This window comes from Cetorhinus maximus, chromosome 9, assembly GCF_964194155.1.
Source record: "Cetorhinus maximus chromosome 9, sCetMax3.hap1.1, whole genome shotgun sequence".
NCBI lineage: Eukaryota > Metazoa > Chordata > Chondrichthyes > Lamniformes > Cetorhinidae > Cetorhinus > Cetorhinus maximus.
Genome location: NC_135887.1, coordinates 20,104,743 through 20,248,921, shown reverse-complemented (window position 1 = coordinate 20,248,921; position 144,179 = coordinate 20,104,743). Strand labels below are relative to the sequence as shown.

At 41.8% G+C, this 144,179-nt stretch overlaps 3 protein-coding genes across 7 annotated transcripts in view; 1 reads left to right on the top strand and 2 right to left on the bottom strand.

Moving 5' to 3' along the window:
• The window catches only part of vmp1 (vacuole membrane protein 1), a 191,284-nt gene extending 179,495 nt beyond the window's left edge, over nucleotides 1-11,789 (bottom strand). The window contains exon 1 of one of the 3 annotated variants that reach the window (XM_078548215.1): nucleotides 11,713-11,789. The gene's annotated coding sequence lies outside the window, so the exon portion shown is untranslated. The other 2 variants (XM_078548217.1, XM_078548216.1) reach the window with 2 other exon arrangements.
• A 42-nt stretch (nucleotides 11,790-11,831) lies between these two features.
• On the top strand, nucleotides 11,832-14,906 carry ptrh2 (peptidyl-tRNA hydrolase 2). Of its 2 annotated transcripts, XM_078548220.1 has the most exons (3): nucleotides 11,914-12,045; nucleotides 13,093-13,287; nucleotides 13,438-14,906. In XM_078548220.1, the coding sequence occupies exon 3, from the start codon at nucleotides 13,459-13,461 to the stop codon at nucleotides 13,969-13,971; it is 513 nt and encodes a 170-aa protein (XP_078404346.1). In that variant the 5' UTR covers nucleotides 11,914-12,045; nucleotides 13,093-13,287; nucleotides 13,438-13,458; the 3' UTR covers nucleotides 13,972-14,906. The 2 variants fall into 2 exon arrangements, with proteins under 2 accessions (XP_078404345.1, XP_078404346.1); XM_078548219.1 differs by lacking the exon at nucleotides 13,093-13,287 and having other exon boundaries at nucleotides 11,832-12,045.
• A 25,849-nt stretch (nucleotides 14,907-40,755) lies between these two features.
• Nucleotides 40,756-123,066, bottom strand: cltcb (clathrin, heavy chain b (Hc)). 2 transcript variants are annotated; one of them, XM_078548212.1, is made up of 34 exons: nucleotides 122,933-123,066; nucleotides 122,627-122,821; nucleotides 91,733-91,940; nucleotides 87,395-87,663; nucleotides 86,697-86,858; nucleotides 85,588-85,701; nucleotides 83,337-83,510; nucleotides 78,010-78,207; nucleotides 77,282-77,482; nucleotides 75,244-75,396; nucleotides 70,737-70,859; nucleotides 69,865-70,002; nucleotides 68,637-68,801; nucleotides 68,259-68,439; nucleotides 66,764-66,927; nucleotides 63,243-63,368; nucleotides 62,683-62,825; nucleotides 61,619-61,853; nucleotides 60,904-61,026; nucleotides 59,668-59,813; nucleotides 57,919-58,102; nucleotides 57,635-57,827; nucleotides 57,304-57,461; nucleotides 56,615-56,779; nucleotides 55,981-56,088; nucleotides 55,483-55,650; nucleotides 55,253-55,402; nucleotides 54,478-54,609; nucleotides 52,260-52,370; nucleotides 51,786-51,956; nucleotides 50,697-50,918; nucleotides 48,146-48,166; nucleotides 42,720-42,795; nucleotides 40,756-41,745 (listed from the first exon to the last, which is right to left on the bottom strand). In XM_078548212.1, the coding sequence occupies exons 2-34, from the start codon at nucleotides 122,666-122,668 to the stop codon at nucleotides 41,624-41,626; spliced, it is 5,046 nt and encodes a 1,681-aa protein (XP_078404338.1). In that variant the 5' UTR covers nucleotides 122,669-122,821; nucleotides 122,933-123,066; the 3' UTR covers nucleotides 40,756-41,623. The 2 variants fall into 2 exon arrangements, with proteins under 2 accessions (XP_078404338.1, XP_078404339.1); XM_078548213.1 differs by lacking the exon at nucleotides 48,146-48,166.
• Between the last annotated feature and the right edge of the window lie 21,113 nt (nucleotides 123,067-144,179).

Genomic DNA, 144,179 nt, shown 5'->3' with positions numbered 1-144,179 from the left:
GAGTCTGGTAACATATACAAGTGTTAATAATCATCTTCTATTAAAAACTATACTAACAGCTCCCTCATTAGCTGACAGAGTAAGCTCATTGCCCAGTGTTAGGGCTCAGAACCTTTTCAGCCATTCTTCATCAAAAAAAAGACATGGACACAAGTGATTTTAGGACGTGTCTAAAAGTAACATTGTGTCCATTACTGTGTACAGACAATGCAGGGAGGTGGAAAGAGTAATTGGGCAACTCTCAAGGTACACGCCAAGAAAAGTCCCCACTATTTCCAGCAAGAGTTTTTGTGCAAACTTAATTTGCCCACTATAAATAGTGGTCAGAGTAGCATTAAAGAATTTAAATAGCTGCAATAAAAATTGCCACACAGTAGAATGGCAACGCTGGAAGGAACAATTGAGTCCAATAATCACTTAAGTATTGCTGAAAAAACTGACATGTCTAAGCTTTTCATCTTGTGCTCATCGGGACACTCGCAAGAATACCAATATAAAAAAGGGAAAAACAACAATTTATACTGTATGCTGATTGGTTGGCAAGTGGCATTGACATGGAGAATGCATCACTGATGGTGACTGACAGTTAACTGCCAAGCATTGTTTGAAACTTAAAACAGTCAGCTTGACCTTGATTGGTCAAGGCATTGCCCCGAGGAATGAGTCAGCAAATGGCTGTCACTCATTTTGTTTAGCTGAAACAGGCAATGTATGTACATGTTCTGTCTGCAAAGAACAGGACCCTGTGTATTAATATATGTAGCTTCCAGTACACACAAATGCACCACACTGCGAGCCCAGCTGACAATCTTAAATTGGTTGTCAGCGTAATTCTTGGCATATTGAGGATTATTTAGCAAATGTTGCCGGTACAGACCATACCCAACAAACCCTGGTTGCAAAACTCAAAACAGTGTCCAACATTAGATGCGATTCCACCATTGGATAACATTCGCTAAATAATCCTCAATGTGCCTTTCGCTGACTCATTCTTCAGGGCAATGCCTTGGCCAATCATGGTCAAGCTGCCTGGTTTAGATTTCAAACAATGCTTGGTAGTTAACTGTCAGTCACCATCAGTGGTGCATCCTCCATGGCAACGCCACTTGCCAACCAATTAGCAGCCTCTTCACATACAGTATAAATTGTTGCTTTTCCCCCTTATTTTGGTATTCTTGCAAGTGTCCTGATGAGTGCAAGATGAAAAGGTTAGACATGTCTCTTTTTCAACAATACTCAAGTTCTGTTCTACCAAACAAAAAATCACTTACTAAGAAGTGGAAAAAATTACAGACAGATACAGGACTGGTGAAGGAACCCAGCAGTTAATACCAACAAGGCTTCAAATTCATTGAAATACAATAATATGTAAAACATATTGCTACTTAAAAAAAAAATTATTCACGGGGTAATGGATATGTTCTAACTCCTCAGAGGGGACAGATAAGGTTTACATTGTAATATATATAGCAGATTTGCTGGTACCCGGACAAGAGCAGATGGGCTAATGTTTTGAATGGCTATGATTCTGGACATTACTAACTTTATTACAAACAACAATGATTCAACAAACGATCTCATAGAATCAGAGAATGATGCAGCACATATAAGGGCTGTTCAGCCCACAGTGCCTGTGGCAGCTCTTTGTTGGAGCTATTCAATTAACCCCACTCCCCCGCTCTTTCCCAAACCCTGTAAGTTTTTAATCTTCGAGGAGTTACCTGTTCGTTTTGATTGCTAATATTGAATCTGCTCCCACCACCCTTCAGGCAGCACATTCCAGATCAACATAACTTGTTGTGAGAAAACCTTTCCTCACATCGCCTCTGGTCTTTTTACCTTAAATCTGTATTACTGACCCTTCTGCCACTGGAAACACTCTTTCCTTATTTACTCTACCAAAACCCTTAATTATTTCAAACACCTCTATCAAAGTTGCCTTTAACCTTCTCAGCCATATAGAGAACAACGCCAGCTCCTACAGTCTCCACATAACTGAGCCACGAGTTACAGCACAAAACGTGGCCATTTGGCCCATTATGTCTGCGCCAGCTCCCCGAATAAGCAACTCGCCTAGTTCCATTCTCCCACCTTCTCCCCGTAACCCTGCACATTCTCTCTTTTCAAATAAGAGTCTAATTCCCTTTTGAATATTTCAATTGAACCTGTCTCCACCACACTCTCAGGCGACACATTCCAGTCCCGAACCACTCGCTGAGTGAAAGCGTTTTTCCTCCTTTCACTATTACTTCTTTTACTAATTACTTTAAATCTCGTTCTCGATCCTTATACAAGTGGGAACTGTTTCTCCCTAACTACTCTATCCAGACCCCTCATATTTGAATACCTCTATTAAATCTATCAGCCTTCCTTTCTCTAAGGAAAACAGTTCTAACTTCTCTAATTGATCTTCATACTCAAAATTCCTCATCCCAGGAACCATTCTCATGAATATTTTCTGCACTCTCTCCAATGCTTTCACATCCTTCCTAAAGCGTGACACCCCAGAACTGGGCGCAATACTCCATCTGAGGCCAAACTAATGACTTATACAAGTTCAATACAACCTCCTTGCTCTTGTACGCTATGCCCCTATTAACAGAGCCTAGGGTACTATATGCTTTATTAGCCACTCTCTCAGCCTGTCCTGCCACCTTCGATGACTTAAGCACATATACACCCAGGTCCCTCTGCTCCTGCACCCCATAAGAGTTGTACCCTCTATTTTATACTGTCACTCCATGTTCTTTCTATTAAAATTAATCACTTAACATTTCTCTACATTGAACTTCATCTGCCTCCTGTCCGCCCATTCCACCAACTTGCCTATGCCCTCCACCAACATGTCTTTGTCCTGGAAGTTCTACATTATCCACCTCACAGTTCAAAATGCTCCAAGTTTTGTACCATCTGCTGAAGGCCCTCATCCTTGGCACCATTTTAATGTCGTTCTTTTGCACCCCTTCCAAGTCTGTTCAACACAACTAAGAAAGCAGGAAAGTGAGCCAGGGCAATTTGCAATAGCATCTCTCTCTCTGCAGTTTACTTTCAGAAGATTTAATAAATACTCTGTATTTACCCAATTATGTTTATCTTATGCTTCATGTTATTAGCATATACTGATGATTGCAAAAAAAGGGAACAGCCTCACTTGAAGTCAACATGCAAAAGAAACAATTTATCGCACCATCTGCCTGTAATACACTTGTAAATATCAGTTTATACAACTCAAAATGCTCTCTTCAGATATAGTAAAGATTCAAAAGTTAAAATCTAGAATTGTGTTACTAGGTACTTCTCACAGACTATGGCACTTTACTGAAATCCTAGTGACGCTAAGTATACTTCCACTGGTGCATCACTGTGATCAACAAGACATGGCAAAGCAGCTTCAACTGTTCTTTGGCGACAAACACTCACACATACACAAAACATACAAACTACGAAGGTCCTAAATTTTTCCTTTCACATTAGTCAAGGACAGGTCCGCTCAATCCCACTTCACTTACCATGTAACTAAATGTAAAAATCATGTTATTACAAGCAGAAGGGTCAACAGATTCACTTAGATGAATGCCTTCAGTTAAAGATACTTGCACAGACACTAAAAAAATGAAACAAAGTTCAGTTCAACTTCAAAAAAAGCTGAGAATTAAATTATTCTTAAAATCTATCTTTCATTCCCTCCAAATATACAGCATTTCAAGCTCTTTGAGCATTCCAATCTATGTAACTATTTACTGGGGCATAACAAAACAGTGCAGGCTGATCTTAATACCCCATTTATGCTACAGCACTACAATACAAATAAGATTGCCCCAGAAGCATGACCACCCCACAGGAGGTGATTTCACTTGCTGCCTCCAGAGGTGAAGCACCAGCAATGCTCTTGCCGGCAAGACTATTATTTTATTCTGGCACTAAGTGAGCTGCAGGACCATCCCATGACATTTTCAATAAAAATGGAATGTCAAGAGAAAGCTTCCCTCCCATAGGAAGCAGCCGGTTTAAAGTCTGCACCTCCTCCCAACACCTCTGAAGGTCAGGAATCTGAGTGTGAACTGTAACCACACTATTCCACTGCACTGCATGTTAATTAAATAACATGCTGAATTATAAAAACTTACCTCAGGAATACAGCAAGTTCCTTGAACTAGGGTCTTTGAATCAATACCAAGAATGCAGCAATTCCAAGCTGAATCATTTACTGCACCAGAACTTGGAATAACAACTTTGTAGTATGTATGAAAGTCAGTGGCACGTCGAGAAAACAGATTTTACAGTTTCAGCATATAAATTAGTGATTACCTATGCCTTGATGGCTGTAGATAGACAGCAACTAGTCTGGTACCAATTCACACAAAGATCGCAGATTTCAATTCCTAATCTGAATGAATCATCTCAACCAGAGCAGCAACGATGTTTCAACTGGACTCAGCAGCTCAAAGTGTGAAGACTGGTGGGATGGAGGGGGGGCTGGAGGAGGAGCAAAATAAGTCAGCTCGTGTTTGATTGGTGCTTAGGTGTGCATATTTGAATTCTGGATTCAAAAGGGGCAGACATGAAAGAGGAAGAGAATATTAGAATGATTGCAGGAGGAGAGAAGAGAAAAGGGGTCTGCCAGTTACACAGTGAGGGGGAGGAGAATACTAGCATGAATTGAGGACAGTGGTAAAGGTCTTAACTAATTTCCCAGATTTAGCAACAGAAAATATCACATTAGCCTAGATATTCTCCAAAGAAGCGAGGGAAATCACCACAATTACTGCTACAGTTTTTTGTAATTCTCCAGTAGCGCTATTCAATCCACGAATACCTTCAGTAGGAACTTCTTTCTACGGTTGCCTGAATGTGGAAAATTTGCAGGAAAACAAGTTACAGCCTATTTACTCAATTATGATCATTATTACCAGTAACAATTATGCAACTAATTGGGATAATGTAATCATGAGTTTTAGAAATTTGAAAGCATGACTATATCAATACACCTCAATAACTCTTGCATGGTCTTCGTATAGTTTTATCACATTAACTTGCAATACCAGAGTTTGGGGAACTTCATCTTCTGCCTACAGCCTGTAATTGAAGCAGTAATACAGACCCATGAAAATTTGTCAGGTATGATGCTGTGTACATTAAGGTTAGCGGGGGGCTAGTTAGCTAGCACATAGTTCAGGACAGCCAACACCGCGGGTTAGTTTCCCATTCTGGTTGAGGTAGACTTGGGACCTGCCTCCTCACCCTGTCACAGAGTGGAAGGCAATGACAAACCGCCACTGACAAAACTGCCAAGAAAACATGGGTCCGGATGAAGCATCAGCAGCCAGTGAGTCAAGGACCTGCAGTATAGCTGCTGCAGAATGCAACACACAGCTTAATATACATTGTGTACAAAAAAGTCTGAGGCAGCAATTTCAGATTGAGAATCAGGATACAAACTATACTGAAACAAGACAGAAACTACGGCTAGCTTCCTTTGCTCAGATTTTTCCAGTCACTAGAACATTCTAGGCTGAGTATAACTCAGAGCACAGCTGGATCTCACAGACCAGTACAGACAGAGTGTCTATCCAAATCTCTGAGAATCCTATAATTTTCATAAACCAGCCAACACCCATTGATCCCCACCATATTCTCAGAAAGTGACAACTCTTGCATACTGGGGCACAATTACACTACAGCTCTCCCTCCAGTACCCAATACAAGGCCAAGAGGCAAACACGCCCCAAAAGAACATAAGAATTAGGAACAGGAGTAGACCATTTGGCCCCTCGAGCCTGCTCCGCCATTCAATAAGATCATGGCTGATCTTCTTGTGTTTCAATTTCCACATTCTCATCTAACCCCGATAACCTTTGATTCCCTTGCCTAACAAGAATCTTTCTACCTTTGCCTTAAAAATATTCAATGACCCCCATCTCCATCACCTTCTGAGGCAGAGAATTCCAAAGTCGCACAACCCTCAGAAAAATTTCTCCTCATCTCTGTCCTAAAAGGGTGACCCCTAATTTTAAAACAGTGCCCCCTAGTTCAGACTCACCCACAAGAGGAAACATCCTTTCAATGTCCACCTTGTCAAGGTCGTTCAGGATCTCGTACACTTCAATCAAATCACCCCTCACTCTTCTAAACTCCAGTGGAAACAAGCCCAGTCTGTCCAACCTTTCCTGAAGACAACCCGCTCATTCCAGGTATCAATCTAGTAAACCTCCTTTGAACAGCCTACAATGCATTTACATCCTTCCTTAAATAAGGAGACCAAAACTGTACACAGTATTCGAGGAGAGATCTCACCAATGCCCTCTATAACTGAAGCCTAACGTTCTTGCTTTTATGTTCAATCCCTCTCGTGATAAAGAATAGCATTGCATTAGCCTTCTCAATTACTTGCTGTACCTGCATACTAACTTTTTGTGACTCATGCACTAGAACACCTAGATCCCTCTGCACCTCAGAATTATGCAGCCATTCTCCATTTAAGTAATACTCTGCTTTTTTGTTCTTCTGCCAAAGTGAACTTCACATTTTCCCACATTATACTCCATTTCCCAGATCTTTGCCCACTCACTCAACCTATCTATATCCATCTGTAACCTCCTCATGTCCTCTCACAACATACTTTCCTACCTATCTTTGTGTCATCTGCAAATTTAGCTACCAAGTCTTCACTCCCCTCTTCTAAGTCATTGATGTAAATCATAAAAAGTTGAGGCCCCAGTACAGGCTCCTGTGAGACTCCACTCGTAACATCCTGCCAATCAGAAAAAGACCCATTTATGCATACATACTCTCTGCTTTCTGCTAGCCAGGCAATCTTCTATCCATGCTAATATGTTACCCACTACACCATATACTTTTATTTTCCATAATAATCTTTGATGTGGCACCTTATCAAATGCCTTCTGGAAATCCAAGTACGGTATTTCTACAGGCTCCCCTTTATTCACTGCACGTCACTCCTTCAAAAAACTCCAACAAAATTGGTTAAACATAACTTTCCTTTCACAAAACCATGCTGACTCTTCCTTATTGCTTTGAGCTCTTCTAAGTGCCCAGCTATAACCTCCTTAATGGTCGATTCTAATGCCTTCCCCACAACAGAGCTAACTGGCCTACAGTTTCCTGCCTCCCTCCCTTCTTGAATAGAGAGGTCACATTTTCTACTTTCCAATCTGATGGAACCTTACCAGAATCTAGAAAATTTTGGAAAATTAACACCAGCGCATCAACTACCTCATTAGCCGCCTCTTTTAAGACCCGAGGATGTAGTCCATCCGGACCCGGAGACTTGCCAGCCTGCAGCTCCATCAATTTGCTCAGTGCCATTTCCCTAGTGATTTCAATTTCACCAAAGTTCCTTTCTCCCGTTCACCTCTTGATTTGCAGCTATTACTGTAATTTTTTTTTGTATCCTCTATAGTGAAAACAGAGCAAAGTATTTGTTCATTTCTTCCACCATTTCCTTATTTACTATTAACTCCCCACTGTCACTCTGTAGAGGATCAACACTCACTTTACTTATTCTTTTACTTGTTAAATACCTGTAGAAACTCTTGCTATCTGTTTTTACGTTTCTAGCTAGCTTCCTCTCATACTCTAATTTATTTCTCCTGATTAACCTTTTAGTCATTCTCTGCCATTCTTTATATTCTGTCCAGTCACCTGTCCTGCCACTCATCTTTGCAGTTATATGCTTTTTCCTTAAGTTTGATGCTTTCCTTAATATCTTTAGTTAATCATGGATGGTGGTTAGAATTTTTCTTTATACTAGGAATGTACTTATTCTGAATACTCTGAAATAGCCCCTTAAATGGCTGCCACTGCTTCTCTAATGATCTATCCTCTAGCCTAGTTTCCCAGTTCATTTCAGCTAGCTCAGCTTTTATCCACACATAGTTGCCCTTTTTAAGTTTAAGATGCTAGTCTTAGACAATAATCATGATTAAATCGAAGCCCTGCCCTGCTCAAAGTCTAAATGTGCACTTTCCAACTGGGGTCAGTAGGTAGCAAACTGAAGCAGGAATCGTTACTTATTTTCATTTTCCATTTCCTACCATGGAAACCAATGCTGCACTTCACTTCTTCAACCCAGAAGGATTAAACCTGTGACCTTGCCTGGTCCCCAGTTCAATTCTGGAATGATGGTCTATATTTGTAGATTCAACCAAGGGAAAAAAAGCAGATCTCAAGGTCATACAGCATACCTTCCACAATCAAACAGTCAATGGATTCACTCTCTATTTTTATTTCAGTTTATGGACACCTATATAGTTTAACCAATAGTTAATACCTTCAGGTGAGGGAAAGATTTAAAAGGGGAAAACTCAATAAATCCCCAATTTTAAATCCACCATTTTTCTCTTCAATCTCCCTCTCCCCACCACCAATTTTATTGCTTTCTCTCCCTTCTTGAATTTCTCAGTCATACATATACCTCACCCTGACTACAACAGGCCACTTTTACACACCTCAAGTTGATCACAGTGTAAACAGTGACTCAGTGAGTAGCACTCTCGTCAGTCAGAAGGTTATGGGTACAAGCTCTGCTCCAGATCCTTGAGCACAAAAATCTTGTCTGACATTCCAGTTAGCACTGACAGTGTGGCTACGCCGTCAGAGATATCATCTTTCAGATGAAATGTTGAACCCAACCCACATCTACCCTCTCAGGTGGATGTAAAAGATCCCATGGCACTGATTTGAAGAAGAGCAGGTGAGATACTCCCATTATCCTGACCAATATTTATCCCTCATTCAAACGATCTCTCAAACATTACATGGCTGTTTGTGGGAGCTTGCTGTGAGCAGACTAGCTGCTGCATTTCCTACATTTTAACAGTGAGCACACTTCAAAAGTACTTTATGGCCGTAAAGCACTTTGTGAATGCCCCAAGGTTATAAAAGGCCCTATATAAATGCAAATCTTTCTTAAGAAATTGTTGCTGAAACTACCTCAAATGATCTACCTCAAAATAAATATTTGTCACGAGGAATTTTAAACAGACAATGTTTGAAACCATTTCACCCAACAGAGAAGGCACTTCTTATTCACAACTGTACAAGATACAAGAAAAAGCTTGCCAACGAACAGACATTACTACCTTCATTTCTGCCTCTAGCTTCTCTGTCCCTTTTTCATAACCTATAACCATAACTATTTTAAAATCAATACTGTCAAAATTATTACTCTGCTTAACTTTGGTCCAATTTCTGCTGAGTCTCAAATATGAATAAAACAAAGAACTTGCATTTATGCAGTGTCTTTCACAACCTCAAATGTCTGGTAGCACTTTACGGGCAACAAAATACTGTTAAAGAGTAGCTGCTGTTTTAATGTAGGCAACCCGGCACCAATTTGCACACAGCAAGCTCCCAAGTACAACATTCCTTGGTAGGCATTCTAAGATCTAACAAGTGCGAAAAGCCTTCAGCATCTACACCTCAAGCTGCTGTCTACAAAGAACTGAAGTTAAGAAAACCCACTTTGAGTTGGATTGTTCAGGGTATCATGTTTCTTTGCCTGGGTCTTTTAAAATCTATATGTCTTGCCGTTGCCTTAACAAAAGTGTAACTGGGAGTTAGATTAACTAGAGATTTAGAAGTTATCATAGTAGTAATTTGCAGATCTATGTGTGTTTTTAAAATCATTTCTTCTATTAAAGGTTTAATTTAGTTTTGTAAGAAACCTGTAAAACTCGAAGGTCTTATTACTGCTAAATTCAGGGCACGCATCTCGAAATTTGTACAAATTGCAAAACATTTGTGGCCGCTGTTTCAAGTTTCCCTTTGGAATTTGAGCAGCTCAGCATTTACCATCGGCTGTGCCATAACAAAAGCAACATTATAGTGATTACACAAGAGCACCACCATACCAATTCCTGCTTTCAAATACATAAGTAAGATGCTCAAAGAAAGAGTGGCCTTTTACAAGGCAAAATGTATTACTAGTTAGTGGTGTGTGTTCGCAAGAGCAGAACTATTTATCTAGAGAAAGGATAACTAGATTATAATGTAGAAAAAAAAATTAGGATGTAACACTCAGAAATCAACCACAACTACATATAGTCCTTGGGGTCCCAGCAATTAATGTAAGATTCTCTGTTAAATTAATCTCAAGCTCCTACCTATCCTGACACATTTCCATCATAACAATTAACCCAGTTATGCACATTTTTTCAATATGACTAATTTACAAATAAAGAGCTGAAGTCTGAAGGAAACAATACTCCGGGGCCCTGCTCATCAACCCTCCGCTCTCCAGGGCACCCACCCTCCTCCTGCTCCTCAGAGTCCTGCACCCCCCCACCCCCCGCCACCACAGCCCGGCCCCCCTACAATCCCCTCACCACCAGCCCAAGCCTCCTGCCGCTCCTCACCCCCCTAGCCCCTCCTCCCGGCCCCTCACCACCACTCCCGGCCCCTCATCCCGCTCTCCTCACCCACCCCCCCGCAAAACCCCGGGCTCCTCACCCACTCCGGGTCCCCGGGCTCCTCACCCACCCCCCCGCAAAACCCCGGGCTCCTCACCCACTCCGGGTCCCCGGGCTCCTCACCCACTCCGGGTCCCCGGGCTCCTCACCCACTCCGGGTCCCCGGGCTCCTCACCCACTCCGGGTCCCCGGGCTCCTCACCCACTCCGGGTCCCCGGGCTCCTCACCCACTCCGGGTCCCCGGGCTCCTCACCCACTCCGGGTCCCCGGGCTCCTCACCCACTCCGGGTCCCCGGGCTCCTCACCCACTCCGGGTCCCCGGGCTCCTCACCCACTCCGGGTCCCCGGGCTCCTCACCCACTCCGGGTCCCCGGGCTCCTCACCCACTCCGGGTCCCCGGGCTCCTCACCCACTCCGGGTCCCCGGGCTCCTCACCCACTCCGGGTCCCCGGGCTCCTCACCCACTCCGGGTCCCCGGGCTCCTCACCCACTCCGGGTCCCCGGGCTCCTCACCCACTCCGGGTCCCCGGGCTCCTCACCCACTCCGGGTCCCCGGGCTCCTCACCCACTCCGGGTCCCCGGGCTCCTCACCCACTCCGGGTCCCCGGGCTCCTCACCCACTCCGGGTCCCCGGGCTCCTCACACCGCTCCTCACCCACTCCGGGTCCCCGAGCTCCTCACACCGCTCCTCACCCACTCCGGGTCCCCGGGCTCCTCACACCGCTCCTCACCCACTCCGAGTCCCCAGCTCCTCACACCGCTCCTCACCCACTCCGGGTCCCCGGGCTCCTCACCCACTCCGAGTCCCCAGCTCCTCATACCGCTCCCCCCACTCCGGGTTCCCGGGCTCCTCATACCGCTCCCCCCACTCCGGGTCCCCGGGCTCCTCATACCGCTCCCCCCACTCCGAGTCCCCGGCTCCTCATACCGCTCCTCACCCACTCCGGGTCCCCGGGCTCCTCATACCGCTCCTCACCCACTCCGGGTCCCCGGGCTCCTCATACCGCTCCTCACCCACTCCGAGTCCCCGGCTCCTCATACCGCTCCCCCCACTCCGAGTCCCCGGGCTCCTCATACCGCTCCTCACCCACTCCGGGTCCCCCGGCTCCCGCTGCTCACCCCCGGTTACCTCAGGCACCGATCGATGCCCGCGCCGCAGGTTACCGCGTGCCGATTTTCCTCAGACCCTGACTCCTGCCCTCGCTCCGGTTACCCCAGGTTACCACCACCACCCCGAGTTACCCCCCAACCCGTTGCCCCGGTTACCACGGGTGCCGGATACCTCAGTGTCTCGCGCTGTTTCCGTTGCTCTGGAACCGCACCGGAAGTAGACGTGTTTCTATCCACGACCACCGGAAGTCGTTATCGTCGATAAGCTGCACCCCCCTCCGCGCGCTTCTTTCCCTTTAAACTCTCGGTTCTCGGCAGCGCTTTGTGGCGTGCTTGTTGTTTTTAATTTTTTATTTTTGTGCTTAAACTGCATTTTTTAATATCTTACACGTGTTAGAACGTGTTGGATGACGTCATTGTAATGCGCCGTTGGGGCCTGGGTTTGGGGCCTCAGGAATCTCTCGCTCTGCAGCTGAACCTGGAAACACGTGAGCGACAACAGAAGGTAGAGAAGGGATGGGGGAATCGGTATTTGCTCTTCAGAGACTCCATGCAGTCATACAAAAAGTTTAGCCTCAGCTCAGATCTGGTTATAATCACGGGCTAGCTCCTGGCTCATTCTGACTAAACCTCTGGGTTGCCAACCCTCCTGGATTGATCTGGAGATCGCCAGGCATTAAAATTCCAGGACACCTCTGCGAGCAAACAGGGAGAATAATCATAGGGGCTTTTTTTAAAAAAAAAGCTGCATGCTTTCATTTTCTTTTAGCATTTTCACTTGTTACTTGTAAAAGATATTGGAGTTGAAAAATTGCTCTTGTTGGACCAAAAGTAATTCAGTTGTGTAAGATTTCACTTTACACTTGATACTGGAAGGCATCGACATGAAAGGATGTTGGGTTACCTCCAGTGATGGAGGCCAAGGATCTTGTAATGAAACCTTAGGGCTTCATACATGTGGTCATTGGGACTCTACACAGTGAGTGTTGGCAGGATGGCTGATGACAAGGCGTTAGCAGCTCCCCCATCTGTGCTCAGGTGCACTTTCCAAGAGGGTTACTAGATAGCCATCAATAGTGGTAACCCTGGCTGATTCCCTGCCCTCCCCCCGCCTTCCTCAGCCAGGGGTACTGAGGAGACAATACTTCTATCCCTCTGCCCCAAATGCAATTGCAAAGACAAAAACATACAACTGTTCCAGGTCTGCATGGTATAATACTGTGTCAGAGAATGCCATTTAACCACTGAACCATTTTCCTTTGCTACAGGGAGGGGTGTTTTCAGGCTTGAGAGGCAGTGGCAGGGTATCAGAGAATGTAAGGAAAACTGGGAATGGGCAATAAATACTGGCCCAGCCAGCGAAGCCCACATCCTTGAATGAATAAAAAAAAGGGTGTGGTTTTGCACTGTTACTCTAGACATAAGTGTTCTGACCTCTTATTTGTGTTAATGGGGGGTGGTGGGGAAGGGAGGGAGAACCAGAATGCAGGAAGGATAAGTGGATTGTGTTACTTTGCAATAGTAATTGTCAGATGGTTTGTTTCATGCCAAGTTATGCAGATAAATCTAGAAAGAACAACAATATGGATCCAGTTGGCTGCTGAAAATTGTTTCATTATCAAACTGATGCACTCTCATACGTGAGATAGGTTTTGTGCTGCTGGAGATATCAGGATGGCCAGATATCTTGGTTTGACCAGGACAGTCATTCCTTTCAGAGGGAAGGAGATTTTGTTGCATAATTAAGGTGCCACATGAAATGTTTAGGGTATTCACTGCATAAAAGCTCAGTTTCTTGTATATTTATTAGCTAAAATGCTGCAGGAAATTCATATCAGGAGTCATGGATACAGTAAAGGCTGGACAGGATAATCTTTCTTTGTTTTCACTCTCATAGGTGTTTGCAGAGAGGTGCAGGATGGAGTCTCTGACCACTTCATTGGCTTTAGGGATTTTGACCGGAGTTGGATGTGGGTTGTGCCTGGGTTGGATGGTACGAGGACGATTTGTTGGATCCTTAAAAATCCTGCCCTCTGTGCGAAACGCAGGGATGGAGACGAGCACCATGGGGGAAGGTGGGGAGTACAAGATGGTTTTGGTAGTCCGTAATGACCTGAAGATGGGGAAGGGTAAAGTGGCGGCTCAGTGCTCGCACGCTGCCGTCTCTGCCTACAGGCAAGTCCAGAAACGGAATCCAGATCTGCTCAGGCAGTGGGAGTACTGCGGGCAGCCCAAAGTGGTCGTCAAGGCGCCAGATGAGGACTGCATCGTCGACCTGCTGATGCACGCCAAGGAGCTGGGGCTGACTGTGAGTTTGATCCAGGATGCTGGTCGCACTCAGATAGCACCTGGGTCACGTACTGTCCTGGGTATTGGACCAGGCTTAGCAAAATTAGTGGACAAAGTTACAGGGCACCTGAAACTTTATTGAAATGTATCTGTGCTGCAACTGAATGGGTGGTTATAGGGACTCATGGGTCTCAAACCTACAGCTGAAGTGTTATCGACAATCAATACGTCCCTGCTGATGGGCTCCAGGATCTTGTTTTTTGAGTCAATCCAAATTGATAGGGTATAGTGTGGTGCTCGTTATTCATTCTTTTTATGCTGACAAGTGAATGGATGTGGCTGGTACCCACTGCATTGTTCTATGTTGGCGAAAATGTAACATGTGCAGAGTGCTGGCGATCTGCCAGCTCTGCTCACTCTGTCATCAGATGGCAGTGGCCCAGCTGATACTATTGTGTCTTGGGATGTTACATTGTGCAGAGGTGCTGTGTTGGCTCTGGTTAAAAACCTCACCTAATGAGGGCAACTCAATGTCAGCTGAGGTGCAGAGGAAATGGAGGCACTCCTGTCAACAGAGCTTCTGAGTTCCAGGCAACTTGCTAAAGAATGTTAGCAACACACCGACACCAATAAAACTCACAACATCCGACATGGAGGGCTCTTTCTAGCACACCCATCTTGCTCCACTCCTGTCTGTTTACCATGTGGAAAAAACAATGTTGCACATAATATCCCTAGAAATATGAAAATTCCAAAACACAGATTAACCAGCCTTGTGAGGTGATTTATGGGATGTACTGAATATCAATGACTTTCTGTAGCGGTTACTAACCCTTTCAATTAAAGAAAAATCTGCACAGCCTTCCTAATCAGAACCGGTCTTGACCAAGCAACATGGAACCTGAGACAGAACAGCATCATGTGCACAAGAGACCAGTACACTTAATTAATGCAAATTGTAGAAATTGTTACCTGATGACTCTGAGAAACCAAAAGTTATTTCACCTTTTTTTTTCGAAAAATATCTGCTCCCAATGACTGTCTTCATTGTTCCACATTAAAGAATCACAAACCTGATGAATGACTTTATTAATGTGTTGGTATGATATTTCTAATGAATTTGTGCTTAAACATAATGGTTGACTTCCAGAGTAATTTTCTTCCTTTTAACCTTATGTTTAAGTGATAGAGCATTTTTGTATCAACACTTGCTGCAGCAGCTAGGTTAGCCCTCATGGCCTCCATTGTTAAGCATCAGTGCCACTTTGTGTTTGGGTGGTACAATTTTTGTGTAGTGATTTAGTGGTGGAGTGGCAAAATGTTGCTGTTATGTGGTGTTATCATGTATGCAGTGATTTCAGAAATTATCCACTTAAATGAACTTTGATGTCCTACTGCCTGACTTTATACTTCTTCCTCCACATAAACTCTCCTAGCCTTATTCATGGCCATCTTGCATCACAATGGAAGGTCACCAACCTGAAAGGTTGACTGTGTGTCTCCACAGATGCTACCAGACCTGTTGAGTATTTCCAGCATTATCAGTTTTTATTTTAGATTTCCAGGATCTGCCGTATTTTGATTTTGAATCTCATTTGACTTCCCTACTCTCATTGTCTTGATCACAGTCTTCTTGTATCGCTTGCTACCCATATTCTGCCCCTCCCCACTCTGCCTTCCAACATCTGCATCCACCCCTAAAAAAACACTCCAAGTCACTGAAAGTTGCACTTTCAAACTTCCAACTGCCGAGCCTTTGGCCTCCCAATCGCCACAGCAACTCTGCAGCTCTTGATCTGTTCACTCCTATCCTGACCATTCCCCTAGTATAGTCACCATCCTCGCTCACTCAGGTCCAAAGGGACACAAACCTAAAGTTAACTGGTATACAACCAGTTTAACCGTCCATCAGATCTGGCTGGACCACATCAGGTAGAACAAGGCCCATTGATCCACCAAACAATACGACAAATATTGTTCGAACAACACTGGAAAAAATAATCCTTGGTTCCTCCTCTACCAACCAATTCCTTAACACCTTATCCTTCTCTTCAACTTCCCACAAGAACGAGGCAATCATGGATGTTCGTGTCCCTGAAATTTAGACCATTCATTCAGCTGTCACTGCTGTCTCCCTTTGTCTGTGAAGCCAAAGCATTCCCAAGGGTTCTCCTCAACCACTCCCCACCCCCAGCCAACCTGACCTGAACTTGCATCCTTCTCTAGTTTCTCTCTCAATCCCCTCATTACTGACCACCCAACTTCCCTTTCTGGCTCTAGTCAACACTCTAAAACATCCCCTCACCTCAAATACCATCTTCCCTTTCAAAACTGCTGTCATCACTCCCTCCTCAAATAGCCACCCCTGATCCCTTAGTCCATGAAAACTACTGTCCCATCTCCAACCTCCCCGAAATTCCTGCCTGTCTTTCCTGCAACTCTCTCTCAATTTCTGTAGTCGGGTTTTCGCTCCTGCCAACAGCTCTGAAATGACCCTAAATCACAGTCACAAGTATCCTCTGCAACTACAATCTTCTGTTGTTCACCATCCTGCTTATTCACCAGAATTTTCAAGGGACGCCACTTTGCATAACTTGTTTAGTTTGTTCCCTGGATATGGCCATTGTTGACGGGACAGCAGCTGTCACTGATTGCGAGTGGCAAGGTGATGTTGGTGGGCCCCCTCCCTGGACTGTTGAAGTCCATGTGCTGATGGTGCTCCAGCAATGTTGTCACAGCCCCCACCACTTTAAATATCCATTTTTAAAATGGTCAGTCATTTATATTGGCCAAAAAGCAAAAACCATCATCCATTTGTATTAATGTCTTTGTATTATAGTATCTCAAGTGAACTGTTTTATCTCGGGCAGAAATAGCTATATCTACTTACAGTCATTGAATGTACCTTAATAAAAGAGCCTTATTGAGGCAGGTGTTAATGTACAGCTCTATCATTTGGCTACATGATTACTTTTTATTCCCTGAAGCAACGAATGTGCTACATTGGGTTAGATGTTACAGTTCCTCTGCATGAAATGATTTGACTTGCCTTTGCTGTTGATAACGTCAGTTTCCAGACTTTTCACTATTTCCTAATTTGTGGCTTGATTTTCAGTTTCTTCTGAAAGGAGATTAATTCATTTCACTCATAAATCACATATGGGGAGATGGTGGCGTAATGGTAATGTTACTGGACTGGTAATCCAGAGGCCCAGCCTAACGCTCTGGGGTTGTGGGTTCAAATCCAACCATGCCAGCTAGTGGAATTATAAAGCTAGTGTCAGTAATGATAACCAGACAACTATCTTTGATTGTTGTAAAAACCTATTTGGTTCATTAATATCCTTTAGGGAAGGAAACCTGCAGGCCTTACCTGATCTGACCTACATGTGACCCCAGACCCAAAGCAATGTGGTTGACTCGTAACTGAAATGGTCGAGCAAGCCACTCAGTTCAAATGCTGGCCTTGCTGCCTATGTCTATGTGAGAAAATTATTTCTAATATCCGTAGGGGACAACTCGCATTCAAAAGAATACCCCTGCTATAAGCAGCAGGGACTGTAGGTGATGAATTCCAAAATATTGACCCAACAATTAATATAGGTCAACGTGAGGATGCTACATGACTTGGAGGAGAATTTGAAAAAACACGATTGCTGCTTTTGTCCTCAGTGTTCGAGAGGTTGCAGGGGAGATGCTGTGGTGCATCCTGTACATGGTCCAGCAATGTGGACCTCCAGTGATGGAGGGAAAGAACATGGCATCCAGGGGTACGGACATTCGTCAAACTGCCATGTCCTGGCTGATGTTGAATAATCGGCATTTAGGTTTATACTTTATGTACAATTTTTAAATCTACATAACAATTGTGAAATAAATGTAATACGGTTTTAAAAGTTTACAAATACACCACTAGTACGTTACTGAGTGGATGCTGCACTGTCAGAGGTTCTACCTAAGGCCCTCTCAGGTGGACCTAAAAGATCCCGTAGCAATATTTTGAAATTCTCCAGGCCAATGCTTATCTGTCAAACATCACCACTAAAAACAGATTACCTGATCTTTATCTCAATGTGGAAGTTTGCTGTACGTAAATCGCATTACAACAGTAACTTCACTTTGGCAATTTTTTAAAAAGGCTCTTGAGGTTAAAAAAAAGGTTGCTGACTCCTGTAGGTAATCAAGCAAGATGCCAGAACATGGCTGAAAGCATTAATCGTCATAATCTCAATTGAAGAGCTACTTACCTCTGTAACTGAACTGCTGGCTTCACTCAGCAATTTGTCAAATGACTGTGGTCACTCTGACTCAGCTGTTTGTTCCTAAGGGTGGTGATTCATTGTAGAAAAAAATATATCCTGGTACCAAACCAAACTCTGTAAATGTAATTTATATGCCTCCCAGATTAAGCATTCCCCATTCATCTCAAGTAACGTAGATAATTACACTGAATCCAATCCCCCTCCCTCATCATTTGGAAAACTTCAATCATATTCCCTCTGAGCCTGTCTTGACTCCAAAGTAAATAATTCGAAACTTGTAGAGTTTATGGTCATTGGCATCATCCTGCTCACTCTCCTTGGGATGTCAGCTATGGCTCAATTGGTAGTACTTTCAAAGTCACAAGGTTGTGGGCTCAAGTCCCACTCTAGAGACTTGAGAACAAAAATCTAGATTGACACTCCAGTGCTTTGTACTGAGGAAATGTTGTCATGTCAGAGCTGCTATCTTTCAGATGAGATGTTAAGCCAAGACCTTGTCTTCTCAGTTGGACATGAAAGATTCCGTGGCACTATTTTGAAGGGCAGAGGGGTTCTCCCCAGACTCTTGGTCAATATTTATTCCTTAATCAACATTACAAAAGCAGCTTATTTGGTTGTTATCACAGTGCTGCTTGTGGGGGCCCACTATACATAAATTTGCTTGTGACTACACTTCAAAAGTGCTTTAATGGTTGTAAAGCATTTGGGATGTCCTTTGGCCATGAATGGCACTATATAAATTCAAGTCTTTTTTCTTTTGAAACTGGAGACAATTCTCCCAAGCACAGATGTACCAGAGCCTTATTTAGCCCAAGCATTTTGTACTCTGTGATTTTATCCAATACAACCTAAAACTTTATTCACTTTCCCTGTAGCCACCTCACACTGTTTATGCACCTTCAATGGAAGATTCACCAATTATCGCCAGGACTCTTTTGTGCTTTCCTTTAATAGGTATAAATATTCCTGGAAATGTGTAATCTGAAGCCCATCTATTCACAGTAACAGCATCTGTCATGAAGGAGCTTTTGTCTAATTTAAATCTGCTACAATCTATTAATTTCATCTGAAAAATGGTAAGCCTGAGAGCAATATGACACTATCCATCACTGCCACTAGTGATAGGATAGGATATTTTGCTTAGAATTGCCAAATAGTAAGTTACCAATCCTTTTCGTATTTCCAGATGTAGTGGCAATTTTTTTTTCCCTTTACTTCCTGAGCTGTTGAGTCCTTGCTGGATAGAATGATGTGGGGACATGGGTTCAAATTCCCACCATGAGCAGCTGGTGGGGTTTAAATTCAGTTAATAATCTGGAATTGAAAAGCTGGTCTCAGTAATGTGGACCATGAAATCATTGTTGATTGTCATTAAAAACCGCCTGGTTCACTAATGCCTATTAGGGAATAAAATCTGCTGTCCTTAACTAGTCTGGTCTACATGTGATTGCAGACACACAGCAATGTGGTTGTCTCTTAACTGCCCTCTGAAAGCCAATCCATAATAAGACCATAAGAAATAGGAGCAGAAATTAGGCCATTCGGCCCATCGAGTCTGCTCCGCCATTCAGTCATGGCTGATAAGTTTCTCAACCCCATTCTCCCGCCTTCTCCCCGTAACCTTTGATCCCCTTACCAATCAAGAACCTATCTATCTCGGTCTTAAATACACTCAATGACCTGGCCTCCACAGCCTTCTGTGGCAATGAATTCCATAGATTCACCACTCTCTGGCTAAAGAAGTTTCTCCTCATCTCTGTTCTAAAAGGTCTTCCCTTTACTCTGAGGCTGTGCCCTCGAGTCCTAGTCTCTCCTACTAATGGAAACATCTTCCCCACGTCCACTCTATCCAGGCCTTGCAGTATTCTGTAAGTTTCAATCAGATCCCCCCTTGTCCTTCTAAACTCCATCGAGTATAGACCCAGAGTCCTCAAACATTCCTCATATGTTAAGCCTTCCATTCCTGGGATCATTCTCGTGAACCTCCTCTGGACCCTCTCCAGGGCCAGAACATCCTTCCTGAGATACGGGGCCCAAAATTGCTCACAATATTCTAAATGTGGTCTGACCAGAGCCTTATAAAGCCTCAGCAGCACATCCCTGCTTTTATATTCTAGTCCTCTCGAAATAAATGCTAACATTGCATTTGCCTTCCTAACTACCGACTCAACCTGCAAGTTAACCTTAAGAGAATCCTGGACTAGGACTCCCAAGTCCCTTTGCACTCCAGACTTCTGAATCCTCTCCCCATTTAGAAAATAGTCTATGCCTCTATTCTTCCCACCAAAGTGCATGATCTCACACTTCCCCACATTGTATTCCATCTGCCACTTCTTTGCCCATTCTCCCAACCTGTCCAAATCCTTTTGCAGCCTCCCCGCCTCCTCAATACTACCTGTCCCTCCACCTATCTTTGTATCATCTGCAAACTTAGCCATGATGCCCTCAGTTCCTTCATCTAGATCATTAATGTATAAAGTGAAAAGTTGTGGTCCCAACACTGACCCCTGCGGAACTCCACTAGTCACCGGCCACCATCCTGAGAAGGATTAGAGATGGGCAGTAAATGCTGGCCTTGCCAGCAATGCCCACAAAAATAAAATTCTCATGTGTTAGCTGTTGCAGGCTAATTCAACCATTTTTAAAAATTCAATTCAGGCATTGCTGGCTCAGCCAGCATTTATTGCCCCTTGTTCGGGGGGCACTTAAGAGTCAACCACATTGTGGAGTCTGGAGTGGGATTTGAACCCCAGTCCCCAGAGCATTACCCCTAGGTTTCCAGAATACCAGTCCAGTGACAATATTACTACACCACCACCTCTCCTACCACTTTTTGACACAGCCAGTTAAGAATCTGGAATGAACTTCCTTAAAAAGGGTGCTGGAAGCAGATTCAATGGTAACTTTCAAAAGGGAATTGGATATTCAATTTAATGGAAAAGACAACATTTGTAGGGCTGGGGGGAAAAGCAGGTGAGCAAAATTAATTGGATAGCTCATTCAAAGAGCTGGCACAGGCAAGATGGGACAAATGATTTCCTTCCATGCTTTCTGAGTCTAGGAATACTGTGTCCATGAATCCAGGCTCCCAACAAGTCTGGATAGCGTTCAGGAGCCAGAACTATTGCTGATTTAGTAAAATCGTGTACATTTGTGCAGTGATGCTGCTGCTGGATTAGCTAACCAGAGATTGGGAGTTCTGAATCCCAACTCATGCAATCTCCTAATTGCTAGTTTGACACCAGGAAAAGTGACCATGAAACTTAAGATTTATTGCAAAAACTCACAAATGTCTATCAGAGAAGGGAGCCTGCCATCCCAACCAAGCCTCTCCTACACATGCCGCCAATCCCATGTTAACTGGTTGCTTTGATGCTCTCTGAAGTGGACTAGCAAGCCACACTATTGTAAGAACAATAGGAAATAAACACTGCCATTCCCACATCCCACCTCCCTTGGGGAGGTGGTGGCATAGTCACTGGACTGGTATTCCAGAGACCCAGGATAATGCTCTGGGGACCTTTGAAATCCCACCATGACAGAGGGTGAGATTTAAATGGAATTAAAAGACTAATGATGACCGTGAAACCATTGTCAATTGTCATAAAAACCCTTGCCTGATCTGGCCTACATATGACTCCAGATCCACAGCAATGTGGTTGACTCTTAAAATGCCCTCTGAACAAGGGTAATTAGAGATAGGTAATAAATGCTGGCCTAGCCAGTGACGCCCACATCCTATGAATGAATAAAAAACAAACGTGAAAATTATACACTCCCCAAATGCTGGCATGCCGAGACTAGTTTTAGCATCTCTCCTGCACAAAGAACTCAGACCTAGGAATGAGGCACTTTCTCCTTTCAAGAATCCAGTGTTGGCAACAAGCACTTCCAGATCTGCTGTGACAGAGATATTTGCAGGTTAAAGCTCCCTCTACTATGCCTGATAACATGTCCCAACACCAACCTCAGAGAAGCACTCACTTTTGCACCAGTGTGACATTTTTCCATTTCTCAATACCAACTATTGTGTTGCCTCAGGTCAAGGATTTTGTTAAAGTGTGCCTCAATCAAAACAAAGCAAGGATTTATTTTCTAAATGGTGTCAGCACTGTCTGAAGGGCTGTGCTTAAATGGTCAGTAGAGAAAGCCAGAATGATGGGCAAACTGGGTTCAGTTGTAGTAAAGCAGTATTTCCATACAGGGCTTTTGCTCCATAACCTAATTATATATATAAATAATTTAAGTAAATTAAGACTCAATCAGTCACTGCAAAAATAGATCTTACTATTACGGGAAAAAGATTAAATGATTTCTAAAATTACAGCTAATTACTTTGTTCCTAATTATTTCCTGACACTGCTCCATCATGTAATTATTGACCGAGAACCAGAGTATTGAGCTCATGAAGGTCACTTTCTGCCCAACGGTTTCTCCCAGCACAAGTAACTCCATTAATGAATATCTGACATATAGTACAGTATGGGACAAGTCAGGAAGAGAAAGGTGCTTTGGAATGTAACCATGACTGAAGGCAATCTCAACTCAACTTCATTTTAATTCAGTGCAGGGAATACAAACATTTTAAGGAGAGTTAAAAGAAGAAATCAAAGTTTTTGATCAAAACTTTTATTTTACTGCCCTCTAAGAAACAGTCCCACTGATGCCTGTAATTGTGAACCTGAGTCACTTGTCACATTAGAGTTGAATCCTGATGTCTCAACCTCATTCCAGCTTTTTCCACAGTGCTGCTAAGGGGAGATTATGTGAAACCGCACCTTGCTTGGTGCTGAGCCACACAAAGCATAGACAGCCATGGTTTCTTCCAAGTTAGCTGATTGTAGCCTGGATGCTAATTGGTAACATTAAGAGTAAGATTACTTACATTTATATAGCACCTTTCATGATCCCAGGACACTTCAAAACATCTTACAGCCAGCAATGAAGTACTTTTGAAGTGTTAAACATAAGAAGCATTAACTTCAGCATCCCAGGGCTAGAGAGGGGGAAAAGACTGGCAGTTTCATACCCATGATTCTTATCCAGCCCCTTATCCCACTTTCACTCAAAAATGTAGATCCAGAGAGGGCGACCTGGTTTGGCTGTGATCCCATCCATAACCTGAAAATTGGAGCTGGGCTATTGAGCAGAATTAGAAAGCACTTCTTCGCACAAAAGGTAGTGGAAATCTGAAACACTTTTTCCCAAAAAGCTGTAGATACTGATGGTCAAGTGAAAAGTTCAAGACTGAGATCAGTAGATTTTTGTTAGGTAAGTGTTCACAAGGGATATAAAGCAAAGGTGGGTACATGGGAGTTGAGCAGCAGATCAATCATGAATTAGTTAAATAACTCAAGGGAATGAAGGGGTGACTCCTGTTCCTAATATTGTTATTTGGCTGAACAGTTTCTAACACTCGTATTCCAGCGGATTAAAGAATGCGTCGTTTGGCTGAGGCACCTGGGTGATGCTGTCAGCACCCTGTGAACCCAAACCTAGCATAAGTCACTGTCTTCAAAATAAGGATGAGTAAAGAGATTGTTCTGAAGTGTTCGTTGTATCCCAATCTCCATTGCTGGAAAAGGTATAGAGACACGGAGGGAGGTAAGGTGTGAAAAATGTTCACAAGAATGATACCAGAGCTCAGAGTTTATAACTATCAGGAAAGATTGGACAGGTGGGGTTGGGGGCAGGGGGAGTGGGGGCGGGGCGGGGTGGTGGTGGTTAGTACTGTACTCCAACCAAAATGAAGGATAGCCAAGCCACTGCTGTAGGGCCCCCTCACACTTGCTTTATTTTTATGAGCTATTTCTTCCGTAATTCTTCCACAACACCACTGCCCGAAGCTTGTTCCCTAGTTACCAATGCTCATAATCTCCAATTTTTCCCACCTTAGGTGCCATCTGCAGCTCAGTGGGTAGCACTCTCTCCTCTGGGTCAGAAGGTTGTCCCACTCCAGAGACTGGAGCACAAAAATCTAGGCTGATGGTCCAGCGCAGAACTGAGGGAGTGCTGGACTGACAGAGATGCCATTTGCCTTCGCAGCTGTACAAATTTCCCATGCACAATCGTGAAGTACGAGGGAATTCTCCCCAGGGTCCTGGCCAATATTTATCCCTCAAAACAGCAGTAAAACAGATGACCTGGTCATTATCTCAGTCATGGGACCTTGCAGTGCACGAATTGGTTGCTGTATTTCCTATATTACAGTGACTACAAGTCAAATTACTTCATCGGCTGTATAGTGCCTCAGGATGCCCAAAACACTTTGGAAATTTTAATTAGTCTTCAAATGACTTTCTAAACTGCAGCAAACTAAAAGTGGAACTGGATCTGTGCAAATCCCAGAGCTCTTAATTATCTGAGGTCAGGGAACAAAAATGTATCTCACTCAGGATCTGTCCATTCCCATTCATCACTTCAACACAATGCTGCCACCTCACCCAAGACACCAAACTATTAAGCAGAACAGAAATTAATACCAATACCTGCAATTTATATAATCACCTTATCATATCTCAATGCACTAGCAATGAGATACTTCGCAGTGACTGTTATATAGTGAAACTTAGCTACTAATCTGTACCAATAATGTCCAATAAATGAGATGAATGTTGTTGATTCTTCCTCTAAAACATTACTCTGCAACGCGTCACTATTTGAACAAGGGATTTCAAGAGGAATGGCCTATGCATGTATCTAGGCTGTGAGCATGGAATATAAGACTGAATGCACGGCTGGAGCGACAGTGTAGGAAGGAGGGATTTAGATTCCTGAGGCATTGGGTCCGATTCTGGGGAAGATGGGGCCTTTACAGATGTAATAATCTGAGATGTAATATACCTTTAAGACAAGTATTGTAATGTAAGGTCACATAATCTTATTGTCCAATAGCAGAGTAGCGCAGGCTACCTCTATGTGGGAGAGTCTTGAATTAGTCACTGATGAATGAAGACAGTTTTATGTTGTGAGCACACAAGTACAATTGTAGAGTTAATTTGTAAATAAACAGCATGTGTTTATTCTAACAACCCCCTGATGTTCTCTGCCTCTGTGCCAACTCGGTCACCCTGAACAAAGCGTGCAACCCAAATCTTTTAGCCCCAGCAAACCAAGGGCATTGGATCCAACTAACTGGCGATGAGAGTAAAAGCATGAAAAAATCATGGAAAAAACGAGCAAAAGGCGAGAGAGGAAAACAAAGGAAATCAGAACAACTGAAATCAGGCCATACCTCGCAGGGTAGTAGTAAGTTAAAGAAAATTTATTTCTGATCGTCGAATTAATCCCTTAAGAGATGTCACAATTTGGCAGAGTAGAGCCATTCGATCCAACCTCGGGCGACTGGTCTCACTATGTTGAACACCTCGCATTCTTCTTCCTGGCGAATGACATTGTGGGGGGAGATCCGTCTGTCCACGTGTGGGAGTAAGACATACGGATTCATTCAAAATCTGTTGGCACCCAGTGCCCCAGACTCCAAAAGTTTTTATGATTTAGTGAACCTCATAAGAAATCATTACCAGCCCAAGCTGTCAGTGACCATACAAAGGTTTAAATTCAACTCAAGAATCAGAGCTGCAGGGGACACAGTTGCTTCTTATGTAGCATGTCTGAAGCAATTAACTGAATACTGCGAGTTCAGTACTTCAATCAATGATATGCTTAGAGATCGGTTGGTGTGCACTATAAACGAAAATGCTATCCAGAGGAGATCGTTGGCTAAAACAATTCTAGATTTTCCGAAGGTGTTGGAAATCACTCTTGCAATGGAAGGTGCAATGCGAAACTTAGAAGCCATTCAAGGAGCACAAAATGGTGCCATTCTCCATATTGGGCAGGGAGCTTCAATCAAAAAGAGCGCAAAAGTGCAGAGCTTTGTTCCGAAGCGGGAAGCAGCCACCGCTAGTAGACAAATTAAAAAGGAGATCTCAGCAGCAAAAGTATGGCATTGTACTAACAGAGATGGAAGTAGACAGCCCTGTAATGAAATACAATTTTAAAAGATTCAATATCTCTTCTGCCATCGATATAGACGCCTCATGAGAAATTGTAAAGATAGAATCAGACAGACTGTCAAAGGAAAAAAAATCCAATGAGATAAACAGCATTGAAAAGCCTGAAGTAATAGATGCTGATATCTATTTGTTATATAATTTAAAGGTAGGAAGAACGGAGTCTATCTATGTAGCCATGAGAGTGAATGAAAAACCTAACAGAATGGAGGTGGTGCAGCCACTACGGTGATCAGTGAGCATACTTTTCAATACTTGAATCAGGGAGAACATAAGCTGAATTTAGAAGAAACTGTTGAAAAATTAAAGACTTATACAGGAGAAAGCATAGAAGACACGGACTTATGTAAAGTCTCAGTAAACTATTAAGGTCAAACAGTGAGATTACCCTTGATGGTAGTAGCAGGCGAGGGACCTAGTCTCCTCGAATGAAACTGGCTGAGGGAAATCAACCTTGATTTATCACAGAGACGCCATAAGAAAGTGAAAATCTGCCGAAAGACCTTCACACACTACCAGTTTCCCTCTTGTCTAAGTATGTACCTCTGGAAAAGCATGAAGAGAAACAGAAAGAGCTCTGCACTTCTCTAAGTAAAATGAAGGATGAGTTGGCAGAGAAGACAATGTTTAATTTTCCAGGAGGCAGTACACCAAAGCAAAAAAAGAGATGTAAGAGCTGAAAAATCAGCAATGTGAAACAAAAAGAGGATTTGGAGGCAAAAGTCACTGGATTTTCTAAGAAGCAGACAGATGATGAAATTCTGGAAAACTCAGCCACTAAGTTCACTCAAGTCGAGCTTAAATTGGAGATTAGTCTGGCCAATATGAAGTCGAAAAGAAGGCCAAAAATAAAATTAGTGTCAGAAAAAAGAATGCCCATCGAAAGATAGCACAGAAACACTGTTGATCTTGGCAGCGTATGAGTGAACTTTTATTCATAGACCTGGAAGTCAAATAGCAAATGCAGATATACTCAGTTGTTTACCCTTGCAGGTAAAAGATGAGGTTGTTCCAATTCCTCAGGAATACGTCTTGGTTTAAATTTCCTGGACTCATCACCGATATGTGCCAAACAAATTAAAGACTGGATGAACCGAGACCCAGTCTTATCCAAAGTGGGAAATCAAGTTCTTTCTTGCTGGTCAAAAACACAAGAATCCGATGAAATGAAACCATGTTTCCAGAGAAGATATGAGATAACCAGCCAAGAAGGCATATTATTGTGGGGAACTTGTGTAATTGTTCCTCTGAAAGGACGAAAACCATTGTTATTTGAACTTCACAGTTCACATCCCAGAATTTCTAAGATGAAGGCAATAGCACGTAACTATATGTGGTGGCTGGGAATGGATGGAGAGATAGAAAATATAGTAAAAAGTTGAAACAAAAACGAAAATTGCTGGATAAACTCAGCAGGTCTGACAGCATCTGTGGACAGAAAGAGAGAGAGATTGTATGCAGTGTAAACAAGTACAAAAATGACCTGCAACAGCCCCATTACACCTCTGGGAATGACCAGAAAGACCATGGGTATGTGTACACATTGATTATGTGGGACCTTTGATGGGAACAATGTTTCTCCTTATAATAGACATGCATTTGAAATGGATGGATATAAACGAAGTAAGGTCACCCACATCTTCAGCGACAATAGACAAGCTATGACAAAGCTTCACTATAAATGGATTACCTGAAGTGCTAGCATCAGATAATGGAACAATATTCTTAAGTGCCGAATTTGACTGATTTACAAGCCTCAATGGTATTGTTCATGTGAAAACATCTCCATATTATCCTTCTTTCAATGGACTTGCCGAGAGAACAGTTCAGACGTTCAAATCTGGTATGAAGAAATTGGAGATTCGATAGTGACTAAATTAGCACAATTTCTCTTCCATTATCAAACCACCCCTCAGTCGACAACAGGTGTCACACCTGTTGAACTGTTAATGAAACGCTGTCTCCGATCGAAACTGAGCCTAATTATGCCAAACTTGGTGGGGGGGGGGGGTAAGGCAGAAAGAAAGCAGGAAAATCAGAAAATGGGACATGATTGTCACAGTTGGATCAGAACATTTAGTGTAGGAGAGAAGGTATTTGTGAAAAATTTTAGAGAAGGACCAGCATGGTTATTCAGTAAAATAAGTGCTGTAATGGGACCCCTTTCCTACCATGTGAAAGTTGAAGATCAAATAATAAGACATGTGGATCACATATGGAGTGGAGAAACCAAATATCCAGAAGTGATTTCTCCAGTGCTCGAGACTGAATCAACCTTTCCTGTTGAAAGAACTCAGCCAAGTACAAATGTATTTGAAGGGCCGACTGTACCTGAAAGAGTTGAAGAAACAAATTCATAGGTACCTGCTGTGAAACGTGAAGCTCAGATGACTTAAGTAAGGGAGACTCCAAGGCAAACTTCAGAAGCTATAGAGTTGAGACGTTCTACACGCATAAGGAAGCCCCCAAGAGAGACTGACTTCGTAAATAATTGAACTGTGTAAATAACCTGATGTATTGAAAAATTGTAAAATGTATTTTTCAGTATAGGAGGAGGAATGTAGTAACCTGAGATGTAATATACCTTTAAGACAAGTATTGTAATGTAAGGTCCCATGATCTTATTGTCCAATAGCAGAGTAGCGCCGGCTACCTGTATGTGGGGGAGTCTTGAGTTAGTCACTGATGAGTGAGGACAGAGTTTTATGTTGTGAGCACACAAATATAGTTGTAGAGTTAGTTTGTAAATAAACAGTATGTGTTTATTCTAACAATGATCTCCCGATGTTCTCTGCCTCTGTGCCGATTCGGTCACCCCGAACAAAGCGTGCAACCTGTATCCTTTAGCCCCAAGAAACCAAGGGCATTGGACCCAACAACAAGCTGGACTGGTTGCACCCCAGCCGGACCGGGACCAATATCCTCGAAGGGGTATTCACTAGTACTGTGGGGGAGGGTTTAAACTAGAGTGGTGGGGGATGGGAACCTGAGCAGGGAGACACAGGAGAGGGAAACAAAGATAGGAACGAAAGACAGAAATGTAGAAAGCAAAAGTGGAAGCAGAGGAAACTAGGGCTAGCAGCAAATAGGGTTATAGTACAAAAAGAAATGTGTAAAAATGTTAAAAAGAACAAGTCTAAAGGCACTGCATTTGAATGCATGGAGCATTCGCTATAAGGTAGATGAATTAATGGTACAATAGATGTAAATAGGTATGATATGATTGCGATTATGGAGACATGGCTGCAGGGTGACCAAGGCTGTGAACTGAATATCCAAGGGTACTTGATATTTAGGAAGGACAGGCAAAAAGGAAAAGGAGTTGGGGTGGCATTGTTAGTTAAGGATGAAATCAGTGCAATAGTGAGAGAGGATATTGGCTTAGAAAATCTAGATGTAGAATCAGTCTGGGTGGAGTTAAGAAGCAACAAGGGATGGACAACATTAGCGGGAATTGTCTATAGGCCCCCATCAGTAGTGGTGAGATAGGGTATGGCATTAAACAGGAAATTAGAGATGCATATAACAAGGGTGCTACAGTAAACATGGGTGTCTTTAATCTACATTTAGACTGGGAAAACCAAATTATCAATAATACTGTGGCATTGAATTCCTGGAGTGTGTATGAGGTGGTTTTTTAGACCGGTACATTGAAGAACCAACTAGGGAACAGGATATCCTAGATTTGGTGTTGTAATATGAGAAAGGGTTAATTAATAATCTTTATAATAGAGATAAAAACAAAAAACTGCGGATGCTGGAAACCCAAAACAAAAACAGAATTACCTGGATAAACTCAGGAGGTCTGGCAGCATCGGCGGAGAAGAAAAGAGTTGACATTTCGAGTCCTCATGACCCTTCAACAGAACTGAGTAATATTAGGAGAGGGGTGAAATATAAGCTGGTTTAAGGTGGGGGGGTGGGGGGTGGGGGAGAGAAGTTGTGGGGGGCGGTGTGGTTGTAGGGACAAGCAAGCAATGATAGGAGCAGATAATCAAAAGGTGTCACAGACAAAGGAACAAAGAGGTGTTGAAGGTGGTGATATTATCTAAACGAATGTGCTAATTAAGAATGGATGGCAGGACACACAAGGTACAGCTCTAGTGGGGGTGGGGTGGAAAGACTAATAGGGCATAAAAGGTATAGATTTAAAAATAATGGAAATAGGTGGGAAAAGAAAAATCTATATAAATTATTGGAAAAAACAAAAGGATGGGGGAAGAAACGGAAAGGGGTTGGGGATGGAGGAGGGAGTTCAAGATCTAAAGTTGTTGAATTCAATATTCAGTCCGGAAGGCTGTAAAGTGCCTAGTCGGAAGATGAGGTACTGCTCCTCCAGTTTGCGTTGGGCTTCACTGGAACAATGCAGCAAGCCAAGGACAGACATGTGGGCAAGAGAGCAGGGTGGAGTGTTAAAATGGCAAGCGACAGGGAGGTTTGGGTCTTTCTTGCAGACAGACCGCAGGTGTTCTGCAAAGCGGTCGCCCAGTTTGCGTTTGGTCTCTCCAATGTAGAGGAGACCGCATTGGGAGCAATGAATGCAGTAGACTAAGTTGGGGGAAATGCAAGTGAAAGGCTGCTTCACTTGAAAGGAGTGTTTGCGCCCTTGGACGGTGAGGAGAGAGGAAGTGAAGGGGGAGGTATTGCACCTTTTTCGTTTGCATGGGGAGGTGCCGTAGGTGGGGGTTGAGGAGTAGGGGGTGATGGAGGAGTGGACCAGGGTGTCTTGGAGGGAACGATCCCTACGGAATGCTGCCAGGGGAGGTGAAGGGAAGATGTGTTTGGTGGTGGCATCATGCTGGAGTTGGCGGAAATGGCGGAGGATGATCCTTTGAATGCGGAGGCTGGTGGGGTGGTAAGTGAGGACAAGGGGATCCCTATCATGTTTCTGGGAGGGAGGAGAAGGCGTGAGGGCGGATACGCGGGAGATGGGCCGGACACGGTTGAGGGCCATGTCAACGACCGTGGGTGGAAAACCTCGGTTAAGGAAGAAGGAGGACATGTCAGAAGAACTGTTTTTGAAGGTAGCATCATCAGAACAGATGCAACAGAGGTGAAGGAACTGAGAGAATGGGATGGAGTCCTTACAGGAAGCGGGGTGTGAGGAGCTGTAGTCGAGGTAGCTGTGGAGGTCGGTAGGCTTGTAATGGATATTGGTGGACAGTCTATCACCAGAAATTGAGACAGAGAGGTCAAGGAAGGGAAGGGAAGTGTCAGAGATGGACCATGTGAAAATGACGGAGGGGTGGAGATTGGAAGCAAAATTAATAAATTTTTCCAGGTCCCGACGAGAGCACGAAGCAGCACCGAAGTAATCATCGATGTACCGGAGAAAGAGTTGTGGGAGGGGGCCGGAGTAGAACTGGAACAAGGAATGTTCCACATACCCCATAAAGAGACAGGCATAGCTGGGGCCCATGTGGGTACCCATAGCCACGCCTTTTATTTGGAGGAAGTGAGAGGAATTAAAGGAGAAATTGTTCAGTGTGAGAACAAGTTCAGCCAGACGGAGGAGAGTAGTGGTGGATGGGGATTGTTCGGGCCTCTGTTCGAGGAAGAAGCTAAGAGCCCTCAGACCATCCTGGTGGGGGATGGAGGTGTAGAGGGATTGGACGTCCATGGTGAAGGGGAGGCGGTTGCGGCCAGGGAACTGGAAATTGTTGATGTGACGTAAGGTGTCAGAGGAATCATGGATGTAGGTGGGAAGGGACTGGACAAGGGGAGAGAGAAGGGAGTCAAGATAACTCCCTTCTGACTCCCTTCTCTCTCCCCTTGTCCAGTCCCTTCCCACTTACATCCGTGATTCCTCTGACACCTTACGTCACATCAACAATTTCCAGTTCCCTGGCCCCAACCGCCTCCCCTTCACCATGAACGTCCAATCCCTCTACACTTCCATCCCCCACCAGGATGGTCTGAGGGCCCTTAGCTTCTTCCTCGAACAGAGGCCCGAACAAACCCAATCCACCACTACTCTCCTCCGTCTGGCTGAACTTGTTCTCACACTGAACAATTTCTCCTTTAACTCCTCTCACTTCCTCCAAATAAAAGGTGTGGCTATGGGTACCTGCATGGGCCCCAGCTACGCCTGTCTCTTTATGGGGTATGTGGAACATTCCTTGTTCCAGTCCTACTCCGGCCCCCACCCACAACTCTTTCTCCGGTACATCGATGATTACTTCGGTGCTGCTTCGTGCTCTTGTCGGGACCTGGAAAAATTTATTAATTTTGCTTCCAATCTCCACCCCTCCGTCATTTTCACATGGTCCATCTCTGACACTTCCCTTCCCTTCCTTGACCTCTCTGTCTCAATTTCTGCTGATAGACTGTCCACCAATATCCATTACAAGCCTACCGACCTCCACAGCTACCTCGACTACAGCTCCTCACACCCCGCTTCCTGTAAGGACTCCATCCCATTCTCTCAGTTCCTTCGCCTCCGTCGTATCTGTTCTGATGATGCTACCTTTAAAAACAGTTCCTCTGACATGTCCTCCTTCTTCCTTAACCGAGGTTTTCCACCCATGGCCGTTGACATGGCCCTCAACCGTGTCCGGCCCATCTCCCGCGCATCCGCCCTCACGCCTTCTCCTCCCTCCCAGAAACATGATAGGGATCCCCTTGTCCTCACATATCACCCCACCAGCCTCCGCATTCAAAGGATCATCCTCCGCCATTTCCGCCAACTCCAGCATGATGCCACCACCAAACACATCTTCCCTTCACCTCCCCTGGCGGCATTCCGTAGGGATCGTTCCCTCCAAGACACCCTGGTCCACTCCTCCATCACCCCCTACTCCTCAACCCCCACCTACGGCACCTCCCCATGCAAACGCAAAAGATGCAACACCTCCCCCTTCACTTCCTCTCTCCTCACCGTCCAAGGGCCCAAACACTCCTTTCAAGTGAAGCAGCCTTTCACTTGCATTTCCCCCAACTTAGTCTACTGCATTCGTTGCTCCCAATGTGGTCTCCTCTACATTGGAGAAACCAAACGCAAACTGGGCGACCGCTTTGCAGAACACCTGCGGTCTGTCTGCAAGAAAGACCCAAACCTCCCTGTCGCTTGCCATTTTAACACTCCACCCTGCTCTCTTGCCCACATGTCTGTCCTTGGCTTGCTGCATTGTTCTAGTGAAGCCCAACGCAAACTGGAGGAACAGCACCTCATCTTCCGACTAGGCACTTTACAGCCTTCCGGGCTGAATATTGAATTCAACAACTTTAGATCTTGAACTCCCTCCTCCATCCCCACCCCTTTTCCGTTTCTTCCCCCTTCCTTTTGTTTTTTCCAATAATTTATATAGATTTTTCTTTTCCCACCTATTTCCATTATTTTTAAATCTATACCTTTTATGCCCTATTAGTCTTTCCACCCCACCCCCACTAGAGCTGTACCTTGTGTGTCCTGCCATCCATTCTTAATTAGCACATTCGTTTAGATAATATCACCACCTTCAACACCTCTTTGTTCCTTTGTCTGTGACACCTTTTGATTATCTGCTCCTATCACTGCTTGCTTGTCCCTACAACCACACCACCCCACCCCCAACTTCTCTCCCCCCACCACCCCTCCACCTTAAACCAGCTTATATTTCACCCCTCTCCTAATATTACTCAGTTCTGTTGAAGGGTCATGAGGACTCGAAATGTCAACTTTTTTCTTCTCAGCCGATGCTGCCAGACCTGCTGAGTTTTTCCAGGTAGTTCTATTTTTATTTTTAATTAATAATCTTGTTGTGTGGGGTCCTTTAGGGAACAGCAACCATAACATGACAGAATTCTTCATTAGGATGGAAAGTGAAGTAGTCCAATCCGAAACTATGGTCCTGATTCTAAACAAAGGAAACTATGAAGGTATGAGGCGTATGTTGGTTTAGATAGATTGAGGAACTTCATTAAAAGGCATGAATGGTGGATAGGCAATGGCTAATATTTAAGAAACAAATGTATACATTGCAACAGTTATACATTCCTTTCTGGTGCAAAAACTCAACAAGAAAAGTGGCCCAACCATGGCTAACAAAAGAAATTAAGGATAGTATTAAATCCAAAGAGGAGTCATATAATGTTTCTAGAAAAAGTAGCAAGCCTGAGGATTAGAACAGTTTAGAATTCAGCAAAGGAGGACCAAGAGATTAAATAAAAAGGGAAAGATAAGTATGAGTGTAAACTTGCAAGGAGCATAAAAGTGGACAGGAAAAGCTTCAATAAGTATGTAAAAAGAAAAAGATTACTAAAGACAAATTACTAAAGAGGCCAATTGCAGTCCGAAACGGGAGAATTTATAATAGAGAACAAGGAAATTGCAGAGCAATTAAACAACTACTTTAGTTCTGTCTTCATGGAGGAAGACACAAATATCTTCCCAGAAATGCTAGGGAACAAAGGGTCTAGTGAGAAGGAGGAATTGAAGGAAATTAGTATTACTAAAAAAAAAGTCCTGGAGAAATTAATGGGACTGTTAATCAGGGCCTGATAATCTACATTCCAGGGTACTAAAAGAGGTGACCATGGAAATACTGGATGTGTTGGTTGTCATCTTCCAAAATTCTGTAGATTCTGGAACAGTCCTGGCAGATTGGAGGGTGACAAATGTAACCCCACAATTTAAAAGAGGGAGAAAACAGGGAACTACAAACTGGGTAGCCTAACATAAGTAGTAGGGAAAATGCTAGAGCCTATTATAAAGGATGTATTAACAGCATCCTAAGAAAATATCAACAGGATTAGACAAAGTCAACATGGATTTATGAAAGGGAAATCATGTTTGACAAACCTACTAGAGTTTTTTGAGGAAGTAACTAGCAGAATAGATAAGGGGGAACCAGTGGATGTGATGTATTTGGAGTTTCAGAAAGCTTTTGATAAAGTCTCGCATAAGAGGTTAGTGAGTAAAATTAAAGCACATGGGATTGGGGGTAATATATTGGCATGGATTGAGAACTGGTTAGCAGACAGGAAACAAATAGTAGGAATAAATGGGTTATTTTCAGAGTGGCAGGCAGTGACTAGTAGGGTACTGCAGGGATTAGTTCTTGGGCCCCAGCTATTCACAATATATATCAATGATTTGGATGACGGAACCAAATGTAATATTTCCAAGTTTGCTGACAACATGAAACTTGGTGGGAATGAGAGTGGTGAGGATGATGTTAAGAGGCTTCAAATAGATTTAGACAAGTAGTGAGTGGGCAAATACATGGCAGATGCAGTATAAAGTGAATAAGTGTGAAGTTGTCCACTTCGATAGGAAAAACACAATGGCAGAGCATTATTTAAATGGCGATAGGTTTGGAAATGTTGACGTACAAAGGGACCTGGGAGTCTTTGTACACCAATTACTGAAAGCAAGCATGCAGGTGCAGTTAAGGCGCCAAATAGTATGTTGGCCTTCATTGAGAGAGGACTTGAGAACAGGAGCAAGGATGTCTTACTGAAGCTGTACAGGGCGTTGGTGAGACCACACCTGGAGTATTGTGTGCAGTTTTGGTCTCCTTACCTAAGAAAGGATATACTTGCCATAGAGGGAGTGTAGCAAAGGTTCAACAGGCTGATTCCTGGGATTGCAGGATTGTCATATGAGGAGAGATTGGGTCGACTAGGCCTGTATTCACTAGAGTTTAGAAGAATGAAGAGGGATCTCATTGAAACATACAAAATTCTAACAGGGCAGGACAGACTGTATACAGGGATGATGTTTCCTCTGGCTGCAGAGTCTAGGACAAGGGGTCACAGTCTCAGGATATGGGGTAGATCATTTAGGACTGAGATGAGGAGAAACTTCTTCAAAGGGTAGTGAACTGTGGAATTCTCTGCCACAGAAGACTGTGGAGGCCAAGTCACTGAATATATTTAAGAAGGAAATAGATTTCCAGGCTTTAAAGGCATCAAAGGGAGAGAGCAGGAGTACGGCGTTGAGATAGAGGATCAGGATATTGAATGGCGGAGCAGGCTTGAAGGGCCAAATGACCTATCCTGCTCCTATTTTCTATGTTAAAGCACTGCAGCACCCAGCCCTTAAGAATAATTTCTGTGTTTGAAAGCCTATGCTTACTAGCTGCATAAGTAATCCCAATTTATGACTCAGCATTTGCAACCGAGGGAAAAGTGAGTTGGGTGTCACAATAGTTGCAAGAGTCACATCATCACATCACAGTAAAGGAAAAGGATACATCCTCAGTAGCCTTTACAGATCTTAGTGAATTCACAGAATAATAATTGGTTATGCCTATTAAAATTACCAAAGCCAGGACAAATAAGCCTCCCTTTGCTCATCTGCTGGAGGTGCCAATACCCCCTGATATCCAAGAGATCATTCTATGAGTGTGGATAGGCATCAGTGAACTACTACAGAACCCGGTCCTACCCTCAACCAACATTTTTCAATTGAATTCTCTACAAAAAGAGACTGTGAGGTGACCTGATAGAGATCTTCAAGATATGAAAGGGTTTGAAAAGATGACATTTTTACATCTACCTATGTAGCTCACTGTCAAATTAGCCTTTCTGATGCTCCTGTCAAGCACCTTTGGACATTGTACTTGTATAGTTTCTTTACCACAAGTTCTTGTTTCTATTTGTGAGTGTCATGGAGATTAATGTCTATAATGTTATTGGAAATTATTTTAAAATTGGAATTGTAGTAGGGTCTGTGTCAATGTGCGTGTGTGTGTGTGTGTGTTGTAATTGGATTAAAGCCAGCTCGTCTGGGTGCTTTGATGTATAGTAGTTTGAGATATTAATTAGATAAACGTAAGAAGTAAAAGGTAAAGTGCAATTTGCATTTGTTGAATAAACCATTCAAAAGAATGGGTAAAATCTTGCACCTAGCTGGGAGACACCAAGCAATAGAGTCATAAAGGTCTACAGCACAGAAAAAGGCCCTTTGACCCATTGAGTCTGCGCCGGTCAAACAAGTACCTATCAACCATATAAATGTGTTTATATTACTACTAAAATTGGTGGAATGAAAAGATTGTTAGGAAACCTAGTAATACAATGGAAAATTTACATTCAAAGGGGAAGCTAGGTATAAACCAAGAGGAGTTTGTGTGTGTGAGTCAGAGGCATGTAAGATCTAACCAGCCTGTAAGCAAAGGAAACAAATTGCAAGGGACCTAATTTTGAATTCATACGGTCAAATGTGCTTTGCCTGCTGTCTGTTTAAAGTCTATGGGTTATTGTTGCCTTGCTGAATTTTTATCTGGGAGTGATTAATTTGGGGATCTGTTTAAAAGTTATGGTTGTAATTTGTAAACATGTATTTGTTTAATTTGTTGTTAAATTAATAAATGTTTAATTTAGTTTTATATAAAAAGATTATTGAGGCTTGGTGGTTTTATTCCTGAATTCAGAGCTGCATCTCAAACATACCAAATGAAAATATAGGCTGACAGTTGCTCAAGTTTCCCTCTGGGATTTAAACAACTCAGCCTTTACCAACTGCTGTGTCATAACACAGGTAAAACCAGAACTAAGGGCCATAAATGTAAAGATAGCTATTAATAAATCCAAAGCGAATTCAGGAGAAACTTTCCTACCTAGAGAGAGATTAGAATGTGGGGTGGTAGGTAGTTTTTGTGGAGTACAAGCATGGACCAATTGGGCTGAATGGCCTGTTTCTGCACTGTATATAAGGCACAGGAATCCCATTAATTTCACCTGCCGTGAATTTAGGATTTTGATTTAGGAATTTGGAGCCAAAGTTTCCTCCCCACTTTATCTGGGAATGTCAAACCCAACTTTTTCTTGGTTTTTTCACAGGGTGTGCGAGTCACTGGCTAGGTCAGGATTTATTGCCCATCCCTAATTACCATTGAGCAGGTGGTGGTGAACCGCCTTCTTGAACCTCTGGTGATATAGGTACACTCAGTGCAGGTAGGGAGTTCCAGGATTTTGACCCGGCAACAATGAAAGAATGGCGATATAGCTCCAAGTCAGGATGATGTGTGGCTCAGAGGGGAACTTGCAGGTGGTTCTGCCCTGGTCTTTCTAGGTGGTAGAGATCACAGGTTTGAAAAGGTGCTGTCAAAGGAGCCTTGGTGGGTTGCTACAGAGCATCTTGTAGATGGTACATGCTACTGCCACTGGGCATCAGTGGTGGAGTGAATGTTGGAAGGTGGTGGATGGAATACCAATCAAGCAGGCTGCTATGTCGTGAATGATGTGGATCTTCTTGTGTTGTTGGAGCTGCACTCATCCAGGCAAGTGGAGAGTATTCCAACACACCCCTGACTTGTGCCCTGTGGATGGTGAACAGGCTTTGGGGAATCAGGAGGTGAGTTCTTCTCCACAGAATTCCTAGCCTCTGACATGCTCTTGTAACCACAGTATTTATATGGCTGATCTAGTTCAGTTTCTGGTCAATGGTAATCCCCAGGATGTTGATAATGGGAGAAATCAGAAATGGTAATGCCATTGAATGTCATGAGGAGATGGTTGGATTCTCTCTTGTTGGAGAATGTCATTGCCTGGCACTTGTGTGGCATGAATGTTCCTTGTCACTTATCAGCACAAACATGTCTATTGTCCAAGTCTTGCTGTAAAAGGGCACAGACATATTCAGTATCTGAGGAGTCACGAATGATGAACATTGTCACCTTGTGCCCTCTAGTTATTAACCCTTCAGCCATTGGAAACAATATTGAAATGGATTTTCTGCAAGCCTGACAATGATTATACACTGAATGCTCACTAACTACTTCGAAGTCACAATCTGAGGATACAGGGCAGACCATTTAGGACTGAGATGAGAAATTTCTTCACCCAGAGAGTGGAGAGTCTGTGGAATTCACTACCACAGCAAGTAGTTGAGGCCAAAACATTGTATGCTTTCAAGGAGGAGTTAGATATAGCTCTTGGGATCAAAGGGTATGGGGAGAAAGCAGGAGCAGGCTATTGAGTTTGATGATCAGCTATGATCATAATGAATGGCGGAGCAGACTCGAAGGGCTGCATGGCCTACCCTGCTCCTATTTTCTGTTTCTATTTTTTATTACAAACTCTTTGCACCTTTCAGCCCAACCAATCCGTGTCAGAGTTTATAACTCCGCTTGAGCCTCCTCCCAACTTTATCAAATCATGAGTTTAATTGCTGGGCATAGGATGCACAAAGGTGTGTAGTGGAAATCCAGTAAAAATCAAATTTTATGTCCACTATGTAATCAGTTTTAGAGTTTATCAAATGCATTTTAATAAAGTAAGCAAAGCAGCTTTTGCTCCTCTTCATATAATCAACCAAGTGTTCCCAAGCCCCCACATTTCACATGGAAGAGCTCAGCAGCTGTGTTCACATTGCAGTGGTTTTTTGATAGATTATTAATCATTTGCCACTGAAATATTAAACAGGGTGTTTCTTTCCTTGATCAGATTAATGTTTAATAATGAGACTGACTGAGATAACGATACAAGTGAAAACAGATCAGGGCCAAGTCCCCATCAGGGAGCACCGACTAATCAAAATATTTTGAGTTTCAAGTATCACTCCTAAACAAACATGCACCGCCTGTCATCTACCCTAGCCACTAACTGTGAAAAGGTGTAACAACCACTTTTCAATTTTTAAAATCAACTTACTAGCTTCCCAAAATTATTTTCCTACGAACAAGAGCTTGGGGCGAAGGAGGATAGGGAGCTATCTGCATGAAAGGAGAAGGCTACCAGTTGGATGAAGTGTTATAGGAGAGGAAGTGGGGAGATTTTAGCTCAAGTTTGGTACAATATTCAGGCAAGGTTAGGAGCGGAGAGTATTCAGAGCAGAATAAGGGAAGCAAACCAGCACAAGCAGGATGGGAGCTTGAGGGCAGGTGTCTATCAAGTTCTCAGAAAAGGATAGTGTTTTGTTTGGCATACTTAAGTCAGTGTTATGGCACAACTACAGATTTTAATATCAATTGACAAAAAGCAGCAATAGAACATTAACTGCTTCTTTCTCCACAAATTGTTAGACCTGTTGAGTTTTTCCAGCATTTGTTTTTTTGAGTCAAGATTTCATATTGCTTATAAAATGACTATGAAAAATTGAGATTTAATGCATGCACAAGAATGGTCCCACCCAAGATACAAGGCTAAAGGTGCAGTGTCAGGAATGTCATGCCCAAGCTTCAGCTGGCTGGGATAAGGAAGACGGGCCTGCCACTCTTCACATCAAATGTGCACATGAACAGGATTATATGCAAATTGAATTCTGCTGGACAAGAAATGGGCTCAAGGATGGTAGGCACCCACTGGCCATGGAACTGCATCTTTTGAAGGCAGCTACGCTGGCTGAGATAAACTGGAAAGTTAGGGCAACTACATGGCACTAGTGGCAACATAAATTTGGTTCAGAATGTCTATCTACATGAGGGCATTTTCTCAGATGCAGGTTTAAACTCAACACTTTTCCAAGTTTTAGTTAGGAGACAGCATATACAAGGTACAAGCCTCCTTATCCTATAGACTGCTTGAGAAATAATTTAACTGAGATACAGGCACATAAGTTACTGAATTCAATAGAGCTTTAACTGACACCAGTGTCCCATGTGAACATCTTAATTGTTTACTAGGACTTTAAGCTGGAGTTCCATTTTCTTCCTGTTCCATTATCAAATAAGGGTCATGATTCTAGTGATAAAACGAAACAAAAGGACACAATCAGCAGAAATCCATAGTCCTGTTATTTTTATTTCCAATCTGCTTTCAAATTGCACAAAACTGACAGGACAGTTTAATTCTTTATTCTGTACACTCAAAAACAGTGACCTAACACACCACAATATCCAGTAAATGCAAGACCTTAGCACAGGGTTGGAAACACAGACTGGGTTCAGGGAGTTTGTCAAAACAATGGTCCCACATCAGCACTGTATATTAGCACAAGAGGCCATCCTTAACCACGAGGGAGTGAACAGTTGTAGTAGAAACTTTAAAAACCTCTACATGGTTTTAAAGAGCCTGCATAGATTGGGAAGAGTCCAAGTTTTAAATCAATAAGTCAGATGAACTTTTATGCCTTCAAACAATTTTTTTTATACAGAACTAAATTTCCAACTTTCAGATCATGGTGTTGGGTGCACTGTGATTAGTGTTTTTGTTGCTTAACATATCAGATAAGCAGCCAAGTCCTGTACTCAACTTCTATCATAACTTTTATGAATACAATGAGATTTACTGCTTTATTTTTTTTATACAGCCCACAAGCTGCTCACACAGTTGGGAGATACTACATCAAAGTATTGTCTCACTAGAGTGCAAATCTTTACAAACAGACTGTATTGCAGGACATGAGCTCGCACCAAGAGCTTTAAATGCGACAACCATTCCCCTTCAAAAAAAAAGAAAAATCACAATCTAATTAACATGGAATGTGAGGGATGAGTTAGACAGCTGTGATCCAAACATTCAGAACTAGAAAAACAAAAAAGACTGAAGTCCTTCATGACATACAATAAAGAGCTTTGCTTTCTCTTCCCTGTTGCGAGATGGAGGGAAACTGGCAGATGCTGAGCAGGTGGGTAACTTGGGAACTTTTGCCTTACATACTATACCCATATGTGCCAGGTTGAGCATATGGTTGGGCACCGTAACTGTAGCCATAGGCTGCCTGTGGAGGGACGTTTACACTGGGTCCTGCTGTCAACATGAGTTGTGACTGACCTGCAGAGGAGAAAAAAAAGTTAGTGCATTTCCAGGTTGAGGGGACTACAAGTGCCCTAAGAAGAACTTCAAAGCATCCACTTTCTGCAGATTATAGAGATCTACATGCTCTTAATTGCAGGAAAGCGTTGTACAGAGTTGAATAAGAGGTAACAAAATTCCAGCTTTTTACTATCATATCTACTGTAGCAAGCCACGTCTCCACTGCAAAATGATATTACCTCAGCCAGAAAACAATTACAAATATTTAGGCCCCTTCAAAATGTTGGATTAAACAGTGAATGGCAGTGCATAGTTGAGACAAATGTTTATATTATGCCCATTTGTACTGTCAAAAGCATCCAACAGTTCACTAGACCAACCTTTCGGACTTGCCTTGTATTCTTAGGTTCAGTGTAGATGACGAATGTCATGGGTGCTGGAAGCTAGCTAATGAATTAAGACTGAGCAACAGGTTAGTGCTGCTGACACTAAAGTGCTTCAACATGGGTGATCTTTCACTGATGTGCAAGGTGGTGCCATCTGACATGTCATTAGGATTGGAGTTTAAAGTTGTGGGGCAACATTTAAGCTTATGCAATGAACTGAAACCCAGTAGTTACAACTTGGTCCAGAGGTCATTGCTATTAAACCCATGATTTCACTTAATTTGAAGTTCAATGTTAATTGGTCTAAAAATAATCAGCTGTGGGGGAAGGGAAGTTTATGACCTCTAATCAGACTTTTAACCTGTGCTCACAGTCCAAGTGCCACTTATACCTACACGTTAGCATTTAAGACAAGGACTGGTGTCTTCCTGCACCACTTTGATCCAGTACCTTTGTTCCTAAGGAACAAAGCTTCCTGCTTTATCAAATTTGTAAGTTGCAGCACTTGTGCTCAATTTATTGAAATCCAGAAATATGGAATTTCAATTTTTAACCAATGGCCATTAAGAGTGCACCAAAATGTGAATGCTGTCAAACAATACAGACCATAAACAATGGGTGTCGTCTCAGTAGCCTGTTCCTCCTCTTTCCTCAGCGATTCAGATATGTCCAATTTATCCACCTGCAAAACCAAAACAATTACCAGTCACTTGTCTCACACTGATGAGATACTGCTGATCAGAAGGAAAAGCCTTACAAATGCTTAAAATTGTTAGAAATTTCCAAATCAGGGAACAAGTGACCATTCAATGGATTGCAATACAAACAACAACTCAAGTTTTAAATGTCTAAAGTATGGTAAAGCTGATTAGTTCAGTTTACTGCTCAATTTCTGGAGTCAGCTGATTTTTAAGACACCAAGAGTGAAGGCCAGAATGTTGCATTCTCTACAACTACTGGGCAAGCGTTTTAATTATCAGAAGGGTAATTCATACACTTCATTAATAGTAAATTGCAACACCAACATGCAGGGCTTTTGGAACTATATTGAAGCCTCCACCTGTGGTATCAAGAAAAAGTCATTTGAGGAACATTTGGAGCAGGTCGCTTGTTTTCACTTTCAGTAGGCAAGATTTGGGTGGGATGGGTGAAGATGAGGGAGGTGTGCAGTAGAGAAAAGGGAAACAAGACATGTTAATTCAACGTAATTACTTTGATGTTTCCAATTAACCAAGTAGCAGCAATGGCTTTTGGATTGGGAACATCTAAGCCACATGCCAAAAAGCTACAAAAATCAATGACTTTCATACACCAAGCACCTATTGCTATCAAGGGATGTGCCAGGATATTCTCACCTCATTTATACCCAGTTCCATAAAAGGGCCAGCCACCAAGTTAGATTTTTTTTTTAAAGTTGCAGATAACCTGAGGGGACTAGGGAAGAGAACCAGCTTTTTCTTAAAGCAGATGTTCCTGTGAAAGCAATTGTACAATGTATCCACAAGGCCTCAAACCTGTGCATATAGCAGCATTGATTATTCCTTCCAATGCAAGGGAGACAAAACTCGAGTCAGAGCTTTGCACCTATGCTGAGTTATTCAATAATAGTTCAAGAGCACACCTAGTAAGGCAGTAACAGAATCCATTTGACCACATCCTATATCCCCAATCTCTTGGGGCATGAATACAAGCCATCATTGTGCAATCCAGGTTGAACTGCATGAAGCAAGAATATCCTCTGTGAATAGTCCTTTTTGGTAGAGTACATGAACTTAAGATCTTTAACTTTAAATTTAGAACTACACAGCTCTAATTTTCCTTCTTAAAGAAAATCCAGAATCAATTTCCCTTCCAAATGTAGTAGCCAATGTCCTCTAGTGCTATGTTAAATGTTAGAGTAAGGTATATTTTAGGACTTTAGCTTTAAATTTGGTAAAAGAGGATCATATGATGTGTTCTGAAGTTTGCCTAAGGGTTAGAGGGCTCTCTAACTTACTGAGGTACAAGACATTTATACTTGGAGACAAAGGAAGTAGGTCAGTATATCACAATTAGACTCAGAGTCTCCCAAAGTCTCAGATGTTAGAGATATTGGGCTGTAAAAATAGTTATGTTGTAAACTATCCATCTACTTCTGAGGTGCAAGGAGTTGGAATCGAAGATCCTTTTAGCATTTCTACATAGATACATGGATATGCTTCAAAACAGCAGGGGAGGGGCAGAAAGCCATTTGAGATCAGATTTCAGGTTTCCCTCCAAATCCATGAATATCAGAGCTGGCAGTCTGTTTGTAGGTGGTCAATGTTCATCTGAGAGACTGGCTGTCTCTATCTTGCTCTGTCTTGTACTTGAAGCAGCAAAATGCTGACAAGTTGCTCACCACAAAATACAGGTGGAACTTGCGCTCAGACTGAAGAAACCAAGTTTGACAGGACTTTCAAAAGGAGGCTGGAAGATTCACCTAGCTTGGGCTAGAGGGAAAGAATCCAGCGTAACCCTCAGTCAAGGTCAGTTCTGGAATCAGTACACACTGGGAAAGTAGAACAGAAACCAGCCATCAGGAGCCAAGAATAAAGTCTACACTTAATGGGCAGTGCAACATGTAGGAGATTTCCAGTCAGGCTAAAAGTTAAATGGGGAATCTCTGTAGTTTAAGTTGTCTACCAAAAGTAAGTGTTTAGTCAATAGTATTCAAGTCATTTGTTATAAAGTTTGAAAGTTCTTAAAAACATGAAATCTCGTCAGGTCATTCAACTAGAAATTCAAATTTCTTTAAAGGTTAGTGGCTACAGAGATCACGGAAGGTTCATGCTCATTGCCCCAATTCTTACTACTGTTGGTCATTCAAGTGACCATTCACATATAAGCTTAACAACAGGAAGTGTGGTCAATACAGCAAAGCACTATTGAGGCCTACACATTTTCAACAGAGCTCAAATGGACAGTCATCAGGAGCAAGTGCCCTGGTTAATGGCAGCCTCCCTTGTGTGGCAAAGGGCAATGAACAATTGTAGCATTCCCGCTCCTCAGGACAGCAGCTAACTCAAGAAGGACCTTGCCACTCGGCAAATCTGCCTTCATAACCCAAACCATAAAACTGCTTAATCCTTTAAGGTTCAAGTAGTGTTAAAATAACAAAGATTTCAAACGTACCTATGCAAAGACTCAAGCTGTTAGTAAGAGCTAGATCACAGGATATAGAAATGCTTATTAACTGTTGCATGCAATATTTGCACCTGGACTTCATCCATTGAATGGTCTCCTGCCCTCATGCTTGTTAATATTAACATATTACTGCATTAGTCAGAGGTATGCAGAGAAATTAGCTGAAAGGCAGATCCAGAACAAGCTATCAAATGAAGCTAGTAGCATGGGGCAAAATTGTGGTATTATAGCATGAACCAACTTCTGAGCAAGCTAATGGTGACTTGTTATAAAAATTCACATCTTTGCCTATTGAGTGGCCAAACGGGAACAATTTAATCTCTTTTCCCTGCAGCTTTGTATTCTTCCCTTTCCAAACTTATCCTATTCCTTTCTGAAAATGTCTCTACTACACAATCCTCTTGTGAAAAGCACAAAATTCTGCCCCCTTGTCAACCAGTGAAAATAAACTATGAACTCAAAACCTTGCAAACCCTCAACACAGCTCTTACAGCAGTTTTAAAAGCTGACATTCTCCTCAAATCTTGAGGGATTGTAAATACCATGTTAAAGTTGCATTGACACTTGGGACTAACCAGCATAAGTGTATTCTTGTTAAAGTTATCACTTCACACCATTAAATCGCCTTGTAACTCATTAAAAGTAACAAGACAACCTTGTAACTCATTAAAAGCAACATTATGACCAAATTTAATCAAAAAAATCCAAGAATCTATGCAATCTATGCCAATGAACTTGAGGGTCAGACAATGTTTCTATTGGGACAGTCTTTGAGGATGAAATAATCCAAACCCAAAGTGTAACTCAGATTGCCAAAATCAAGTGATTTCAATGGGAGAAGCTCAGAGAAGCTCATTCCAACACACAGGAGGCGGAATATTTGTTCAGCATAAGGCAGTTTAGTCTGAACATGGCCTGGATTACAGTTTTAACATGAGTGTATTTCATGGCAACCTGTTTTTAAGACTTGTATTTAAAAACTATAGGATAAATTCTGGTTTAAAATTCACAACTGAGTCAGTTAAAAGGAAACCTTCAACCTGCATCACAGGATATGGAAAAATTCTATTCAGGAATCATGACATTATGCAGTCTGTGCTCCTTCCTGCACACCTATTTTGGTTAGCTGTATTAGTTTAGTTGAAATGATGTAGTTAAAGGTTTAATGTTTAAAGTTAAACTTAATTAAAATGGGGCATTAAGTGCACATACTGCATCAGTGAACATTAAGTGTACCTCCATATTCTACTCCCACCTTCATTCAGTGCACAAAGTGCCTTCTACAGACAACCCAAAACTAATGCTACAGTTAGCCACTAAATTCATGGCAATTTCCCTTCTTAGTGAGGGGGAGGGGGTGAAAGAGAGGTCTCAGTACTTGAGAACTCCCCAGTGGGCCAATATTACCATGAACACATGGGAGGGGGGAAATGAACTGCTAATTTCAGCTATTATACCAAAACATGACTTCACCTATCCTCAATATGCCTAGCCATTTAGGAGACATTTCTAGATTATTCTTCCTCATTGAATTCAAAGGAATCAATACTTAATTGTACACCATACCTAAGCTGCAAGAGTGAACAAACCTCAAAATCCACCCTAAAAATTAAACTTTTTATGGACAATGCTTTGCCCAAGAGAATATTTTGTACATGTCCAACAGCCACAACAAGACTAGAGGAAGCATAAAGCATAATTGCAAGCATCAACTCACTGTGGGGCTAGAATGTGTTGCATAAAATTAGTGTTTTAAACTGATCTGCATGAAACAGCTTAAAATTCTTTACATACCCCCTTGTTGAAAGCAGTTAGTAAGAAAATGCAGAACAGGAACTGCAGCACAAAGGCTTTTCCATAAACTACAGCCAGCAAACTGCAGTTTTGATAGAGAAAAACATGCTGATGTCTCATTTTTAGCATTTGTGTGCATGAAAAAGAGGCAAAAGTACTGAAGCAAAAAAAATGGCCCCCGAGATGGTTCTGCCAAACAGGCTCTTCAAAAGCATACACGCAGCCAAGCAGAAATGCTTCATGGCCTCAAACGTGATTCCCTTTGCAAATGGAGTTGCACATGCTCAAGTGTTAAACAAACACACCGCAGTTCAGTTACCCGTTTTTCACACACACAGTGGCTGGGAGGGGGCTACTGAATGGCTGTACCCACAACACTGCTGCCCACTTGCCCCAAAAGTCCCTGTGGAAATTATTTTCACCCTGTTGAGCCACTTGGCTGTGGCACAAGTTAAACCCCTTGATGTTGCGTTATAACTCTAGCTGATCAGTCGTCACCTCTTAAACTTGGGACATTAGACTGAACATGAAGAGCACCTGAGATGAAGAGCTCTTTCTTTACCCTGAAAACACTTGGCAGAAGCCAGTATTGGAGCAGAGGCACCACAGGGACTAACTTAATGAGAAACAGTGTGGGGGAACAGGTCCCATCATGAAACCCCTCAAACTGCCTCATGTCTGTCAGAAAGTAACAGAACTAGATCATAAGCTGGTTCACAATCCTCTGGAGGAGGCAAGGCAGTTTGCATCTTACTCACATTGAAAACTTTCCACTGTTGTATTATACTATAAAAGTTAAAAGAGCAGCAAAAACAAGTTCAGTTTTAAATTCTGAATGGCAGAGATTGTGAACCAGTCACCATATGGCCACCTGCCAATTCCTGCCAGTGACTTAAAGGGTCACTATGAAAGTCCTCACTAAACACTTCAACTGCTCTAACTCTGCTCGAAAGGATTTGCAGTGGATCTAGTGGAATTAAAAAGCAGCAGTGTAAGATGGGAAGGAAACAATTCATGCAGATATCCTGAGTTTCAGTCTCCAGAATTAAGATGGAAATTGAGTCAACTTTCACCTTTTTCTTTATTTCATCAACCTGCAAGGGAATTCAGAGGGTAGCAGCTTAGAATCCAAACTCATCCAGCACAATAAAGCAGGTAGAAAACAGCAAAAGGAGCAAAAGTCAAGGAAGGAAAACCCAGAACAGGAAGGGGAGATGGAAAAGGGGGAGGGAACAGTAAATAGCAGCATTGTGTACTACAAAACATCAGGAAGGACAAACATACAGATGAATGATGGCAGAATAAAATTTGTAAAAAAGTAATTCAATACCAAGCTTCCATCTTTTACAATTGTTTTACTGAAGTAAAAACCTAATCCAAACATCATACTCCACTAATTAAACTGTGCAGCTTCTAAGGCTTCAGTATCCCATACCTAATTTTGGGATTGTATGACTACACTGAAACCTACATATTTAGAAGTTACCATTTCCCAAACTAACCAACTTCTCTAGATAGATGTTAAGTTGCATGAATTGACTAAAATTGACCATTACCAAGGTAAAAAAGGGACAATTAGCAAATCTTTGCTTCAATGTACAGCAGAAAGTACTGCTCATCCCAAAGTCCAGCATACTAAGATGCAGAAATGAAGTGTTGCCCCAATTATAGCCATTACTAACTAGAATAGCTTAAAAAATGTGGCCAACCCTTCTACATGGAACTTAAATTTATACTGGCTGCAAATTGAATTAGATTCCAAACCTAAATTTTATTATGCCATTCATCTGCAAGCAAAAAAGGTAGCTTGCAACAGGTACAGAAAAACAATTAAATATCAAAATAAGACACTGCAAGCATATTAAAAGATCATAACTCTGCACAGAAAAGTTGGCCAGGAATGCAAGGTCATTAGATAAGGCATTAGTGTAAACAAAGTGCTGCAGGTGCAAGTAGAGGAACCTGATAAAAAGTCTGTTGCCAACTCAGTTTCTTGCTGTCACAATTTTAGCAGCTTCAGCATCTGATGTGATTCAATTCGAGAACTGCTATTCAGACCAAGTTTCATTAAAGTACAGCACGAACTATACAGAGAATGCCCTCAAATCACACGCCCATGTTTGGGGACATTTTATTAACTTTTTGGTGCTGTCTAAACAGCAGTTGACAATTCCAAATACCCAAACCAAAGTTTGAGAACACTCACTTATGGAATCCCATTCCATACAAATTCACTTAGTTGTCACTACCAGAATCCTCAACTATAGCATAATTCTTGTCACACCCCAAAAAAAGCACAATTATGGCAAGACACTCAATACAAGGCTGAGAGCCAAGTCATTAGTTAAGCTAATCAAACTTTGTTTAACATTACCAAGGAAAATGATCGTCCCTCAAGAGCAGTGAGTGTAACATCAGCGCACTGTTCAAAGTAGGACAGGAAAAATATAAAAGGATAACAACTCTCCAACAAGGGTCCTAGAAGCACAAGTCCTTGAACAAGTTGTTTGGTTTAGTTCTGCAAGTACAAAACCTGCTTAGTCTCCAGTTATTGGTCAGCAATTTAATGTAATATCTGGCATCCACTTATTTGTCACTGGAGACATGGCCAAAACAGTATCACATTGTAAATGAACAGTTTTATGGTGCTGCAGAATATTCAGACAGGTCTCCTGGCTAACAGCCAGCACAAAGTTTCTAAAAATCAGGACTGTTCATCTGCAATCTTGTAGTAACTGCTATAGTCTAGAACCAATTTTAATATATACAAAAAAAGGGAGTGTGCACAGTAATGCATTCAAAGGGGGTTTAACTGGAGACAAATAAAGTCACAAATGGAATTTTTCAAAGCAAAGAGCCTATAGTGCTAGCCAGATTACTTTCAATTAGTAAAATTTAAGTTTAAATATAATTTAGGAGTTTAAATATTTAACTGAAATGCAGGGACTTTAGCATCAAAGTTCTTGTGTGTTAGCCATTAAGCATGAGGTGGTTGAGCAAACTCAGCAGCCCAGCACTTGGCAGATTGGCCTGGCCACATTTGCGATGCAGCAAGGCCAAAATTTGGACTGTCAAATGGTTCGAGTTAAGAACTTTCCTAAACTTGTCCTAGAGTGGATGGTCAGAGGAAACGGACAAGATTTAGAATGCTAAGTGGTGGGGTGGAAGAAGGGATTAGTTAGGGAAAAAAATTAAAATTTAACAAGAATGGGAGAATAGGGAACATGAGGACCAGAGTTAGTGCTCAATTTTAATCTGAGTTAACCATAGTAACTTATTCTGGATAACCAGTAGATGAGCTACTGGCAATAATCCAGTAATCTTCAGCAGGAATTTTACTAGACCTACTAGTCTAGGATTAACCATACTTTTCCAACCATTGGGTTGACATGAGCAACAAAACAGCAACTTCTTTCTTGAGTTGCCAGTTAAACTGTACTAGTGTACTGTAGACTTCAAAGTTCTAATCTCCATAGCAAAACCTCACTATAAACCATTTGACTACTGTCTGATGTTTGAGCTATAGTGGTTACTGCAGACAGTAGAGCCTCTAACACAAGAAGGTATGCTCCTTGAAGCTACATCAACCTCCTTCAAGCTTACTTCAGCATGCTGGTCACATACCTTTGAGAGATACTCCCTCATCACCTGGATGAAGTATGGCATGGAGAAATCCATAATGTTGTGCCTCCAAGAGAGCTCAAGCACAACATCTGGCCTCAGCAGGTCATAACATGTAAATAGACAGGAAGCAAAGCACTCATTCTTCCCATCCTCAAGGAACCACTGCAGCAATTCCTCTGCTAGCTCAGTATCCTTGGACTCGGACGCATATTGCATAGCATCCTAAAAAACACAAGATAAGAAAAAGGGTAATACCTTACACTGCACTCAAGAGCTGACTGACTTTAAAATTTACATAGTGACTCATCACCAAATCCCCCCACCCAAACAAGTTCAGTGGCAGATGTATGCTTGTTTATTCTATATTGCAAGGATGTGCACCAATTGCATGCATATAGTTATTCTACATGCATAGCTCACTCTTACAATAGAAAAGCCAGCATTGAATTATGCAGCCCAATTGATGTGCATCTTCCATATGGGAGGAACAGCACTAGCATTTGTTGTAATCCTTATATCCTCCATTTATTGGCACACCAGCTCATGGCATGTGACCAGAACTAAGTGAGGTCTGGCAAAGTACATACATTAAGTACTTTGGTATATGTCCAGACATCTAGGTCCCTCAGGTCACCCTCTGCCATTCCATTCATTGCACCCCTGATTCAAAATGTGAAAATACTTTTATACCTTTAAATATAAAATGCAGCTACAATTGCCTAGTTTGATTGATATCTAAACTACGGAAGTGTGCTTCAAATAGTGATGCATGCTATGCATCATGTTCTTTCATGAGGCAGATTCCAAAATATCAGCTTTCAGTTTGATACAAATGAAATAGCAAAAGTTAATAAATTTTGAAGTTTAATAGCACCAAGGTGACTGAAAAGTAGAAACTATTTAATCCTCCAGTCATGTGGGGCAGTGACTAGGAGCTTGCCAGACTGCTCGAGTAGTCTGATGCTTCTAATGAGTGTAGTGCATACTGGCACTCCAGTCCATCTAGGATTGTTTTGAGCTCAACCCCAGGAAGATACAAGCAACAGGTGGTGATCATAATTAACACTAAAGCAGTGAAGATTATCTTACTTTGTACAGCCTGTCCTTCTTGCATAGCTCCACACTCTGCTTCCAACGGTTGTTGCCCTTGAACAGATACGCACCAATTCGTCGGAACTCAATCAGCTCATGTTTCTCAAGCCGCTGAGCCAGGGAGATATTATCAAAGTTGTCATATGCATCTATAGATGTGCGAAGAGCCTATGTAAAAAGAACATTTACCTTTCAGTATAAGCAGACAGATAAATGCATCTCACTCCTAAACAAAAGGCTGTTCACATCTACCTGCATAGAAGCTGCAGGAATTGAATTGACCAGGATCAACTCCATTAACTTAGCATAGGGTAAAGCGGACACTTTAGGAATTCCTATATCTACAGGTTCATTAAAAATTGTTCCACACCTTAATTAAAATTAATTTTTACACTGCAACTTTGTCATAAGCGCTCAAAACAGGGGTGCTAAAAATGCTGCTCACTGAGCACAACTGATTGTTTCACCTACCTGATAGTCCTCCTCCTGGATGAACAGATTATTCAGTGATTCATTCACAGACTTGTTGTTGTTGCTTTGTACAGAACGTAGGTAGGGTTTAACCAAATTCAGCTGCTTCACCTGAAAAATCAAGACAAGTTTCATTTGTTTGCAACTATCCTATTTAGGCTCAATTTTACCACCCACAGGACAGATGCTCCAAGTAAACAAATCAACACCACACTAAAGCTGCTCATGAAAAAAATCATAGCACCATGCAATGCTAAGTAGGATTTCAGTGGAACAGAGATTCAGGATCACCAGCTTATTAGGTGAACTCTAGGGGCTACCAGTATCCAGGAGCCTGTTGACTTCTATGGCAATGCTACATAGAGGGCTATGTAAAGGTGTGACTATGTTCTTTTGGTCAAAGCCAGTTCAAGGTACTACATTCTGAAGGATTGGTCCTCAAAATGTTAACCACCTTCTTGTAAACTAACTTAAGCACATTAACAGTCTCCCAGTGTCCTAGATGTCATTATTGCTGCTCCTAATTTTACCCACATTTCCATTACCTATATCACATTGCATCCACTATAGGGCAGGCCAAACAGAAGATCTGATATTAGCAATTCAACCCATACTCCCCTACTGGCTTATGTGAGTTTACATAACATGCCAAGCCATTTAAGACCAGAAAGTCCCACATTCAATTGTTAATCTGTTTCTCAGAGCTTAATGTTGGGGCCCTTGCTGTTTGTTGTATATAATGATTTAGACTTAAATGTGGGAGGCATGATTGGGAATTTTGCAGATGACAAAAATTGGCCATGCAGTTGATAGTGAAGAGGATAGCTGTTGACTCCAGAATGATATCAATGGTTTGGCGGAGTGTGGAGAAGTGGCAAACAGAATTCAATCTGGAAAAGTGAGGGGCAATGCATTTGGGGAGGAAAAACAAAGCAAGGAAATACTCAAACAGGAGGTTTGAGAGGAGGAGTTGAGGGGGTGACAGACCTTGGAGTGCACGTCCACAAGTCCTTGAAGGTTTTAGGACAGGTGGACAAGCATGTGGAATGCTTTCCTTTATTGGGCAAGGTACCGAATACAAAAAGGAGGATGTAATGACAGCTGTATAAAACGGTTAGGCCACACCTGGAATTGTGCACAGTTCTGGTCATCACATCACAGGAAGGACAATTGTTCTCCAGAGAATACAGAGGGGATTTACAAGAAAGCTGCAATTTTCAAGCCCTGGAAACAATGAGGTGATTGGATAGGCTAGGGTCGTTTTCCTTAGAAAGCAGGCAGCTAAAGGGTGACTTAATTGAAGTGTACAAAATAAGGTGCCTAGAAAGGGTAGACAGGAAAGACTTGTTTCCCCTAGCTGAGGGGGTCAATTACCAGAGATTTAAAGTGACTTGTAGAAGGATTAGAGAGGACATGAGGAAAAACTTCACTGAAGGTGGGTGTCTAGAATTCACTGCCCATGTTGGTGGTTGAGGCTGAAACAAAAAAAAAGTACCTGGATCTGCATCTGAAGTGCTGTAACCTGTAAGGTTATAGACCAAGCGCTGGAAAGTGGGATTAAATTGAGCAGCTAGGTTCTCTTTGGCACGCACAGACATGGGCTGAGTGGCTTCTTTCTGGACCATAACTTTTCTATGGTTCCAGAATAGCTGATGTCAGCTGGATGGGTAATTGGGGTACTAAAACCCAACCATTCTTTGATCAGTAAGGATAAACAAGAATTCTTGCTCCTTATGGGAGATGGGCAAGGAGGAATTGGCAATGGAGTAAACAGGACCGGACTGAGGCATAACACCCCATAAAAGGTCAAACAGTCTGCTGGTACTTGCCACAGCTCTGAAGTGAATGTCTAACAGCTGCAGAACTATACCCAAATCCGATACAGTTAACAAAGGGGTACAGGGGAAAAATCAGGGTACACAATGTTTTACCCTGGAATCTAGTAAAGCTACCAGTGCCATTTTGAAACAGGAGTTGTGAAAGGAAAAGACCCTAATAGGAAATGCTGGAAACAAGCTTTTTCCTCCACACTTTGTTTCAGGTTTCCAGCATGACAGAATTTTGCTTTTGCAATCTTGGCTGTGAGAAGCATTCTCAACTACGGGCTTAGAAAAAAAATGTTATACAAATGATTTGATTAGTATAGGCAAAGCAGTCACTTCTCTAGCAGATGTGTTTATGAAGTTTTGTTTATTTGTATTGGCATAAACTAAAGTACCTTGGTAAAGTAGTTCACAGCACGTGTATGATCCAGGCGAGGGGATAGCACCATGAGTAGGTCATTCAGTAATAAAGGCTTAAACTCCAAGTAGAACTGTGTTGCTTTGTAATAGAGCTCCACATTTGCGACCTTAGAAAATGAAATTTGAATATTAGCAGTTTATGAAAGCAAGTTTACTTGACAAAAGCCAAAACTTGGCTTCAGCATATTTACTTCACAAGTGTTTATGCAACTATATCTACAGGAGGATTAGAATAAATTCTAATGGTATATACACAAACTCTCAATGTAGTGCAACTTTCAGTTTCCACCTTGGACATATACAAAGTGCCACCTCGTGGCTGGAGGAAGGTGCAAGAGATGTGGCTTTAGTGTCACCTAGTGGTTAGAGCTGGTATTAAAAACAATCCACACCATTAGCTTTCGGAACCTGGCCAGATTCAGCCAGTCTTTAAAACATAGCCTGATTCTATCCCTTTTTGTGCATCTGTTGACTTACCTTCAAGAGCAAGAAATGCAAGGCATTTTATCAATAATAAGACTAATACCTTATTTTTGCTAGTTTGAAAGTCACTTCTTTGGAGTACATTCTAGTCTGACAATTGGTGTGTTTAACTCAGGGTATAGATGGAAAGAAAACATGTCCCTTGTACCACAGAAGCTTATTCAAGCCACAAGATAAATTTAAAGTAAATAGCACACAACAGACTTGCCCCTGACTTAAGAGTGGATCATTCAGAAGAATTCTGTCTACCTGATGAGTAAAGCTTACCTTGGTGATGATGTCCTTGAACTGACCCTCCTTCCATGCATCTGTTGGGTGGTTCATCATGGTAATGATGGCATTGTCATACTCTTCATACTTGTCATACAGGAAGACTAGCTCTGCCCACAAGTGAGCCTGTTCAGCAGCTCTCAACACCTGTGCAATTACAGCCAGTTAGTAACTAATTGAAAGTACATGGCTCCACCAGATCAAGTATGGGAGCACATTTAGATTACCTTGGGAATGTTGACTCTGGACCAGAAGAGCTCCAGGTGTTCCCTCATCTTCTGTGGTTTGTATTTGGAGTATAGGATAGCCAGTTCAGTAAACATTCCCATATGAGCACGCTCCAGACCAAGAGCTGCTTCCAACATGGTGATGAGTTCCTCAAAGTAACCACGGTCCTGTGAAGAGAATACATTAAGAGCTCAGTGCAAGCACAGAACAAGTTACTCTAGGTTTAATCCACACACCAAAAGATGAGCACATAATGGGTTTTATGCAGACTAGTTTGATTAGCTGTATTTTTAAATATATCCAATAAACGTTCATTCTTACATACTGCTATTTTGAACGGTTTTACAAGGTCAGCGGGCAAACTTTTCAGCTGGCTGACTTCCACAAAGCTTTGATGGGCAAAAATCAAATTTCAGCATTAAACAGCTGCTTAACCAAGTTAATGCTACATTGTAATCTGTGACAAGACTACATTTCCTGGTTATTTCAGGCATTACCTGGTAGTAGTTAATAAGTTCCTCCAGTTCATCAGCATGTACAACAATATGGAGGCCACACATCTGAGCTAGACGGAATTCCTTTCCCTCAACACAGGCAAAACACACCTGAAAACAGCAGAAAAGAAGTAGAGTTAAGAGTCATGAACAGATTTAAGCCAAACATCAAACTTCAACAAATCACTTCACTAGATACTGGATATGGAAAATGCAAACTTGTTTGAGCAATACTTGGGTGTTACTTGGAAGCCTTTTCCAACTTCACTTTTTAAAATTGGACATTGTATCCAAAAGGCAAATTAAATTTTTGTACTGTTACTAATCCAAACAGGGAGCTATTTTAACGATTCTGCTTCTATTCCTGTTCAGAGAGAAAAATTCACCACTTCACCCAAAGCATATCTAAGCAATTCTCCCAGCAGAACAGTAACCAGCTCAGTTCACTTCTATCACCATGGGGAACTAACTTCTGCTCAGTGCTCTATTGCCTTTAGACAACAATCATGGAGGCCAGCTTAACTTTTCAATTGCGCAATATAACTGGAAGAGGGGGGGGGGGGTCACGATGTCCTGATTTTAATCTTAAGTGATCAAGTACAAGCCGGAAAGGCATAGGGGGAAAAAAAAAGTGTACCTCTTTCCAAGTACGAGTGCTGTTTGCTTTGCGTGCACCATCCACTGCAGCCTGATATTCACCCAGATGAACCAGGGTTGATGCCAAACGGCCAAAGTTAGAAACATTGTTGTACAGCAGCTTAGCAGCTTCATACATGTGGTCATCATAGCAGCGATCACCAACCTGTGAACAAAGGTTTGCATTACTGAACAGTTCCAACAGCACCAATATAGAAACCTGAATACCAGTGCCACCAACATACAAGCTCTAATTCAATAAACGGCTTCACATTAACAAGATGTGTTGTGAAAATATCCAACTAGTAAATTTTCCCTTTGGCTTAACTTAGAATCCCTATCCCTTTTATCTGGTTCTGAAAATTCAAACTGAAAAAAGGAGACTTGCATCCTGTCACTGAAGTTAAATTGGAGAAATAAGAGGCCATCAAGATGCGTCAATGGCAGAGGTTGTCAAGGCAAAAAGTAGTGACCCACATAAGTTGTTCAATCCCTACCAAGCCCAATAGCACTACCACTAGCTGCAGCCATTGAGTCAAGGGATTTGATCACTTTCATTTTCTACTCCCAAACCCTCTCTAGCAACAAGATGGTTTTTGCTTCAATTTCAAACTTGGATTCACATGTATTTTGACTGTACTGCAGATCAGCAGCAAAACAGAATGCGATTTAAAGATTGAAAACACATACTTGTTGGATGTGAGCATTGTTCGGACCATTAATGAACTCTTCCAGCTCTGCTAAGCGGTTGGTTTTTGCCAATGCAAAAATAAGTTCCGTTTCCACATAGGACTCACGAGCCTTCTTCCTAGCCATCTGCAGGTACTTAACTAGATCCTCCCAGTTACCTGAAATGAACAGAACATAAGTACAGAGGCAACCAGTATGCTCACATTAGTCATTAATGCAGAATTGTGTAGACAGTAAACAAGCTCACTGTTAAGGTCTTAAAGCCAAGTCAGAATTTGAAATCAGAAAAGGTACACAAGAACTCAGGTGAAGAGCAGCAGTATAAGATTACCACTTTTGTTGGCTGCTTCTACAACCTCCATGTAGGATGAAGGATCATCTGCCTTGATATAGGAGTCAATGGCCTCTTTAACCATCTCTTTTTGAAGCTGGGCTTTAGCAAGTTGACTCCACACTGCAGGCTCATTGCATCTTTCAGCAAATTCATATGCACGATCCAGATTTCCAATGTGTTCAATCAGTACCTAGAGTACAGTCCAGCGTTAAACAATGTAATTGAACTACTAAACAAGGTGCTATAGCAAATCTCCAACATGTTGGCACATTTCATCTCACCTGCACTGCAGATGTGTTCACATCAAATTTCCTGAAGATGGCAAATGCCTCTTCAAAGAGTTCATTACTGATTGCAATGTTGGCTATGTCAGGTGCATCATAATTGTCCAGACGATTGATGTATTCCATCACACGTGTACGATCAGCTTTGATAGCAGTGAGGATCAGCAGGTTCTGCAAATTTCTAGATTGAGGGGGAGGAAAATTGCAGCATTTGTACAATAGTGCTAGAGTATCTTAATTGCACAAATGGACACCAAAACAGATTGCCTACATATGGCTTTATAGACAGTTGTTCTTCTGCACCTCACCTAGTGCAGGATAGTGGGCTGTTTTCTCAATTTGAAGAGAGGTGAATTAGGAAATCAGAAGCCCACCTGTGTCTTTATTCGAAGATTTAAACAATGATTACAGGATAATCTGAGTGCCACTGGCTTAATGATGAGGAAAGTCAGCCACTATGTAGATAAAAGCAAAATACTGCGGATGCTGGAAATCTAGAACAAAAACAAAAATACCTGGAAAAACTCAGGTTTGACAGCATCTGCTGAGCAGGATACAGTTGATGTTTTGAGTCCGTATGACCCTTCATCAGAACTAAGACATAGAAATGAGATGAAATATAAGCTAGTAGAAGGGGGTGGGACAGGTGAGCTCGATAGGGGGCCAGTGATAGGTAGAGTTTGTACTAGTGGTCATCTACTAACCAATAAACTAGATACATTCTAGGACTTGCATTACCGATATAGAATTATACAAGTTATTTAAACCTGTATAAAATCTGGTTCAGCCTCAATGAGTGTAGTGTTCTGTTTCAGGCACCACACTCAGGAAGGACATGAAGGCATTAGAGGGTGCAGGAACATTTCACAAGAATGAGAACCACAGTTACTAGATTGGAGAAGTTGGGACTATTATCCTTGAAGAGATGGCTGAGGAGATTTGGAGGTGTCTACACAGACTAGATAGGAAGAAACTATTCCATTGGAAGGATTGAAAGCCAGATTTAAAAGGTAATGGCAAAAGCAACAATAGTGATAAGAAAAAAAAAACTTAAAAAACAAGTTAAGTTCTGGAATGCACTTCCCAGATGTGGAGGAGTGGCACCAGGTGAATTGCTCCTGAAGGAGAGCAAGCACAGATGTGGACTTAAATGGTATCCTTCTGTGCCTAATTCTATGTACTTTATAATTAGGTTTATAATTTTCTGCTAGTGCAAAATTAACTGACAGGGTAATAAAATTCAAAGAAAAAAGTTTTCCTTCTGCCAAATCCACCACTGTGCATATCCTGAGTTTAGGACAACCAAAGACCCTGTATCCTTCAGATTTGCATATATCTGTTTCAACAGGCTTGATGCAGCTTCTACCCATCCTGGGCAATTGCAGTGACAAAGAAGTGGCAGGCCAATACCAGAAGTTCTAAATCCAACCTCCATGATCCAACAACCAGTACACCTGTTGACACTAGGCATACTAGGCCAAAGAGAAATAGGACCCAGGCTGAGGCTGGACAGAAAAAGCACCGGTTAAGTATTTAAATATAGCCAAAGGGGGCCATTGTTGCAAAACTGGATTTAGTGGCACTGTTTTAGGTCATGGATCAGAGATCCTAGTGGAAAAACAACTTCAGCAGACCAAGAAACAACTCCAAACATCAGCCACTGGATTACAGGCTGCATCCAGTTTATAAAGCAGTCATTAACATGTCCAACTGTAAACTAAAATTAACTTGACTGATTTGTTTTACCTGTGCTCACTGAAGACAGAATTGTCCAGGACAATTTTTTCCAATAGTTCAATTAATTCATTTGGAAGGTCAGCAGTCATGAAAGCCTTCACAGTAACAGAAACCTCCTCAGGATCCTGAGTTTCTGACAGAGCAGTTTGTACAACCTGGAAAAGCCATGAGAATTATGAACTTCAACACCATATTAGATTTTTAAATAAAGTTAGATTTCCAAAGTCTATTCTTAAAAACATGGCTATTTTATGTGGGTCAGACAGCTCAATGATCAATTCTGATTAGGGGCAAAAATGGAAGGTAACTAGGCACGTTAATATCAGGTGCTCCTATAATGAGGGATCACAAATTTGACACCTTGTGCTGCTACTCCAACTAACCTTCCCTACAGAACCCGAGGGTAGACCAAGTCTTAAAAAGTAAAGCAACAGCTGGATTCAGGAAAAAGGATAATGTTGGATGGTTTGCTAATAGTGTGGCTGAGTTTAAAAATTCTTCCTCCTGCACTCAAAAGCAATTGGTATTTTGGGCACAAGGAAGCCAGTCAATATTCAACACCCAAAAATCTCTAGTTTGCTATGGCAGTTGAATTAAGTATCAAGGATTGCATACTACCCTTCTGCATATGCGTATTACAGAACCCTTAAAAAACAGTAGAAAAAAATCTTTTTGGTCACATTCTTGGCTTTGTCCAACTATTGCTTTGGATTTTCCTTGTTCACTATCCAGCTCTATGTCCTGTACCATGGTCCTTTTCATTTAAGGCTCCTTAAAACAGCATAGCACATTATTCAATATATGGAATTTTAATCTAGGTAATTTATTATTCAGTTATGTGCTCTACCCTCAAGACTCTAGAAAATGCATTAGTATAAATCTTGGAACCATCATTTCCAGAGTGGATCTAAATTGAGGGTGATCATTTTGGGAGTGGAAAAATTGGGATTGTGATGGACAATGAACTAAATGGCTAGGTCAGAGAGTTAGTGTTAAAAACTGCAGGTTTTCACAAGCTTTTAAATGGTAGAACAATTCAACTTAGTTTCGAGGTTGGTGTATTTCAAAATAGCATTAACCTTCCATTTGTGGATGATGCAATTCCAGGTTACAGTTGTTTGTCACTCAGGACAATTTAATTTCAACAGAAGTCCACAATGAAACTTCTGCATTGTAGCTAAATGTATAAAAGCTACTCTGCAAATACTTCAATTCTATAATGTCTCACAATCAAATGGTCCTTACCTGGTCAATAAGAGGTCTCCTGTAAGGGTTAGTCTCTTGCAGAACATTTGCCCAGAGCTCAGGATCTTTCCGGCGAACTAAGTAACGAGACAGGCTCTTGAACAATGAGTTTTCATTGCACACCTGTGTTAAAAGGTAAAAAAAAGTACCTCAAGTTCAGTTTCAGAGCAAGCATTTTTTTCTTTAAAACCCCAGACCCGTGAAAGTCAAGTCAATCTAAATTTAAGTGATCAAAAGCAAAATATGCAGTTTCAAATATATTGAAAAAGCTACAATGCAACTTTCTAGGTAATAATTTAGAGTATGGAAATGTTCCTATTGAATAAACTTGGCTCAAATGGTTGCAGTCAAGGCTGGAGTACAAATTTAGATAGACATTCTTGTAGAGGACTGAGCTATGGCTATATTACTAATTACTCTTTCCTCTTTCAGGGGGCTATTTAACAATCCCATGACTCTATAAGCACTGAAGCCCTAGGTTTTATTTTTAAACATCATTTTTCAGTGAATTCTTGCTATGCTCAAAATGGCTGCAACATTTGCTTATACTGTACTTCACAAGTGTTTATCCTAGCTAGATATTACATTTGAGTGCTGGAAATTTGTGAAGAACTGATATATTGGGAAAGGACAAAAGCTAGGCAAGTACAAACAGCCCAGTTTGCATTTCATATATTAACTGGAAATAGTTAGAAGCATTTCCTTTATCACTCACATTGATAAGCTCCATGTCACACTGGCCACGCTCATAGGCTACACAAGCCAGGTGGGGGTCTCTCTTCTCACAGTATTTACCAACCACACGACTATCATAATACGGGTTCTCCCGGAGGAAACGCTCAGGGTTGTTGTTGCTGTCAATGTAAATTTTTGCAAGCGCATTGTGGGTGGCAGGTTCCTCACAGCCTTCGTGAATTCGAGATTCCAGCCAGGGCAACAGCAACTTGAGCCTGCAAAAAAAAAAAAAAAAATGTACTTACAAGTTTAAATGCTAGTAGCCAGTGCACTCAGGTACCAACATGCAGCATCATACAAAGGCAGGATTGGCCCCCAGAAACTAATTGAAGCTTAGGACAACTTCTCAAAAGAAGCTTAGGACAAGTCCTCAAAAGGGCAGTGGTGGGAAGAAAAGGCAGGAAAAGCCATTTGAATTCTCTACCCAAGACAGCAGTGAAGGCTGGGTCACTGAATATATTTCAAGCTTGAGTTGAGCAAATTTTTGATGCGCAAGTCAAGGGGTATAGGGAAGACAGGAAAACTGAGTTAAAGCCATGATCGGATCAGCCATATTGAATGGTATAGTAGGCTTGATGGGGCAAATGGTCTCCTGCTCAGAGGTTCAATCCTCAGATGTCTCCAAGCAACCAGAGATTTAGAATATAACCAAAGGTGAGAGCAAATGGACTGTCAGGGATGGTTTGACCAAGGCTGACTGGCAAAACCACCATTCTGGCACATTTGGTAATTTCACAAAGCAATGGCTTACTTGCTCACCCAGGGACTGATGGGCAGAGTGGTGGTACACTTATATACACAAGTTATATCGTCAGAATCAAACCTGTGCACCAGTGTCAGTTCCAATCTGCTGAACAAGTCCTTTAGTGGCCCAGTTGAAATTTTGAGCACCATTTGTCAGTTATAGTACTTTTTAAAAATGCAACTACCACAAAATTATGAATTGGAATCTGCAATACTCAAGTTACCAAACCAATCAGGCCCAAGTGGATAAGATGTCTCTCACAAACAAGTTAATTGAGTAGAAGGGGGTGATTACCATACCTGTTCCTCTTTTCCACTTCAGCAACCAGTTCATCAGTGGAGAATTGCCCACGCACGACAAGGATTAAATTCTTAATGACATCCTCCGAACAATCTACATCAAGGAGCCCTCCAACCACTACTGGCAAACGGCTTGGATTCACCTAACAAAGCACAATAGATCATATTCTTGTCCCAATAAACACAAGTGGATAATTTGAAAATGATAATACAGAAACTGCTCAAAGCCTGTTACACAACATTAATGCAAAATTAAGGGAAGGAATCTGTTGTGCTTACCTGGTCTGGCCTACATGACTCCAGGCCCACAGCAATGTGTTGACAAGCTGCCCTCTGAAATGGCCTAGCAAGCCACTCAGCTCAAGGGCAACTAGGGACGGCATTAAATGCTGGCCTCAGTGATGCCCACATCCCACAAAAAGAATAAACCCAGCTTATGGACAGGAAAAATTTGGCTGTACTGCCACCCCCTTCTGGAAAGTCAACACAAGCATCAGCCCAAGTTACTAGAGAAAATTTACAAAACTACGCATTTCCCCTTCTATCATACACAATCTCACCTTCTGTACGTAAATCTCAATATACTTCTGCAGGTTGTTGCGGTACAGATACAACACCAGGTCATGCACGAAGTCAAAGCGATCACAAACAATAATCAGAGGCAGCTGGTCAGTCAGTTTGGCCTCCTATGAAAACAGAACAGTTTAAAATCTGGTAGCTTCAGTCTTTATGCACCATGAATGTATTGAACACATCCATAAACCCACTTCCTTCAACTGCTCTGAACCTCCTTTGGACAGAACTAAAGCACAATATTTTAAATCTATATTTTCACCACATGGTGTAGAAATGGCACCACTCTCATGAGTATTTGGTCAAATGTATATACTTGAAATGATTAATGGTCAGTAAATTAGATCACAATCAAGTTAAAACTATAGCAAAAGTGACCATGTCTTTAGGTGCATCTACAGATGGTTCATTTCAGTTCTATTAAAAGATGTATATGGGAACTAGAGGTACTGATTTATACTGTAGATCAGTATTTGATCTTTCACACAACCTAACTATTGGTCATTTTTAATCATCACTTAAAATCTACATTTTATGCCTGTGCTGTTAGTTCATATGTTGAAAGATCCCAAAACAACTAATCACTAATCTCTTGCTGTGTGCACGTACAGAAAATGGCTCAAATTGCTGAGTGCAAATACTTTGGGATGCACCAAGCTAGATAAAATAAGCTTTTACAGTCTAAATTGAGCTTTAGCTTATACATCAAACTGGGTTGAATTTTAATTTACATTCCTTTTAAGCATGAGCACACAGTTTGAGCAAACATAGCTGGGAAAACAGGCTAGACACTTGGGAGCAAGAACTACAAACATTTCTAGTCTACTCAGCCTAGAAATTAACTTTTAGGTTGAATATCAAACCAAATGCTTAATCTTACACCGAGATAGGACATGACACATTGGGAGTTAAGATTAGTGTTTCAGGTTACAAAAATTCTCACCAATATTGATGATTTAGTGAAAACCTCATCCCCAAATTACTGGTACAACATAACAGTATTAAGATCAAAAACCCTATCCTACATCTACAGTAGTAATGGTATTGAAGCTAGCAGAGAATGCAGGAATAGCAGTCTGGGATTGGGAAGCAGGCATTGCTATATGGATTTACATCAGTTTTAATCTACACAATTTCAGATTAAGCAAATTCACTATGCACTTTAGAGTCTGAACGTTTAACTCAACTAAACTCCCATGGAATTTCTTCCTTTAAAACCTAGTGGTCTGTTATTTCAGATAACTGCAACAGCGGAATAGCACCAGGGTCAGAGTAGACTAAAGTCTGCAGTTCAACTTCACAATTTCAGTAGCATTCTTCCCCATAGTGAAAGCAACTGTTTAAATTCCACTGCACCAAATGCTGCTTTAGGCAAAGATGTTGAACAGATAACTTGCACTTAAAGCACCTTCCTCCTGTGACCAAGTACCAAAGTAACAATATCCCAACTTGAGCATATGGCCCTGCTGGGTCATTATACTGAAAATCTGTACCCAACATGAGCTGCACAAACCTGCAGTGGTTCAAGGAGACCCATGGGGAATGACCGATGGATAAAATACATTGTTAGCATTGCCAATGACTCAAGCTGCAGCCTGTATCTTCCAACTTCATGGGGCAGTTTTTGCTGACTTGACATCATGAGGCATTCATGCCAATTCAAGACTTGAGCCAATTAAGTGGCCAAGTCTTAACCTGCTTCCACATACAGATCATTTTTGACAACTGCGCAATCATACAGCTACAACTGCCAGTCTAGTCTTATCCTCGTCTTCTGGCAACAGGTACCCAACCACTGCTTTGCTCAAGGAAAATGCCATCACCAAGTCTGGTACATGACTTTGCAGCAAGCCAGATCAGTTCCTAAAACTAATTTGCTAAATGTAACTCAACTTATGGTAATAGGATTTTAAGTAATTAATCCACTTTCCTCCATCTTTATATGCAATGATAATTTGCATCCAATACAGCCCAAAATGGAGAACTTTCAAATATAAACCAAGAGACCATCCATTCACTAGTAAGGAGGTTCACAGGAAGCCTAAAAACAGGGTGACAATGTTCAACTGGCCTCAGCAAACAGTTGCACATGTTAGCTTTCACTTAAAGTACAGACCAAAGGCAGATTTCAAAGTGCATTTTGACATAACAGTAACTGGTAATAAATATGGCCATCTTCTTGAAGTTTGAGCTGGGTTAAGCTTTGGAAATACTGCCTACATCAATTTTAGATATACTGAAAAATTAATTCTATTCTAAACAGCAAGATATATTTCAGCCAGCTTTACAATGATATTCTGCCAATGTCTTGCCACATCCAAGAGCACTGTCCTGCACAAAAACTGGAGAGGGCACAATATGCTGGAAATAAGGGGAGGAAAGGAAAGGAGGCGGCCTGCGCTGCAAAATTTACCTGGTACATGTCCTGCCCATTCCAGACAAGGAGGAACAGCACAAAAAATAATAGCTTCCATCAGGAGCTGGTCACTCAATTCAACATTATACAAACTGATAAGCAGTTAAGTTTAACATGGTCTTCAACCCACACCTCAAATTTAGCATTATAGCTGAGGATCAATTCTGCAAACTCAGTTTAATCTGTTCTATATTTCTGCATGAGCTTTACAACTCTTTAATTGAGAAAGCAGGTAGAATAGGTTATGTTTCTTTAAAACCTATTTACTTGTAGTTACTCATCCTGTAATTTCATTTACCTTTGTGGATTTAAACTTGAGTATATTGTTCAAAAAACAAAACTACATTTGGTCACATTTGCAGTTATCTGAAGCATTAGTCTAATAGCTTAGACATACAAATACACATTAAACCCAGTTACATTGCTAACATTAGTTTGTTTAGTGTAGATAATTGAGACTAGCTTCAATTTGAGGTACTGGCAATTAAATTATCAGACCCCCAGTTTATATGAGCTGCTTGTAAGTCATGATTTTTATTTTTTCACATGACGAGAATTACAGTTTGCAATTACAACAGGACAGCGAATTGAGAGCTGATTAAATGGATTCCAAAACCGATAGCCTGTAACCAAACTGGATTCAAATATTCCAAAGAAATGTTCAAAACTTGGGACAGTGTAGCGCTGAGTGCTAACTTGGGCAGGGAATATCTGATGGAATTAGGACAATTGTCATGTTCAATTACAGTATTGAACACTATTCTCTTTGTACCCCATACTGCCCACACAACTATCAGAAATAGGTGGTGATCAAAAATAAGCAATTACACATATGCTTATGCAAATACCAAAGGATAGCAGAAATGCATCTGTTTCCACAGCATGATCAAAACATGACAGTAGCTTCCTTAAAGGTTACAGGACAATCGGAGTGATTGCTTAGGCTACTTTTGTTTAGATTTGGCAATTCTGCCAAAATAGCCAGTTTTCACACTGCATCATTTAAACATTTTATAAATTAAGCCATTTACTTGCTTTGATGTGTATACAGTATATGCAAGAGAACTAAGAAATAAAGCCATTTGTTTTTACCTTAAGGAAGTTCTTCACACGTTCTGGGTCATAGCAATTGCTCTCACGACAGATTCGTTCCACTTCTTTTATCTGCCCAGTTTTGCAGGCAGCCTGAATGTACTTGAAATGAACTTCTGGATCTTGACTGAAGTTTACAATGGAGCCCAAAAAGTAGAACAGACCTTACAAATCAAGCAAAGCAAATTTGTTACATGGAGATAAACAGGGAATCCTGTTTGGAGGTCAAGGTAGCCATCAACACTCAAGTTTGTCATGATTTGACCCAAGAACACAGAAATTCCCCAATTCTGTTCCAGGATTCATTCCAATTACCTAGTAGCCCATGACTTGAGACTAAGAGATAATATGCTATGAAAACTTGCTAACAGATGTCAGACTATTAGTTATAATTCTAATTTTCAAATAATCATGCCAATCCCCATACATTTAGCCTGAGACTTCCAATTCAAAAAAATAAATCATTGCAGGTGGACTAGCACAAGGATTAAGAGTGGGCCATTTGGCCCTGCGCACCTGCTCCACCATTTAATGCAGTCTATACAACTCCAGCTCTTGAAAAATTGCTATGGACAGTTTCTCAAGAATGCCATATGCATCTATATACTGAATCTTGCATGACTTAACTGTTATAGGCTAGATAACTAGGGATTTAATTTCATAGCATGACAGCAATTCAATCCAGCCAACCACCATCTTAAACTTGCACTTTATATGAAGGAATGCCCAAAGGGCAATTCACAAAGGGTGAGGAAAATAGACAAATTTGAAAGCTTTCAAAAGGACGGAGAAGTTTAAAGCTTAAAATTGGAGATAGCTGAACTTATAGCCATTGGTGATGTGAGGCAGGGAAGGATTGAGGGGCAGATTAGGAAGGGAGCACTTAGCAAGAGTACTAAAGCTTGGAGACTTCAAATTAAAAAAGGCAGGCAACCAGCATGCAGTTCATAAAGGGCAAGGGTTTAGAATTCAGTCAATGTAGGTCAGCAAGGACAAAAGAATGATGGGTGAGACAAGGGTTTGTGGAAGTGTTTTGGACAATATTAGAACGTAGAACAAAAGAACTTCTGAATACTCTGCACTACATCATTATGTACTTTTAGGTAGAAAATGCTGGAACAGTGCTTTATGTATCACTTGCAGATAGGGGCTGTGGGCCAGGTTAACAGTTTGTAGATGGGCATAAGTGAAAACTTGTAGGGGCTTTTGCACAATTACTCAGGGATTAATAAAAACAAATCAATTTCAGATAGTGACTGCACAGGCTACACTGTTATGCTGCTTCACTTACCTTGGTATACAAGAAAGCTTACACAGGCAAACTATTCACTACTGAAAACTGTACAGTGATTTCCTGCAGGGGATATTTGGGTGATAAGCAGCATGTGCAATCACCCAGTCTGCAATTGCATTCCTGCCAACCACCAATTATGGATGATCCATGACTTAAAACCCTTCCCCAAGTAGAATTTACATGAAACTTCTTGGCACCTACCTTCAAAACTCTTGAAGGACTCAAACAGTTCAATCAGCTGCTGTGTACCAAGTTGTTCATGATATTTGGAGGCAACTTGTACACAGATCTGCAGATTCTGACGGATATTAGCTGACAGCATGGCACGCAGACATTCAACAGAATCCTCAACAGACAAGGAGCCGAAGTAATTGACAAGCCACTGTGGGAAGTGGGATTAAGATTTATTGTAATGTCAAAATTGTAGATGAATTTAAAATGTAAATCTTAGCTTTACATTTCCAATGCCAAATATTCTGAGTCAAGTAACATGTTAAATGTTTAAAGCAACCTCCAAATCCAAGTTACATTAAATTACTAATTCCAAATTCAGTCATGGAATAAAATCTATTTACTGACCTCAGGATTGAGAAGGTGTGTGTGCACAACAGCACGCTTAATATCATACAGGTCTGTATAATGTTCTAGGGCTCTTTGCAGCAGTCCAGCTTTCTCACAAAGCTGAGCAATGTGTGCACGGTCATAGTGAGTGAACATCTGGTTACCAAGAATAGCATCTGCAACCTGAAAGACAATTGATACTATATTAGCAAATTTAAATCAAGGTATTTGGGGCTCTGAAGAGAAAAGCAAGCAATATTGGCAGAAAACTACAACACAAAAGTACTGCATCAGCATAAATAATTTCTTGCTTCATGCTAAAACAAGCAATTTTTACAGTATAGAGTCTGAAGATGCAATTAACTGGGCAGCTAAAAACTCCTAGGTGGCAAATCAGCACTGATGAGAAATGGCAGGAAACCCGTGATCAAGTCATAGGATACATGCACAAGAGTCTTGGAACAGAAGGGGAAAGTTCAAAGAGCATGCTGAACACAGCAATGATGGTCAGCCAACTAGCCAAGAACCAGGTGTCTGACATTAAAACTGATGTTGGAAATGCAATACAACTGGACAAAAATGACCGAAATGCACACCAGCCATACAGCCACTAGAGGGGGCTGAAATGTCAACCAGAAGTTGCATTGTAGTGGTATCAGCTGCAGAAACAGGGGTGAAGCACGAGTACACCAGCTGGTGGTAGAATTAAACAATTTAAGAATGAATTTGGGTAGAATTTGAGGATGAATTAAAGTAAGGGTGAAGCTAAGCAATAAGATCAATTGAAGGGAGATCCAATAGCAAGAGAGGTAGATTTGTACCGCAGAACATACAGCACAGGCCATTCAACCTTAATGGTCTATGTTGGGGTTTAGCTCATGAGCTTGCCCATTTAATCCCAATAGTATATCATGTTTCCTCATGTTTTACATAAATTTCCATTAAAACGCCACCATGCTAATCACATCAGCTACTCCTTGTGGTTACAAGTTCCACATTCTGGGTAAAAGGATTTCTCAGATTTGGCTGGCTCATTTGAGAATTAGCTTTAGCCCTTTGTTACAAGTGGGTCAGATACCATGGAAACAATTAAATCCACTCAGCTTGATCACTAGATGGACATTGGCAATATCCACATGGAATGCAACATTCAATTATCCCATTCCCACCCAGAGGTTAAAACTGTTCTCTACAACCTACAAAGTCACATGACCTGCTTCATTTTTATACCGAAGCAAACTTGTACCTGAGGAGCGTGCATGAGGTTCATTTCCAGGAGGCGAGTCTGCAGGGGGCCTTCAGATGGACGGTTATTCTTGAGGGCATCCAGCAAGAAGGAAGTGCACTGCTGGATCAGGTTGTATTCCATGAACACATCAACAATCTGCAACAAGATCATAATCAAGGGAAATTTAGTGACGGAGTACAAAACCTACTCAAAAAAACCCAACATTTGCCATACTAATGGAGAATTTTCACAGTGGATGCAAAATGATTTACATCTCTTTACATCATTTGTGCAGTGCAACCAACCAAACTTATCAGAAAAAGGAATGTATTTTGTGGGCCAATGTGCTTTTATCTGTTTGGTCAACCCAACACAAACCATATCTTAGAGCCAGATACAAAATTTACTTCAAGGTTAGGGGCTCAGTGATGTGCTTAATAAACCTGGTGACGTTGGGGGAACATTTAAGTTCAGCACTGCAAGTTCTCCACTTTGAGTCACCAAAAATGATCCAAGATCCCCTCAATGCGAACTAGATCAGCATTCCATTCTTAATCAATTATTACAATGACCATCCTGCAGCGTTCACTGGCTACTGAAGGGTTCTCCATCATCCACTAATTGTGGAGGAGAGCACCAAATACACTGAAATTTCCTGGTGGATATATAGGAAAATCAACATGTACAGATTAAAAAATGGGACTTTAAAGCAAAGTTAATAATTTCAAATGTTAAGCTGGTTTTCAAAAAAATGTTTCAGCATTACAAGAATGAATGGCTTTCCTTGTAATATAATAGTGAGGGCAACTGAAGGAAAGTTGCAATTAAAGATTAATTTCTGCCATCTTGCACTAAGTGTGCTCACTTTCAAAAGGAGAAATTTATTTTACCTGGGTGATATCTGCAAGAGGTTCTTCATCCTGAACCAACATCTGAGCAAACTGAAGTCCTTGATCAGGACCAACCCTCATTACATTCCTCAGCAGAAAGATCCAATCTGGCGAGTAACCAACCTGAACAAGGACAGACCACAGTTGAGCAATAAATCTAGTATTGTGGATACAAATCACTCCTACACCAAGCAACCATCTAGCTGCATCAGACCAAGTTTCCTTTAACTTCTCAATAGCTACATAGATATGCATGGTTTGCAATGAATTTCTCAATTTTGAGAATGCAGATTACTGCAAAGTTCAATGATTTGCAAGGTTTTGAATTTCAGAATCACAACCTAAAACCACATTTAAATGTTCCCATTTAAAATGGGAAAGTTTTAACTAAGATTCATGCCTGCTGTATGTGGATATCATGCAGCTGGTCCCAATACAATCCCAGATATTGAATTCTGTCAGGCACTGCCATGTGATTTCAAAGGGCATTTTGATAAGGTTTCTGGGATTAGAACTCACTAGTAGGGGGCAATTAAAGCTTAGATTGAAGGCAGGCAGAGAGATAGGAAACAATGTAGAAGTTGTGCCATTTTTAGGTCACAATGACTTTGCAAGGATCAGTGCTTATGCATCAGCTAATTACAACAATCTATAATCAATGACTTGGATGAGGGGGCAGTGATGTGTCCAAGTTTTCTGACAATACATGTTGAGTGGGAAAGTGGCATGTAGGACACATGGAGTCCTATAGGTTACACGATTTGGGTGAGAACATGGTAGATGGAATAGAATGAGAAATTGAAATTATCCACTGATAAAGAAGAATATTTTAAAGGTGACACCAGTAAATGCTGATATGCAGAGGATTGGAGGGTCCTTGTACATGAGAAAAATTTACATGTAGGCACAGCAATGGAAGGCTAATGGCATTTCAGCCTTTTATTGTAAGGGGGTCAAGAGTACAAGTGTGAGGAAGTTTTGCTGCAGTTATACAGAGACACTACACCTGGAGTACTATGCACAAAATCTCTAAACAATTATGGATAAGCAAGCATTCACTAGATAGTCTTCTCATCTCAGGAATCAGTCTTACAGTAAAAGTTGAGGGTCCTGTTTGAAACAAATTTGTAGAGTTTACCTGAGGCTGTTTCCCCTTTCTGTAAAGTCTAGAACTAACAGTTTAGTCTTAGGATGGGGACTTGATCATTGAAGAAATTTCAGCTCAGTTCACCACCCCCACCCCCCTGCCAAGGGTTGAGAAATTTCCTACCAGAGGGATTTTTTAATTCATGTGGGCATCACTGGCTAGGCCCATCTCCAACTGCCCTCAAGTGGTGGTGAACTGCTGCAGTCCATGTGGTGTAGACACACCTAGTGCTGTTAGGGAGTTCCAGGATTTTGACCCAGTTACAGTGAAGGGATGGCAATACATTTCCAAGTCAGGATGGTGTGTGGCTTGGAGGGGAACTTCCAGGTGGTGTTGCCATGTATCTGCTACCCTTGTCCTTCTAGATGTTAGTGGGCTTGGAAGGTGTGTCTAAGGAGCCTTGTTGAGTTCCTGGAGCGCATCTTTAATGGTACACACTGCAGCCACCGTCAGTGGAGGAGGGTGTGAATGTTTGTGGATGGGGTGCCAATCAAGCAAGCTGCTTTGTCCTGGATGGTGCTAAACCTCTTGTGTTGCTGGAGCTGCACTCATCCAGGCAAGTGGGGAGCATTCCATCACTCCTGACTTGTGCCTTGTAGATGGCGGACAGGCTTTGGGGAGTCAGGTGGCAAGTTAGTCTCCACAGAATTCCCAGCCTCTGACCTGCTCGTAGTTATAGTCATATGGCTATTCAGTTCAGTTTCTGGTCAATGGTAACCCCTAGGACGTTGATAGAGGATTCAGCAATGGTAATTCAATTGAATGTTAAAGGGGCAATGGTTAGATTCTCTTGGAGATCGTCATTGCCTGACACTTGTGGTGCAAATATTATTTGCCATTTGTCATCAGCCCAAGCCTGGATATTGTCCAGGTCTTGCAGCATTTGGACATGGACTACCTCAGTATGAGGAGTCACAAATGGTGCAATCAGCAAACATCCCCACTTCTGACCTTAAGATCATTGATGAAACAGCTGAAGATGGTTGGGCCAAGGACACTACCCTTAGTAACCCCTGCAATGATGCCCTGGAACAGATGATTGACCTTCAACCACTTTCCTTTGTGCTTTGTATGACTCCAACCAGTGGAGAGTTCCTCTTCCACCACCCCATTCCCATTGACCCCAGTTTTGCTAGGGCTCCTTGATGCCATACTCTCAAATGCTGCCTTGATGTCAAGGACAGTCACTCACCCACCTCACATCTGGAATTCTGCTCTTTGCCCATGTTTTAACAAAGGCTGTAATAAGGTTGGAGCAGGGTGACCCTGACAGAACCCAAACTGAGAAGTAACCTGTTCACTGATGCTAAGTGCTGTTTAATTGCACTGTTGATGACCCCTTTCATCACTTCACTACTGATGAGTAGACTGATGGGGCACTAATTGGCCAGGTTGGAATGTACTTTGTGAATGGGTCATACCTGGGCAATTCTCCACATTGCCAGGATTGTGCCAGTGTTGCAGCTATAGTGCTCCTAGCCAAATTGTTGCAGTGAAAGTTCTGGAGCACAGTACTATTGCCAGAATACTGTGGGTCCGTAGCCTTTGCAGTGTCTAGTGCCTTCAGCCATTTCTTGATATCCCAGTGAATCAAATTGGCTGAAGACTGGCATCTGATGTGGAGGACCTCCCGATGAGGCCAAGATGGATCATCCACTTGTCACTTATGGCTGATTATTCTTGAAATTGCTTCAGCCTTATCTTTTGCACTGCACTGATGTGCCAGGCTCCCCCATCATTGAGAATGGGGATATTTTGATTGTTTTTGATACTCTGTCACTAAGTATATTCAAGATCAAGATAGATTTGACTAAGGAAATCAAGGGCTTTGGAATAGGATGGGAAAGTAGAACTTGAGGTAGATGAGCCACGATCTTGTGAAGCTGACTGGTAGGGCCATATGGCCCATTCCTAGTCTTGTGTTCCTAAGGAATGTTAGGAACTAGAGATAGTTTAAGTTCTGTATTTGTGGGTGTTAGGATGTTTTAGACATACAAATTAAAACCGTGAAGAAAGTGGGGAGACTTGAGTTCTGTTTTACTTTTAAAAAGATGCCTGCATTCTAATGAGGTTTTATGACTCTTGCAGGGGAGTTAAAACAAAAAGGTAGAAAATACTGGGCTGTTGCCTAGCAATAGGAGGCCCAGAGACAGGGAGAAAAAGAAATTTCAGTTCAGTTGGAAGCAGGTGCCATGAGGGGCTAGACACACAGAGGGAACTGCAGATTTCTCAAAATAATCTGAAGGTCCTAAAGCCAAGGAGGGAGTACAAATGAGAAAGGCCTCAAGACCACTTAGTCAAAGGAAGAACAGGAATCTGGAAAAGATCCTGTTAAGTTAAGTGAGCAGAGAAGGTGGCTCCAAGCTTAAGGGAGAAAGCTGCAGGACGCAGACTTAAACCACAAATGACTTGTGAGAAACCATCCAAGGAGATAGTAAAGAGTTACAGACCTTCAGCTATGGGCATGTGAAGCAGTGGTGCTCTGTTAGCATGACTGTGCATTTATGAGTGCATGTGGCGATCCAGGGGAAAGTGGGGCAGGATAGAACATCAGAAGGGTAGTTCAAAATTCTGGAGGTGGACCCTTGTGGAAGACATGCGAGAGAAACGTCGTTTGGGCAAAGATTCCAAAGCAGGTTCTTAGAAAATTGAGATAGCAAACCCTCGTGTAAAAGACAGTTCACTGGTTGGTTGGCTCAGTGTGACAAGTGTCTGGGATGGTTGATGGGAGATCAATGGGATCTGTTTGGGGTGGCATCTGTCACTTGGTTTCAAGAGCGTGGCTTGTCTGACCACAGGTCACCTATTGGTTTACATTGACTGTGCACATTACAGTGCACTTGTGTTCTCCTTACAAATCTGTATATAACTGTAAAGGCTTAGTTGTGGGTGGAGGAGTATTGTAATATAGTTTATCTTTTCTTGTTTAAATGTTTTTTGTAAGGTTCATCAGCTGACTCCTGTGACTGTTCAGTAGCCACCCTCCACATTTCCAAATAAAAAAAGTTAGGATCTATCAAGCCAGGTTCCATCCTGGGATGTGGTGTGTCTGTTAGTATCAGCTGGGATCATAAGAGCAAGACAGAGGGATTTTACACAGCTCCATGACGATTAAAAATTGTCATGTTTAGGTCAAAAAAACCAGATAGGGCTTGGACTTGAATGGAGTCTTACAACTGACCAGATCTGCAATAGCCCCAAATGGGCCACAAAAGAATGGAACTCAACAAAAGTTTGTTCAAACAAAAATTCTCAAAAGGAAAACTCGAAAGCAGATTTAACCAGTTGTAAATTGTTTCAATAATCCAAGCTGAGCAAATAAACATTTAAATCACACTGCCATATTAAAAACAAACTTACTTTCTTAGCATACAGCACAATTTTCTGGAACTGGCCAGTTTCAGCGAAACACTGGATCACCTTGTTGGGGACATTTGCCCTCAGATAAACACTCAGTGCCAGTGTGGGATCCACAGACTTCACAATATCACCAAGCTCCTCAGAGCATTCCAGCTACAGGAACAAAACAGATCCATTAAAATCACAAGTTACCAAAGTTCAGTATACTGCTTAGAGGTCATTTTTCTAAATCAGTCAAACATTCTCAACCAGTTGTGGTACATGCATGTGGGAACTAGAGGAAGGGTTAGAAAAGGTGCCATAGATTTAGACTAACATTTGGGTTTACAAGGCAAACTTTAAATAGAATTCAGCACAAAGAAGCAGATAGCAATTCTTGGCAAGTTTATTTAAATTATTTTCTCCAGTGTCTAAAGCCTGTGCAAAATCATAAAGCTTTTGCATCATTGTAGGCAAAGAAAGTTGGAGATACTATTAGGCCCAATGCAATTTGCTAGCCACAAAAATTAGTGTTGCCTACATTCAACTGTAGACTTGACAGGTGGATTAAGATAGCAAGTATATTTGCTAACACTAAGTGAGATAAATTTGCATTAGTCTACATTGTTTGAGCCAACACGTCCAAGTTATTGCAATTGTTGGAGACAGGTGCAATAGATTAATATTTCCTTCCATATTTGGAAAAATCAACTCAACCACCTGGAATGCCTCAAATTTGATGGGCAGCAGCTAATTTCAGACCTTTTATATAACACTAATGCTATAATAATGGCATCTTAACCAGTGGAAGACATTAAGCAGGTGATTCAAATTGGGCTATTGATAGAAAGCAAATTTTCATAGAAGAAACCAGGTTACAAGAAGCTGCTGTCAAAAATGGCTTTCCAGGTCACTATTTAAGCTTGGACTCAAAAGGATAAAAACCAAGTCATCTCATCTCATTCACCTTCAGATTTTCTCCTTACTTGGTTTAATTTGCTCTTAAATACACAAAACAATTATTGGCACCCATTGTCTGGAGTTGCTTCAACCTAGTTTCGGCAAATTAAAGTCAATACCTTGTCCTGCCCAAAACTATCCAATTAGTCTCTCCAAGGATTCAGCTTTCAAGGGACATATTGGAAAGGGCACAATTACCCATCCCTTGTTGCCAAGGTAATGGACCATGAACCATTAGCACCTTTGGACAACTGGGTCAAAACCCTGGCATTAGTGACATGTCCAAATCAGGATCATGTGACTTGGGAAGAGGAAATGAAGGTGGTCCTATAACACTGTTCATTTCTATTTCTGTGTAAAGGTTATAAGGCAGATAAGGTAGATGAAAGTGAGTTTGGCAAGGTACTGCTATGCATCACGATTGTGCATACTGCAGTCTGTTGGTGCTGGAGAGCATGGCTGGCAAGTTCAGTTAATCAAGTAAGCCTTTTGGTCCTGGGTTATGTAGGATTTGTGCTCCTGAATGGAGCAGCTACAATGTTCAGCATTCAGCCTTGTAGATAGGCCCCAGAAAGGCTAAGTGAGCAACTTTAGAACCAAGACCAGAGAGGCCAAGTATGCCAGTGAACCCTTTACTGGGACTGCATGTTTCAAGGTAGTAGCCTTCAAGGCAATTAGATAAGAAAATACATGCAGTCCTTCCAACATAACTCAAAAAAGCATCAACATTCAACTGTGCCACTAATCAACAAATTGCAAAGCCTATCTTAAAGATTCTCTGGTTGGCTATCAACCTCAACTCTAATGCATTAGGACCAGAAATGTAACTTGAAAGAAAGAGTTAGACACCTGGGAAAGTAGAACACACTTGAGATTCATGTTTTCTTAGTATCATGAAAACACTTAGACTGCAGTTTAACAGCAAAAGTGTGGGGGACAATTCAAGTTTCACTTATTTGCCAGAATCACTATCAAGAACATGCAGCAAGTATGTTAATACTAACACAATTGCATTAAGTCTGCACTACTATGGACAAGAATGTGCTAAGACTAGCCTGGGGATGAACCCAAGTGGGAATTCCATTTGTCAAATCATTACCTTATCCTCTTTTAGCCATTTCTCAAGCAATTGCTTGCGGCCTTGCTGTAGTACTGGCCTACATAGTTCCAAAGACTCAAATTTGTTCAGTTGCCCTTGATCAAGCAGGATCCCAAAGTACTGAAGCAAAGGCGAGGTCTGTCCTGGCTGGGCAGGTACACTCTGAAAACGTCGGATTGTGTCTGGAGTGCGCAAGATACCCTGGTTTAAAAAGCACAAGATAGTGAAATGCACAAACTTAAACAAACAATCAAGTCCACAGGTCTACTCAAATTATGAAATACTACTGGAGACAATGGCCAAAATGGTCAGCAAAATGTCCCCTTATTCAAAATTCATATCTGCCACTAAATAGATTTAATACATTATGTAAGCATGATTTAAGCAGATTTGGATGGTAAGCAGGACTCAAGCTAGAGGTTCAACATCAGTATCATAATGGTAAATTAAGGCACTAAATGCTGCAATGACTACTACAAAGTGGCTCCAAACACCACTTGTGCATTAAAATTAAACTTGCGAAATATCCTGAGTACAAACCTAGTCATTAAGTGCAGAAAGCAACTAGTAGCACAATTTAAATGCTTCAATTTCTTGCACATCATCCCACATTTGTAAATACACCTGTTGTATCCAATGAACCTTTGGTCCACTTCTTGGCAAGTAAAAGATTTGTGCAGTCAACTCTCCTCAAGATTCAATTTGTACCACACTGTATAATGCATTACCTTTGGTGCATTTGCAGCTATTTTTGCTGCCTCAGAATAGTTTCCCTGAGCAAAGAGAGCATTAAACTTGCGAGCAAAGAGTTCCTCTGCCCCAGCCAGGTTATTGCGCACAGCCATGCGCAGAGCGAGGTCTGGGTTCTGCAACACGTTGGTGATATAAGGAATGATGTTCTCTTCCTCGACACAGACAGACAACACCTGTAAGAGTAAACAGCTGCTTAGTATTAGCATTTTAGGAAACCATTTTTATTTAATGTAGCTGGCTGCAGAGGGGATAGCATTCAGTGTAGTTAAAACATGAACCAACTCAAATTTTATTTAATGTTGAAAACTGGTATGATACCAGTATTTTCACATTATGCAGACTGATCATTTTGGTTGACCTTTATGGGGAAAATACCACCACAGCGTGAAAACTAAATTGCTTGGTTTCACTAAGAAAAATTCTAGTCAGTCCAATGCTATATATTTTAAGATCTCAAAGGAAAGCAATTTATTCAAATGCAAAGTTCGACAAATACCATCTTCAATGGCAAGATGCCAAATTTCTTTCTGGAGAGCTTAGGCCCCAGTGCCTTTTCACAACACAGCAACATGGTATTGGTATAAACAAGGTTAACATTTTGCAGAGGAGGTTAGATGTTCTACTTGTTTTTATGTCCCTGGGAGGAGGATGTGCCCTTGGGATTAAGCTAAAAAAATTCATGTTTGGAGAACTGCTAGCTCACTTGCTTAGCACTTCACTTACTATTCCATCCAATTTCACTGTTCAAATATTACCCTCCAAAACTAAGTATTCAATATTCATTAAATTTGAATAAGTGACTCCTGAATGCTGATTTTAAAAACAAAGGCAAACTGGATGATAAATATTGACCTGATTAATCCATCACAAGGTGTATATGGAAGTAATCAAATACCAGAAAATGGTTGGCAGTAATCAGGTTGCCTGCATCTGTGCTCTATTCGAGAAGTGAAACCCAGTTCCAAAACTATGTAACACAGGGATGAAGTGGTTAGTTAGTTATTCTTAAACTTTAGTATCAGTTCAGGTCACTTTTAGTAAGGATAAGGGCCCTTGAAAGGGTGCAGAGATGATTTACCAGAATGATTTCGGGATCAGGGATTTTAACGAGCTTAGGTCAGAAAAGCTGAGGTGGTCCTCCTCTGAGCAAAGGAGATTTGATACAAGAGACAGGTTTGAATAAAAAAAGGTAACATGAATAAACGAATCAACTGAAGGGTTTTGGTATGAGATGCAGAAGAATGAGGAGAAGATTTTTGTAAATTCAATTGGTAATTGCCTGGGACTCTGTCTCTGCCCCTGCTTCCACCACCCTCCGACTTCAGAAGGAAATTGGATGGGCACTAAGAAAAGCTTGCAGGGCTATGGGGATGGGATTGATTGGATTGCTCCCTGGGAGAGCCAGCATTGACTTGATGGGCTTAAGGTCATTTACAGCACAGGAGACCAATAACCACACTACATTGGGAAGTTACTGGTGTAAGCCAACTAAAACCCTGAAACCTGCCACATCTGGGAGAAGCGTATTCATTAGGACACCAACCTAGCAGCTGTCAAGTGTTGAATGGGAAGAATTCTAATCCACTACACTGACAGGTTAATTTTTGCTGAAATGGGCCCAGATAGAGTCTGCCAAGCTTGTGCTGACTGAAGCTTGGGGATCAGGTCAGATTTTTGGGACAAGGATCCTGAAGATGACAGCCGATATAGGGTCATGCATAGCTCCAAAAGGAATTTTACTTAAAATGGATTTTGGAATTCAGGATCAGGCCAGTGCTTGTTCAGACTATTTAAAACTATAGTTAACAGGATATCATTGCATTTTTTAGATGAGAACAAGAACAGGATATGAAATGCAATTATGGAGTTCAAGGTCACAGCACCAAAGCAAGTACTAATCTAATCTATCAACATAGACAAACTCCAGCCTTGATCCTAGCCCATTTCTGGTGCCCCTACACAGGAGATAAGTGTGGCAATTAGTTCAGACACTGCAAATTTGCAGTATTAGCATACACGGCAGGTTTACACTGGTAAGTCTAATTTTAGAGCAACAGAGGATGGTTATTTCTGAAAAGCCCAAAATGGTTTGTATGCAACTAATGGCAATAGCTGTATGTCAGATTTGTAATTGCCCCATTCCACAAAAATTAGATACTTAGCTGCATGACAAAACGTTAATTTAAGTGTAAATATGCTCAATCCACAAACAGTAACATTTTAGTTAGACATTAAAGGCAAGGAGTTGCATTACCAACCCACATGCAAAGATGAAATTGTATACTAAGTGAGGACAAAATGTTATATGCACCATGGCAGTGCATTGGCACTATGGTTATGGACAGCCATTTGCTTGTATGGGAAGAAATTCCAGGCTGCTTCTGCATTCAGATTAATGCAAGATAAGAACTCAACATGGAAGCATGGAGTAAATGAGGAAATATTTATCTATTCACATTTGATGGAGCCAAACCGTTCTAGGAAGTGTAGGGTCAGGATTACAGTCAAACAATTGAAAACAGCAAATGGTATTTCAGTTATTCAGTTTTGTATACAAGAGGAGGCAGACATCCACTGGAGGATGGTGAGGTAGGGGAAGTTATTTGCTCCTAATTTGTTTGTTAAGAGACCATTTGGTCCCTCGAGTCTAATCTGCCATTTGATAAGATCATGACTGATGCAGTTATGGCCTCTACTTTCTGGTCTCCCCTAGAACCGTACGTTTTTGACCGGCAGGTTCTTGACTGGCAAGGGAGTGAATCTTACTCAGCCTTAAAAATATTCAATGACGTTGCCTCCACTGCTCTGGGGAAAGACCTCTTGGGAGAAGAAATTCCTCAGTCTTAAATAAGAGGCCTTATTTTGAAACTGCACCCCCTAGTTCTAGTTTTCCCCACAAGGGGGAGTACACCCTCAGCATCTACCCTGTCAAGCCCCCTCACCTCATTCTAAACTAAATGGACAGAGGGCCAACCTGTCCCTCATCCCAGGGAATGAAAAAGTGAACCTTCTGAATTGCTTCTAATGCAATTAAATCCCAAGGAGACCAAAACTGTACATTGCTCCAAATGCAGTCTCACCAACTGCACAACTCAAATTCCCTTCTTTTATACTCTATTCCCCTTGCAATAAGCATTCCACTTCCTAATCACTTGCTGTACCTGCATACTAAATTCATGATTCATGTATCAGGTCATCCAGGTCCCTCTGTACTGCAGAGTCTGCAATCAGTCTCCCACTTCAACTAGATATTAAAGCATGTTGTGGGTTCCAAGTTTCACTCGAGACTAGAGTGCAAAAATCTGGGCTGACAGTCTAGTGCAGTCCCAACAGTAACTACATGGTTGGAAATGCAGTCTCAGATGAGACTTGTAGTCTATCTACCTTCTCAGGTTAGTGTAAGAGATCCTATGGCACTCTTTTCAAAAAAAATCCTGCTCATTATTGCACTGCTGTTTGAGGGAGCTTGCTGTGTGCAAATTGGCTCCCAGATTTCTTGCATTAATGACTACACTTCAAAAAGTACTTCATTGGCTGTACTTTGCGACATCTTTCATCTCAATTTCTTAGCCCCTCTCCTCCCCACCACCCCCCAGCCGCAAGTCATGACTACCAAATTACTGCAGCTATTTCCAAAACAAACTACCTCCACTCTGTACAAGCTCTTTAAAATTGTGCCTCCAAAGTTAATGGAAGCCAGTTTAAACAAAGGTGCGGTCCCTGCGCCTACAAACAAAACAAATGGTGCCAAGTTGAAAACTTATTTCAGATACCAAATAATATGCTGATATTCTACACAAAGGGTACAAATTTATAGAACTAATTCAAGCAGCAACCATCTTCCCCACCGTCTGCCAAAAGGAAAACTGAACAATAACCTTTGGTTAAGTACAATGACTGCCACTACCAATCACATTTCAACATTAAAAATTTATGCTGCTATAACTGGCAAGTGATGGATCAATTGACTGACTTTTGGAACAACACTTCCTCTTCACAAGCATGCTGCTGTTGCCACCTGAACACCTTGTACTTAATTACAAATGGTCACAAGACTATTTTCTGTGTATTGCAAAGCAATAAAAGGTCACTAACAGTTCCCCTAATCTGAATTAGCATTCTAGAAAATAGTGTAAATCAGCCAAAGATTCAATCCACTACCTGCTCACCAAAAACTTCAGAATTTAAAGTGAAATCAAGAAGCATGTTTTATAATTTATGAAGCAATAAGCTAGTTTCTGAACTGAGCAGGAGCTTGCTTTAGTTAAAACAAACTAAAGCCACCATGCAAATTGATATGTAGTTTTATTGGCCAGATGATTTATTCAGTATAGCACCTTTAACAGAAAAGGCATCAAGGGACTCGAGTGGTGCACAGGATACTGTACCAAATAAGATGAGGAGAAATTAATGCTTGGTTAAAAAGGTTGTTTTAGAGGGTCTGTGGTATGAAGTTTCAAATCCCTCCAAGCGTGGGGGTCCAAGGAAGTTAGTGCGCCGAAAGTGGGATTCATGCAGCAAGAGATGCAAATGACATTAGATCAGGAACAGAAAGATCAGAGGGATTTTAACATGGAATTGATTGGAATTTGTAGCCAATATGTCAGCAAATGCAGAAGTTAAGACAGTCGGAGTTTGGGAGGAGCTGAAAGGAGGGTAGAGAACAAGAGGCTGACCAGAAAAGTTTTGGAATTGGAGCAGACAGTCCAAGACAAAGGTCGTAATAAGCAATATTAAAGAGCTGGAATTATGTTGAATAGGACAAAGTTGCAAATAGTCTGGTTCAGCTTAGTGGACCAGGAAGAGACTGGGATCCACATATGGTGGTGGTTGATGACCATGGGTTGCTACCAATGTCTAGTTGGAAGAAACAAGCTTGTCTTGTATGAACTAAGAGGTTGAGAAGAGTCAGTATACTCATGGGGGCTGAGCTCATGTCCATGGATGTTCTGCCAAGGGGCAGCATACAGATGGGGTCAAGGTGAAGTAGTACAAATCCACAGCAGATTGGAGGCAACTTGTGGGGGCAGAAATGGAATCTATCATTGAAAACCAAGAATACCGACAGGAAGATTGAAGTGGACTGCTATTTACTCCTAAATTTTGCAAAGCCATGAGAATCAACACCTCAAGTATTAGTAAAACAGGTTTCTTGGGCGAGCTAAGAAAAGTGCTGTGATGTTGTTTTTGAATTACAAGTATCTTCTTGAATTGGTTCATAAACTTCTCATACATGCAGTTCAAGTGTAAAATCAGAACCTTACAATGAAGTAATTCCAGCTCAAATACATTGTTTGCCTACCTGACCCTTTCTATTCACTCCAATTATTCCAGATGTGGCATCATGTCCTGCTGTAACAAAGATGGTCTCTCCACTGATTCTGTTCATGTAGATACAGGTCCCAGTCTCCAAATCATATAGATGGATGTATCCATATTTAGTGATTAGGAAAACAACATCATGCTTTGCACTTATCTTTTCAGGAAAGAAAGACAGCCATTAATTATTGCATACCCACTCAAGGCCATAGAATCATGAAAACTTACTATTGTAGTTTTTACATAAAATTGCAACTACTGCCTACAAAAATCGAATAGTCCAATGGCTACAGCATCTCTGCAGAAACTGTCCCATTACAACAGAACCAATTACATCTGATTTTTGAACTGTTGCAAATGCATTGATGGAAAAGACTAGTGCCTTTGTACAAGGCAGGGAAAGAATGCAGGCATCAAGGTACAAAACAATAAATTCAATCTTTAGTGTTAATGAAGGAAAGGAGATTTCTGTCCAAAGAAAAAGGTTGGTAGACTTGTAACATTTGACAAGAAGAATTGTGTTTTTTCAGTGGCATTAGTTTGGAATTCAAGTCCACTGAGGTATTTTGAGGCTAGTGTATGTTATGATCACTAGATGATGGCTGTTAGTCTCCAAGCATGGAGCATTGCAAGGTCTTTTCTGTACTTTTCTGCATGGCCTGAGAAACCTGCAAGTATGATACCTTTGAGACAGTTATCAGCTGTCTAAAATTTATGGACTGAAAAATTCTCAATCTTGAGCCAACAGATTTTGATCAGCACAATTAGCTGCAACAATGTCAAGAATCCCCTTCCCACACAATTCAGCTCTGTTTCTATATTTCCCATTTCAAATGGCACCTGGAGCCATGTAACTTCAATTATTAACTGCATTTTCAGCATTAGGGGAAAAAAATCAAACGACAAATGGTTACACCAGCACCTTGAGCTTACATAAAAAGTGTTAGGACAGATCAAGAACATCTGGGAAGGAAATCACAACAGGTCTCTGTCAGGGCAAAGCTGCAGTTTCTCTGGTTGAGCACAAATCTGTAGGTAGACTGACCCTGTAGCTGACTTATTCACTTTATAAAGCAGAGACAGACATGGGGCTGCCATCCACCTTTGCTCAAAGCTCAAGAAAAAGCAGGTCCATCAGGTGAAGACAATGGCTGTTTCTTCCTGGCTTGTGAATGCAAAATTGGAGCAGGAAACTTGTACTGCTACCACCACCCCCTCCCCCCACTCAAATTCACATGCACTTTCCTGTGGCAAGGTAAACAAACTCTAGAACGTGGAAAGCTCTTTCCCTCAGATAAACCATTCTGGAGGATGCACAAGCACCCAATCACATAAGTAAAGCCGTTTCTCTGTTGCTATGGATGCTAAAAACTTGCATTCTTCATGACCACCAGATGTCTCAAAGTTCAGCCAATTTATGCACATGATCCCACAAAATGTGATTATGACCAGATAATCTGTTCCAATTATGTTGATGAGGGATAAATATTGGCCAGGACACTGAAGACAACTCCCCAGCTCTTCACAAGAGCCAAGGGATTTTTTACATCCACTTAAGTAGGCAGACGGGGCCTTGGCTTAATGTCTCATCCAAAGTACAGCACCTCAAACAGTCAGTGCTCCAACATTGCCGACACTGCTAGTGCATTGATTTTATACTCATGCCCTGAAGTGGGAATTGAACCCAAAACCTTGTGGCTAAGGCAAGGGTGCTGCCAACTGAACCATGGTTGATGCTCATGTGGGTAAAAGAGCTCTCCATTCCTCAAAGCTATTTTTCTAAAAATCCACTGCTGCGCCCTGACCTTTCAAGTGGGCTTAGTGTACTGAAGGCTCTTGGCTCAGTTTGAAGTGTTTTCTTGAATTGTCTATTTGATCATGAACAGATACTTACATCAGTATGTAAATTCAACACCCAAACATGGTAATAGACATCTATTAGCACCAGGAAAACTAACTGGGTCAACCACCTGACAAATACTGTTGTTGGTACATGAGCAGCCAATATACAGACATGTAGCACTTGCTTAGTAAAGGAACAGATTAGGTTCAGCCATTTTAAATATTAATGATCTGTTTTGTTTAGAAAAACTTAAATGTCAACCCAACCTGCATCAGTACCAGATTAATCAGTTTGATAAACCAGCATAACGGCTTAGATATAACCCCACAGAGTTTTGAGGAAACTAGGATAAAGTGACAATGTACAATTTATCTATTACACATTTAATTACCTGCATAGCAACAGGAAAATCATTTTGTGCTTCTGGTGGGAAAAAGACATCCACTGCTTTTTTGGCAAAGGGCTGGTTCCCTGTAGGAGGAGTACCCACTTCAATGATGTGAAGCTACAAGGAAACAAGGTATATTTTAATAATCAGTGTACAGAGGTAGTGGAATCAAGCAGCAATAATACATTAAATACTGGACTCAGCATTATAAAAGAATATTTTTGGATTAATTTCTCTAGAATTCATTAGATGCTGCAGAGGCAAGTGCTAACTCAGAAGAAATTGGTTTAAGTTTTCCACATTATGTTCAGTTGGGAATAAAACTGCATAAAACTGTCTAAACCACAAAGCCATATAATTACACAAGTACAAAGTGGAGCCACAGTGCAAGTTACTTTAGACTTAAGCCTGTCCAACTTTCTTCCTAATGTGTCTTAATGTTAGGTCTCAAAACCCATTTGGTACAAAACTTTTGAATGAACTTTGGCCAAACAGTTGTTCAGTGGGTAAAATACAGACTAGAAACGTTCTATGCATTCAATCTGCACAGAAGGCTGTAATGCACTATTAGGCTAGGAATAGAAAAACTGCCCATGTTGCCACTCAAGATCCCTCCAATTTGTTACTGGAACTGGCAAGGGAGGGATAAGTCACCAATAATGGGCCTCCATCTTAGTTATAGGCCACCACTGAACTGATCAAACTGGCACCTTCACTAGGAACAGCGAGAAAGGCAAAAAAATGAATTGCATGGACAAGAAAGTGTTTAGCTATCAGTATTGTCCCCAAACTCTGCTAGTGGTGTTTGCCAACTACACAAACCTAAAAGCCAAGGTGGCCTTAGCTGTTAATGGATTTGGAGCCCTCCTGCAATAAGGCCCAGCATGTTAAAAGGGGAATAGAAACAATTCAAAAGGGAAATTATTATTTCACCTTATTTCTATATTTCCTTAGTTCTGATGAAGATGGACTCGAAACATTAACTGTATTCTTCTTCGCGGATGCTGCCAGACCTGTTGAGTCTTTCCAACTATTTTTGTTTTTGTAGCAATTATCCAGTACTGGTTAAAACTGTATTATCTTATGAACACATGATACCAAGGCAGGCTCACCTTCCCTCCAGCTTGTCCCCTGACAGCAAAGCAGAATAAAGTCGACTCCTCTGCATTGCCCTCCATCTTGAATTGTGCAAAGGCTGCTGCATGCCCTTCAATTGGCTGAGATACCTTCCTGTCCAGAGAGTATAGCTGCATTGCACCCACCACACGGTTTTGCTGTTCAAAGATTCAAATTTACAAAGTTAGAGGAACTCAAAGCGCCTACATGTGCTTTCCTCTCCAATATGTTTGGAAAAAGGATGCCTAAAGTCAATACCTCAGCTACTGAAAGTGCTTTTAATGGCAAATTTACTCAAGAAAATCATAGTCCCTAAAATAAGGTGGGTATTTTTGCTACCTCTGCAGTGAACAGCATGCACAAGGCCAGCTTCCAATGTCCCAATTATACATTTGCCCTCTGGTTGGGGCTAGTCACCCGTGTGCTCCCTGCTCATCCTCACCCCCGCCACTTAGAATTCTTTGTGCAGCAAAGGCATTGAATAAAAATAAACCAATTGTTTAATAGCACATGTGTATAAATGACAGAGATTTAATACTGGGGGACACCAAGCCACCACATACCCCAAAACAGGCAACAGGACAAACTTAGTTGGCATCTTCAGCCAACATGCACATAGAAAGCAATACAGCAAAAACCTTTATTCCAAGAGTACAAAATTATAACAATTGCACCTAGTGAATGCTTCATATACCTGGGCAGAGATACCAATGAGCAGTAACCATTTCTGCTTGGCGTCAGTGCGATAATTGATGATCTGGCAGCCTGCTAGACTGGAGTGTCTATCAAAGACCTTCATTGGCTGAGACTCTCCCTCCATGCTCCAGTGATAGACTGCAGTGTCCGTTACCAGGGCAATTGTGTTCAGCGAGATCCACTTCCAGAAAGTGACATCATCCACCATGGTATGAGCCTTCATCTTACTTTTCATTTCAATATTAAATATTTGCAGTGTTTTTCCAGCTGTAGGAATTTGAAGAAATAGTGAATCCAAAGACTAAGACTAAACAGATACTGCCAAAATGCTCCATAAATCTTTATTCAGCTCTCTATACCCCTCCCCTCAGATTTTGTTGGCAGGCCTGTAAAGGTCAAATGCCACAATAAAGTCACTTGCATGTTTCCCTTCAAAAAGGTGAGAATTAATAGAAGTAGAGAATCTGAAGTCCCACAATTTAACCAGGATAATTATATACCTCAAACAAACATCTGTCATTTCTTACTGAACTGGCAAAAGTTAATGTTAGAAATTAAGTTAAATTGGTTGGCGTCAAGAAACTGGAGAATCACAGGGCTAACTAGTTGTCCATTTGATACTAGGTATATAATAAAGCCATCCAGAGCAATGCAGTATCTGTCTATAATTGTTGATGCTTTGTAAAAAGATAACCTTTTACAAAATTGCATTACATGTGAATGGTAGCAGGTCTAGACCAAACAGCATTCATCTGTATGCGTTTCTGGAGCACAACACAGCACTCAAAAGGATGGGAACATCTACAACTAGCACTCAAATGAGATTAAAGTTTTCCCACATGTAACAAAAATTGAGAGAGACCATAGCCAAGAGAATTTTTGGAAACAGTACAATCCCTATACAAGTATCTTGCTCTACAGCATTTTGAAGTTTTATTCTTTGTGCTAAAGCTCATCCACAATTCACTACAAGGTTGGATCATTGCAGTGTTAAATTGCTAAATTTCCAGAGCCTTATCAATAGACATTCCAAGACTTAACAGGACCAGAACAGGGACACACTAGTGGACTCAACAACCTTTTCCTATTGAGCCTGACAATTGATTAATGGAATACAAGAGAAAAACCCATTAAATTGTGTTGGGACAGAAGTTGTAAAACTCCTTGATCTATAAAACACATTTAAAAGTACAAGAAAGTACAGGGGAAAAACCCAACTGCTCAGTGCTTGTTCCCATCCCAAATATCCAGTTGCACACAAAACTACATAGAATTCAAAATGCAAAATTCAGGCTCATGGCTGTTCTGGCCCAGTTCATAAAGTGCAACTTGTGTTCCCTCACCCACCTGAAGTTTCAGAATTCAGACCTATGGAAACAAAATGCCCAAGAGTCGAGCTGTGGGATGTAGCTAGTTAAATGTCAGCACAAGATAAATTTCAGACTTAAGATGCCCAACATGACCAGGACTCCAAATTCATTTCCTATACCCCAAGCTGCTAGGAGCCAGAAAGGTTTACAAATTTAGTCAGTTAATTCTTCAAACTCAGCCATGCATTAAAAAAGGCCTAGAGTCTTATCAATTTAGGATTTTGCCCCTTCATGTAGGCAGAAAAATGAACCACAACTGGCTCAGGCTTAGAGTGCTTTTAACATCTTGTCAAATCAATATTGATAAAGGCATTTACAAAGAAAAATGTTCAGGCTTGTCGGTTTTAAAATTCAATACAGATGGTCCTGCAACTTTAGGAACAGTTTAATCTTTCAGTACAACAGCTAACATTTCAGAATCAGTTCTGAAATATCATGCAAGATGGTCTTAAAACCCAAAAAGTTTTATAAACTGGACCAGAATCAAACGTCTAGATTTAAAGTAACTCACCATCTGCTTATACAAAGAAAGCAGTAAAGAAATGCAAAGTAATTGAATCAGTAAAACAAACTCCAGGTATTAAGTGTCACCAAAAAAGCTATATATAAAAAAGTTTATCTTTTGAAGCCTAATGTCTGGAGATTTAAATCTCCAACTGCTTTATATAAACAAAAGCAATATAAAGCAGTCACTGCATTTTACTAGTACCTAGCAAGTGCTATATGTATTCAAGAATCTTTCAGCTTCTAAATTTGCACTTAAATTTAGAACAATTGTGCATTTAGACAAAGCAGAGGACATCAGGGATAATAGCCAGGGGAACTACTGAAATCTCAAATTAGCTAAAGCATCTAAGTTTAACAGTAACTCCAAAATCAGCTCCTGATGTTGTCAGCACTCCCTGCATAAAGAAATTCAAGAAAATAGTTAATTCTTTTCAAAGGAGTATTTATGGGTTTTGCAGCTCTTAAGGGTGTATTTAAGATAATTCAGCTTTTAAGATAATTCAGCTGTTAGAAACTTAGTGTCAAAACTCCAAGATAATGTGAGCACAAACTGACTTTACCCATCAGTCTTTGCATTCAGGTTGGAAAATTTAGGAGGTTAAGGACTATCAAGTCTATTAAGTGATAGTCCAAAATTAAAATACCTGCTCAAGATCAACTGAACACAATGCAGCTTTTATTTTTATTTATTTTAATGACCACACTTAGATTTCTTAGGCTTCCAGGTTACACAAGCACTATTATAGGCTACAAAACTAATACGATGCTTATAATTTCTGTAGTGTGGAAGTGCCTCTATCGCCCAGTTTATTTTGCAAGACAATTACAACCAGGAATGGTTTTGCACATATCACTGCATTCACAATATAATTGGTTCCCCACACTTAGCTAGACAAAAGTAGAATTAATGAATCCAGTGATAGTACAAAGTTCACCACTGCTGATGTAAGAAAGCTAGTTTTAGAGCTAACCACAAGTGTGTAAAAAAGAACCTGAAGAACAGGGAGCTAGGTTCAAAGTCTGACATTTAGACCTCTGAGCAATCTGATAAAAGAACAATGACATTTTCTCTTTTGCCCCACAAAGAAGTTTTAAGTTGGCACTGGAGGTGGTGGGACAGGCTGTGCCTCAAACAAGGTTTGCCCCATGACACCATCTACAAGTTTTCCTTCTTTAGGGAGCACAGGCTTGCCTGGAATTAGCTTTTCCATTCTCAGGACATCAGTGTTACTGGCAAGGCTGGCATTTAGTACCCACTCTTCAAGGTATAGGTACAACCAACAGCAGTTTAAGTGTCAATCACACTGGTGTGGAGCTGGAGTCATGCATAAGCCAGACCAGGTAAGGACAGCAATGTTTCCCAAGATCTTAAAGGGTCTGAGTTGATACAGAAAGGGTGCTTCCTCTAAAGAGACTGGAACTACAGGACACCAGTTTAAAAGTAACAGGCCTCTTATTTAAGATGGAGGTGATGAGAAATTGAGGGTTGCGCGCCCCTGGAGAGCAGCAGAGGCAGGGTCGATGAAAGCTTTTAAGGTGGAGGTAGCAAGATTCTTGACTAACAAGGGAATCAAAGGTTATCAGAGGTATGGGGCTGGTAGGTAGAATGAGAAGTTCAGGCCACAATCAGCCATGACCTTCAATTGCAGAGCAAGCTCAAGGGGCTGTATGCCCTGCTCCTCATTTGTATGTTATGTTCCCTAAGATTACAATTAATGACCCAAGTGCACGCACTGGGAAGAAGTCTATTCTAATGTGACTTTAGTAATTTAAAGAAACTGTCTTTGGAAGTTAATTGAAATTATCCAAATCTAAAGTTAAAACCCACACTAACAATCGATTCAATTAAAGCCTGCTGCAGAGGTATCAAACCAACATTAAAGTTATTTTACAGCAAAATTATCAACTGGAAGTTGAACAAATACATTCTCAGCTGGAACACTGCAATGGCCAGAATGGTAGACACCAGAATTTTCCTATTTGGATCACTGCAGAATTCCAATCTGCTGGCTTAAAGAGGAAACAATCATAGCTCATCCAAAATTGGGCTAATAAGACATACCATTTAACAAGATACCATCTATACACAAAAAATGGTCAATCCAAAAGTCAGCCTGATAGCCAAAAAAAACTTGGTTTTTCCCCATCCGCTGCTGAAGTCAAACCCACCCTAGTACAAACAACTCATTGATAGATAGCATTGTGAAATAGTACACCATTGAAGGTAGCTGAAGAAAACCGTTTCCAGTTGAATTCCAATGCAGTGACAAGGAGTGATGGTCCAGGTCTGCACAAATTTGCATTGATCTTTAGCAATCTTGAAAGCCAATGAAAACCATCTGAACCAAATACCTGCCCTAGCAAATCAGTACTAAAGCAGACAAAAAGCCACCCACTGACCAACACCCAATATCTTTTAATCAATTTAGTCAATTGTTAAGCATTGAACTCATTCTTACCTTTTAATGCAATGACCTTGCTGGCTGGGTTCATAATGGCACTATCAGCTGAAATTGGACGGCGAATGGGATTGTTGGGTTCATTCATATCAATGATGACCACCTGGGCTTGCTCGCCAACTTTCTCCCGAATGCAGATGAACTTATCAGACTCCATCGTAAGAGTGCTGAACCCAATATTTGCAGGATTAATGCCCAGGTTTTGGAGCTGAAAATAAAGTAGCAATGAATCAAAGTACATCAAAGTGCAAAGCCTGAAAAGCTAGGCTAGTGGATCCTGTGCAAAGACAGATGTCAAAACAAATCCCTAAAAAAGATTCATCATTACAAGTCCTACAACATTGAGCGCTCAAAAACAAGGACCATTGTTCTAGTAGGGACTCAATGGTTCCAACTAAACTTCACGTTTCAGAGTTTTCCTCATTCTAATTGCCCTAAACTAGTACATAAGGGGACATGTAGGTGTGCAAGAGTTGAAGGGAAGGAAGGTTGAAGTGTTTGGTTGGTTCTCTATTTTGAGAAGCATCATGTTTGTACACCAATTAATTGTATGCTGCCAATTAGTTCCACTTCAACTGTGGCTCAGTCCATAGCACCCTCGCCTTTGACTCAGAAGGTTGTGGGTTCATGTCCCACTCCCGGAAACCAAGAACTGTGATTGTACTCGAAAGAGTTGCAATCTGTGACTGTTGATAACTCGAAAGAGTTTCAACCTTCTGCTGCTCTTAAGTGAAATGCAATGGGCAGGAATTGGTTGTGCCTTTTAGTACTATTGATTGCCTGCCAGAGCAGGGGCTGCCTCAAACTCAAGACATGATTTTCAAATTAAGAATCAATGAAAGCACCAGAACACTGCAATATTTAAGAAAAAAAATTACCTCAAGACTACAATATAGATCAGGCATGAAGCCTGCATGAAAAACTGCAAACATTTTAGTTAGCTAACCAGCAAGACTAACATTTGAAGAATTAATTCCAGGTATAAATTATGCAATTGTGATCAGAACTCAGGCTATGAATTAAGGGAAACCAGGGATAATTCAAAAATCTAATCAAATTTATGTTGACTTCTACAGAGTAGATGTGAACATCCAACATTCCAAGGTTTAAAATAATTGATACCTCAAAAAGTTACCAATCTTTAAACTGACAAGACCACTCACCCTGCTGACATGACTGATAAAGTGGGTGTGATGTACAGTGTTCATAATCTGAACCTGTGCAGCAGGAGCTCCAAACTGCAATGGGAAGCTGTAGGAACGGATTAGGAGTTGGGAGTAACAGATGCTTAGTCAATTCTGTAACTGAAATGCCCTTATAGTCTTGAGCAACTGGCTTTATCAATACTCCATTCCAGAACACTGAGCCAAATGCTACAATTCTATTTCACTACAAGAGCTGGCCATTTTGATTTAGGGCATTAAATCAACCTACACTTTATGCAAGGGTCTAAAGGGCTGGAACATAAGCTGGACAAGGCATTAAGATGCTGAGGTTCCAAGTTGCTACTTCTGGAAAGAATATATTCATGGCACAAGTTCAAATACAAAACAACTAAATCTGAACATTATGAATTCAGGAGAATTAATATAGCATTCTTCCAGATCACAAGTTCAAACTATTTAAAAAATTGAGACACCATGGCATACTACAGGGCATGTAATTTCAATTGATTAGAAACATTTTGACCATGCTTTTCTGTACAAGTCAGTGTCACAATGTAGTCTATGTATTCACACTTCAGATATGTGTCATTTTGGTATAACATGGCTGTTTCATTCAACATGAAAAGGAAAGCTGGATTTAGACAAGGCAAGCAATTCTGTAAGTTTAAAATGGATTTAGAAAGCTGTTCTTGGTCACTTTGTAGAGATAGTAATTTGGAGTACTACATTATTCATTGTTAATGATACTGAAAAGTTATCCTGGTGGACACTCGAGTCATAGCTCTAATCAGCTGGTAGAAAAACATCCCTTGAGTGATTGCTGTGCAAATTCAAATCGCATCAAAATTGCTAAGTCACATTCCTCCTGCAAAGACATCCTGTATCTTAAGACAGACAGCATGCTGTTTTTGCCATCTGTCTACATTATTCAAGAATCAGGCTCCTTTGATGCATTGTACATGTCTCCCCCCCCCCCCCCCGCCACCCAAAATTAGATTTCAGATGTCAAGATCAAGCTTTCCTTAGGAGCTTGTTCAGACTGGTTTTGAATTGTTTTGTTTTATGGCTTATTGTGCTGTTACAGCAATACATGAACTTGACAATTCCTGAAAGGATTCTCAGGTAACAGAAGAACACTGTTGAACACTTGCAAAAAGTAGCAGACTATAGGTGTTGGAGATTATCTAACAAGTATTAGACCTGTTTTTCAAAGAACCAACCACAGCTGAGGGTAGGCAAGCTGCTCATGCCTAGAGCATTGTTGTTGGCCAGCTGCAGTGGTGGCAGAAGTGGTCCTTTGAAAAGGATAGAAATTTTACAGCACAAGACCATTTTTGACAAGGTAACCCCATTGTCTTGTCCTCTGCCTGCAGTGCTGCTGCCCCACTTGCTTCAAATATTTATGCACTTAATGCAATGACCTTTGACTGTGCCCATGCCCTGCAGTGTTTCAGCACAAACTATGTTATAGGAGATCAGAAGCCCAAATACAGCACCAGACAATTTAACTGTATGGAAAGGAGGGAACATTGGCATTGATGAAGCAACAGTATTAAGTTGTGCAGCTACACAAGTCTTACAGCAGCCATCTTTTGCATTTCCTGCTCCTAGCATCTAACATCATCTGCTCAAATCACTTGAATCATGTATGAAGATGCTTAGATAAGATAAAGGAACTAGGTGCAAGCATTCTCGACTACTTGTTCAGAGGCAAAGAGCTTTCATTTGTATAGCACTTTACAACCTCTGGGCATCCCAAAATTACTTTGCAGCAAAACTAGTCATTGTTGTAATGTAGCAAGAAGTTAATTTGCACTCAGCAGGATCCTACAAACAGTAATGAAACAAGTGACCAGAGCATCTGTTTCAGGTTGAGGGATAATGTTGGCCAGGACACTAGTAAATCTATTTTTGAATAGTGCTGTGGTATCTTGTGTTCACTTGAGGTCATGTTTAATGCCTCATGCAAAAACAGCATATCCTGATAACCCTGCATTTCCTCAATCATAAGTCACAAGTGAGCCCTGGATCCATAAACTTGGCTTTGAGAATACTAACACTGAGCCAAGGCAGAAACCTGGAGAGAATTAGAACCTACATCCAACATGGCTAGTATTCTGCACTGGAGATCATTACCATTCTCAGTGAAGGTTTGCCATGCCAATCAGGATGATTAATCCAGGATCATAGTACAAGAATAGCATGTGTACATAAGAACCCTGCTGGGATATCTTGGTGTTTTACAGCACTGTATAGAGGGATCAAGTGACATAAGAAAACCAAAATGGATGTACTTCGTTGTTTCCACATGGTAACTTAAGCAGTTGCTGAACAAGGCTTTAAGGCACTGGTCTATTCAAGTTCCAAACAGCTGTCAAATTTCTACCTGAAAACACCATTTTGGTAGGGTCAGAGTTGAAGTTGGGACAGGTACTTTATTTTGTAAACGTTTCTTGCAAACCAAGTGAAAGGGCCAAACTTAAAGTTTGTATTTGTTACTTCATTTTCACAATAAGTGTATAATTGAAGATGTTGGTTTTAAAAAATTGAACTCAGCCACGAAACTGGTATCCCTAGTCCAGTTAGGGAAAGCTTTTGGCTTAAATAAATCATTGCAGGGGGGTAGAATCCAGCACAGGGGACACTTGTTCATTTTACAGCTGTGGCCCAGATTTTGATCCTGAAGATACTGTGCAATTACACTCCCTTTTACTCAGCTGCTACTGTAATACCATTGATTGAAAGAGATGCTCTAGCCAAGGTGCTTTTGTATTCTTGCACAGCCAGGTCTTCACCTTTTAGCAGGACACTGACCACTGGAATTAACAGTTGAGCATCTAGGTATGGAGGAACCAGGCCTATCCACATACTCCAACAATGGGCTGTTATACATCCATTAGAGCAATTAATTCAGATATTTAGAAGTTAGAGGCCTCAAGATTGCAGGGTGTCCAAATAATGTTATGGTTAATGGTTTACGTCAGCTAAACCAAGCTCCTTTGGAGAAAAAAAAGCAATCAGGAGAGCTCCTTAGGTAAATAATTAATGGCCTGGTTTAAGTGAAGAGATATTCAGCAAGTTCACCCTTGATTTTCAGGGCAGAGCTAAAAACACTAATCATTCCTGCAGAGCTCACTAACAGCTGAGGAAATTCCAAACAAACAGCCTTTTCACTCCCCAACCAGAAAATGCATTTCCACTTTTCAGAGAAAAAACAGCATCGTTAATAACAAATAAAATTTCTATAGGAAAGTTGGCATTTTGATAATCAGTGATCTGACCAAATAACTTTGTTTTGAACGACCTTTAAAAGCAACATTAGCCACACCTTTTCTGTGCCTAGTTACAAGAAACTAAACATTGAACAAAAGTTGGGTGTGGCAGTTAGTTCATTTTTTCACAAAACATTTGTGCTAGTGGGAAATACCAATGTAGAACAGGTACTAGATAAAACTAGTGCTTCGTACAGGTCCAGTAGCTCCCATATTTGGATTCCCAATTTGAGAAGTTTACAGGTTTCAGCTGCAGAGGGACAAAATTCTACAGCTGCCTTCTGGCCTGGGGGAAAAAGGGTCCTAACCCACAATTTCCACCGCATTATCCAAGTCCAGCTGTGCTGCTGTCAGACAAATATCAGATACCTAACATAGGCTTAGTGGGGCAAGCAAGAGATGTGCAAGGAGTGGGCAGCTTGCCAATGCTCAGAGCTATAGCTCAGCATGAGTAACCTTCAGGATGGAAAAAAATTGGAAAACATTTAAACTGTTGAAACAACTTAAGATTGTTTTGACGTAAAAATAAATGAATGGTCTTATAAATTAATCTTCTTGGTCGTTTGTTTTAAGAACCCTAGCATGCAAAATTAATGGCTACATACTTAGGCAAGTCATTTAATTAGTGAACAAAAGATACCTTTTGGATGACACTCAAAACCCTGTCAAAGGGTGCATGTTTGAATCTTTTCCCTTTCGGCGGGGGGGGGGGGGGGGGGGAAAGAGAGAGAGAGAGAGAGAGAGAGAGAGAGAGAGAGAGAGAGAGAGAGAGAGAGGGAGAGAAGAGAGAGAGAGAGAGAGAGAAAGAAGAGAGAGAGAGAGGAGAGAGAAAGAGAGGAGAGAGAAAGAGGAGAGAGAAGAGAGTGTGTAAATACCACGATTCCTGGACTTAGTCCTGGACTTAGCTAGGTCAATGGATATAATGTGGGGTGGATTACCCAAAAGAGGAAGTTACATGAATTCCCCATTCTGATCTCAGGGTTACATATTGATGCAGTATCAATATTGGATGGTCCAAATTCATACCCTTAGGCCGGAGGAAAAATTAGCAACTTTGCATACAGGCAAAAAAGCTACTGAATCTGCATTTCACTTACTGGCATTACAAGTTGGGGCCCTTAAAAAGGGTGCATTCAAACACCAAATTTGACTTTACAGAAAATGGGAATGAAAATGGGAATGAAATGGAAAAAAAAATCAAGTAGCAAGGTGGCAAGTATCCCAATACTTACGAACAAGTTCCAATCACAACCATTTCACTGATACCAGAGGCCAAAGGTAGCACAATGACATGCTGATGAGCAGGGAAATGGGGGAAAACAGCTTCAGCTCAACACTTTCAGAAATCTGTAAATGCACATGTGCAACCACAAATTGTAGAAGCCAAACTTCAGAGCCAGTAATCCTATGTAATCACCTCCCCTCAAAAGAAACATGTAAGAGGGGAAGAAAACAAACTTTTCAATTCATACACTAGGATCTGAAAAGGCTGATCCTACTCTTAAAATCACCCTGGGCATTGCTCAACTCCTACTTTTATATTTGCTCAGAAGGAAATCTGTACAATTAAGCAGTAACTTTCCAATACATCAGTACTTTAATTTGCTATACAATTTTGGGAAGTACTGTATTTTAGCGACAGCATCAGTTCTCAAAGGCAACGCAAGTGATCAATGAAGGTTTTAACACTTCACAGGACCGCTCAAGTAGCATGCAGACAAGGTTGAATTAGTAAATTAGTTATTAATTAGTAAAAGCCTCACCAATATTAAATGTACTCAACTCTCTTATTCATGGGTATTGGGCAATTATGAATTGGCCAGCAAGGTGGTAATAGGCTTCAAACTGTAGTTGTTTAATAGAATAGTTTGCAGAGCTGAGTCAACTGTGCTGTCATGGGACCATCACCTAAGTCAGGTACCCTCCCTAAAAAGGGCACAATTTGACAATATTTTAGTTATTGGGATGTAAACATCACCAGCTGGGCCAACTTTTATTGCCCATCCCTCATTGCCCATGAGGTGGTAGTGGGCTGCCTTAACTGCTGCAGTCCATGTGGTGTAGGCACACTCCAGTGCTGATAGGGAGGGAGTTCTAGGATTTTGACAGTGAAAGTGATATATTTCTAAGTCAGGATGGCAAGTGGCTCAGAGGGGAATTTCCAGGTGGTGTTCCCATCTGCCGACTACCCTTGTCCTTTTAGATGATAGCAATCACTGGTTGGGAAGTGCTGTCTAAAGGGGCCTTGGTGAGCTTTGCAGTGCATCTTGCACACTGCTGCCACTGCAGTGGAGAAAGTGAATGTTTATGGTGTGCCAATCGAGTGGGCTGTGTCCTGGACAGTATCACACTTCAGCATTGTTGGAGGTGCACTCATCCAGGCAAGAGGAGAGTATTCCTTCACACTCCTGACTTGTAGATGGACAGGCTTGGAAGAGTCAGGTGACAAGTTGCTTGTCACAGGATTCTTAGTTTCTGACCTGCTCTTGTAGCCACAGTATTTATGGCTAGTCCAATTTCTGGTCAATGGTAATACCCAGGATGATAGGGGATTCAGCAATGGTAATGCCATTACTTGTCAAGGGGCAGTGGTTAGATTCTATGAGATGGTCATTGCCAGGCACTTATGGCACAAATGTTACTTGCCACTTATCAGTCCAAGCCTAGATATTATCCAGGTCTTGCTGCATTTGGACATGAACTGTTTTAGTATCTGAGGAGTTGTGGATGGTGCTGAATATTGTGCAATCAGCAAACATCCCTACTTCTGGCCCTATGATGGAAGGAAGGTCATTGATAAAGCAGCTGAAGATGGTTGGGCAGGGGACACGAACTCCTGCAGTCATGTCCTGGAACAGAGATGATTGACCTCCAACCACAATCTTCCTTTGTGCTAGGTGAGACTCAACCAGCAGTTAGTCTCCCCTTCCCCAATTCTCATTGGTCTCTTTTCTAGGACTCACTCAAATGCTGCCTTGATGTCAAAGGCAGTCACTCAGAGTTCAGCTCTTTTGTCCATGTTTGAACCAAGGCTGTAATAAAAGTCAGAAGTCAAGTGACCCTGGCTGAACCCAAACTTGTGTCAGTGAGGTTATTGTGAAGCAAGCACCACTTGATACCCCTTTCACCACTTTTCTGATAGAGGGTAGGCTGATGGGGCAATAATTGGCCAAGTTGAGATTTGTCCTGCTTTGTGCAAAGGACATAGCTGGACAATTTTCCACATTGCCAGGTAGATGTCAGTATTTTAACTGTACTGGAAGAGCTTGGCCAGGGGTGCAAGTTCTAGAGCACAAGTCTTCAGTGCTACTGCTAGAGTATTGTCAAATAGCCTTTGCAATATCCAGTGCCTTCAGTCATTGACATTATGGGGAGTGAATCAAATTGGCTGAAGACTGGCATCTGATGCTGGAGACCTCCAGAGGCCACCAACTTGGATCGTCCACTTGACACTTGTCTGAACACTGTTGCAAATACTTCAGCCTTATCTTTTACACTGATGAACTGGGCTCCTCCATCATTGATGGGGACATTTGTGGAGCTGCCTCCATTGAGTTTAACTGTCCATTAACTTGGATGTGTCAGGGCTGCAGAACTTTGATCTAATCTGTTGGTTGTGGAATTGTTTAGCTCCGTCACTTTCTGCTTGGCACTAGTCCTGTGTTGTAGCTTCACCAGGTTGATACCCCATTTTTGGTTATGCCTGCTGCTGGTCTGACATGCCCTCCTACACTTCATTGAACCATGGCTGATCCCCTGGCCTGGTGGGGGATGCACCAGGCCATGAGGTAACAGATTGTGGGAGAGTACAATGCTGCTACTGGTGGCCCACAGCACCTCATGGATGCCCAGTCTCAAATTGCTAGATCTGATCAAAATCTGTCCCACACAGCAGTGTTAGTGCCACACAACATTGAGTATATCCTCAATGTGAAGGCAGGACTGCCTCCACAAGGACTGTGGGGTTGCCATTCCCAGTAGACAGATGCATCTGTAGCAGGCAGGTTGGTGAGGATGAGATCAAGTACATTTTTCCCTCTTGGTTTCCTCATCACCTGCCACAGACCCAATCTAGCAGCTATGTCCTTTAGATCTCAGCCAGCTTGGTCTGAGGTGGCGCTAGTGAGCAACTCTTGGTGATGGATAAGTCCCCCACCTAGAGTACATTCTGCACCTTGCCACCCTTAGTGCTTCCTCCAAGTAGTGTTCAACATGAAGTACTGATTCAGTAGTTGAGGGGGTGGTACATGATAATCAGGTTTCCTTGCCCATGTTCAACCTGATTCCATGAGACTTCATGGGGTCCACAATCAACGTTGAGGACACCTTGGGCAACTCCTCCAGTTTGTGCGCTGCAACCTCTGCTGGATCTATCCAGCTGGTAGGACAGGACATAGTTTCTGAATCATACTTTGCAGACTGACTATGCAAGGCTGTTGCTTAACTAGCCCAGTTTTGGCACCAACCCCCAATTGCAAGGAAGGAGGATTTTGCAGGGTCGACAGGGGGCTAAGTTTGCCATTGCAGTTTAGAGTCTAGGTAGATGCTGGGTGGTCTGTCTGGTTCCATTCCTTTTAGACTTTTTAGTTTGATAAAACTGAATGGCTTGATGGCCCATTTCAGAGGGCAGTTAAGAGTCAACCACATTGCTGTGGATCTGGAGTCACATGTAGGCCAGACCAGGTAAGGATGGCAGATTTCCTTCCCTAAAAGGCATTTGTGAACCAGATGAGGTTTTTTTTTAATTAATGAACAATGGTTTCATGGTTAGATTTTTAATTCCAAGTTTTTATTGAATTCAAATTTCACTATTTGCCATGTTGGGATTTGAACCTGGGTCGGGTCTCTGGATTACTAGTCCAGTGACAATGCTACTGCCTCACTAAAATTATTCAATTTCTTAAATTGAGAAATTTGAACTCCTGAATTAAACCAGGATTATTGCTCCAGTAACAGAATGAGCAATTGTATTTTCTAACAAAAGGTAAGCAAATTGGTGAATGGCTACCAACTTATTTGAAAATTAAACAGGACTACGCCCATTCCAGAAATTCTTAAATTACCTGATTTATTTTTATTTGAACTACAACTACACTTCTCAAAAGTAAAATAGTGCATCAATTTGATTGTGTACACTCTGATCCCTTCAATAGGGAATTCAATGAATCAGTTGCATTCATGGCAACACCATGTCTGGATCAGGTCATGTCCCCACACTATTTCGCAGTTCTTAATGTACTCATATGTAGGTTTAGTTTGCTGCAGCATGTTAACATAAGGGCCCAATCTCATTAGTTCATGTTCCTTTCTCCTTACATGCCACAATATTTCTCCCAAACAGGTAATGAATGCAACTGTATAGGGACCAGGGTTGTAGTGTATTTCAATAACAATTTAGGGCACAGGTAGTTTCAACTCAAATGCCCCCACTTACTGGGTCATTTCAAAAACTGCATTCAATATTGCACACAGTAAGACAATCTGCATCATTAAGTATTTAGTCACCTGGCACATGACACCAAGGACAGCCTTGCTGTTCATTGTCTTAAAGGCAGTCTTTTATATCGAACTAGGCAAATGTCATTTTCATTACATGAATTCCAAAGTTTTGATTGCATGAAGAAACTCATGTATATTTGTCATAAGTACAAGGCAACAGATTGAAAAATGCTTTCAGACATGAAACTATGAATGTTGCTTGGTTTGGATAAGGGCTGGAAGTGACCCCAGGGGATCAGTGCCAGCTGAGATTAGGATCGTGATTAAGAGCAAGACAATTTACAAGTTTGCTGGTATGGCTTACAGCAAGGTGAACTGTTACATATTTTGCTCAAAGTTAGGTAAATGGAGTGAAGAGAAAATTATCTAATTGAATGACATAACTTGCCCCATTCCCACATAGGACTTCAGGGGGACAAACAGGTGGGCAGCTTGTGCAGAGACAAGTTGGTGTGAAATCAGATCATATAATTGAGGGGAAAACATGGGTTGATATAATCCCATAAAGAAGCATGAAGGAATGGAGACTAGGGAGAGGTTCATTGAATGCAGATAGAGGAGACAAAATTTTAGTTAATACACAAGAACAAATAGCATTGGTTAGGTCAGACTATAGTTTGATACTCCATTAGATAAGGCTTATAAATCTAGGCTGAGCTCTGAGAAACTTATCAGAAATTATTTTCAATGGGGTAGAAAAGGCAGAGATGTTACTGCGATAGAATGAAGCAGCAAAAGGCCATTCCTCTGGTTGGGCAATCAGAATACAAAAGCAGAAAGTGATCAGTTTGTAGGCACTAGCCATTCCATCGTCTAAAACATTCCTCTGAAGCTTTGGTCACCTGACCCAATATCTCCTTGTGTGGTCCTGTTATACTTTAATAATGCTTTTCTGAAGCACCTTGGAATGTTTCATTTTGTTAGAGACACTAAGTATATAAGTTGTGAGGACCAATAAACAGGACATTTAAGCATTACAGGGAGGCAGTGATATAGTGGTATGTCACTGGGCTAGCATTCCAGAGACCCAGGGTAATGCTCTGGGGACCTGGGTTCAAATTCCACGACAGCAGCAGAAGAAATTTTAATTCAATAAATATCAAATTAAAAGTCTAAAGATCACCAGGAAGCCATTGTCAATTGTCATGAAAACCCATCTGGTTCACTAATGTCCTCTAGGTAAGGAAATCTGCCATCCTTACCTGGTCTGGCCTACATGTGACTCAACCCACAGCAATGGGGTGGACTCTTAAATGCCCTCTGAAAAGGGCAATTAGGGATGGGCAATAAGTGCTGGCCTAGCCAGTGATGCCCACATCCCATGAATGAAAAAATACACAGGGCTGAGGGGCAAGGTATGAGAAGCTTTAAGCAAACCACTCACTGAAACATCAGTTTTTATGCTGCGAACTGTGTAATAGACATGTAGATGAATGACTGGGGAAGCTTCATGCAAGCCAGTATTTAAACTGGCTATTTCAACCTTGTCTACAACCTGGATAAAAATGGTGGCCATACCAAAGTCCTTGTTATAACCGTATGTCTGCTTAATTGTCCACTACAAAGCAAGAGCTTGTCACTTTTAGCTCAGTGGTCACACCACTGCCAGAGTCAGAATGCTATAGGTTCAGCTATCACTCATGGGCATACATCCAGGTTGGCACTTTAAATGGGAGCACTACACAGTTGGCCAAGATCTCAATATCTGCACTCAAGTGGAGGCAAATGATCCCACGACACTGAAGCACAGCAGAGAGTTCTGCCAGTATGCTGACCATTATTTACCTTCAACTAGCAACACTAAGATTAATCATTGCAGTTTTCAAGAACTCAGATACAAATTGGCTGCTGTGTTTCCCAAACTAATGACTATACTTCAAAAGAACTTCATGAAGAGACTACACACAAAAGCAAGTCCCTGCGTTGGATTAGTATAAGAGCATAAGATGTCTTCATCTGTTTAAACCTGAAGAAACATCCAAGGGTAGGCACAGCCAGATGTCCATAAATGCCCCCCCGAACCACACCCCAAATCTAGAACCATGCACATTTGACCATGGACATGGAAACCTGATAGTCTGCAAGTTCCAGGGCAAAACCATTACAGTTTGACCAGAATCAGATATCAAGGTCCAAACAACCTGAAGGGGAAATTAGGTAGTCTAAACTGAATCCAGTGTCACCTCATTCCTCAAATGAGTAAAACTCTGAAGTTTAGGAGTTAAACTAATCATAAAGCTGGTGTGAAGAAAATCCCCCTTGCACAACAGCTTTGAAAATGCTTTAAGTCAGCTCCATGATTAGAAGCTTCAATATAATTTGCCCTAAATATTAAAGGTGTGAGCTGTCTATAATGGTACTGTGCAAAGGTTAACCTTTCTCTAGGTTTACAGATCAGTGAATTGAGTAATTTTTCACGAAATGGTAATATACCAAGGGCACAGTCCCTTTAATTTCTTTGCATGGTAACATAAGGGGCTGACTTCAGGAACTTCAGGCTGAACAGCTAGAACAAACATTGCTAAGTTATGTGGAACTTGCTGCAACATGGAATGGTTGAAGCAGAAAACATTTGTGACATTTACAGGAGGCTTGATGCAAATGAGGGCTTTAATAAGTGGTGATTAGTGTGGAGAGGGCTTATAGATTACCAACACTGGTAGAAAGGAATTGTCTGTTTCTCTTGATATATTTACATAAAATTGTAATGAATGGAATTGAGCATGCTGTTAAAATTAAGTTTAATTAATGTGGACCACTTGTTTTTTACTTCTCTGGGACCATCAAGATACTTCAAGAAGTAATTCCTTAGCTGTAAAGTCTGACTGATAAATACACATGTTTCACTACTGATTTGTGGGACCAAGATTAGTCTTTGACAAGGAAAGGGTGGACACAATCCTTTGTTAATAGAGCCATGGGAGCTCTTGCATGCCCTTTCCTTCTCCATTGATAGAAGCTTGGTTTATTGTCTTACCCAACAGATGGCACCTCTCAGTATAGTACTGAGGGCATGATGCACTGAGGTCAGACTGATGATTAAATTTTCACACCACTTTACAATGAAGTTAAAACTGAAAAGAAAATTACTGTATTTTAAGGGCCAATCTGCAATATGGCCAATGCCAAGCTTTGAACTGTAAACTTTGTTCTACCGAGTGTGAAGTCAAACAGTAAAAGCAAACATTGAACTGTAGTCACGAATAAAAATGCTAAACCCCAACATTCCTACAAAGATAGGATCTTTCAGGAAGCTCAGCTCAAGTTCTGAAAACAATGTGCCACTTTCCTGGAGGTTGCTTCCATCAACAGAAAGGACTGTATGCTTAATTCTAAATTCCAGGAAGGATGCAAAACTGCTGTGAAAACCATAACTGCAACAGGAAAGCCAAGTCACTGGACTCCAATGCAGGCTTAAATGGTATATTTGGGAAGGGTTAATCTAAAGCTGCTTTTCAGCTCTGGAGCACTGCATTAGAGAGGAAACAAGACCATCACTTTTGATGTCAGCAGGTTCATATCTTTCATTCTACCAAGCTCAGAATTGGACAATCTTGTCAGTGCAATGGGAAGTTTATAGTACACCACCCAAATTTTGTCACTTCAATAGAAGTTTCTCTTCCCCACACTATTTTGGGAGAGGTGGGAGACAGTTCCCTGGGCACCAGTCAACATCATATTTGAAACTCAAGCTTAATAAGCCATGATCTGTGCGCTGACAAACAACAACCCAACAGAAATGCACGTTTGAAAAATACAATACAGAAGAATTCGTATCCAATTTCCAGTCTATGACCTCCCAACTCCAATCAAAAGCAGTCTCACAACCTGCCAGAGCTCATGCCACCTGCTGCATGAAGGCAACAAGCTATTATGATCATGGTGCAAAATCCTGTCCAGAGGACAGAAATTCAACACATATATGACAGCTAATTATGGTATTTCAATGATTTTTCTAGTTTAGATCATTAAATTACTATCACAGGCTAGATCTTAATGCATAGCTATTACTCAAAGCTTCAAACAATGATGTCCTATAAACACACTCTAATTAGAGGCCAAAAATGTTTTCATCTCAAAACTCTATACTTGGGCTGTAAAGATATTTTAGCCTCCTGCATAGACTTTATTTCCCTTTGTAACTTAGTCCTACAGGTTCCAAACAGTGGCCATCATTTACAACAGCTGCTAAACTCCACCCCCTGAAGTATTCACTTGAATTGCTGTGCTTAATAGTACATGATTTACTAGCTCAACTCGAGCAAAGCCAGTGTAAGATTGCATAAAATTAGATCAGGAGGAATGCACAGATTAAACTAGGGGTTTCCAAACCATGGGTCATGATCCCATGGAGATTTTGGGGTCACAGCTGAGGCTTTAAATGGTGGTTGTGGAGTCCCCATCCCCAGGTCACACTTGGAACAAACTGGGGAAGCACTGGGTTAAGTCAGACAGAAAATGGAGGTAACTGGTCAGGACATGAAGTCATTTGATCTGCTGCTAGATAAGCATGAAACAAGATGTGGTGAACAGCAACTCTAGATGCGTTAGCTGCTTGTAGTCATACCTAACACACCATTTGCAACTCCTCAAGATATGGAAGCAGTCCATGCCCAAATGCAGCAAGACCTGGACAATATTCAGGCTTGGGCTGGCAAGTGGCAAGTAACATTCATGCCATCTCCAAGTAACCATCTCCAACAAGTGAATCCAACTGTCACCCCTTGATGTTCAATAACATTATCATCACTGAATCCCCCATTATAAACATCCTGGGGTTACCAGTGACCAGAAACTGAACTGGACTAGCCATATAAATACTGTGGCTACAAGTGCAGGTCAGAGGCTAGGATTCATGCGACGAGTAACTCACCTCCTGACTCCCCAAAGCCTGTCCACCATCGACAAGGCACAAGTCAGGGGTGTGATGGAATACTCCCCACTTGCCTGGATGAGTGCAGCTTCCACAACACTCAAGCAGCTCGGCACCATCCAGGACAAAGCAGCCCCACTTGGTCGGCACCCCATCCATAAACATTCGCTCCCTCCACTACCAACGCAGTGGCAGCAGCATACACCATCTACAAGATGCACTGCAGCAACGCACCAAGGCTCCTTCGACAACATCTTCCAAACCCATGACTGCTACCACCTAGAAGCACAAGAGCAGCAGATAGATGGGAACACCACCACCTGGAATTTCCCCTCCAAGTCACTCACCATCCCAAGTTGGAAATATATCACTGTTCCTTCACTGTCACTAGGTCAAAATCCTGGAACTCCCTAATAGCACTGTGGGTGTACCTACATCACATGGACTGCAGCGGCTCATCACCACCTTCAAGGGCAAATAGGGATGGGCAATAAATGCTGGCCCAGCCAGTGAAGCCCACATCCCATGAATGAATAAAAACAATGGCCTCAGGGGATGTCCACAAGTTCAACATACAGGTCTAACCTGGCAGTAATCTTCAGAACTAGGCCTATCTAGCAGGTCAATGAAAGTGCAACATCTGAAAGGTCATTAAGCATTTAAGACAATTGAGAATTCAAGTGCACACACAGGATAGGGAGATGCTGCGCAATGTTACTGGGGCTGCTACCAGGTCTGCACATCAGGAATAGATATCACCTTGACCTTGTGGTGTAATTAGCCTGGAGTCTATTTGGAGATATTTTCCAAATTTGTAATATTGTGAACAGCATTATCTCAGCCCTCTAACTGTTCAGTTCCAATCTATGGAAGCTGCAAAAAAATGTAGGTTCAATTATAGAACAGAGGAAATGTAAGGTTTAAAGCAAGACACTGACATGAATATTTGTTACATCAGGGAGCAGTAGCTCAGTCTCATCTGAGCTGAGAAATTGATTTGTAGGCCTGTGGGAAGTCACCTCATCTTGCTTTATTTGTTCTTAATAGTGACCATTTTAAACCAATGTACATGAATTAATCAAACATGAATTTTAAAATACAGCCTGGATTTCATGTATTTACACCCAATTTGTGCAAATCAAAATTAACAGCCTACCATGTTGCAGAATTAAAGTAAATACAGCCAAATCAGTCTTGATTTACTAATCCTCTGCCTGAACAGATCTTTCCCCATAATGACCAAAGTTCATTTCCATACAAAATAACTGTGCTGATATGGGAACATAGGAGCAAGAATAAGCCAGCCTGCTCCACCATTCAATAATCATGTCTGATCATCTACTTCAATGCCTTCTTCACCCCACCCCATCTCCATATCCCTGTCATTGACAGATTTCTAATACTAATCTCTGCTTTCAACATACTCAATGGCTGAGCTTCCACAATCCTCCAGGGTAGAGAATTCCAAAGATTCACAACCCAAGTAAAAAAGTTACATACAAACATGAATGAGGAGCAGGCCACTACCCTTCAAGACTGCTCTGCTAATCAATAAAATGGCTGATCAGATTTCAACTTCAACTCCACATTCCAGCCAACCCGATACCTTTCACCCCCTTACTCATCAAGAATCTACCTATTTCTGCCTTAAAAATATTCAAGATTCTACCTCCACCACCTTTTGAGAAAGAGTTCCCAAGACTCATGAAACTTCGGTCTTAAAAATAGGGATTGCCCATTTAAGGAGTGACCTCTAGTTCTAGATTCTCCCAAGGGGGAACATCCTTTCCATATCCACTCTGTCAAGTCCCCTCAGGATCATGTTTCAATCAAGTCGCCTCTTACTCCAAACTCCAGCAGATACAAGCCTAGCTTGTCCAACCTTTCCTCAAGACAGCCTGCCCATTCCAGGTATAGTCTAGTAAACCTTCATCTTATAGGCTTCCCCTTATCTTGAAATTGTCATTCTAGGCTCCCCAACCAGGGGAAACATCTTACCTCCATCTACTGTTAATTATTTTATATATTTCTATGGGATCACTTCATTCTTCAAAAAGCTAGAGAATACAGGCCAGTTTTCCCCAATCTCTCTTCATAAGATGTTGCTGGGATGGCAGAGCTAAGTCTGATGAACCTTTGTTGCACTCCCTCTACGGCAATAATATCCTTCCTAAGGTAAGGGGGATCAAAACTGCATACATTACTCTTGGTGTGGTCTAACCAAGGTTCTATACAATTTAAGCAAGACTCTGCTACACCTGTACTCAAATCCTGTGATAAGGCTAACATGCCATTAGCTGTCTGCTGTCCTCAATTGCTTGCTGCACTTGCATATTAGCTTTGTGACTTATTGACAAGGACACCAAGGTCCCCTTGTACATCTACACTTTCTAATGTCTTACCATTTAAGAAATACTCTGCACATCTGTTCCTCCTACCAAAGTGGATAACCTCATTTTCCATCTGCTATGTTCTTGCCAACTCAAAGCCTCGAAGCTGTTTTGCATCTTCCTCACCTTCACACCTAGCTTTTTCATCTGCAAACTTTGAAATATTACATTTGGTCCCCACATCCAAATCATTGATATATAGTGAACAACTGGGGCCCAAGAACTGAGCCTTGCAGTACCCCACTAGTTGACAAACTGTCAACATGAGAATGACCCATTTATTCCTATTGTTTTCTGCCTGTTAGCCAATCTTTAATCCATGCCAATATATTACCTCCTATTCCATATGCTTTAATTTTTTGGGGGGGGACGGGGGGGGAGGGGGGGGGGGGGGACTCTATCAAAAGCCTTCTGAAAATCCAAGTATACTATATCCACCAACACCCCTTTATCAATTCTGTTAGTAACATCCACAAAAAATTCCAACAAGTTCAAACATTTTCCATTCATATATCCATGTTGAGTCTGCCCAAATTATCCAAATGTCCATTCACCACATTTTATAGTAGATTCCAACATTTTCCCTACTGATGTAAAGCTAACAGGTCCATAGGTCCCCATTTCCCCTCTCCCTTCCTTAATGGGATGATATTTGTAAGCTTCCAATCTGCAGGAACAGTTCCAGAATCCACAGAATCTGGGATCACCACCAATGCATCCATCATCTCTATAGCTACCTCAACACTAGGATCTAGAAACCTCCAGCCCACAGGACCTGATAAGCACCATTAATGTCTCCAATACAACCTTCTTAGTAATTCAATTCCTCATTCTCCCTCATCCTGAGATTTCTTGTATCTTCATTGAAAAAATGCAAAAGTAATCATTTAGCTTCTCTGCAATTATAAATTCTCCTGACCTGCCTATAATGGACCCACATTGACTTTAGACATTTCCTTTTTACACATCTACACAAGTTTTCACATTTGCTAGCTTACATTCATGTAATATTCTCCTTTTCAATTTCTTGGTCCTCTTTCGCAGTATTCTAAAATGCTCAGGTTTACTATTTCTGGCAAGTTTATAGGCCTTTTCTTTTAATCTTATACAATCCTTACCTTCCTCTCTTAGCCACAGTTGACTGACTTGTTAGGTTTTTGTGCCATGAAGGAATATATAGTTGCTGTAAACCATATTAGTTCTTTACATAGGTAATGTCTTTATAGTCATACCTTCATTTATTTTTCCATCCATCTCTGCAAATTTTCCCCTCATACCTTAATTTCTTTTCTTCAAATTTAACACCCTGGCTTCAGGTTGAACTACCTCAATATAAGATTCTATTATATAAAGGTTCTTCACAACAAGATTAATTAACCCTTTTTCATTACATACTAGATTTAAAATAGGTTCTCTGGTCAGTTCAACATACTGCTCTAGAAAACCATCATTAATATTCCAGAAGCATCCCCCACAGCATTAATGCTCATTAGGTTTACCCTTCATTAGTCTATGAAGATTGAAGTCACCCGTATAACAAAATGCTGGAAAAACTCAGGTCTGACAGCATTGGGGGGGGGGATCAAGTCTGTTTGACCCTTCTTCAGAGCTCTGAAGGGTCAGACTCGAAACATTAACTGTTTCTCTCGCAGACCTGCTGAGTTTTTCCAGCATTTTCTGTTATTTCAGGCTTCCAGCATCTAAGGTATTTTGTTCTTATATTGAAGTCACCCATGATTACTGTATTATCCATGCTACATGCCTCTAATCTCCAGATTACCACCATGCCCCCACCACTACTGTTTGGTGGCCTATAAACTACCAATGTTTGCAGCCCCTCACTTTTAGCTCTACCCAAACAGATTCCACATTTTGTTCTTCCAATCAGAGATCCTCCCTTAATGAACTGATCCTATTCCTTATCAGCACAACCCCTTTTCCTTTTTGCCCACCTTTGCTCAATGTCCAATATCCAGTTCCCAGTCTTGGTCACCATGTAGCCATGTTTCTGCAGTGGCAATTAGATCATGCCATTTGCCTCTGTGCCTTTATATCATCTACCTTGTTGCAAACAACATGCATTCAGGTAGAGCGCCCTTAACATTATTCCACATTCTAAGCTTAGTTGATGTTTGCCTTTGTTTCACCTGCCTTCTAATTTCACTTGCAACTTTTCTACTTCCAGTGACCAGCTTACTTCCTTCCAATTTGAGTTACCCCTCAGGTTCCCACCTTCGACAAGCTAGTTTAAACCCTCCCCAACAGCACTAGCAAATCTCCCTGCGAGGATATTAATCCTGGTCCTGTTAAGGTGTAACCCATCCATCTGGCATAGGTCCCACCTGTCCCAGAACTGATCACAATGCCTCAAATATGAGGCCTGCCTTCCTACACCAATTCTCCAGGCACATGTTCAATCAATCCCCCTATTCCTAGGTTCACTATCAATAGGTGAATTAAGACATTGCAAAACTGGCAGTGAAATTTGAAAGAGAAAAGTGACCGACTTTACACTAGAAACAATTGAGTTACTTGCATTCAAAGATGACACCTTTTCCCTCCATTTACACATCAGGTGACCTACAGCAAAATGTGGGCAATAGGGTAGTAATAAAATAGAGTAGTAATAAAATAGGACAAAGATGTTTCCACCTGTGGGAATCCAAAATTGGGGTGACAAATACAGGACAATGAACTTGCATCGTAATAAGGAATTCTCAGGTGGGTGGTATTCATCATCACATGGAGTAGCTGATGCATTTTAGGTATGAGGGAGAAAAGAGGACAGCAGCAGCCTTAGAGCATAACACCAGTATTGGCTTGTTGGACCAAACTGCCTGATTCTATGCAACTATAGTTAAGTGGACATAAGCCAACCTTTTTGAAAAAATGGATCAAATCCCACTATATTTTGCCTGTTCTAACGATTTCTATATCTAGATAGAAAACCGTAGAACAGCATTTGGGTTACATTATAAAAGAAATTTGAAATTGAAGCTGGGCTAACAGGAATCTACCAAGCCCACAAAAGGGCTATTTAACTTGTTTCCCCAAACCAAATGATAGTAATTGGAGCAAGACTTAAACAAGTCAGACTGGCAGTTATAAAGGCAAATTTTAGACCAAACTATAAACAGTAATGCACTGAAAATATTTTGTGCAAACAGCAAACCTACCAGGTGAGACAGCTTCAACCACAGAACATTGTTATGACTGGAAGCATTGACCTCCAAGTGATTATTAACATATCTTTACTGAAAGAGCCAAACTGGCTGATACATCCAGCAATCCAGGTGAGGTGAGTGACTGTCCTCAAAATCAAGACAGCATTTGGTTAAGTGTGGGAACAAGGAGCCCTAGCAAAACTGAACTTAAGCACTGGCTGGAGCCATACCAGCACAAAGGGAGATTGTTATTGGGGAGGTCAATCATCTCAATCCCAGGACATCACTGCAGGAGCTCCTCAGGGTACTGCCCTAGGCCCAACCATCTTCAACTGATCAATGACTGTCCCTTCATAATACATCAGAAGTGGGGATGTTCATTGTTCAATCAATGTTCAGCGCCATTTGGAGACATCAGGTACTGAAGCAGTCCATGTCCAAATGCAGCAAGACCTGGACAATATCCAGGCTTGGGCTGACAAGTGACGTAACATTCGCACCACACAAATGCCAGGCAATGACCATCTCCAACAAGAGAAAATCTAACAATCACGCCCCCCCCCCCAGTATCAACATCCAAGGGGTTACCATTGACCAGAAACTGAACTGGACTCGCCATGTAAACTACTGTGACTAGAGGGGCTGGGAATTCTACAGTAAGTAACTCTCCTCCTGACTCCCCAAAGTCTGCCCACCATCTACAAGGCACAAGTCAGGAGCATGATGGAATACATTCCACTTGCCTGGATGAGTGCAGCTCCAACAAGCAGCTCAACACCATCCAGGACAAACTATTTGGCTAGCGCCCTCCAAGTCTGCTCCTCTACCACCTAGAAGGACAAGGGCAGAGGCATGGAAACACCACCTGCCAGTTCCCCTCCAAGCTCCACCATCCTGACTTGGAACTATATCACCATTCTTTTAGTCACTGGGTCAAAATCCTGGAACTTTCACAACAGCACTGTGGGTGTAACTGCACCACATGGATTGCTGCAGTTCAAGTGGCTCACCACAACCTTCAAGGGCAAATAGGGATGGGCAATAAATGCTGGACTAACCGGCAACGCTCTCATTCTGTGACCAAATAAGACTTCCCATCAAATAATTTCATTGCATCTCAGTGCAAGAGATTTCAGATTTGTTTAGTATGGTCATTACAGATCAGAAGAAGTTTAAGAAAAGGCCCAAAGATAACAAGGCCCCAAGAAGCTGCTTTAAATGCACCATTGCACTTTATTCCACCTCCTTATTGCTTCATGGGATGCTGCACTACCAGTTTAATAAGTAAGCCTTAGTCAGTGGCGACCCAGATAAGTTTTGAAGACCAGCCACCAGAAAGTTTAATACTATGCCAATTTCTACTAGAGTGCTTTGATAACATGCCCCGTCCTTCAAGAAGCTCAGCTTCCTTAAAAGCTAAAATTCTGAAAAATCTGTGGCTCAGCTTAACCCCTATGGCTGAAGGCAGTTTGAATGGAACACCATACCATATTAGGCTGCATTCTAGTTTTAACCCCATATTTCGATCAAAGGCACTTATTCTACCAAGAGTATAACTGACAGCCCCATGTATTTACCTTCAAGCCTTCAATCCAGGTAACATGGAACATTTGAGGCCCATGTTTGGCAGTTATGGCACCATTTTAATTTGATCTGGGTACTTAAAAAGCAGCTTGTGTAAGGGGGTGGGGACAAAATTAAATCCAACCCTAGATCTGTTCTTAACTGAAGTTAATGTGCAGCATGGATCATTTCCAGTCTGGATTGCAAACAGTTAAGGCAGCATGTTAAAAGCAGAGTGCTACCACAATTTAAAAAGTTGTGGAGGGCCACAATATTAGCTGAGGTGCAGAGTTTTTATAGTAACTAGGATTCTGCTAATTTCACTTCAAGACCTAGATTGGGTCAGTTTTAGTATCCAAAGTGTGCTGAATGATTACAGACTGGCAGTCAAGGCTGCAAGAAACCAATCACCTAAGCAACTGTTTTTTTGTTCATGGGATGTGGGTGTCACAAGCTAGGCCAGTATTTATTGCCCATTCCCAATTTCCCTTTGAGGTGGTGCTGTCTTTAATCACAGCAGTCCATTTGTAGGAACACCTATAGTGCTGTTAGGAAGGGAGTGCCTAGGTGGAGGCCAGTTGGTCCATCTGGTTTCATTCCTTTGACTTTGTAGCCATTTGATACAACTGAGTGCTTGCTAGGCCATTTCAGAAGGCAAGTCAACCACTATCTTGGGTCTGGAATCACATAGGGCAGACCAAGAAAGGATGGCAGATATCCTTCCCTACAGAAATTAGTGAACCAGATCGTCTTTCAACAAATGAAAATGGTTTTGTGGTCACCATCAGGACTAAAAATCTGGAATTAGAAAAGATAATCTAATCTGAATTCCACCAACTGCCTTTGGGAGATTAGAATATTAGCCTGGGCCTATGGATTTTTGTCCAGTGACATTACCACTATCTCCCCAAAACTGACAGTTAAAGTCCAAGAGATAGAGTGCTGAGTAACAACAGAAAAGTCAACATCTTTCAATGATTTTTCTTCACTTTGTACATTATCTTAATGGTCTGGGTGAATTAGACATGCCTCAGATTTGTTACAAGCCACTAAGAGGGCAGCAAGGGATCCCATATAATCCACAGTTCAACCCCATCTCCCTCCATTTCCACTTTATATCAGATGGAGGGATACTATCTTTAACCAACATGGGCCACTATCAAGAAAGTCAGGTGGAACAGACATACTGAACAGGTGAAGTGAATACAAATAAAATTCAGAATTTCAGCCATCCTAGGCCACATGTCCATCAAAACAATGTGTCAACTGCACTTAAAAGCAGGTCTTAAAAATTGTGCCAGACAAACGCCACCTTGTTGACTGGGAAATTTTAAAATGTTTACACCATTCAATTGTCATTCCTCAGACATCTGAAATATCACTTCAGTAACTCAGTCAAAATCCTTACTGAAGGAAAACTTTCCAGGAGTCATGAAATTATAGTGCATCACATCCCACTAGACATGCTTCCAAATTCATATCCAAGAGATTAGTTTTCTGCCTTAGGTATCATTCATTACTTCAACTTTATAGTACTCCTGTACTCATTTGGAACACTAAGAGTAATCTCAAGGCCCATGAATACACACTATCCAGTTCATGATTAGGATCAAGCTATTTTATCTTTGATTAGAACTGATATCAGCTTGTCCCTTGTGAAATGAGAAACAGAAAATGACCTTGACACCAGCGAATTTATGCTTGGACTTGGGAGTAATCAGGGACTCCCGTTTTTTTTTGCCAGATCATTAGAATGAATCCAGAGTCACATTTTACAATGGTAATCTGTCAGCATTAGTGCAGCTATCAGTCCCATATAGGTGGGCAAAGTTCTCAATTTTAAAGCTGTAGATGGCCCATGGACAGCTAAGTAAATGGAGGCACCATTTGGACCAGCATTACTTTACATGAAGCAACAAATTTAAATTTCATGTCAAACCATGACCCCATCAATAATGTAATGTGTCCCCATCCCCCAAGTACCAACAAGGTTAATTTACTGAAATTGACCAAATATTGGGTATTGAAATGCCTGAAGAGTCATACTTACCATGTAAAACCCAACTCCTTTTGCTGTGCAAAGAGACCAAGGGCTATAATTTAAAGTCATCTGTCATTTACAGCACAGGCAGCCATTTGTCCCATGCTGGGATTTCTGGATTTATATACAGCCAGTCAAACATTTGCAGCAAAATCCAAACTAGTCCGTCATCATTTACAGTAGCAAATCACAATTTGTGGCCAGGTTAAACAAAGCAATCTCACACCTTCAACTGAAGAGATTCCCAAAATGGACAGAAAGCCAAATCTTCAGAGCATAAACATCAATGGAAGGCTTCTGAATAGGGACTACCAAGAGCTGCACCTTGCTTCAGTTGGAATAGGCCTAAACCAATAGTCATTCAAATATTGGATTCTAAAAGCACAGCAATCTCCTGATACCTTACCTTGCAGGCAGTAGACTGACTTTAAAAAAAACAGAACACATACAAGCATGCCAGTGGCTGCTTTCAGCCAGGTGGTGTCATCTGGACAATCAGGGTTAGATTTGCTAGCATAATATCCAGTCATTTCAAGTAATCAAAATCCTGGAAATAGTCTAGCAGCATCTGACATTGACCTGATGCATTAACACCATCTCTCGAGGTGCTACCAGCATCCAGTTCTTTTCTGCTTTCATTAAGCACTTGGTGTGTATCATTTTACTAATCAAAGATCAACAAAATTAAAGCCATCCTCTTCCATGCCCTTGTGCCCATTATTGAAATGCACTCCTGGCCAGCCTCCCACATTGCCATCTTAAACTGGTCACTCAAAACTCTGCTACCATATCAAGTCCTGTTCATGCATCACCCTGTGCTTGCCAACCTATACCGCCATTTAATACTCTTGGTCATTCAACAACTCTCGAAAATTCTCTGTTTACAAATCCCTCCAGGGCCTCTGCTGATATTAGAGGGTTGAGGCTGCAGAAATCTAATTTTGCTGAAGTATCCCATTTTAACTGCTCCATCATTGGTGCTGCAGCTGCTTTAACCCCCAAACTCTGGAAGTCACTCCCTAAATCTTTACCTCTACCCTCCCACCTACCCCTTTGACCATCTGCCTAAATATTGCCTTGTGAATCAGTGTTAAATTTTCTATGAAGCACCTTGGAATGTTGTTTGATAAAAAAGCCATGGTTTTTGCAAAACAGAAGGCTTGCTGAGGGTGCTATTATATTGAAGCCAAGGAATGGCACTGAGGGGAGGCACTTCAAGTACAGACAAGAGCATGCTCTTTAGTTAGCTTTTAATGGCAATTATGCAAAAAATCTCTAAACAAGGGACTGCAATGATTAGATATTAAATGAGGTAAGCTTAATGAGGGAGGTACACATTTCATTCTGAATAATTTCCAAACATGCAGTGCTCCAATACTAAAATGTTCCAAGTTCCCTTTGAGCTTCTCTTTGTACTAGAACAAACAGGAGAAGCACAGCAGAACTTTGGCAACACTGATGCAGCTACATCGCCACTCTATGCCAAGAGCATGGATGCATTAAAGTATTTAGTATATCCACGCCAGTCGATTAATTTAGGCCTACCACTCCCAAAGAAAAATTAAGCCAACACATGCACTAACTGTACAATGGAGTTGAAAGCTAGGAAATTCAAAATCAGTATGCAGGCAGCTGATTCTCAGTTATCCTGTGTTAAGCCCTTTACTGAAGAAAGGAAACTTGTTTATTCCAATTCTAGAGCCATGGTTTGATTTTAAAAAAAGCTGCCAAGTGAACAGCTACAACTTCAGATTAGTGCAGCTTAATATAAAGAGCTAGTGAGTAAATACTACAACCAATGAACCACCAAAACAAAGCATACAGCTGGAAACATTAATACAGCATTTGTACTCTGAAAATACACAGGAAGACGACTGATTTAAAAACCCACTGTTTCTTCTGTGTCAGACACTTACCGGAAGTGGATGGGTTTGACAAGATGCCAGTTTTCTGGGTTTAAAATCAGATTTGTCAATGTTCGGTGTAATGTAAATCAATTCAGTGAATTGAGACAAGATAAAATGGTAGTTGAAGGTAGTTTCAAATATAACTATTGCATGTGTATTTCTAAGCTTCTGGAGGATTTAAAACCATTTTGTTAGCTACCCATCCCAAATAAATTTAGGAGAGCTTGCTCATTTCTAACAGTGCAAGAGATTTGGAATCTTAGTTTACTGCACTTGGTAAATAATGTACAAGAATATAAATGCGTTACAATTGTGCTCTGCAACTGAGGCTGAACCAGCTTGCAACTTGTCACATTTCCCCCAGAAATAAGTTTCTGACCAAAGACCACCCATTTCCATCTCGACAACATCACTTACCATTGGCCTGCCTTAGCTCATCTGCTGCTGAAATCCTCATTCATGCTGTTACTTCAAATTTGACATTTCATTTTATACTGCATAAACTCAGGCAGTTTTGGATGACATTTTCTTACTCACACCAAGACCTGTGCACCATCTTTTGCTGGCCAACATTGGCTCCTGACAATTAAAATGCTCATCTTTGGTTTTAAATCCTCCATTATCTACTCCTCCCTAATCTTCTGCAGCACCACAAGTCACTTCTGCGCTTTAATTCTAACCTCTTGCACATCTGATTTCAGCCCTCCATCATTGGCAGACACTTTCAGCTGCCTAGACCACATGCTCTGGAATTCGCTCCCTAAACCTCTACCTTCGTCAAACTCCTTAGAACTCACCTCTGACCAAGACTTTGGGCTTGTGGCCGAAAGTGGTTCAAATCTTTGCTCCAGTGAAAGGGCTTTGAACATTTTACATTAAGGCACTACTTAAATACAAAGTTATAGCACTAGGCCTGCACAAGTTTGAACCAATTCAGACAACTTACATCACCTGTTAGGGCAACAGAAATGCAGGGGTTGCTGAGTTTGCCTGTGGCAAATCAATCACGAGGTGCAAGTTATAGGTACTCAAAGATTACTTTATCAACTGATTTTACTGGATGCTAGGTGACAAGTACTTCTAATTACCTGCTGGCAGTTCAACAGCTGACATTCCCCCTTAATCCCATACAAAACAGGTTAAATAAACTGATGGAGCAATTAGAGCCAGTTTAGACCAAGCGGAGGAAGGGAATGATGCAGAGAAAAAGCTAAAAACAGGAATCCCATCTGCTCATACACAGCAAACCTTTAGCCAGGTTTGCAGTAATAAAGCTTCTGGTTTTATTATGCAGCAAAAGATATTTCACAATACAGAAGCTAACCTTGGCTAGGGAGCTGACCTAGTCCAGAAATAGGCAGAATTGATCAAAATAAACAAAGCTATAAAGATGGAACAAGTGTAGCATGAAGATTCAATTCCATATGCAGGCACAAGGAAGACTGTCAATTGTACAGTGGGACAGGAGAACTGCATGACAGTAGTGGACAGGAAGCTGCTGGCTGGAGCACAAGGCTATGGAAGGATTTGAAGGTTATGGTTTTTTGAAGCTGATTCAGAGTGGGGTTACAAATAGAATCAAATTATCAGTAATAATTGCTACGTTAAGGACAGTGAGTGCCTTGGAAGTTCTGTTGATCTGGTAGATAGAGGTGTGGATACAATATCAGGTGAGTCAGTCTTCAATGTACTGACTACAGAAATTGAAACTCCACTCAGTTGAAATTGTGTAAGCATCCGTAGAGGAAATGGAAGGGTGAACTTTCTGGGCAGGGCAAAATACAACAGCTTTGCCAATGTTTAGCTACAAAACATTGCAGCCCATCTACAGTTCATGTTAGTCAACCGACTTAACAGTTACATGCAAACATTCCCCCTGTTGCTACCCACACCAGGCACAATATAGTTCAACTGATTACAATTTAATTCAGTTAGAATAATTTGACACATTACAATGACATTCAAATATGTTAACATGGAGTTCAAGTAAACATAAAAGTACCTTAAAGGACAGTAGTCCAACAAGATTCAATAGGCTACAATGTGATTTACACTCACCACAATTGGAAGACTATTGCTCTTTCAATGGTTGGAGTGTTCCACACTAAATATACCTTGTAACAATCAAAATTAACCAGGTTCCAATCCAACATCTAAAGCAATTTTATAATGGCCAAGAGCAAACAAACAGATGCACTATGGAGCCAGTAAATTGCTTTAAACTATTTGGTAAGGCATCAAGTGTCACCTGCTTACAGCTGTGATTTGCTTCATTACTTTTTAATCTCATTAAACTGGCAGTGTTTCTAGATTAGAACATTCTCCTTTAGTTGTTAGTACAAGCAGTGATGGTCAAAGCCCAGCTTTTATTTTGCTCGGCCCTGATCTGAAGTACCTCAAATGTTGAGTACAGAAGCAAAAAGGCTACAAAGCTACAAAGTTTAAGATGCAGAGTTTCTGCAGTGGTCAGAGTAACTCGAGTGATACCAAAGCGAGTGATACCAAAGATCAAAAGCTACTCAAGGCAGCACACCTTGTTTGCACTCCAACACTGCTCGAGGTCATTACATTGATTCTACTGATATTATGCAGATTTGCATACTAGGATACACAAGGGATACACTGATAGGTTCTCAGTTGGAAAAATTGAGCATGTTTGTTGCAGCACACATGTACAGGCGAAAACCAAATTATAGATACAGGCAGACAGATATTTGCTTATTTTGCAAGGGTGCTCAATATGCCCCCTCCTGTAAAGGTGTAATTATTATATTAGGGACTGAACTGGCTGCCCACCCTCAGCAAGGAAATGGCCAATTAATTACCAGAGGTCACAAAATGCAGATTTAAATATTCCAACCCAATGTGATTGGTAAGAATGTGGTCAAGCATGTGACTTAAATTCACGTTTACATTTTATGCAATTAGAATGCAAAATATTAGACAATAACTTCTGCCCTATATGTAATTGCATACTAAATATGCCATATTCACTACAAGCCGTGATAGTTGATCAATACTTCACCAGCCAACTTACAGGCTATGAACAGCATGCATGGCCCAGCTCACAAACAGCTACATGGATTTTGCATCCGAAACTGACTAAGTCTAATACGATTCTCTCCATAATTACCCCCACCCCCCCAACCCAATGGCCTTTTGGACCTAGAGAAAAGTTGCGCAAGTCCAAATAGCTAGTAAGCCAGCAGGTTTTTTTTTGGCTTGCCTTTTGAAAAAGAAGTTATCAGCACTTAATTTACTAAATGGTCACAAAAATCATTGCCTGGAGTCCCTTTACTTGCATGCTATGAGTACAAAGTTCTTAGCAAAGGACATTACAGATTCGAGCAACAGGTCAACCAGAATTTATACATTTTTCACCAAGGCTGAGCCTAGCTGAAATATCACTGACCAGTTAAGAAGAGAGTTTCTAATTGAAGCAGAGCTTTGTCATCAGCACCACTACCACCCCAAGCTTAAATGTTCAAAACATTTGGCTACCCATTTACAAATGGGTCCATAATTTTAGGAAACAAATACTGGAAAGAGGCATCTAGTTTATTAGCATCTCCATGGAAAAGGTAGGTTAACATTTGAATGTATACTTTTAGAATATAATTTTTTTTAGTTATAATACCTTTTGCCCATCCCCTGCAAAGGGGAAAGTGTGAATTACACAGGTAATAAGAAAGGAGCAAATCAAACACCTCCACTTACTTTTCAAACCACAAGTTTAGTTTTAGAGCTAACAGGCGATTAAAGGAATTTCAACTAAATTCCAATCATTGAGGCACACAATGATATTGTGTCATTACAAACGATTTTTCTACATTCCAAACAACTCCTACATCACCAGTCCAAGTAATACCCAATTAGATTTTAGCTACAGGAACTCTGCATCTGAGTAATCATTTTTTGAATAAAAGAATTAACCTAGTTAGCTTAAAACATTTTAATTTATAAACCCAAACTACAGTGAACAATGTATTACACACCTGCTGGTTACTGGTGAAGTATTGGAAGTGCATCCAACTAACATGTCTTCACTTACAAATAGTGAAAGACCAAGATATTGCTAATCTATATACACAAGTTAAAACATTGCAAACCAAGAATTAAGGGTATATGTAAATTTGTACTTTAACATTGTAACAGCACCTACCCATTATAGATATACCATGTACACCAGCATTAAAACTACAAAGTATTCAAGCATTAAACTTTAAAATTAAATTGGGTCTTAACCTGAAGGCAAAGTACTTTTTTTTTTAAAAGCACAACTGCATTACTAATTTACTCCAGAACTTTCAGTTAAATTACAGGCAATTTAAAACAATCAAAAAAGTGGTCATTTCATTAATAACTGCCATTAACAAATTAACATAAGGGTTAGATCATAAAACCTATGCAGTGCATCAATTTACAACAAGGGAACTCGAGGTGGATTTCAGATTAAAGTATGCAGGTAATTCAAGTCCATTGAGAAATAGGTTTCGATATGAAACCGGTCTCCTTCTGCATCAGACGGGGGTGGGGGTGGGGAGAGAACATTTGTGGGTGGGAACTAAATGGGCTCCAGCATTTAGCAAAACTATCATAACCCAACCTCACTCCCTTGATAAAACACAATCCTAGAGCAACATCAGCATTTCCTGGGCCACCAGGAAGGTGAAGCATTATATACCAGGGGTGGGGTAGGAAGAGGAACAAAAATATAAATCCATGGGTGGGCATTCCCAATGTGTTTCCTCATAAGGGTGACATTGTGGAACTGTGCCACGGTGTAATTCAAGGTTGAACCTTCCCCTAGAAACACTTTGAAAAAACATATTTGTGAAGGATTAGGGGGGGAAAAAAAAAAAGCAAATCCGGATTAAACATTTCAGACAGAGGGAGATTATAGGGAAGGGTTTCTGGTGTTGAGAGTTGTGGGTGGGATGACATTTGCTCAGGGCTGGGACTGAAGCTCAGGCCGGGGTTGGAGCCTCGGCCTCGGGGAGATTTAAATCTTTCTCTTACCTGTAGATGCTCCTGGAAGCGGATGGGCAGAATCTGAGCCATGTCGACGACGACGACGATGTTGTTGTGGAGAGAAGGTGGGGGGGGGGGGGAGAAAGGAAGAGACCTGGGAACGGTCGGTCGGGGCTCGTCAAGTGAAACCTCTGGGAGAAAAGCGGCGGCGAAGGAGGAGGAGGAAGGAAAGGGGGTGTGGATCTGTGTGTGAAAGAGAGAGAGAAACATTATTTTTAACACCGAATTTTACCTCAGGTGACTAACGTCAGGGGCGGGTTACCGACCGAACCGGGTGTCGCTCTGAAGCCTCACCTGCGTCCCTCAGCGGTGCCGCCTTAGCTCGGCTGCCCCTCGCTCTCTCTCTCCCTTTTATAAAACCGTCGAAGCGGATGAGCCGCAGCGGAGCCTCAATGGCGGAAAACCGGAAGTAGCGCAGCGCTACACCCGCCCGCCCGCGCGGTCACACCCGCACCGGCCACCCCCCCCGCCCCCCCAAATCTCTCTCTTCCCCTTCCAGCCACGGCAGAGGAGGAAAAGAGGGAGTGCACCGGCTCGAGAAAATCCCCGATTCCTTCCCCACCCCTCTCCCACTCCCTCCACACCTCTCATTTATTCAATTCGACATTTAAAAAACATTGGATTTGGTTTGGGTCCCCCCGATCGGTGTTATTTGTGTCTGTGTTTTCGAGGAAAGCCGGGGGGACTATTTTTGTTCGCGGAGGTCTCATATTCTGCCACATCATTGGCACGTGACGTGACGTCGCATCCGCCCTGGCTTCCGGGTTTTTCCACCTCCCTTCCGCCTGCTGGCTTCATTCATTGAAAAGTTGGCGTTTATCTGGAATGTTAGAAGGTTGCTGTGCCTTCTCTTAGTAGGGGTTTACATTATTTATCACAACGATTTTTATTCCAATTATACGCGTATTATAAAAATTTACATAGTCGTAGATTACTCGTTACAGATAAATTAAATAGGTTTATGATTTTGTGCATTTATCTTCTAATCTTAAATCTTTTAAAGAAAACATTTGAATTCATATAGCGTCTTTCACAGCTTCCCTCCACCCCCAGGATATTTCAAAAAAGCAATTACAGCCAATTAGGTACTTTTAAAGTATGGTTACTGTCATAAGGAAGAAAATGCAACAGCAAATTTGCATATAGTAAGATCCTATAAATAGAAATGAGATAAATTATTAGATAATCCTTTTTAACAATGTTGGTAAAGTGATAAATGTTGGCCCGGACCTGGGAGAGAACTGCTTAGCTCTTCAAATAATTTATGTTCACCTATGAGGGCAGATGAGGCCTCTGTTTAACATCTCATCTGAAAGATTAGATGTCAACCGCACAGCATGCCTCTCAATACTTAGCACTGCTTCAGACTGTTTCTTAAATAATTCCCTGTTTTTGATTTTCTAACACACTGTATACCATGTATTCAGCATCTTTGAAAAATAACAACATCAATCCTATGTTTACCTTTTATTTGTTGGAACATGTGTCCCCACACCTGTCAATCACAGTTTACCCTGCAGTGGCGTTCTGGATTTATCATTGCTCTAACATTTGTTATCCCTTGTGTGGTAATCTCTCAGTCACTTCCTTTCAAAGCCAAAAACAACATCATTGGCTCTCCCATGATCAAGGATGATGCCTAATCAGGGTTGTGAGCTTCTGCCATGGGTCATCATGTGACTGAACAGGCCAACTCTCAACCCGCAGGACTTTGGGCACATGGGATAGGACATCCCATGAGGTAGTAGGATCCGAAGTGCATGATTTGCTTCCTTTTCTCCCTTGCCACCGCTCTACCTCATCATGAAGGTGTTTGCACTCAACCATAGAATACTAGGGGATAGCCTGAAGAGTATCGGTATTTATCGTCCATTCTTTAAATCTTTTAAAGAAAATACTTGAATTCATGTAGCGCCTTTCACAGCCCCACCTCAGGCCATTTCAAAAAGCAATCAAAACCAATTAGGTACTTTTAAAATGCGGTTATTGTCATAAGGAAGGAAATGCAGCAGCAAATCTGCATTTAGCAAGATCCCATAAATAGCAATGAAATAAATGTTCAGATCGTCCACTGTGGATTCATGATTAAAAACTCGTTGATAGAACAACCTGTATTTAAAAGACACTTTTAATGTTGCAAAATGTCCTGAGCTGCTTGACACCAAGCCAATGAAAGAAACATTAGGGCAAGTGAGTAAAAGCTTTTTCAGAAAGATAGCATCTTAGAGGTGGAGAGGTTTAGGGAGGGAATTCCAGAGTTTAAGGTCGAGACAGCAGCCATTAATTGTGGAGCAAAGCAAGTGGGTGATGGACAAGATGTCAGAGTTACAGGAAGAAAGAGTTCTCGGTTGGTTATAGTTGGAGGAGTCTATAGAGATAAGGAGGGGTTAGGTCTCAGAAGGATTTGAAAACAAGGATGAGAATTTTAAAACCGAGGCATTACTGGACTGGGAACCAATGTAAGCTACTGAACACAAGGGTGATGGGTGAACAGGACTTGGCATGATTTGGCCAAAATCAGCTCAGCCATGATCTTATTGAATAGCGGAGCAGGCTCAAGAGGTTGAAAAGACTATTCCTGTTCTGATTTGCATTAGTCAGTTAATTCATTCTCTGCACAACCTCTTGTCTTGATGTTTCAAACTGAACCCAGTTCTCAACGTGTAGCCTGACCAGAGCAATATAGTCAAAACCTATCATCGACAAAAAGGCAGTACATTAATCATGGGTGACTTTAATCTTCATATAGATTGAAAAAATCAAATTGGCAGAGGTAGCCACAAGCGAGAGTTCATAGAGTGTATTCGGGACAGTTTACTAGAACAATATGTTGTGGATCCAACCAGGGATCAGACTATTTTGGATCTGGTAATGTGTAATGAGGCAGATTTAATAAATGATCTCAGAGTAAAAGATCCCCTAGAAAACAGTGACCATAACATAGGAGAATTTAGCATTCATTTTGAGATTGAGAAACTTGGGTCAGAAACAACTGTGCCAAATTTAAATAAGGGTAATTACAAAGGAATGAGGGCAGAGTTGGCTAGAGTGGACTGGGAAAGGAGTTTAGCAGAAAAGACGGTTTAATAAAATAGTTCATGACTCACAACAAAGATATCCCAATGAGGAAGAAGGATTCTAGGAAGGGGATAAACCAACCATGGTTAACCAAGGAAGTTAAGGAGTGTATCAAATTGAAAGAAAAAACATACATTGTGGCAAAGAGTTGTGGTAAGCCAGAGGATTGGGAAAGTTTTAGAAACCAACAGAAGATGACAAAATAAAAAGAGGGGGAAAATAAACTTTGAGGGTAAACTAGCAAGTAATATAAAAACAGACATTAAGAGCTTCTTTAAATATATAAAAAGGAAGAGGGAGACCAAAGTGAACATAAGACCCTTAGAGAATGAGGCTGGGGAAATAATAATGGGGAACAAGGAAATAGCAGAGGAGTTAAATAAATACTTTGCATCAGTCTTCATGGTAGAAGACACTAATAGCATTCCAAAAATACTAAATAATCAAGGGCTAAAATAGGGGGGGTGGAGGAGGAAATAAATGCAATAACTATCACTAGAGCAAAAGTACTAGGGAAACTAATGGGGCTAAAGGCCGATAAGTCCCTTGGATCTGATGGGTTGCATCCTAGGATATTAAAGGAAATAGCTACAGGGATAGTGGATGCACTGTCGGTCATCTTCCAAGAATCCTTAGATTCTGGAAAAGTCCCAGAGGATTGGAAAACTGCCAATGTAACACCCTTATTCAAAAAGGGAGGGAGACAAAACCAGGTAACAATAGGCCAGTTGGCTTAACATCTGTCATTGGGAAAATGTTAGAGTTCATTATAAAGGATGTAATAGTAGACCATTTAGAAATGCATAATATAATCAAGCAGAATCAGCATGGCTTCATGAAGGGGAAATCATGCCTGACAAATTTATTAGAATTCTTTGAACAGGTAGCATGTAGGATAAAGGGGAACCAGTAGATGTAATATATTTGGATTTCTAAAAGGTGTTCGATAAGATACTGCACATAAGGCTATTTCATAAGATAAGATCTCATGGTGTTGAGGGTAGTATATTAGCATGGATTGGCTAACTAATAGAAGACAGACAGTTGGGATAAGGGGAACATTTTCAGGATGGCACCTAATGGAATGCCACATGGATCAGTGTCAGGGCCTCAATTATTTACAATATATATTAATGACTTGGATGAGGGAAATGAATGTACTGTCGCCAAGTTTGCACATGACAAAAAATAGGTGGGAAGGCAAGTAGTGAGCATGACACAAAGAACCTACAGAGGGATAGAGACAGGTTAAGTGAGTGGGCAAAAACTTGGCAGATGGAATGTAATGTGGGAAAATGTGAGGTTACGCACTTTGGCAGGAGGAATAGTAGTGCTGAATATTAAATGGAGAAAGACTGCAGAAAGCTGCAGCACAGAGGGATTTAGGGGTCCTTGTGCATGAATCCCAAAAAGCTAACATACAAGTTCAGCAGGTAATAGGGAAGGCAACTAGAATGTTGGCCTTTATTTCAAAGGGAATGGAGTATAAAAATAGGGAAGTCTTGCTAAAACTATACAAGGCACTAGTTAGACCACACCCAGAATCCTGTGAACAGTTTTGGTCCCCTTATCTAAGGAAAGATGTACTGACATTGGAGGCAATCCAGAGAAGGTTCACTTGGCTGATTCCGGGTATGGAAGGATTTTCTTATGAGTAGAGGTTGAGTAGGTTGGGCCTGTACTCATTGGAGTTTAGAAGAATGAGAGGCGACCTTATTGAAACATATGAGATTCTTAGGGGGCTTGACAGAATAGATGCTGAGAAATTGTTTTCCCTTGTGGGAGAGTCTAGAACCAGAGGGCATAATTTCAGAGGAAAGGGTCCCCCGTTTAAGACAGAGATGAGGAGGAATTTCTTCTCTCAGTGGGTAGTTAATCTGTGAAATTCTTTAACACAGAGGGCTGTAGAGGCTGGTCGTTAAGTATATTCAAAGCTGAGATAGTTAGATTTTTAATCAGTAAGAGAACCAAGGGTTATGGGGAAAAGGCAGGAAAGTAGAGCTGAGGATTATCAGATCAGCCATGATCTCATTGAACGGTGGAGCAGACTCAATGGGCCAAATGGCCTACTTCTGCTACTACTTCTTATCATTTTATGGTATTATCTAGCTGCAAACAATACTTCAAAAGTACTTCATTGGCTATAAAGCGCCTCAGGATGTCCTGAGGTTCTAAAAGATGCAGAGTAAAACCAAGGCTGTCTTTTTTCATGAATGCCTTTTTTTTAGCTAAATAGTTCAATATTAGGCCTGTTGATTGCTGCTCCACAGGATTTTACATGTTGAGCATGAGTCTGCTAAAATTCTAGATTTCTCAACTTTATCCTGAGCTATTTCACCACCTTTCGCCAGTTCAAACTAACAACTTGCATTTATATAATGCCTTTCAGATAGTAAAATATCCCAAGGTGCTTCACAGGATCAAACAAACTGGATACTGAACCACACAAGGAGATATTAGGACAGGTGAACGTAAACTTAGTCAAAGAGGTAGGTATTAAGGAGTTTATTAAAGGTAGACTGAGAGTCAGAGAGGCAGAGAGATGTCCTCCTCCTTCAGGTACCATGCCTGAAGAGGGTATTGGCAACCATGGACTTCCATTGGATTAGTCCATGACTATGCTTGGCAAAGTACTGCAATGGTTTGCTGGTGCCTTCTAAGGCATAGCTAACCAGAAAATTCTCCTGCTCTTACTGCCAGGTGTATTGGAAGGATTTACAGGATGATAACCAACCTGTTTGGCCACAATATGAATGCATCTTCCATGACAATCAAGTCCTGAATTGGGACTCAAACACAGAACTTCTGGCCCAGAGGTAAGAATGCTACCTGCTATGTCACAAGACCTCCTACAGAAAGATTTAGGGTAAAATAAATAATAAGAAATGACTTTGGTAGAAATAACAACAGATTGCAGAACAAGTAAGTCAAAGGATGACTGCATACAATTGTGGAAGTAGTCATTTGGTAGTACAGGACTTGATTATTGCTGAAAAAAAGAGACATATTGTCTAAGCGTTTCATCTTGCATTCCTCAGGACAGATCACAAGATTGCCAATAGTAAAGGGTACAACAATTTATACTGCATGAAGAAAAAGTGCTGATTGGTTGGCGAGTGGACTCATGGAGAATGCAGCAGGAAACAATTAACTGCCAAGCTTTTGTTCAAATTCAAACCAGACAGGTCGACTCTGATTGGTCAAGGCATTGCCATGGGGAATGAACCAGGGAATGACTGTCTCCCAAGCTTTTCTTTAGTTGAAAAAGGCGCAATGTGTGCACATGCTCCTTCTGTCTGCAAAGGACAAGGCCCTGTGTGTGAATATATGTGACCTCTAGCATGCATAAGTGAACCTCGCTGCAAGCCAAACTGATTATCTTAAATTGTTTTTCAGTGTAATTCTTAGCACAATCAGGATTGTTTAGCAAGTGTTGTCCAGTCATGGAATCACATCTAACGTTGGACACTATGTTCTGAGTTTTACAAGCACGGGCTGGCTGCGTATGCCAGTACTTTGTCTGTTGTGAATAGCTGAATGTACTTGTTGTTTGATATGACCCGCCAGTTGTTGGGATGTATGGCCTTTATATCTGGCATCACACCAGCACTGAAATTCATATACCACATTGCTCATTTGTGTGATAGACAGGACATCTTTTTGGCTTGATGGTAGCATTCTGTTAGTGGAGAATACCACTCGCATTGCTAATGCATAGTAACAGCGTGCAATGGCTAACTTCACCTTTGCTCAAATTCTTCAGATACCTTACCCTTCCAGGGTAATTTGAGGTAGACTGGGCACTTTTCAGGACTAAAAGTGGCCACCTTAGGTCCGTTAATGAGTTTGCGCGATATACACTGAACAATGACCTGATTAGGGTAGCCATTGTCCTATAAGATGATTTTGATGTGCCATATTTCAGCATCAAGCTTGCATGGTGAGCAAATGGCTTGGGCCCTATTTACGAGATTGTTGATGAGGCCAATCTTATAGCGCATAGAGCTGTAGGAATCCCAATTCGTGTATTGACCAGTGAAGATAGGCTTGTGGAAGACAGTAGTAGAGAACCTATTGGCAGATTTCTCAAATAGCACGTCAAGGAAAGACAAAAAGCTGAGACAGCAAGTCTCATTTTTCAGTGATTCTGAAGTGTTAGGACCGTCATTTTTATTTATAATTTACTCCCGAAATCAATAAGGTCCTAAATATTGAAAATCAAGCTTCATAGATTTATTAAATATACAGCACATGTACAGTAGCATTTAAAGATACACTTAAAAGATGGCACATACAACAAAACTTTGCTGGTTTAGTTGAAAGACTGAAATATGTTGAATAGTCTGAGCTTAGTATCTTAGGCCTTTATGGATATTTATTACAAGCAGCCAATGTGTATATATTTCTCTTACTCCATCTGCACAATTCTGACTTACATAATTATAAAAATGAAACCCTATATTGGAATTTCATTGATTTAGCTTTTTTGTACTTTTTTTTCATAGACAAGTACAATTCCCTTACTTTGTATCCCATATTTGCTATTCCAAGTGAAACTTTAATTAAAACTCTGTATTTCATTTGGCAGCACTCTGTACCAGTCAATCTCCTTCTACTGAAACCCCAGTTAAAAAGGATTATAGATATCCAGATAAAAGCAAAATATTGAATTCAACAATTTTAGACCATGAACTCTCTCCTCCATCCCCATCCCCTTTCCGATCCCCCCCTTTTTTTCCCAATACTTTATATAGATTTTTCTTTTCCCACCTATTTCCATTATTTTTAAATGTATTTCCATCCATTGTTTTATCTCTACCTTTTAGCCTTTTTCGATTCCTTCACCCCACCCCACCCCCACTAGGGCTATCTGTACCTTGCTTGTCCTGCTTGCTACCCTTAATTAGCACATTCTTTAGATAATATCACCACTTTGTCCTTTTGTCTGCGACATCTTTTGGTTATCTCCACCTATCACTGGCCCTCTATCCAGCTCTACTTGTCCCACCCTCCCCTTAAACCAGCTTATATTTCACCTCTCTTCTATTTTTACTTAGTTCTGTTGAAGGGTCATTCGGACTCGAAACGTTAACTGTGTCCCTCTCCACAGATGCTGCCAGACCTGCTGAGTTTTTCCAGGTATTTTTGTTTTTGTTATAGATATCCAGATGTTTCCTTCTGCAGAATCAACTGCTTTTCCTGTGTTTTTTTTGGAAAAATATACTTTCTTCAGAAAATACCTGAAAGGATGTCACAAAACATTTCAAAGTGGCCATCACAAAAAGTGCAATCATATTCAAGTTTTCCACATAGATCACGAGGTGCTTCAATACAATCAATGAACATTACAGACATTTCAACATGGTCATTACAGACAGTCAGAGAGTGCAATGCTATTTAAGTTATCTACATAGATCATGTTGCACTCTGAGGTGCTTCAATACATTTGTGATAAGTGTAGTATGCACTGCATACATTCAATGTGAGTCATACAGGCTGAGGGGTCTATACAATTTCCAGCCCCTCGGTGCACTATGGCAGAATGGACTTAGACAACGACCTTTCCCCATTGCACCTTTGTGGTGGCTGCCCCAAGCTTTAATGCATCCCTCAGCACGTAGTCCTGGACATTGGAATCTGCCAATCTGCAACACTTGATCGGGGACAACTCTTTGCACTGGAAGACCAACAAGTTTCGGGGAGACCAAAGAGCGTCTTTCACCGAGTTGATAATCCTCCAGCTGCAGTTGATGTTTGTCTCGGTGTGTGTCCCTGGGAACAGCCCGTAGAGCACAGAGTCCTGTGTCACAGAACTGCTCGGGATGAACCTCGACAGAAACCACTGCATCTCTCTCCAGACCTTGTTTGCAAAGGCACATTCCACAAGGAGGTGAACAACGGTCCCTTCCCCACCACAATCAACTCGAGGGAAATGTGCAGAAGGGGTAAGACTCCTGGCATATAGGAAGGATCTGACGGGGAGGGCCTTTCTCACCACCAGCCAAGCTACGTCTTGGTGCTTGTTGGAAGTTCTGGCGATGAGGTATTCTGCCAAATGACTTTGACAGTCTGCTCAGGGAACCATCCGACAGGATCCACCATGTCCTTTTCCCTCAGGGCCTCTAGGATGATACGTGCCGACCACTGCCTGATGGACTTGTAGTCAAAGGTGTTTCTCTGCATAAATTTTTCCACGAGGGACAGGTGGTACGGCACGGTCCAACTACTTGGAGCGTTCCACGGCAGTGTGGCCAGACCCATCCTTCGCAACACCGGGGACAGGTAGAACCTCAGCACGTAGTGACACTTGGTGTTTGCATACTGAGGATCTACACACAGCTTGATGCAGCCGCACACAAAGGTGGCCATTAGGATGAGGGCAATGTTGCGCATGTTTTTTCCCCCTTTATCTAGAGGTTTGTACATTCATTTTCGACCTCCAAATAAAGTGAAAGGTGGCTTGGGTGATCGCCACCGCACAGGAGTGTGGAATGGGCCAGTCCTGCGCCACGTACAGCAACACCGAGAGTGTCTCACACCTGATGACCAGGTTCTCACCTGCAATGGAGAGGGAGCGTCGCTCCCACATGCCTAGTTTCCTTTTCACCAGAGTCACTTGTAACTTCCAGTTTCTAATGCATGTCCTGGTCCCTCCAAACCATATCCCCAGCACCTTCAGGCGGTCTGACCTCACGGTGAAGGGGATAAAGGATCATACAGCCCAGTTCCCAAAGAACATGGCCTCGCTCTTCCCACGATTTACCTTGGCTCCAGAGGCCAGTTCGAACTAGTCGCAGATGTTGATCAGTCTGCGCACCGACAGCGGATCCGAGCAGAAGACGGCAACATTGTCCATGTGCAAGGAAGTCCTGCAAATGCAGGACCTGAGCGCCTCCACTGTCTGCGATCGTTACTCCTCTTATGTCTGGATTCTTCCTGATGGACTCAGCAAAGGGTTCCATGTAACACACAAAAAGGACAGGTGAGAGAGGGCAGCTCTGCCTGACTCCAGATTTAATTGGAAAGCTTTCTGATTTCCACCCATTGATTGAAACTGCGCTACAGATGTTTCTGTAGAGCAGTTGGATCCAGTTGCAGATTCCCTCCCCAAATCCCATTTTGAAGAGCACATCCACCATGTAGGTGTGTAATATTCTGTTAAAGACCTTCTCCTGGTCCAGGCTGATGAGGCAGGTGTCCACACCCCTGTCCCGTACATAGGCAATCGTATCCCTGAGTTGCGCGAGGCTGTCAGAGATCTTCCTGCCGGGTACAGTGCAGGTCTGGTCAGGGTGGATCACCAATTCCAGAGCGGACTTGACCCGATTGGCGATGACCTTGGACAGAATCTTATAGTCCACATTCAACAGTGAGATGGGTTGCCAATTTCTAATTTTCTCCCTTTTCCCCCTTCCGCTTGTGGATGAGGGTGATGATGCCTTTTCTCATGGATTCTGACATGCTGCTGGCCAAAAGCATACTTTCGCACACTTCTAGCAGGTCTGGGCCAATCCAGTCCCACAGAGCCAAATGCAACTCAGCTGGTAAGCCGTCGCTTCCAGGAGTTTTACTCTTCTTGAAGGACTCAAGGGCCTTAGTCAGTTCGTCAGGAGTTAGTGGTTTGTCCAGGCTCTCCCGTGTACTGTCATCTAAGACCTCCGTGATAGAGGACAGGAAGGACTGGGAGGCCATGCTGTCTGTGGGCTTCACGTCATACAATCCGGCATAAAAGGATTTGCTGATCCTCAAAATGTCGGACTGCGATGACTTTACTGAGCCGTCTTCTTCCTTCAGGCTGCTGACCACAGAGCTCTCTCTGTGTACGTTTTGGAAGAAGAAACGTGAGCACGTCTCATCCTGCTCCACGGAGCAGACTCTGGAATGGAAGATGATCCTGGAGGTCTCCGAGGCAGAGTGAGGCTTGCTGGCTCTTCACCTCTTGGAGTTCCTCCTTGACATCGACCCCCATCGACTGCAGCTGGAGCAGATTCTGCATGTTTTTCTGGAGTCGGGACATTTCCCTCTGTTCCTTTCTAGCCTTCTGGACAGCTTTGAGGATGGAAAACTTCTTGATGTTCTCCTTGATCGCTTCCCATCAGTGTGTCAGGGACTCAAAGAGAGGTTTCACGGTTCTCCAAACTTTGTAATCCCTCTTGAGTTCTTCAATGCTCTCTGGGGTCAGCAGTTGCATGTTCAGCTTCCATGGCTAACCCTCTGGTCTTCCTGTAAGTGACAGTCAGCCAGTAAGAGGCGGTGGTCAGAGAAAAACACCGGCTTGATGTCGGTGGATCTGACTGTGAACGCATGGGACACAAACAGGAAGTCTATCCTGGAACAGATGAACCCGTCTGGCTGCGACCAGGTGTATCTAGTCTGCAGGTACTAAATATACCTGGTCTATCTAAGTGTATAGACACCTAGATAGGTGCCTAGGTGTCCTCTGCACTTCATCTGCAGGTAGCTGAAGACGTCGTGCAGCTTGGCATCCTTTACTGTTTCCACCAGGAGTCTGGACATGGCGTCCAGTCTGCTGTCGGCCCTGCCGGATCGTCCAGCTGCATCGATGATGCTGTTGAAGTCACCGCCCAGAATGACCAGCCTGGAGGTCGCCAGCAGCTGGGAGCTGCTGAAGGACCACCAGCCACTCGATGTTTTGAGCCGGGGCGTACATGTTAATTAACTGGAGCTTGTATAATACGTCTGCTACGAGGAGGTGGTGAAGTTTCCTCCATGCAGCAGAATACGCAGGCCAGAGGAACGTGAGTCGTTTCCTCCCGACCAGACCGATGGCCCATGGGACCACCTTTGTGACCATTGCCTGTAGGAGCTGAGGTGTGGTATCGCACACTCCTGCAGAAACAGCAGGTCAGCTTTGACCTTGGCATGGTAATCCAAGGTTGTAACACATCAATTTAATGCTACGCACATTAATGGATACAACCTTTAACCCCATTTTTAAAGCATTATGGCACTTAACAGACCTGTTGTCTTTGAGAGTTCCAGACCTTTGGTCTGTTCCTGCATACCCGTCATGTTCACAAATTGTCTCACTTTGGATGGGCTGGGGAAACTACCCCATTGGAGATGTTCCGCTCAGGTGGCATCGGGGAGTTTGTGCAAGGAATGAGGTTTGAATTGTTCTCTGTTGGTGAAGTCTCTCCGATCCCGGCTTCCTGGAGCTGGAGTGCGCTGAACGCCTCACTGCTCCCAGCTTCCTGGGGCTGGGGTGCGCTAGCCTCTTCCAGTTGAGACTGAAGTTGGGGTGTGCTGGCCTCTTCATTGTCTCCAATGTTCTGGAACTCGGTTGTCTCCTCCTCCAGCTCCCCTAGACCCTTACTGTTTCTTCTGTAGGTGCTGCCCTTGCCCTTCTTCGTCCTAAGAGCAGCAGCCCTTGTCATTTGAGTCGGATGGGAGTTGCCTCTTGCCACTCGTCTGGGAAGTGGCTTGGTCCCTTCTCAGCCCCTTCTTCTTTTTGGTTCTCTTCACCAGCTGCCACTTCCCCAGTTGATCTTCCTCCATTGATTCACTCTGCTGAGGAGTGGGAGGTTCGGCAAAGGGTGCAGTTGCTTGGCCGTCTGCTACCTCAATCTTTTCCTTCCTCTTGTCTCTCTCTGTCTCCTCCTTTGTCCCATTGTGCTCGCTGGAGGCCTTGATGGTTGGAGGTTTGCAAGCGTCCTTGGCAGTAGTGACACTCACCATTTTGTCTGCTTGCACCTCGTTGGTTTTGGCCATCTGTGCATAAGTGAGGCAGCGTTTGGGGCAGGTCTTGTAGAGGTGGCCTGCCTCGCCACACAGGTTGCAGCACTTAGTCTGTTTGCAGTCCTTTGTCTGGTGCCCTTCCTGCTTGCAATTCTTGCAGAGGACGGCACTGCTGATGGCCGCCACATGACCAGATTTGCCACATGAACAACAAAGTTTGGGCTGTCCAGCGTAGAGAAGGTAGCCACAGCTTCCCCCAATAGCAAAGCTGGAAGAAGGATGGATGATTGCTCCTTTACCATCCTTCTTGAGTGTGACCTTGACCTGGCGTTTGCTGGTCCAAATTCCAAAGGCATCTTTGACCTCGGTGCAGTTCCCAACCTTGTCTACGTACCTGGCGAGGAAGGTGCGCACTTCGGCAATAGGAAGATGGGGTTTGTAGAGGTGCACCGTCATCACATGGTCCCGTTGCAACGTTAGAGCAAAGAGTGGCTCCACCGTCAGGATCCTCATCTGCGGCTGGTCTCTCCTCCTCAAACACCTTCAGGAACTTGGACGCAGGCAGCAACATTCTTGAAAGTCACATTGAAGTATCCAGCGCTGGGGAAATCTTGCAGACAGTAGATCTTCGCTGCTTCAAATCCACAGGGCTCCAAAAGGATTCTCTTAATGAAGAAGACATGGTCAATGGGTGTACCTCCTTCGCTGTCTTTTACCGCCACCCTAATGGTGTTATGTATCCCCTGGTTTGGGACTGGTTGCAGCCATCACCTCTTTAATTTCCCGATGTTAGGCACTGAAGCCCCTTCAAAGGAGAACAAAGAACCACAGAAGAGCTTCCAATACCAAAGGGCAAAAAGGCGAAAGCCTTTGCTGAAAACCCCCAGTAAAAGAAATGATACCTACAAAAACAATACTTACACACATGCAGAAGCATGATCATGGTCACTCCCCTGCCAGGTAAGTATTTTTCTGTGCCTTTTATCAACTGATTAAATATATAAGACCATAAGACATAGGAGCAGAAATTAGGCCATTCGGCCCATCGAGTCTGCTCCGCCATTCAATCATGGCTGATAAGTTTCTCAACCCCATTCTCCCGTCTTCGCCCCGTAACCTTTGATCCCCTTACCAATCAAGAACTTATCTATCTCGGTCTTAAATACACTCAATGACCTGGCCTCCACAGCCTTCTGTGGCAATGAACTCCATAGATTCACCACTCTCTGGCTAAAGAAGTTTCTCCTCATCTCTGTTTTAAAAGGTCTTCCCTTTACTCTGAGACTCTGAGGCTGTGCCCTCGGGTCCTAGTCTCTCCTACTAATGGAAACATCTTCCCCACGTCCACACTATCCAGGCCTTTCAGTATTCTGTAAGTTTCAATCAAATCACCCCTCATCCTTCTAAACTCCATCGAGTATAGACCCAGAGTCCTCAAACGTTCCTCATATGTTAAACCTTTCATTCCTGGGATCGTTCTCGTGAACCTCCTCTGGACCCTTTTCAGGGCCAGAACATCCTTCCTGAGGTACGGGGCCCAAAATTGCTCACAATATTCTAAATGTGGTCTGACCAGAGCCTTATAAAGCCTCAGCAGCACATCCCTGCTTTTATATTCTAGTCCTCTCGAAATAAATGCCAACATTGCATTTGCCTTCCTAACTACCGACTCAACCTGCAAGTAAACCTTAAGAGAATCCTGGACTAGGACTCCCAAGTCCCTTTGCACTCCAGATTTCTGAATTCTCTCCCCATTTAGAAAATAGTCTATGCCTCTATTCTTCCTACCAAAGTGCATGACCTCACATTTCCCCACGTTGTATTCCATCTGCCACTTCTTTGCCCATTCTCCTAGCCTGTCCAAATCTTTCTGCAGTCTCCCCACCTCCTCAATACTACCTGTCCCTCCACCTATCTTTGTATCATCTGCAAACTTAGCCAGAATGCCCTCAGTTCCTTCATCTAGATCATTAATGTATAAAGTGAAAAGTTGTGGTCCCAACACTGACCCCTGTGGAACTCCACTAGTCATCGGCCGCCATCCTGCGAAGGACCCCCTTATCCCCGCTCTCTGCCCCCTGCCAGGCAGCCAATCTTCTATCCATGCTACTACCTTGCCTCTAACACCATGGGCTCTTATCTTACTGAGCAGCCTCCTGTGCGGCACCTTGTCAAAGGCCTTCTGGAAGTCCAAGTAGACAACATCCATTGGCTCTCCTTTGTCTAGCCTACTCGTTACCTCCTCAAAGAATTCTAACAGATTTGTCAGGCATGACCTCCCCTTGTTGAAACCATGCTGACTTTGCCCTATTTTACCATGCACTTCCAAGTATTCTGAAATCTCCTTAATAATGGACTCTAAAATCTTACCAACGACCAAGGTCAGGCTAATCGGCCTGTAATTTCCCGTCTTTTGCCTCACTCCCTTCTTAAACAGGGGGGGTTACATTAGCGATTTTCCAGTCCTCTGGGATCCTCCCTGACTCCAGTGATTCCTGAAAGATCACCACTAACGCCTCCACTATCTCTTCAGCTATCTCCTTCAGAACTCTGGGGTGTAATCCATCTGGTCCAGGTGATTTATCCACCTTCAGACCTTTCAGTTTTCCTAGCACCTTCTCCTTAGTCATGGCCCCCATACTCACCTCTGCTCCCCGACTCTCTTGTTACTTGTGTCTTCCACCGTGAAGACTGACGCAAAGTACCTATTCAGTTCCTCCGCCATTTCTTTGTTCCCCACTACTACTTCTCCAGCGTCATTTTCCAGCGGCCCAATGCCCACTTTTGCCTCTCTCTTACCCTTTATATATCTAAAAAAAACTCTTGCAATCTTCTTTTATATTACTGGCTAGTTTAACCTCATATTTAATCTTCTCCCTCCTTATTTCTTTTTTAGTTGTCCTCTGTTGGTCTTTGTAGGCTTCCCAATCCCCTGGTTTCCCACTGCTCTTCGCCGCATTGTATGCTTTCTCTTTAGCTTTTATGCTGTCCCTGACTTCCCTTGTCAGCCATGGTTGCCTCGTCCTCCCTTTAGTATGCTTCTTCTTCCTAGGGATGAATTTTTGCTGTGTCTCCCAAATTACTCCCAGAAACTCCTGCCATTGCTGTTCAACTGTCTTTCCTGCTAGGCTCATCTCCCAGTCAATTCTGGCCAGCTCCTCCCTCATGCCTCTGTAGTTGCCTTTATTCAACTGTAATACCGTTACATCTGATTCCAGCTTTTTCCTCTCAAATTGCAGGGTGAATTCTATCATATTATGGTCACTTCCTCCTAAGGGTTCCTTCACCTTAAGCTTCCTTATCAAATCTGCTTCATTACACATCACTAAATCTAGAATTGCCTGTTCCCTAGTGGGCTCCAACACAAGCTGCTCCAAAAAGCCATCTCGTAGACATTCTACAAATTCCTTTTCTTGGGATCCACTACCAACCTGATTTTCCCAGTCTACCTGCGTATTGAAATCCCCCATGATCACTGTAACCTTGTCTTTCTTGCATGCCTTTTCCATCTCCTGGTGTATCTTGTGCCCCACATCCTGACAACTGTTCGGAGGCCTGTACATAACTTATGGTTTTTTTACCTTTGCGGTTCCTCAACTCTACCCACACAGATTCTACATCATCTAACCCTACGTCACTTCTTGCTATCGATTTAATTTCATTTCTTACTAACAAAGCAACCCCACCCCCTCTGCCAACCTGCCTATCTTTTCGATAGGATGTATATCCTTGGATATTTAGCTCCCAGTCCTGATCCACTTGCAGCCATGTCTCCGTGATGCCCACCACATCATACCTGCCAATTTCAATCTGCGCCACAAGCTCATTTACCTTATTTCGTATACTGCGTGCATTCAGATACAACACCTTCAGTCCTGTATTTCCCGTCCCCTTTCTCATTGTCGTCCCTTTATCTGATGTGCTTGAAGTTAGATTCCTAGCCCTTTCCAAACACTCTGTCCTATTTTGTGTTCTGGGGACTTTAATAGCCTCTCCTGGGCTCTCCTTTCTTTTCAGTTTTTTCATAATTTTCCATGAAGTTGAATTCACCCCCCCACACGCTAACCTGCTGCTTTGTTTCCCATTAGTCATACTTCTTGGAGTTTTACACTCCCCCCCCCCCCCCCCCCCCCACTTTCTAGTTTAAAGTCCTATTGACCACCCTATTTACCCTTTTCACTAGAACATTGGTCCTAGATCGGTTCAGGTGGAGACCGTCCCAACGGTACAGATCCCTTCTGTTCCAATACTGATGCCAGTGCCCCATTAAATGGAACCCCTCTTTCCCGCACCACTCCTTTAGCCATATTAATCAGTATTCAGCAGCATGTCTTTTAGTTAGGTTCCCTGAAGTGACTATGACAAATGCTTTGTTAGCCTGGGATCAATAGCCCAGCACTACTTTCAATTGACTTAAACTTCTGTGCTTATCAGGTGAAGGTTAAAGGTTACTATTACTACAATATCAAGGTAAATCAATAGCAGTATAACATTAGCAGGCTTTAGGACAGTCTGATTAACCCTTTCCTTACAAAAGCAGTGGGTTCAAATTTCACTCCGGAATTAAAAACTTAAAATGGGTTCAATATAACAAAGCCCCTTGCAAAAAAACAGATGACCAAAGAATGCACCCTATCCAAAAGTAAGTGAAAGGAAGATCTGATTTTTCTTTTATTCATAGGATGTGGGCATTGCTGGCTAGGCAAGCATTTATTGCCCATCCCAAATTGCCCTTGTTCAGAGAGCATTTAAGAGTCAACCACATTGCTGTAGGTCTAGAGTCACATGTAGGCCAGACCAGGTAAGGGCAGCCTTCCCTAAAGGACATTAGTGAACCAGATGAGTTTATACAACAATTGACAATGGTTTCATAGTCATCATTAGACTTTTAATTCCAAATTTGTATTGAAGTCAAATTCCACCATTTGTCACGGTGGGATTCAAACCTGAGTCCCCAGAACATTACCCTGAGTCTCTGGATTACTAGTCCAGCAACAATACCACAATGCCATTGCCTCCTATTGTTCCGTATATTCAAAGAAAAATAGGTCTAAGTCCTTTTTTCATCAATTTTTCTCTAAGGTGGTTGGCTCCTTGTTGTGGTTTCAGTTCCACAAGGTCCTTTCAATACCTTTCTAAATCTTCATGTGTAATAGAGGACAGTATCAATACATCTTCGAACAAAGCAGAGCCAAGCCCAAGCCTGTCCTTACTCAATATCTACAAAGAAACATTTCCCTCCAGTGGTCACTTAAGAATGATCAATTATTAACCCTGTGTACTGTTCCGCTTCCTAATCCAGGCCGAGCTAGACCAATTGTTGCACTCCTACCCCGACTGCAGCTCAAAGCAGCTGCCTTTGGTTTGATCCCAGGCCACATCTGGTAGGTACTGTTTTAGCCAGCTGTATTACTGGAGTAGCGAGATGTGTCCTGGAAAACTAGCCAAATTGTCACCACAAACTGATATGGATTAAGTACCAAACTTCTTTTCACTTCTAGGAGGGAGAGTGTCCTATATCTGGTGGGTCCAAGAGGTATGAAAGGGAGAAAGTCACAATACTTTATCTTCTGGGTCAAAATCCTGGAACTCCCTTCCTAACAGCCTTGTAGGTGTACTTACATCCTTGGACTGCAATGGTTCAAGAAGGTGGCTCACCACCGCCTTCTCAAGGGCAATTAGGGATGGGCAATAAATGCTGGCCTAGCCAGTGACGCCCACATCTCATGAAAGAATACATTTTTAAAAATCTGCATCCACTGTGGAGTGAGTAGAATCAGGTCGGCTTTCTGCCTTCTAGTTTTTACCTGGAGGCTGGGGTGTGTGAGAATGTAGGGGTGGGAGCAGAGTTGGTTAACAAAAGCAGAGGGAACACATGCATAGGCACCAAGTATTTCTCAATCTTCCAGTTTACATTGGTAATAGAATGCTAGTTTATTTTTTCATGGGATGTGGGCATCACTGGCAAAGCCAGCATTTGACACTTATCCCTAATTGGCTTTTGGGAGCAGTTAAGGGTCAACCACATTGGTGTGGGTCTAGAGTCACATGTAGGTCAGACCAGGTAATTACAGCAGATTTCTTTCCCTGGTGGCCTTAAGTGAACCAGATGGGTTTTTAATGACAATCAATGATAGTTGTCATGATCAACATTACTGAGAGTGGTTTTGTTTGGTTTTGATATATTAGTGAATTTAAATTCCACCAGCTGTTATGGTGAGATTTGAACCCACATCCCCAGAACATTGGCGTGGGCCTCTAGAGTACTGGTCCTGTGACATTACCACTGCACCATCATCTTCCCACTGTCATTTAGTATGACTAAAATGTATTTCTGAATTAAAAGTATTTTTATGCCTCATGCCTCCACACCTTCCACAACCTTCAGCTGAGACAATGTAAGGAAATATCCAGAAGCACTCCTTGGATAGCTCTCTCCCTTCCTTCCACTTAGCAGTATGGCTGAGATTGGGAATTTATCTGGACAAACTATTCTACAAAATACTGTAATATTAGATTTTAACCCCAGGGGTTATTCGTTTCCAGATTTCTCCCCACTCCACCCCCATCTTCCAAAATTTCTGGAGTACTTTCATACACCAGTCCTACAGTGCCTGACCAGCATGATGCTTCTTCATTCATCAGCCTCTGCCAAGAGTGCCAGCAGCTTGGATACGTGTGGGTCGTCAGGCATCACAAGACAGTGGGCATCACTTCATTTCATGACTTGTACTGCAGCCTCAACTGAGAGCAGCTAACTCAGCACAGACCAGAGTTCATCTGGTCTATAATGCACTAGGCACCTTTAGTCATTTAACCACTGACTGGCTGGTATTGCACTAAACAAATTCCCAGGGCATCCCAAACCTGCTGCATAGCCAATGAAATGTCATAACTGTTGTCTTGTAGTCAAACATGGCAGCCAGCTTGCACACAGCAAAGTCCCAAAGACGAATGTCCAATTTGATCTGGTGGTATTGTTGGAGGGGAAAGGTGAGCCAGAATCATTTGCTGTCCCTTAAGTAGCTCAATGGGTTATTTAGTGCACACCTGGGCCACCAGAGGGATCTCAGTTTAGTGTCTCATTCAAAGGATGTCCTCTCTGACTTTCTCAGTGTTATCTGTATTGAAACATCTTTGATATTAGCATTCAATAATCTCCGACCAATCTTAGTTTCTCCAATATGGATCTGTACCGAAGCAGAATTATGTATTGGGGTCTGCCAGTTATTTGTACATGGTCTGATTTGAGTATCTCTATTCCCCACCTCCCTCCCACCACCCCCCCCACCACCAAGATTTTTTAGAGTGCAGGAAACCTCTTCCATTCTCACTCACAACATTGTTTCCTTTGGTAAATTGCCCAGACAGAAGCAGCTTCTAAAATGATGAGTTGGAAGCTGCCATTTGATATATTTTACAATCAGATTCAGAACTGATTTATTTGGACCCCAACCAATCTACCCGAGCAAACCTTCCACCAAGGGAGTTAGAAATTAACCTGCTCCTCTGTATCCATCCAATAGGAGGAACACAACAACCAACAACCTCGCCTGCCAAATTTCTCCTCACACCCAGGAGATTAGCAGCTTGGCTCTGATGGGTTGTCTGAGTGAATCACAAACACACGCCAACAGCCTTTCACTTCATAGTCAGGGTGTTGGTGTACTGATCTGTTGTACCATCTTATCCTCGCAAAATATCTGCCCCCAGTTAATTCAGTGGGGAAGTGTCCCTGTATTGGGCAGGGGGAAATCAGCCCAGGGTTTCCACACTTGATTGCTGCCCAATAACTATTCCCCATTGAACAATATGCTTGTATGCTATTTGCATCAACAACAAAGACAACTTACATTTATATAGCACTTTTAATATCATGAAACATCCCAAAGGCACTTCATAGGATCGTTAACAAAGTTTGACACCGAGCCACATAAAGATATAGGATAGATGACTAAAGTTTGGTCAGAGGTAGGCTTTAAGGAACATCTTAAAGGAGGAAAGAGGAGAGAGGCAGAGAAGTCTAGGCAGGGAATTCCAGATTTTAGGGTCCTGGCAGCTGAAGGCATAGCCTCTGATATTGGAGCGATTAAAACCAGGGACATTCAAGAGTCTGAATTAGCGGACCATGGATATTCCAAGAGGGTTGTAGGGCTGCAGGAAATTACAGAGATGATGAGGAGCAAGGCCATGGAGGGATTTGAAAACAAGGATGATAATTTTAAAGTTGTGGTGTTGCCAAGCCTGCGGCCATTGTGACACACCGAACACAAGGGGTGAAAGGTGAACAGGATTTGGTGTGAGTTAGGAGATGGGCAGCAGAGTTTTGGATGACCTCAAATTTATAGAGGGTAGAAAGTGGGAGGCCAGCCAGGAGTGCAGATAGCTTGCCGTGACTTACCATCTGAACTCCTAGCATTGCTGGCATCCATACAACTATATTCCAGCACAGTTTAAAATAGGATGTGTTTTATGAAAGGAAAATACTGCAGATGCTGTGAATCCAAAAGAAAATGGAGAATGTTGGATACACTCAGCACCTGTGGAGAGAGAAACCAAGTTAACATTTCAAGTTGTTGACCTTTCATTCTCTCTCCACAGATGCCACCTAATCTGCTAAGTGTCTCTATTTTCTGCTTTTATTTTGCAAAGTTTTACTGTCAGCTGCCCCATGTTTCGTCAGCCATGGCTCAGTTGGTAGCACTCTTGCCTGAGTCACAAGGATCTGGGTTCCAGTGCTACACCAGGGCTCGTGTACAAAAAT

What these genes read in the sequence shown, in the direction of transcription:
- cltcb (XM_078548212.1), bottom strand. Translation starts at nt 122,668, where the DNA reads ATGGCTCAGATTCTGCCCATCCGCTTCCAGGAGCATCTACAG. An exon ending in GCTTCCAGGAGCATCTACAG is followed by an intron (nt 91,941 to 122,626) that starts GTAAGAGAAAGA and finishes CTTTATTTTCAG; the next exon opens with CTCCAAAACCTGGGCATTAA. An exon ending in AGAAGGACAGGCTGTACAAA is followed by an intron (nt 50,919 to 51,785) that starts GTAAGATAATCT and finishes TGTGTTTTTTAG; the next exon opens with GATGCTATGCAATATGCGTC.
- ptrh2 (XM_078548219.1), top strand. Translation starts at nt 11,962, where the DNA reads ATGCGCCGTTGGGGCCTGGGTTTGGGGCCTCAGGAATCTCTCGCTCTG. An exon ending in CACGTGAGCGACAACAGAAG is followed by an intron (nt 12,046 to 13,437) that starts GTAGAGAAGGGA and finishes TCACTCTCATAG; the next exon opens with GTGTTTGCAGAGAGGTGCAG.